Here is a 144,179-nt window from a genome sequence, read left to right as displayed (position 1 = left end):
CGGAATGTTACCCTTAAAATACCCTACAGCTGGATACTAGACATCCCCTTCTAACCTTAGTCTGTCCCTTCCTATCATGCAAAGGTGAATCCCTTAGTCCTGGAATCATTTAAACTGTTGATACTTGCTGATGTGGTGCGGGGTGGCTATGTGTAAAATGTGCACTCTTTGGGTTAAATATGTAATGTTCTGATAACCCTCTATTCGCTCACAAACCCCGCCGTAAATACCCATACTACGCGCAGGAACGCGGGAGCGATCATACGCAAATTGCGGATATGTGCACGCACAGCGGAACAAGTGCACGCGCAGCGGGCATGTGTATGGGGTTAGTACATGGTGTATGCATTACAATATTTTTCGACTTTGACATGACCCAGTGGGTGTTTCGGTCGGTGTATGTCTTCCCTCCACTTCCACTAATACCAAAAGTTCTCAAGGTCATAAGAAGAACAAGGGGTCGAGCGATCCTCGTTGTCCCGGACTGGCCAAGGAGGTCCTGGTATCCAGATCTTCAGGAGTTACTCATAGAAGATCCTCGGCCTCTTCCTCTTCGTGAGGACCTGCTGCATCAAGACTTACCGCGGCTACGTTTGACGGCATGGCTGTTGAGCGCTGGATCCTAGCCCGGAAGGGTACTCCCAAAGAATTAATTCCCTCTCTGATTCAGGCCAGGAAAGGGGTAACGTCTAAACATTACCACCGTATTTGGAGAGAATATGTGTCTTGGTGTGAATCCAAGAAGGCTCCAATGGAAGAGTTTCAGTTAGGACGTTTTCTCCATTTTCTTCAGGCGGGGGTGGATGGGGGCCTACGATTGGGTTCAATCAAGGTCCAGATTTCGGCCTTGTCCGTTTTCTTTCAAAAACAATTGGCCTCCTTTCCAGAAGTTCAGACCTTCGTGAAAGGGGTTCTGCACATCCAACCTCCTTTTGTGCCTCCTGTGGCACCATGCGATCTTAACGTGGTGTTGCAGTTCCTTCAGTCGGATTGGTTTGAACCTCTCCAGGAGATAGAATTGAAGTTTCTCACTTGGAAAGTGGTCATGCTGTTGGCCTTGGCATCCGCAAGAAGGGTGTCTGAGTTAGGGGCCTTGTCGCACAAGAGCCCGTACTTGATTTTCCATGAAGATAGGTCTGAGTTAAGAACTTAAGCAATTTCTTCCTAAGGTGGTTTCTTCTTTCCATATAAACCAACCTATTGTGGTGCCAGTGGCTACTGACACCTTAGCTGGCTCAAAGTCTCTGGATGTGTTCAGAGCTTTGAGAATGTATGTTGCAGAAACAGCTCGAATACGGAAAACAGAGGCTCTGTTTGTCCTGTATGTTCCCAACAAGATTGGGTGTCCTGTTTCTAAGCAGACCATTGCACGCTGGATCAGAGGTACGATTCAGCATGATCATTCCACGGCAGGATTGCCGATACTGACTTTGGTGCATGCCCATTCTACTAGGAAGGTGGGCTCATCCTGGGTGGCTGCCCGGGGGGTCTCGGCATTACAACTTTTTTTTTTTTTAATGCAATATTTTTATTGAAGAGAAGTCGAATAAGCTGATACAAATCAAATAGGAGATGATGACTCCAAATAAATTCAAAATCACATGCATGATATCCCGTGGGAAATAACCAAACATAGCAAGAACAGGGGAGTACATCATCAATACAATATATATGTCGACAACAGTTTTTCCGTGTTTGAACGAAAAGTAAAGAGAGGGATAGGAAGAAAAGATCAGAGATGAAGAGAGTAAGAAAGAAATAAAGGGGAGGGGGGATGGGAGAGTGGGGGACCACCAAAGGAGCATACAAGGTAAAGTCATGTCGTGGGAGGTAGCCCCCACTATCTTCAACCTTTAAAACCATGGACAGTATAACACCACTTTTGCTTATTGGGACCTGTTTGACGCAGTGTATTATACCCCGGCAGTAGAGGGCATAGTATAGGTGAACCAAGGTTCCCAAGTCCTCCTATATTTCTCTGACCTGTCACGTAAGGAAGCTGTGATTTTCTCCATCATGGAAATATGCCATATTTTAGATATTAACATGCTCCTAGGGGGGGTAGTGGTCTTTTTCCAACTTTTAGCTATCACACATCTGGCGGCATGAAGGATTTGGAGTACCAGGCTGCCCGCATGGCTGCCCAGATTAGGCAAAGGTAGGCCCAGTAGAGCCGACCAGGGACCCAAAGTTATCTGCGAACAGAAAATAGATCCAATAAGAGTTTCCACCTGAGCCCAGAACGGGCGGATTTTGGGGCATGACCACCAGATGTGTTTGCAATCTCCAATTTGGCCACACCCACGCCAACACAATGGGGAGGACCCGGGGAAAATCCTATGCAGTGTTGCTGGGACCCGATACCATCTAGTATAGACCTTATAGGAGTTTTCCTTCACTAAGGAGGAAATTGAGGACTGGGCTACATTTTGCCTAATGATTTCCCATGAATCTTCTTCAGGGGGAGGGCCCAGGTCCTGTTCCCATTTACGTTCATGGGGAAGTATGTTCGCTGCCTTCAGAGAACGTAGTAAACCATAAAGTATAGAAATAATACCCTGTCGCATAGGAGAATAAATACAAAGACGTTCCAAAGGGGTGAGTTGGCGAATAACCTGGGGTTTAGGAAGGGAGCTTAAGAAGGAGCGGAGTTGTAAATATTCGTAAAATACAGGTTGGGAGATGTCATATTTATCACACAGAGATTTTAGGGAGCGCCAGGAGGAACCTTCTATAAAATCAAACACCAGTCCCGGAGGTGAAGCCACGAATGGGACCGTAAGGTGGAACCAGGGGGGAAATCCTGATTATCCCAAATAGAAGTGATGGGAGATGGGAAAGTGGATAGACCATAATGCCGAATGCAGAAAAACCACAGGGAGCAGGTGAATTTTGTGGAGGGGGCACACGTTTGAATCGTCCGGTGTGGCTTGACCGGCGTGAGTAGGGAAACCAAAGTGGAGACCCCGGCCGACAAGCGCTCTATTCGAATCCAGGGTAGATGGGGCGCAGGAGAAAACCAGGCAAGAGCCTGACTCAGGTGAGTTGCATGATAGTATTTACGGATATTCGGCAAACCTCTGCCTCCAGCTAGTGGGTCACGTACCAGAGTGGAGGTCCTGATTCTAGGAGGTTTACCAGACCATGCAAATTTTAGGAAGAGTCTCTGCATTCGACACAAAGCCTCAGCGGGGATGCATACAGGAATTGTTTGAATCAGATACAAAAGCCTGGGTAGGATGTTCATCTTTACTGAGACTATCCGTCCGAACCAGGCTATAATCTGTTTGTCCCAAGCACGTAGGTCCGACTCTATACACTTAAAAAGGGTTGGGAAATTTTCAGAATATAGAGAGTCATAGGAATTTGTGATGAACACACCTAAGTACCTAATTTTCTTGGAGCGCCAAGAAAAATTAAAGTTAGCAGCTAGGAGAGACCTGGTACCCTCACTAAGATGCAAAGGGAGGGCTTCTGATTTGGAATAATTAATGCGATATCCTGAATAATAAGAGTATGATGATAGGGTTTTAAATAGGTTAGGGATAGATATATGGGGAGAGGAAAGAGTTAGCAGAACATCGTCTGCAAATAATGACATTTTGAACTCCTCATCACCAGCAGAGATACCCTTAATATCGGGGTTGGCCCTAACCATACACGCCAGAGGTTCGATAGTCATAGCAAAAATTAGTGGTGACAGGGGACACCCCTGACGTGTACCGTTGTTGATGTGGAAAAGGTGAGAATCCTTGCCATTAACCCGAACTCTAGCGGAGGGGTTGGAGTAGAGTGCCTGAATACCCTGAAGTAGGCTTCCTCCCAGGCCGAACCTACGTAGGGTGGCGAACATGAAGGGCCATAGTATTTTCTCAAAAGCCTTCTCTGCATCGAGCGAAAGAAGGATAGAAGGTAATCTAGCTTTGTTAATAAAATGGACTAAATTAATAGTTCTGCGGGTGTTGTCTCTAGCTTGTCGGCCTGGGATGAAGCCCACCTGATCAGCGTGTATCAAATGCGGGAGAACTGAGTTTAATCTCAAGGCTAGGATTTTGGCAAAGAGTTTAATATCGTTATTTAGTAAAGAGATGGGGCGGTAACTAGCACAGGAGTTGGGGTCCTTCCCGGGTTTATGGATTAAGACAATTCGTGCCTCCAATGCACGGGGCGACAAAGGGTTACCTCTAAGGAATCCATTGAAGAGCCTACAGAGGTGGGGCAATAGAATCCCCTTGAATTTCTTGTAATACATGATTGACATCCCATCAGGTCCAGGGGCCTTTCCTGATTTCTGAGTTTTAAGTGTATTATCTATTTCCTCAATAGTTATCTCTGAGCCTAACTGAGACACTGTCGAGCCACTCAGTGATGGTAGGTTACATTTATCGAAGAGGGATGCAATCCCCTCATTAAATCTCGGTGATGATGAGGGAGCCGCTTCCGTATTATATAATAATTTATAACATTCCTCAAATTCACCCAGAATGTGGTCAGGGTCATGAGTCAATATTCCCTGTTTAGTACAAATAGATAATATATTTTTGGAAGAAATCTGAGCCCTCAACTTTCTAGCTAGAAGTTTATCTGCTTTATCCCCTTTTTCATAGTAAATCTGGTTAAGGCATCTAAGGCATTGTTCAGTCTTGTGAGATAACAGCATATTAAGTTCACCCCTAACTTTAAGTAGCCTTTCTAAGTCAGCCGGGTTCAGAGAGGACTTATGAACTTCCCCCAGACGGTGGAGTTGGTCAGTTAACTCCAGGATCTTTTGGGAGCGCTGTTTAGTGAGCCTGGCCGCGATCTGAATGAAGTGGCCCCGGAGGACCGCTTTATGCGCCTCCCACAGGGTCATGTCAGATATACCAGGCGTCTGATTCTCATTAAAATAATCAGTTAATACCTGAGTAGTTTGCGGCGGCACATCAGACTGTTGGAGAAGGGCATCATTAAGGGACCAGGAGGGGGGAAGGAAGAGTGCGGGCCAACCCAGAAAGAGTCAAAGATATCGGGGCGTGGTCGGACCACGTAATTGGATGAATACAGCATTTCTGGATCCTAGAGGTCAGGTCCCTCCCAACCATAATCATATCGATTCTTGTATATAGATTGTGAACTGGGGAGAAAAACGTATAATCTTTAACTAAAGGGTCGACAACCCTCCAGGAATCAAATAGTAAGTGGTTTTTGAGTAGTGACAGCAAGGCTCTGGAGTTGCGAGTACTTGTGTGGGACTGGGATAATGGGAGGGAGTGGGAGCGGTCGAGACTATGATGGAGTATAGTATTAAAATCTCCTGCCATTAAGATGTCGCCTTTCCTACATTGGGCGATTTTAGAGTCTAATGAGGCAAAAAACGAGGGCTGATTAACATTGGGGGCGTAGACGTTGACCATAGTGATGGGAACATTGTTAAGCTTGCCCACTATAATAAGGAATCTACCCCGTTTGTCCCTAATGATTTTTTCTGGTTCTAAGTGTAAATGGGCGGGATTCAATATGGCAACCCCTCGTTTCTTCTGGGCGTGACCACATGCGTGTATGGCGACAGGGTGGCGTCTAGAACGCAGTTCAGGGTGGGAAGTACCTCTAAAGTGCGTCTCTTGGAAGAATATCAGATCTCCCCCCACCTGTTTCAGAAAAAGAAATAATTTGGTCCTCTTTTGGGGACTATTGAGACCCTTCACATTATAGGATATTACGTTAACAGACATAGCAGTATAAATAGAAGCAGAACATGAACGGCCCTAAGGGCCCATGGGTGGTCTCCCGAGGGAACGAGGGGAAGAGGGGGAATAGAAGCAGAAAAAGAGGAGAAAAGAAACATCGAGAGCAATGCAAAATAAACAAGTATAACATACCAAGCCAAAGACCCATTGTACGCTTCGTACGGGTCTGCATGTTTGAGCTCCCGTATGGGGCATTAAGGGATAGGAAATCTCCCTTATGCTCAAAACGGACTATAATGGCTCAGTGGAGGGCACGGCTCCGAACACCAAGGGGCCCACCGACCAACCAGGGGGGGCGACCATGGGGGTCGTAGCAACAAATAACCGTAATGAACCACATTAGAATCTAATGAGCAGAAAGAACATAAGCTCAATTATATAAGCTCAGTATGAAGAGAAACTTTAAACCTCTAAACTAGTATGCACAACAGTATGAAATGACATGCAGTAACCCATCAGTGCAGCTGTGAAGGAACGTTCACGAAGGGTCACGCCTTGCAGAGGTTTTCGCCGGGACTGTCGACTCGAGGCGCTCGCTGTGGGAGGGGTGAGTTTGGGGTGCGTTGGAGACCCGGTGCAACCTGCGGGGAGGAAGGTTTATCAGACTCCGGAGGAGGTAGGTTAAGTCTCAGAAGAAGCCGATGGGCCTCCTCCTTGGATCGTGCTAGTAGTCTCTTCCCATCAAGCTGCACAATTAGGGCAAAGGGATAACCCCATCTATAGCGGATTTGATTCTCCCTGAGGATTTGGGTGTACTCCCTCAGGTCGAAGCGCCTCTTAAGAGTAGTAGGGGATAAGTCCTGAAACACCAGTAGCCTATGCGTTTCAAACAGACACAAGTCCTTGTTCCGAGCAGCAGTCAGAATTCTGTCCTTAGTTTTGAAGTAGTGACAGCGTAAAACCACGTCTCTTGGAGGGGACGAAGGTGAAGGCTTTTGGCGCAGGGAGCGATGAGCCCTGTCCAGGAGGAGCTGCTCACGCGGGGCATCCGGCAGGAGGTGTTGAAAAAAGCGGAGGAGGAAATCTTCCAGTTGTGTTGGTTCCACCGACTCTGGAATATATTTAATACGCAGGTTATTATGTCGTGCGCGGTTATCTGCATCCTCCTGTTGGTCGTGGAGTAGGTAGATATCTTCCTGCATAACGTGGACCGAATGTTCCAGCTCCTGCTGGAAGGTAATGACTTCATCAATTTTCTGTTCGACATCATTAGTGCGGGCCCCAAGATCAGATATCTCAGCCTTAAGACCGGAGATGGCTTTATGGATCTCCGAGTGGAAAGCCTGTTTCAACGATTTCATCTCAGTTAGGATGGAGGAAATGCAATCTTTCATGGAGGGGTCTGGAACAGGCGAGTCTTCCTCAGATTCCGAAACACGGGCAGGAGGGGGGGCGGCTGGTAATTTAGGTGCACTAGTCTTCATCTTAGAAATAAAGGAAGACATTTCCGCAGAAGGTGTAGCTTTCTTGGACTTAGGCATGGTGTGTGACAGTCCCGGAAATAGAAAAGGTCAGAGGTCAAAACTGAGCAATAGCATAAATAGTCAGTGATCCATCACAGGACGAGTAATGAGAATAAGCATAAGCACGAGACCCCCAGGTTTGCGCCCATAGGCAATCAGCAGCGCATTCCCCTGCTCAATAGTATCATAGAAGACTGGGGCATAATGCAGGCGTAGTCGTAGGCAATGGCCAGGAGATGGCGCCCCTGGATTGTAGATTGTAATACAGGAAAGCCCAGAGCAGTAGTGAAATATCAGGGAGCCCCAGCAATCTATATTATGATTCAATACTGAGGGGGGATCTGAGCAGCTAGAGCCCCTGCAGGGAGAGATGGGGGCACCTTAGTAAGCCCAGCTTAATGGAGTAGTCACAGAGGCAGGGGGGGAGAGAAGGTGCCAGCACTTGAAAGGGCCAAGATGGCCGCCGCCAGGGCCTGCAAAGGGTACCTTATCTTCCAGGGGCCGTGGAAGGAGTTCCCAAGCGTCCAGAAGGGGCCCGCGGGTCAGGGGTCACCCAGCAGGTCACAGTGGAGGAGGGCCGCAGAGCGCCCCGAGCAGTCCTGTTGCAGCCGCGCCGGGCACGGTGCTCACGAGTGGGGCCGACGGCAAACTCAAGCCCCCGGCGCCGGACCGGAGTGAAGGCCGCAGCGGAAGAAGGTCACGAAAAGCCACCCGGCCGCGCCGGACCGTCTTGTGGGGCTGCCACACCAGGTAATGATGCCCCCGGGAGGAGACAGGCGTCGGCAGGGCTGCGGGAAAGCACTCTGTAGATCCCCTCGTGCAGGAGCTCCGGCGCCGCCTCGGCATTACAACTTTGCCGAGCAGCTACTTGGTCAGGGACAAACACGTTTGCTAAATTTTACAAGTTTGACACCTTAGCCGATGAGGACCTCAAGTTTGGTCAGACGGTGCTGCAGGGTCATCCGCGCTCTCCCGCCCGTACTGGATCTTTGGTATAACCCCATGGTACTGAAGTGGACCCCAGCATCCTCTAGGACGTATGAGAAAACAGGATTTTTATACCTACCGGTAAATCCTTTTCTCTAACGTCCTAGAGGATGCTGGGACTCAGTAAGGACCATGGGGAATAGACGGGTTCCGCAGGAGATAGGGCACTTTAAGAAAGCTTTGGATTCTGGGTGTGCACTGGCTCCTCCCTCTATGCCCCTCCTCCAGACCTCAGTTTTACACTGTGCCCAGAGGGAAATGGGTGCACTGCAGGGAGCTCCCCTGAGTTCTCTGCCTAGAAAGCATTTTTGTTTGGATTTTTTCTCTATTTTTTACAGGGAGCACTGCTGGCAACAGGCTCCCTGCATCGAGGGACTGAGGAGAGAGGAGCAGACCTACTTAAATGATAGGCTCTGCTTCCTCGGCTACTGGACACCATTAGCTCCAGAGGGGGTGAACACAGGTTTGTCCTGGGCGTTCACTCTCAGAGCCGCGCCGCCGTTCTTCTCACAGAGCCAGAAGAAAAGAAGTCAGAAGACGTCTCAGGCGGCAGAAGCCTTCAGAGCTTCACTGAGGTAACGCACAGCATTGCAGCTGTGCGTCATTGCTCCACACACCTCACACACTCCGGTCACTGTAAGGGTGCAGGGCGCAGGGGGGGTGCCCTGGGCAGCAATATAAACACCTCTCTTATGGCAAAAGACCATATACATGTACAGGTGGGCACTGTACATGTATATAAAAGAGCCCACGCCATTTTTTAATAACTTTGAGCGGGACAGAAGCCCGCAGCCGAGGGGGCGGGGCTTCTCCCTCAGCACTCATCAGCGCCATTTTCTCTCCACAGCACCGCTGAGAGGAAGCTCCCCGGACTCTCCCCTGCTTTACACACGGTGAAAGGGGGTTTTGAAGGAGAGGGGGGGGGGGGGGGGGAACATAATTGGCGTTTTATTACTACACAGCGCTACTGGGGAAAAGCATTCTGTGTTTCTTTCCAGGGGTATAGCGCTGGGGTGTGTGCTGGCATACTCTCTCTCTGTCTCTCCAAAGGGCCTTAAAGGGGATACTGTCTTCAGAAAAGAGTTTCCCTGTGTGGGTGAAGTGTGTCGGTACGCGTGTGTCGACATGTTTGATGAGGATGGCTCGCTTAATGTGGAGGGGGAGTGCTTGAATGTCAGGTCGCCGTCGGCAACGCCGACACCGGACTGGGTGGATATGCTGAATGTCTTAAATGCAAATGTAAATTTACTGCATAAAAGGTTAGACAAGGCTGAAGCTAGGGATCACTCAGGTAGTCAGACCATGCCTGTCCCTGTGGCGCCAGGACCTTCGGGGTCTCAAAAGCGCACCATATCCCAGATCGATGACACAGATACCGACACAGATACTGACTCTAGTGTCGACTATGAAGATGCAAAATTACAGCCGAAGGTGGCAAAAGGTATTCGGTACATGATTATTGCCATTAAAGAGGTTTTGCATATCACTGAGGAACTCCCTGTCCCTGACACGAGGGTACACATGTATAAAGGGAAAAAGCCTGAGGTCACTTTTCCGTCCTCATTTGAGCTAAGCGAATTGTGCGAAAAGGCTTGGGAATCTCCAGATAGGAGACTACAAGTTCCCTAAAGGATTCTTATGGCGTATCCCTTTCCACAAAAGGATAGGATACGATGGGAATCTTCACCTAAAGTAGACAAGGCGCTGACACGCTTATCCAAGAAGGTGGCACTGCCTTCTCAGGATACAGCTTCCCTCAAGGATCCTGCTGATCGCAAGCAGGAAATTACCATGAAGCACATTTACACGCATTCAGGTACTATTGTTAGACCGGCCATGGCGTTGGCCTGGGTTTGTAGTGCTGTCGTGGCATGGGCAGATTCCTCATCTACGGAGCTTGACACCTTAGATAGGGATGCCATTTTAATGACCACAGAGCATATCAGAGATGCTGCCTTGTATATGAGAGATGCTCAAAGAGACATTTGTTTACTAAGCTCCAGAATAAACGCTATGTCTATTTCTGCAAGGCGACTCTTGTGGACCTGACAGTGGACGGGAGACGCCGACTCAAAGGGCATATGGAGTCATTGCCTTACAAGGGGGAGGAGTTGTTTGGAGACGGCCTCTCGGACCTTGTCTCTACTGCTACGGCCGGTAAATCGAATTTTTTACCTTATGTTCCCCCGCAGCATGCTAAAAAGGTACCCCATTATCAGATGCAGTCCTTTCGTTCCAATAAAAGCAAGAAGGTACGGGGATCGTCCTTTTTTGCCAGAGGTAAAGGCAAGGGAAAAAAGCTGCACGCAGCTAGTCCCCAGGAGCAGAAGTCCTCCCCTGCATCTGCAAAGTCCACCGCATGACGCTGGGGCTTCCCGGGGGGAGGCAGATCAAGTGGGGGCACATCTTCGATTTTTCAGCCACGTCTGGGTTCACTCGCAGGTGGATCCCTGGGCATTAGAGATTGTTTCTCAGGGATACAGACTGGAATTCGAAGACATGCCTCCTCGCCGGTTTTTCAAATCGGCTCTGCCGACTTCCCCGTCAGAGAGGGAGCTAGTGTTAGCTGCAAATTCAAAAATTGTATATTCAACAGGTGATAGTCAAAGTTCCTCATTTCCAACAAGGAGAGGGATATTACTCAACCCTGTTTGTGGTCCCGAAACCGGACGGTTCGGTCAGACCCATTTTAAATCTAAAATCCCTGAACCTGTACTTGAAGAGATTCAAGTTCAAAATGGAATCACTCAGGGCGGTCATCGCCAGCCTGGAGGGGGGGGATTGGATGGTGTCCCTGGACATAAAGGATGCATACCTTCATGTTCCGATTTCCCCCCCTCACCAGGCGTTCCTGAGATTTGAGGTACAGGACTGTCACTACCAATTTCAGACGTGCCGTTTGGGCTTTCCACGGCCCCGAGAATTTTCACCAAGGTAATGGCGGAAATGATGGTGCTCCTGCGCAAGCAGGGTGTCACAATTATCACATACTTGGACGATCTCATAAAGGCGAGATCTCGGGAGAAGTTGCTGGACAGCGTGTCTCTGTCCATGAAGACGTTGCAAATGCACGGCTAGATTCTCAATATACCGAAGTCCCAGCTAGTCCCTGCAACGCGTCTGACCTTTTTGGGCCTGATTCTAGACACAGACCAGAAGAGGGTTTTTCTTCCGATAGAAAAGGTTCAGGAGCTCATAGCCCTGGTCAGGAACCTATTAAAGCCAAAAAAGGTTTCAGTGCATCATTGCACACGGGTTCTGGGGAAGATGGTGGCTTCATACGAGGCCATCCCCTTCGGCAGGTTCCATGCGAGGACCTTTCAATGGGACCTATTGGACAAATGGTCCGGGTCCCATTTACAAATGCATCAAAGGATCACCCTGTCTCCCAGGACCAGGGTATCTCTCCTGTGGTGGCTGCACAGTGCTCACCTACTAGAGGGTCGCAGGTTCGGCATTCAGGACTGGGTCCTGGAGACCACGGACGCAAGCCTCCAAGGCTGGGGAGCAGTCACGCTAGGAAGAAATTTCAAAGGTCTCTGGTCAAATCTAGAGACTTGTCTCCACATCAACGTCCTGGAGTTGAGGGCAATATACAACGCCCTACGTCAGGCGGAGGAATTGCTTCGGGACAAACCGGTTCTGATTCAGTCAGACAATGTCACGGCAGTGGCTCATGTAAACCGCCAAGGCGGAACAAGGAGCAGAGTGGCCATGGCAGAAGCGACCAGGATTCTACGCTGGGCGGAAGGCCATGTAAGCGCACTATCAGCAGTGTTCATCCTGGGGGTGGACAACTGGGAGGCGGACTTCCTCAGCAGGCACGACCTGCATCCGGGAGAGTGGGGACTTCATCAAGAAGTCTTCGCACAGATCACGGGTCGGTGGGGACTGCCTCAGATAGACATGATGGCATCCCGTCTCAACAAAAAGCTGTAGCGGTAGACGCTCTGGTGACAGCTTGGGTGTTCAGATCGGTCTATGTGTTTCCTCCTCTACCTCTCATACCCAAGGTGTTGAGAATAATAAGAATGAGCAGGGTCAGAACAATCCTCATTGTTCCAGATTGGCCACGGAGGACTTGGTATCCGGAGCTGCAAGAGTTGCTCACAGAAGATCCGTGGCCTCTTCCTCTAAGGCAGGACCTGCTGCAGCAGGGGCCCTGTCTGTTCCAAGACTTACCGCGGCTGCGTTTGACGGCATGGCTGTTGAACGCCGGATCCTAGCGGAAAAAGGGATTCCGGAAGAGGTCATTCCTACCCTGATCAGGGCTAGGAAGGACGTGACATCGAAACATTATCACCGTATATGGTGAAAATATGTTTCTTGGTGTGAGGCCAGAGCTGCTCCTACGGAGGAGTTCCATTTGCGCCGTCTACTTCACTTCCTTCAAACAGGAGTGAATTTGGGCCTTAAACTAGGGTCCATAAAGGTCAAAATTTCGGCCTTATCCATTTTCTTCCAAAGAGAATTGGCCTCTCTTCCTGAAGTACAGACTTTTGTTAAGGGGGTGCTGCATATTCAGCCTCCTTTTGTACCTCCGGTGGCGCCTTGGGATCTTAACGTGGTATTACGTTTCCTCAAGTCACCTTGGTTTGAACCACTCAAAACAGTGGAGTTTAAATACCTCACTTGGAAAGTGGTCATGTTGTTGGCATTAGCTTCGGCAAGGCGTGTTTCAGAATTGGCGGCTTTATCGCATAAAAGCCCATACCTGGTTTTTCACGTGGATAGGGCGGAGTTGAGGACTCGTCCTCAATTTCTGCCAAAAGTGGTCTCATCTTTTCATATGAACCAACCTATTGTCGTGCCTGTGGCTTCACGGGACTTGGAGGATTCCAAGTCCCTGGATGTGGTCAGGGCTTTGAAGATTTATGTGACCAGAACAGCTAGGATCAGGAAGACTGAGGCTCTGTTCTGTATGCGGCCAACAAGGTTGGCGCTCCTGCTGCAAAGCAGACTATTGCTCGCTGGATCTGTAACATGATTCAGCAGGTGCATTCTACGGCAGGATTGCCATTGCCTAAATTGGTTAAGGCCCATTCCACTAGGAAGGTGGGCTCTTCTTGGGCGGCTGCCCGAGGGGTCTCGGCATTACAGTTGTGCCGAGCAGCTACTTGGTCGGGGTCAAACACCTTTGCAAAGTTCTATAAGTTTGATACCCTGGCTGAGGAGGACCTCCTGTTTGCTCAATCGGTGCTGCAGAGTCATCCGCACTCTCTCGCCCGTTTGGGAGCTTTGGTATAATCCCCATGGTCCTTACGGAGTCCCAGCATCCTCTAGGACGTTAGAGAAAATAGGATTTTACTTACCGGTAAATCTATTTCTCGTAGTCCGTAGAGGATGCTGGGCGCCCGTCCCAAGTGCAGACTTCTTCTGCAAGACTTGTATATAGTTATTGCTTACATAAGGGTTATGTTATAGTTTTATCGGTTGGACCGAGGCTATGTAGTTGTTCATACTGTTAACTGGGTAGTTTATCACAAGTTATACGGTGTGATTGGTGTGGCTGGTATGAATCTCGCCCTTAGATTTACAAAAATCCTTCCTCGTACTGTCCATCTCCTCTGGGCACAGTTTCCCTAACAGAGGTCTGGAGGAGGGGCATAGAGGGAGGAGCCAGTGCACACCCAGAATCCAAAGCTTTCTTAAAGTGCCCTATCTCCTGCGGAGCCCGTCTATTCCCCATGGTCCTTACGGAGTCCCAGCATCCTCTACGGACTACGAGAAATAGATTTACCGGTAAGTAAAATCCTATTTTCTCCTAGTCCGTAGAGGATGCTGGGCACCCAGCCCAGTGCGTACTTTACCTGCAGTTGTTATTTTGTTAAAAATGTTTTCAGCAGGGTTGCTGAGTTGTTCATGCCCGTTGGCATGTGTTTTGTTGAATGCCATGTGTGCGGCATGGTTGAGGTGTGAGCTGGTATGAATCTCACCGTTAACTTACAAGTAAATCCTTTCCTTGAAATGTCCGTCTCCCTGGGCACAGTTCCTATACTGAGGTCTGGAGGAGGGGCATAGAGGGAGGAGTCAGTTCACACTCTGGAAAAGTCTTAAAGTGCCCATGGCTCCTGTGGAACCGTCTATACCCCATGGTACTGAAGTGGAGCCCAGCATCCTCTACGGACTAGGAGAAAAGGATTTACCGGTAGGTATAAAAATCCTGTTTTTTTTATCACTTAACAAAATGCAAAGTGGATGAACAGAAGAGAAAGCCAAATAAAATTAATATTTGGTGTGACCACCCTTTGCCTTTAAAACAGCATCAATTCTTCTAGGTATATTTGCACAGTGTTTGAAGGAAGTCTGCTTGGAGGTTGTTCCAAACATCTTGGAGAACTAGCCACAGATGTTCTGTGGGGGTGTAGTACGGCTGACCGGCGGTCTCCTGACCGCCGGTCAGCTTACCGACGCCGGGATCCCGACGGGGAGGGGCGAGTGCAGCAAGCCCCTTGCGGGCTTGCTGCGCTCGCCACGCTGCGCGCTCGGTGGCGACCTGCGGTCGCCACGGGTTCTATTTCCACTCTATGGGTGTCGTGGACACCCACGAGTGGAAATAGTCCCTGTTGGTCGGTATGCATCGGGACAGTGACCCGTCGGGCTGGTGGAGGAGGTCATGTGACTGTCGGTCAGCTGACCGGCGGTCACATGAATACCACCCTTTCTGTGGATGTAGGCTTGCTTAAATCCCTCTGTCTCTTCATGTAACCCCAGACAGATTTGATAATGTTGATATCATGGCTCTGTGGGGCCATATTATCTATTCCTGGACTCCTTGTTCTTATTTATGCTGAAGATAGTTCTTTATGGTATTGGTTGTATGTTTGAGGTCATTGTCCTACTGCAGAATAAATTTGCAGACAATCAGATGCCTCCCCGATGGTACTGCATGATGGATAAGTAGCTGTCTGTATTTGTCAGCATTGAGTACACCATTAATCCTGATCAAACCTCCAACTCCGTTTGCTGAAATGCAGCCCCAAACTTGCAAGGAACCGCCACCATTTTAGCACTATTGCCTGCAAACAATCCGGTTGGTTTTGCCTTGTAAATGACTTCTGCTTGAAAAATACGGGCAATCTCGTCCAAAATCCCAGACTTCGGCAAACTCGCACCCTATTACATTTCTCCCCATGGCATCTACCCTAAAAATCAAATATAAGTGGGAAAAATGCAATCGAGCACATATCAATTCATTTTACAACAGAACGGTACACGTTGGGTATCCCATATCCAAATATTCCGAAATACGAAATGTTTTGAGTGAGACAGCGATAGTGAAACCTTTTGTTTTCTGATGGATCAATGTACACACATTTTGTTTAATGCACAAAGTTATTAAAAATATTGTATTAAATGACCTTCAAGCTGTGTATATAAGGTGTATATGAAACATAAATGAATTGTGTGTATGTACACAAACTTTTTTTAATGCACAAAGTTATTACAAATATTGGCTAAAATTACCTTCAGGCTGTGTGTATAAGGTTTATATGAAACATAAATGCATTCTGTGCTTAGACTTAGGTCCTATCGCCATGATATCTCATTATGGTATGCAGTTACTCCAAAATACGGAAAAATACGATATCCAAAATACTTCTGAACCCAAGCTTTTTGGATAAGGGATACTCAACCTGTATTTATTTATGAACTGACTGAAGAATCTGCTTTTCAACTGAGTGTCTTCTGGTGTGATGAAATCCAGAACCTGCTGTGGTTGATGCTGTATATTGGGGCTCATTCCGAGTTGATCGCTCGCTGAAGATTTTCGCAGCGTAGCGATCACGTGAAAAAATGGCATCTATGCGCATGCATATGGGCCGCAATGCGCACGTGCGACGTACGGATACAAAGCTCTTTGTGGTTGTGCTCAGGGTCTAGCGAAGTTTTCCTTCGCACTGATGGCCGCAAGAAGATTGACAGGAAGGGGGCGTTTCTGGGTGTCAACTGACCGTTTTCAGGTACTGTTTGTAAAAACGCAGGCGTGTCTCAAAAAACGCAGGCGTGGCTTGGCGTTCGCTGGGCGGGTGTATGACGTCAAATCCGGACACGAATAGGCTGAACTGATCGCAAGCGCTGAGTAGGTTCAGAGCTACTCTGAATCTGTACAAACTTCTGAATCGCACTTCTGCTAAGCTAAAATACACTCCCCAGTGGGCGGCAGCATACCGTTTGCACGGCTGCTAAAAACTGGTACCGAGCGATCAACTCGGAATGACCCCCTTTGTGTGCTTTCTGCAGTACTGAGCTCCTGCAGATATGCTGTGTGTAGAGGTATGAGCCTTCATCTGAATCAATAGATGTGTCTGAGCAAAGACTCTATCCTCCACCTCACTTAGCTGAAGACTGCAAAAAAATAAACATGGAAGATAAGGACAACTCGCTTTATATTCTTTCCGGGGTGTCATCTCTTTCTACTCTGTCTCAGCTGAAGATGGATAAATCCTACTGTATATATCAGCTCTGCTATGGAGACCGAGAAAGGAACTCTCTCTTATATCTGTAACTTTGTTAAAACAGAAATAAAAAGTATTTAAATCATGCAAAGATTCATCTTAATTCCACTGTGGAAGATCTAACACATTGGGTTCCCAAACTTCCTTGAATCACAGCACCCTAGAGTATCAGCAAAAGATTTTTTTATTGATACATTTTGGGGGGGGAAATAGGACTTTGGTTACCTACCGGTAAATCCTTTTCTCATAGTCCGTAGAGGATGCTGGGGTCCACATTAGTACCATGGGCGTATAGACGGGTCCACCAGGAGCCATTGGCACTTTAAGAGTTTGAGAGTGTGGGCTGGCTTCTCCCTCTAAGCCCCTCCTACCAGACTCAGTCTAGAAACTGTGCCTGAGGAGACGGACATCTTCGAGAGAAGGATATTACACAAATAGTGGCGAGATTCACACCAGCTAACACATACAAGGCACCTCAAGCTAACTAGCTTGAAAACTCAGCAACAGCTGAAACATTACTTACCAAGTAATAATTCAGTACATAACTAAACAAAGTTGTACTGAACTAGATAACAATTTGCAGGAAAACGAAAGCGCTGGGCTGGCGCCCAGCATCCTCTACGGACTATGAGAAAAGAATTTACCATTTCAGGTAATTAAAATCCTATTTTCTCTTACGTCCTAGAGGATGCTGGGGTCCACATTAGTACCATGGGGCTGTACCAAAGCTCCCAGAACGGGAGGGAGAACGCGGAGGCTCCTGCAGAACTGATAGACCAAACTTCAGGTCCTCAGAGGCCAAAGTATCGAACTTGTAGAACTTTGCAAACGTGTTCGACCCAGACCAAGTTGCTGCTCGGCAAAGTTGTAACGCCGAGACACCCCGGGCAGCCGCCCAGGAAGACCCCACCTTACGAGTAGAGTGAGCCTCAACAGACGTAGGACACGGCATTCCTGCCGTAGAATACGCATGCTGTATAGTGAACCTGATCCAGTGAGAGAGAGAGTCTGCCTAGAAGCAGGACACTCAATTTTCTTGGGATCATATAAGACAAACAGAGTCCGATTTTCTGTGACGAGCAGTCCTCTTTACATAGATTTTCAGAGCACTTAAAACATCCAAGGACTTTGAAGAAATTGAGGAGTCAGTAGCCACTGGCACCACAATAGGTTGGTTGATATGACATGCCGACACAACCTTTGGAAGCAACTGCTGACGTGTCCGGAGCTCAGCTCTATCTTCATGGAAGATCAAGTATGGGCTTATACAGGACAAAGCTCCCAACTCCGACATACGTCTAGCAGAAGCTAAGGCCAACAAAGTGACAGCCTTCCACGTAAGACATTTGACCTCAACCTCTTGTAGAGGCTCAAACCAGTCAGATTGGAGAAACTGCAACACCACATTAAGATCCCATGGCGCCGTAGGCAGTACAGATGGAGGTTGGATGTGCAGAACTCCCTTCAAAAAAGTCTGAACCTCAGGAAGGGCAGCCAACTGTTTCTGGATGAAAATGGATAGGGACGAAATTTGGACTTTTACGGATCCTAACCTCAGGCCCATATCCACACCTGTTTGCAGGAAGAGGAGAAAACGTCCCAGTTGAAACTCCACCGCAGGAAACTTCTTGGACTCATATTTTTTTTCCAAATACGATGGTAATTTTTGATGTTACTCCTTTCCTAGCCTGTATCAGGGTAGGAATAACCTTGTTCAGAATACCCTTCCGAGCTAGTATCTGGCGTTCAACCTCCATGCCGTCAAACATAGCCGTGGTAAGTCTTGATAGGCGAACGGCCCCTGCTGCAGCAGGTCTTCCCGAAAAGGAAGAGGCCTTGGCTCTTCTAGCAGTAGATCCAGAAAATCTGCGTACCAAGCCCTTCTTGGCCATTCCAGAGCAATGAGGATTGCCTGAACTCTTGTTCTCCTTATGAGTTTGAGAACTCTTGGAATGAGTGGAAGTGGAGGAAGCACATACACCGACTGGAACACCCACGGAGTCACTAGGGCGTCCACCGCCACTGCTTGCGGGTCCCTCGACCTGGAACAATACCTCCGAAGCTTCTTGTTGAGACAAGAAGCCATCATGTCGATTTGGGGAACGCCCCAAAGATCTGTTACCTCGTTGAACACCTCCGGATAGAGACCCCACTACCCTGGATGGAGATCGTGTCTGCTCAGGAAGTCCGCTTCCCAGTTGTCTACTCCCGGAATGAAGATTGCTGACGGCGCCAACGCGTGTTTTTCTGCCCAGAGGATGATTCTCGTTACTTCTAACATTGCATTGCAGCTCTGCTCTTTGTTCCGCCCTGTCGGTTTATGTAAGCCACTGTTGTCACATCATCCGACTGCACTTGAATGGCCCGATTTCTCAGAAGATGGGCCGCTTGGAGAAGATCGTTGTAGACGGCTCTTAGTTCCAGAATGTTTATCGGCAGGCCGGCTTCCATACTTGACCACCTTCCTTGGAAGGTTTCCCTTTGAGTGACTGCGCACCAGCCCAGGAGACTTGCATCCGTGGTTAGAAGGATCCAGTCCTGAATCCCGAACCTGCGGCCTTCCAGAAGTTGCGGTAATTGCAGCCACCAGAGGAGTGAAATTCTGGCCTTTGGCGACAGACGTATTCTCTGGTGCATGTGTAGATGGGATCCCGACCACTTGCTCAGGAGATCCAGTTGGAAGGACCGAGTGTGAAACCTACCATACTGCAGAGCCTCGTAAGAGGCCACCATCTTTTCCAGAAGGCGAATGCACTAATGAACCGACACCCGGGTTGGCTTCAGGACATCCCGGACCATCGTTTGAATCACTAACGCTTTTTCCTCTGGAAGAAACACCCTCTGCACCTCCATGTTGATGATCATTCCCAGAAAGGACAACCTCCTGGTTGGTTCCAAATGTGATTTTGGAAGATTCAGGATACAGCCATGTTCCCTGAGAAGCTGGGTCGTGAGAGCTATGGACCGTAACAACTTCTCGTTGGACGATGCTTTTAGCAGCAGACCGTCCAGATATGGAATTATGTTCACCCCCTGCATGCGGAGGAGAACCATCATCTCCGCCATCATCTTGGTGAATACCCTCGGTGCTGTGGAGAGGCCGAATGGCAGGGCCTGGAACTGGAAATGACAGTCCAACAATGCTAAGCGGAGATAAGCCTTTTGCGGCAGCCAAATCGGAATGTGGAGGTACGCATCCTTTATACCAGGGATACCAGGAATTCCCCCTCTACCAGACCTGATATCACCGCCCTTAGAGACTCCATTTTGAACTTGAACTCCTTCAGAAAGGGGTTTAGCAATTTTAGGTTCAGAATGGGTCTGACTGAACCATCCGGTTTCGGTACCACGAAAAGGTTCGAATAGTAAACTTTGTTTTGCAGATGAGGTGGTACTGGCACAATGACCTGTGTCTCCACCAACTTCTGGACGGCTTCTTGCAGGACAGTCCTGTCTGCCAGCAGAGCTGGCAAGCCTGATTTGAAAATCGGTGAGGAGGGAGATTTTGAAATTCCAGCCTATACCCCTAGGACACAATATCTTGCAACCAGGGGTCCTGGCCAGGTGACACCCAGATGTGACTGAAATGCCTGAGTCTCGCTCCCACCAGCCCCACCTCCGGGGCGTGCAGTCCACCGTCATGCGGAGGACCTTGGTGTACCTGAAGCAGGTTTCTGTTCCTGGGAACCTGCAGCAGCAAGTTTCTTGGACTTGGGCCGACCTCCCCGAAAGAAGGTGTTGGACGGCTTGGCCTTTCTGGGCTGTGATGCAGTTGAAGAAAAGCGTTTCTTCGGAGCAGGTGTAGCTGAGGGAAGAAAAGGTGACTTACCCGCAGTAGCCGTGGAGATCCACGCATCTAACGCTTCCCCAAAGAGAGCCTGACCTGTGTAGGGTAGGGTCTCCACACTTCTTCTGGATTGCTCGTCGGCAGACCACTGGCGCAACCACAGTCCTCGACGAGCTGATACAGACATGGAAGAAATTCCCGCAGCCATGGAACCCAGGTCTTTCATGGATTCTACCAGAAATCCTGCCGAATCCTGAATGTTACGTAAAAACAATTCAACATTACATTTCCCCTTAGTATCCAACTCTTCAAGTAACGTGCCTGACCACTTAACTATAGCTTTGGCAATCCAACCACTGGCAATAGTGGGACGTATTATCACTCCAGAAGCCGTGTACATGGATTTGAGCGTATTATCAATTTTACGATCAGCCGGCTCTTTCAAGGCGGTAGATCCTGGAACAAGTAAAACCACCTTTTTTGAGAGTCTGGATACTGACGCGTCAACTATGGGTGGGTTTTCAAATTTTTTTCTATCCTCTCCCGGGAAAGGAAATGCCACCAGAACCCTTTTAGGTATCTGGAGTTTTTTTTATCCGGGTTTTCCCAAGCCCTTTCAAAAATAGCATTTAATTCCTTTGACACAGGGAAGGTTAGCGAGGCTTTCTTATTCTTAGTGAAGTAAGCCTCCTCAACCTGCTCAGGTGTTGTATCAGCAATATTCAACACATCTCTAATAGCCTCTATGATCAACTGCACCCCTTTAGCAAGAGATGCTGTCCCCCGCAACACATCCCCATCACCGTCTGCAGTGTCAGAGTCGGTATCCGTGTTATCCTGCATGATCTGCGCAAGAGCACGTTTATGTGAATATACAGCGGGGAGCCCTGAGGTACCAGAACTGGGCCAGACTGCCATAGAGTCCTGTAAAGCCTGAGCTGCAGATTCATTTTGTGCAACCCTATTTGAAATCTGAGAAATCATAGATTTGATAGAGGATAACCACTCAGGCTCCCTTGCTGGTATCTGTGCTAAACCAGTGCAATCCTGATTACATGGAATGGGATCATCCTGAGAGGACATATCCTCTGCAGCTTATGACACAGAGTCCCTGGACATAGCTTAATGGAGACTACAGACACTCCACACACACACGGGAGGACAGAGTTTCACCCCCAAGGATGGCAAGAGAGACACAGAGATTGGAGCCAACCCACACACAGCGCTTTTAATGTAAAGGGAGACCCCTACCAGAGCTGACTGTGCATCTTAATAGGTTACACAGTCCTTATGCAGCCTCCCCCCCTTCTACAACCCCCTGGTACCGTGAGAGATAGCTGGATTTGCTGTGGAGGGACTTGCTCTTCCTGGACAGCGCTGTTCAGGCAGGAAAATTGGCGCTAAATGCTGCTGGGTCCGCTCTGAGAAGCTCTGCCCCCAAAATGGTGCTGTCTTCCCGCTCTTCACAAGGATTATACTGGCCTGAGGTAAAATGCTGGCTGACCCAGACAGGCTTGCTGACCAGTGCAGGGTTCAGGCGCTGGCTCAGGGCGCCCCTCACAGCGCCGCACTAAGTACCGCTGAGCCTCCGGCGCACAGTTAGTACTGCGCTCCCACCCTGATGCCGCTATCTTCACACCGGCCCCCCACTTGCTAGGGGGGTCGGTGACTCACTCACCACTGATCTTCTGGCTCTGTAAGGGGGTGGTGGCATGCTGCTGGGGGGGAACGATCTATCCCCTCAGGAGCTCAGTGTCCTGTCAGCGGAGATATTGTCTCAGACCCCGCAGGGCGGATACTACTGCCCCCCCCCCTTAGTCCCACGAAGCAGGGAGGCTGTTGCCAGCGGTCGCCCTGTAAAATAATAAACTCTAAAAGAAAATAACTTTACTAAAGAAGCTCTGTAGAGCTCCCCTAGCTGTGACTGGCTCCTCCGGGCACATTTTCTAAACTGAGTCTGGTGGGAGGGGCATAGAGGGAGGAGCCAGCCCACACTCTCAAACTCTTAAAGTGCCAATGGCTCCTGGTGAACCCATCTATACCCCCATGGTACTAATGTGGAGTATTAGTCCTCTAGGACGTAAGAGAAAATATTAAATTAAGTGAATTGTGCCTACCTGTCACCCTTAGGGTCAGTTATGTGATGTACAGTTGTGCTTCTGAGTGTCCACATGTTTTATGACTGGCAGCTACTAGCGTTGGTTTTGCCTATCACTTTGACCATAAATAATTTTATTTGGTCCTGGACCACCAACCTGAAGCACCCCTGTAAGAGCCTTGCAGCACCCCAGGGTGCCTAGGCACACAGTTTGGGAACCACTGGGATACATAGTATTCATTGTAAACTATAAAACAAGTGAATTCTTACGTGGAAAACTATAGTATGTTCTCCATATTTGCCCTTATGTTACCTATTGTGATGTCTTATGAAATAGTATAGTCCTGACGGGGTTGGAGGAGTACACTCATACTTGTCTGATACCCCCCTCCCAGCCCTATCTGACACTCAGTTAGACGCCCTTAATAGTCGGATCTCGGATGAGGAGACAATATCCGCTATACGCTCCATGCGTTCGTCAGCCGCTCCAGGACCGGATGGTTTCACAGCCCAATACTATAAACTGTTTGCGAAAGAGCTGGCCCCACATCTATCCTCTTTATTCAACGATATTCTTGAGGGAGCCTCCTTTCTGCTGGAGACGACCCGGGCCGACATAGTGGTAATCCCAAAGCCCGACAAAGACCCGACTACTTGCTCAAATTATAGACCAATCTCACTATTGAATGTCGATCTGAAGATATATGCGAAAATATTAGCTAACCGCCTGGCTCCCCTAATGCCCGGTCTGGTCCATCCGGACCAGGTCGGCTTCATTCCTGGACGCCAGGCGTCTGACAACACTAGAAGGGCTATAGACCTAATTTACTCTATTCAAAAGCGGAAGTCTCCCTCTCTTATTCTGGCTCTCGACGTGGAGAAGGCTTTCGACCGCATTTCATGGTCTTTTGCCTTCGCAGTCCTTGGCAAAATGGGATTCTCTGGAAAATTTCTACAGGGGATTAAAGCACTCTACCGCTCCCCATCTGCCCAGGTTTTGGTTAACGGTGTTTCATCCGCCAGTTTTGGGATTGCCAATGGCACCAGGCAGGGATGCCCCCTCTCCCCTTTAATTTTCGCACTAGTCATGGAGCCCCTTGCAGCAAAGATCCGTAATAACACCACTATCCACGGAGTATCCACAGGCCTATCCGAGCACAAGATAGCGTTATATGCTGATGATGTCCTGATTTCCCTCACAAATCCAGCCCAGTCCCTCCCCTCTCTTTTAACTGAGATCCGCTCATATTCACAGTTTTCCGGTTATAAAATTAACGTTAACAAAACAGAGGTCCTTAACTTTCATATCCCGGCAGCTCTCAAACAAGACCTACAAACTATCCTACCCTGTAACTGGTATACAAAGAAAATCAAGTACCTCTGTACGTACTTGACCCATCATCACCACCAACTTTTCCAAGCAAATTACCCCCGCTTATTGCAGAAAATCAAGGATGATTTGTTGGAATGGTCCAGCTACTTCATCTCATGGATAGGCAGAATAAATTCTGTCAAGATGAGTGTGCTCCCCCGACTTCTGTATTTGTTTCAGACTCTCCCGATTTATGTTCCTACCTATGTCTTTAAGACTTTGCAACGCCAATCCTCCTTTTTTATCTGGAACCGTAAACGCCCCCGCGTCAGACTTAAACTGCTTCAGCGCCCTTCCAGAGGTGGGGGGCTGGGTATCCCGGACTTTAGGAAATACTTCTATGCTGCGCAACTCTCTCAATGTGCACAATGGTGCAATGAGGGCGGGACGGGGAAAGTTTGGGTGGGGATTGAGGCAGAGGAGATGGGTCTAGCTACACTATCCTCCCTACTATGGCTTCGCCGGAACCAGCGCCCCCGTACGGCCCTCTCACATCCTGTGGTAAGTCGCTTATTAGCGTCATGGGACCTGGCAAACAGACGGTTCACTTTGGCCCCATACCCGTCCCAGCTAATTCCGTTATTTCATAATCCAGCCTTCCCCCCGGGTACGTGTAGAGCCTCGTATACATCCTGGCGCTCGAGCGGTATGCTATATGTTAATGACATCACTTCTAACGCTACCTTCCCACAATTCGCAGATATTCGAGAAGGAACAGTAATCCCTCCTTCGGACTTCTTTCGCTATCTGCAAATTAGACATTTCTCTAACGTCCTAGTGGATGCTGGGGACTCCGTCAGGACCATGGGGATTAGCGGCTCCGCAGGAGACAGGGCACAAAAATAAAGCTTTAGGATCAGGTGGTGTGCACTGGCTCCTCCCCCTATGACCCTCCTCCAAGCCTCAGTTAGGTTTTTGTGCCCGTCCGAGCAGGGTGCAATCTAGGTGGCTCTCCTAAAGAGCTGCTTAGAAAAAGTTTTTAGGTTTTTTATTTTCAGTGAGTCCTGCTGGCAACAGGCTCACTGCATCGAGGGACTTAGGGGAGAGAAGTCAACTCACCTGCGTGCAGGATGGATTGGCTTCTTAGGCTACTGGACACCATTAGCTCCAAAGGGATCGAACACAGGCCCAGCCATGGAGTCCGGTCCCGGAGCCGCGCCGCCGACCCCCCTTGCAGATGCCGAAGATGGAAGAGGTCCAGAAGCAGGCGGCAGAAGACTTTTCAGTCTTCCTGAGGTAGCGCACAGCACTGCAGCTGTGCGCCATTGTTGTCAGCACACTTCACACAGCGGTCACGGAGGGTGCAGGGCGCTGGGGGGGGGGGCGCCCTGGGCAGCAATGTATAATACCTTTTTATGGCTAAAAAATACATCACATATAGCCCTTGAGGCTATATGGATGTATTTAACCCCTGCCAGATCTCACAAACTCCGGAGAAGAGCCCGCCGAAATAGGGGGCGGGGCTTATTCTCCTCAGCACACAGCGCCATTTTCCTGCTCAGCTCCGCTGTGAGGAAGGCTCCCAGGACTCTCCCCTGCACTGCACTACAGAAACAGGGTAAAACAGAGAGGGGGGGCACTTTTTTTGGCGATATTACTATATTTAAGCTGCTATAAGGATACAACACTTATATAGGGTTGTTCCCATATATATTATAGCGCTTGGGTGTGTGCTGGCAAACTCTCCCTCTGTCTCCCCAAAGGGCTAGTGGGGTCCTGTCTTCAATAGAGCATTCCCTGTGTGTCTGCTGTGTGTCGGTACGTGTGTGTCGACATGTATGAGGACGATGTTGGTGTGGAGGCAGAGCAATTGCCGGTAATGGTGATGTCACCCCCCAGGGAGTCGACACCGGAATGGATGGCTTTGTTTATGGAATTACGTGATAATGTCAGCACATTACAAAAATCAGTTGACGACATGAGACGGCCGGAAAACCAGTTAGTACCTGCCCAGGCGTCTCAGACACCGTCAGGGGCTGTAAAACGCCCTTTACCTCAGTCGGTCGACACAGACCCAGACACGGACACTGAATCTAGTGTCGACGGTGAAGAAACAAACGTATTTTCCAGTAGGGCCACACGTTATATGATCACGGCAATGAAGGAGGCTTTGCATATCTCTGATACTACAAGTACCACAAAAAGGGGTATTATGTGGGGGGTGAAAAAACTACCTGTAGTTTTTCCTGAATCAGAGGAATTGAATGATGTATGTGATGAAGCGTGGGTTAACCCAGATAGAAAAGTGCTAATTTCCAAAAAGTTATTGGCATTATACCCTTTCCCGCCAGAGGTTAGGGCGCGCTGGGAAACACCCCCTAAGGTGGATAAGGCGCTCACACGCTTATCAAAACAAGTGGCGTTACCGTCTCCTGATACGGCCGCCCTCAAGGATCCAGCTGATAGGAGGCTGGAAACTACCCTAAAAAGTATATACACACATACTGGTGTTATACTGCGACCAGCCATCGCCTCAGCCTGGATGTGCAGTGCTGGGGTGGTCTGGTCGGATTCCCTGACTGAAAATATTGATACCCTGGATAGGGACAGTATTTTACAGACTTTAGAGCAATTAAAGGATGCTTTTCTTTATATGCGAGATGCTCAGAGGGATATTTGCACTCTGGCATCGAGAGTAAGTGCGATGTCCATATCTGCCAGAAGAAGTTTATGGACACGACAGTGGTCAGGTGATGCGGATTCCAAACGGCATATGGAAGTATTGCCGTATAAAGGGGAGGAATTATTTGGCGTCGGTCTATCGGATTTGGTGGCCACGGCAACTGCCGGGAAATCCACCTTTTTACCTCAGACCCCCTCCCAACAGAAAAAGACACCGTCTTTTCAGCCGCAGTCCTTTCGGTCCTATAAGAAGCGGGCAAAAGGACAGTCATATCTGCCCCGAGGCAGAGGAAAGGGTAAGAGAGGGCAGCAAGCAGCTCCTTCCCAGGAACAGAAGCCCTCCGCGGGTTCTGCAAAGCCCTCAGCATGACGCTGGGGCTTTACAAGCGGACTCAGGAACGGTGGGGGGTCGACTCAAGAATTTCAGCGCGCAGTGGGCTTGCTCACAGGTGGACCCCTGGATCCTGCAGGTAGTATCTCAGGGTTACAGGTTGGAATTCGAGAAGTCTCCCCCTCGCCGGTTCCTAAAGTCTGCTTTGCCAACGTCTCCCTCAGACAGGGCGACGGTATTGGAAGCCATTCACAAGCTGTTTTCTCAGCAGGTGATAGTCAAGGTACCCCTCCTACAACAGGAAAAGGGGTATTACTCCACGCTATTTGTAGTACCGAAGCCGGACGGCTCGGTAAGACCTATTCTAAATCTGAAATCTTTGAACCTGTACATACAAAAATTCAAGTTCAAGATGGAATCACTCAGAGCAGTGATAGCGAATCTGGAAGAAGGGGACTTTATGGTGTCCCTGGACATAAAAGATGCTTACCTGCATGTCCCAATTTGCCCTTCACATCAAGGGTACCTCAGGTTCGTGGTGCAAAACTGTCATTATCAGTTTCAGACGCTGCCGTTTGGATTGTCCACGGCACCTCGGGTCTTTACCAAGGTAATGGCCGAAATGATGATTCTTCTGCGAAGAAGAGGCGTATTAATTATCCCTTACTTGGACGATCTCCTGATAAGGGCAAGGTCCAGAGAACAGCTGGAGGACGGAGTAGCACTAACCCAAGTAGTGCTGCAACAACACGGGTGGATTCTGAATTTTCCAAAATCTCAGTTGACCCCGACAACACGTCTGCTGTTCCTGGGAATGATTCTGGACACGGTTCAGAAAAAGGTGTTTCTTCCGGAGGAGAAAGCCAAGGAGTTATCCGAACTTGTCAGGAACCTCCTAAAACCAGGAAAAGTGTCTGTGCATCAATGCACAAGAGTCCTGGGAAAGATGGTGGCTTCTTACGAAGCAATCCCATTCGGCAGATTCCACGCACGAACTTTTCAGTGGGATCTGCTGGAAAAATGGTCCGGATCGCATCTGCAGATGCATTAGCGGATAACCTTATCGCCACGGACAAGGGTGTCTCTTCTGTGGTGGTTGCAGAGTGCTCATCTGTTAGAAGGCCGCAGATTCGGCATACAGGACTGGGTCCTGGTGACCACGGATGCCAGTCTGAGAGGCTGGGGAGCGGTCACACAGGGAATAAACTTCCAGGGAGTATGGTCAAGCCTGGAGATGTCTCTTCACATAAATATACTGGAGCTAAGAGCGATTTACAATGCTCTAAGCCTGGCAAAACCCCTGCTTCAGGGTCAGCCGGTGTTGATCCAGTCGGACAACATCAAGGCAGTCGCCCACATAAACAGACAGGGCGGCACAAGAAGCAGGAGAGCAATGGCAGAAGCTGCAAGGATTCTTCGCTGGGCGGAAGATCATGTGATAGCACTGTCAGCAGTGTTCATTCCGGGAGTGGACAACTGGGAAGCAGACTTCCTCAGCAGACACGATCTACACCCGGGAGAGTGGGGACTTCATCCAGAAGTCTTCCACATGATTGTGAACCGTTGGGAAAAACCAAAGGTGGATATGATGGCGTCTCGCCTCAACAAAAAACTGGACAGGTATTGCGCCAGGTCAAGAGACCCTCAGGCAATAGCTGTGGACGCTCTGGTAACACCGTGGGTGTTCCAGTCAGTGTATGTGTTTCCTCCTCTGCCTCTCATACCCAAAGTACTGAGAATTATACGGCAAAGGGGAGTAAGAACGATACTCGTGGCTCCGGATTGGCCAAGAAGAACTTGGTACCCGGAACTTCAGGAGATGCTCACGGAAAATCCGTGGCCTCTACCTCTAAGACGGGACCTGATTCAGCAGGGACCGTGTCTATTCCAAGACTTACCGCGGCTGCGTTTGACGGCGTGGCGGTTGAACGCCGAATTCTAAGGGAAAAAGGCATTCCAGAAGAGGTCATTCCTACACTGGTTAAAGCCAGGAAGGAGGTGACTGCACAACATTATCACCGCATTTGGAGAAAATATGTTGCGTGGTGTGAGGCCAGGAAGGCCCCCACGGAGGAATTTCAATTGGGTCGATTCCTACATTTCCTGCAAACAGGATTGTCTATGGGCCTCAAGTTGGGGTCCATTAAGGTTCAAATTTCGGCCCTGTCGATTTTCTTCCAGAAAGAATTGGCTTCAGTTCCTGAAGTCCAGACTTTTGTAAAAGGAGTACTACATATACAGCCCCCGGTTGTGCCCCCAGTGGCTCCGTGGGACCTTAATGTAGTTTTGGATTTTCTCAAATCCCATTGGTTTGAGCCACTCAAATCGGCGGATTTTAAATATCTTACATGGAAAGTAACCATGCTACTGGCCCTGGCTTCAGCCAGGAGAGTGTCAGAATTGGCGGCTTTATCGTATAAAAGCCCATATCTGATTTTCCATTCGGACAGGGCAGAACTGCGGACGCGTCCTCATTTTCTGCCTAAGGGGGTGTCAGCGTTTCACCTGAACCAGCCTATTGTGGTGCCTGCGGCTACTAGCGATTTGGAGGATTCCAAGTTGCTGGACGTTGTCAGGGCATTGAAAATATATATTTCAAGGACGGCTGGAGTCAGAAAATCTGACTCGCTGTTTATACTGTATGCACCCAACAAGCTGGGTGCTCCTGCTTCTAAGCAGACGATTGCTCGTTGGATTTGTAGCACAATTCAACTTGCACATTCTGTGGCAGGCCTGCCACAGCCTAAATCTGTCAAGGCCCATTCCACAAGGAAGGTGGGCTCATCCTGGGCGGCTGCCCGAGGGGTCTCGGCATTACAACTCTGCCGAGCAGCTACGTGGTCGGGGGAGAACACGTTTGTAAAATTCTACAAATTTGATACCCTGGCTAAAGAGGACCTGGAGTTCTCTCATTCGGTGCTGCAGAGTCATCCGCACTCTCCCGCCCGTTTGGGAGCTTTGGTATAATCCCCATGGTCCTGACGGAGTCCCCAGCATCCACTAGGACGTTAGAGAAAATAAGATTTTACTTACCGATATATCTATTTCTCATAGTCCGTAGTGGATGCTGGGCGCCCATCCCAAGTGCGGATTGTCTGCAATACTTGTACATAGTTATTGTTACAAAAAAATCGGGTTGTTCTTGTTGTGAGCCGTCTGTTCAGAGGCTCCTACGTTGTCATACTGTTAACTGGGTTCAGATCACAAGTTGTACGGTGTGATTGGTGTGGCTGGTATGAGTCTTACCCGGGATTCAAAATCCTTCCTTATTGTGTACGCTCGTCCGGGCACAGTATCCTAACTGAGGCTTGGAGGAGGGTCATAGGGGGAGGAGCCAGTGCACACCACCTGATCCTAAAGCTTTATTTTTGTGCCCTGTCTCCTGCGGAGCCGCTAATCCCCATGGTCCTGACGGAGTCCCCAGCATCCACTACGGACTACGAGAAATAGATTTATCGGTAAGTAAAATCTTATTTTTCACTCCACCATTACCACTACCCTTCTCCACAGACAATTATCCCCCTTCGAATACATTAGCTGGAAACGCACCAACACTAAGGGCCTCATTTCAGATATTTATGCTTTACTTAGCGACCACCCTACTTCATCCCGGGCCCCTCACGAGTTGGCATGGGAAAAGGAGCTGGGATTCACTATAGACAATGAAGATTGGGTGGATATCTGGGATAATGCAGCCTCCAGTTCCATATGTGTAAGAATTAAAGAAAATATCTACAAATTACTCTATCGCTGGTATTATGTCCCTTCCCGTCTACACACTATGTTTCCCGACACTCCGGATAGATGCTGGAGGGGTTGTGCGGATGTTGGCTCGTTCTTACACATATGGTGGACCTGCCCAAAATTTTTTTAAATTGGGGTGAGCTTATTACCTTGCTCGCGCGCTTATTTGACACCTCCATTTCTCCTGACCCCCAATACTTTCTGCTCCCTATGACCCTCCCTACTCTTAACAGACACCAAAACAAGCTATTTCGACATGTAGTTTCGGCAATGACATGCCAAATAGCCACGAATTGGAAGGGCCCGACTCCCTCCCCAATGCCGGTGATAATCTCCCGAATTTGGTATGTACACAAAATGGAATACATGACCGCTGTTATCCGTAACACCTCGAAACAATTTGATAAAGTATGGTCCCCATGGCTAACCTTACAACAGGCTCCTTCCCCATTTGCAACTTGACACCGTGCATCGCAGCTCTACCTACCTCTTGTCTCTGGAGGCCACCCCTCCACCCCTTTCTACTCCCTTTCTTTCTTTTTTGACTGGATTTGCTCTATCTCCTCTATTTTTCTGACCCCTTCTGTTCTCTCTCCGAGTATTATTTTCTTCTAATTTCCACTGTCAACTCTCTTTGACGGACGGCCACTCCGTGGCCGAGAGTTACCCATTTCAATTGCCTTAACTTTAATAAAAAAAAAAAAAAAAAGGATCCACTCAGTTGATGTTACAACTCACTGTAGTTACACTTGTACTTCGATTACCCACTTTGCCTGGTATGCTCTGTTATTAATGTAACAATTTTGTGATCCATCTAATAAAATGTGTTTAAAAAAAAAAAAAGAAATAGTATAGTCCTTATGAGTTATGTTTTCTTTGTGTTGCTATCTAATGGTATACACAGAAATGTATATAATATGCTACTGATATATCTGTCTAATGGCAAGCAATATGGATATTTAATATAGGAGTGTCTGAGAGATCATTATTTTGCATGTAAGAAATTAGGTCAGGCTTATTGTGTAAATAAAGTTTTGGTGTGTCCCCCAAGGATGTAGTAACGTGTATGCTATTCATGTAGCCAGACGTGTGCTACTGTACTGTATATAATACAGTGAATAGTTATAATTAAGACTACCTTATATTTGGACATAGAGATTTTCATCACGTTGCTATAAGAAGTGGACTTGGACTAAACCATCCACACCTCAACTGGATATTAGGAGCTGCCTGCACAGACGGTTCCATACCAAAGATACCTTTTGATGAACGTAGCGGCTAAATAATAGGTGAGTGAATTTCCTATATGAGTGATTAATGGTGCACTGTAACCCTGGTAAGTGTTCCAAAAGGGAAGTCCTAAACAAAACCTTTGATGACACCTTCATGGGAATTTCAGCGTGATTTAAAGAACATCACATTTTCTACCTAACAGTGCGTGTGGACCATATTTGTATATTTGTATTATTTGAAAGGGTACCGTCTCAATACTGTATTTTCTGCTGTAGTCAACTTATAATGATTTGCTTTAAAGCTGGAAATGGCATTTAAGTAGGGTTTAGGTGCCCTTTTGTATGTGGCCTAACATCAGTAGCTAAATTTAATAGCCCCTGAGTTCCGGAGGTGCAGAACTTTTGTGCGAGTGTGCCTGTTTTTTTGTTTAAAGCAGCAATTATTTAGAAACCTGGTTTTGCCTCGCAAAATGATTGCTGCTTTAAAAAAAAAAACCGCACCTCCAGAATGCAGTGGCTATTACATTTAGCTCCAATACTTCCATTCCAAATGGTTCTATTCATGTAGGAATGTGTTAAAATAAGAATTTACTCACCGGTAATTCTATTTCTCGTAGTTCGTAGTGGATGCTGAGAACTCCGTAAGGACCATGGGGAATAGACGGGCTCCGCAGGAGACTGGGCACTCTAAAGAAAAGATTAGGTACTATCTGGTGTGCACTGGCTCCTCCCTCTATGCCCCTCCTCCAGACCTCAGTTAAGGAAACTGTGCCCGGAAGAGCTGACATTACAAGGAAAGGATTTTTGGAATCCAGGGTAAGACTCATACCAGCCACACCAATCACACCGTACAACTTGTGATAACCTTACCCAGTTAACAGTATTAACAACAACTGAGCCTCACTCAACGGATGGCTCATAACAATAACCCTTATTTAAGCAATAACTATATACACGTATTGCAGAAAGTCCGCACTTGGGACGGGCGCCCAGCATCCACTACGGACTACGAGAAATAGAATTACCGGTGAGTAAATTCTTATTTTCTCTGACGTCCTAGTGGATGCTGGGAACTCCGTAAGGACCATGGGGATTATACCAAAGCTCCCAAACGGGCGGGAGAGTGCGGATGACTCTGCAGCACCGAATGAGCAAACACAAGGTCCTCCTCAGCCAGGGTATCAAAACTTGTAGAACTTTGCACAGGTGTTTGAACCCGACCAAGTAGCCGCTCAGCAAAGCTGTAAAGCCGAGACCCCTCGGGCAGCCGCCCAAGAAGAGCCCACCTTCCTTGTGGAATGGGCTTTTACTGATTTTGGATGCGGCAATCCAGCCGCAGAATGAGACAGCTGAATTGTGCTACAGATCCAGCGAGCAATAGTTTGCTTTGAAGCAGAAGCACCCAGCTTGTTGGGTGCATGCAGGATAAACAGCGAGTCAGTATTCCTGACTCCAGCCGTTCTGGAAACATATATTTTCAAAGCCCTGACTACGTCCAGCAACTTGGAGTCCTCCAAGTCCCGAGTAGCCGCAGGCACCACAATAGGTTGGTTCAAATGAAACGATGATACCACCTTTGGGAGAAATTGGGGACGAGTCCTCAATTCTCCCCTGTCCATATGGAAGATATGGGCTTTTACATGACAAAGCCGCCAATTCCGACACACGCCTAGCCGATGCTAAGGCCAACAGCATGACCACTTTCCACGTGAGATACTTTAGTTCCACGGTCTTAAGTGGCTCAAACCAGTGGGATTTCAGGAAATCCAACACAACGTTACACAACGTTAAGATCCCAGGGTGCCACTGGTGGCACAAAAGGGGGGCTGAATATGCAGCACTCCCTTAACAAACGTCTGAACCTCAGGCAGTGAAGCCAGTTCTTTTTTAAAGAAAATGGATAGGGCCGAAATCTGGACCTTTATGGACCCCAATTTTAGGCCCATAGTCACCCCTGACTGTAGGAAGTGCCGGAATCGACCCAGCTGGAATTCCTCTGTAGGGGCCGTCCTGGCCTCACACCAAGCAACATATTTTCGCCATATACGGTGATAATGCTTTGCTGTCACGTCCTTCCTAGCCTTTATCAGCGTAGGAATAACTTCATCCGGAATGCCTTTTTCCGCTAGGATCCGGCGTTCAACCGCCATGCCGTCAAACGCAGCCGCGGTAAGTCTTGGAACAGACAGGTCCCTGTTGCAGCAGGTCCTGTCTGAGAGTCAGAGGCCATGGGTCCTCTGTGCGCATTTCTTGCAGTTCCGGGTACCAAGTCCTACTTGGCCAATCCGGAACAATGAGTATTGTTCTTATTCCTCTCTTTCTTACTATTCTCAGTACCTTGGGTATGAGAGGAAGAGGAGGAAACACATATACCGACTGGTACACCCACGGTGTCACTAGGGCGTCCACAGCTATCGCCTGAGGGTCCCTTGACCTGGCGCAATATCTTTTTAGCTTTTTGTTGAGGCGGGACGCCATCATGTCCACCTGTGGCAGTTCCCATCGCTTTGCAATCTGTGTGAAGACTTCTTGATGAAGTCCCCACTCTCCCGGGTGGAGGTCGTGTCTGCTGAGGAAGTCTGCTTCCCAGTTGTCCACTCCCGGAATGAACACTGCTGACAGTGCTTGCTCGTGATTCTCCGCCCACCGAAGAATCTTTGTGGCTTCCGCCATTGCCATCCTGCTTCTTGTGCCGCCCTGGCGGTTTACATGGGCGACCGCCGTGATGTTGTCTGACTGAATCAGCACTGGCCGGTTTCGAAGCAGGGGCTCTGCTTGACTCAGGGCGTTGTAAATGGCCCTCAGTTCCAGTATATTTATGTGTAGAGAAGTCTCCAGACTTGACCACAGCCCTTGGAAGTTTCTTCCCTGAGTGACTGCCCCCCATCCTCGGAGGCTTGCATCCGTGGTCAACAGGACCCAGTCCTGTATGCCGAACCTGCGGCCCTCGAGAAGGTGAGCACTCTGCAGCCACCACAGAAGAGACACCCTGGCCCTTGGGGACAGGGTGATCAGCCGATGCATCTGAAGATGCGATCCGGACCACTTGTCCAACAGATCCCACGGAAAGATCCTTGCATGGAACCTGCCGAAGGGAATGGCTTCGTATGAAGCCACCATCTTTCCCAGGACTCGCGTGCAGTGATGCACCGATACCTGTTTTGGTTTCAGGAGGTCCCTGACCAGAGATGCTAATTCCTGGGCCTTCTCCACCGGGAGAAACACCTTCTTCTGTTCTGTGTCCAGAATCATGCCCAGGAAAAGCAGACGCGTCGTAGGAATCAGCTGCGACTTTGGAACATTTAGAATCCAGCCGTGCTGTTGCAACACTTCCTGAGAGAGTGCTACGCTGATCAACAACTGCTCTCTGGACCTCGCCTTTATGAGGAGATCGTCCAAGTACGGGATAACTATAACTCCCTTCTTCCGAAGGAGTATCATCATTTCGGCCATTACCTTGGTAAATATCCTCGGTGCCGTGGACAGGCCAAACGGCAACGTCTGGAACTGGTAATGACAGTCCTGTACCACAAACCTGAGGTACTCCTGGTGAAGTGGGTAAATGGGGACATGCAAGTAAGCATCCTTGATGTCCAGCGACACCATAAAATCCCCCTCTTCCAGGCTTGCAATAACCGCTCTGAGCGATTCCATTTTGAACTTGAATTTCTTTATAGAAGTGTTAAAGGATTTTAAATTCAGAATGGGTCTCACCGAACCGTCCGGTTTCGGTACCACAAACATTGTGGAATAGTAACCCCTTCCCTGTTGAAGGAGGGGGACCCTGATAATCACTTGCTGGAGGTACAGCTTGTGAATTGCCGCCAGTACTACCTCCCTTTCCATGGGGGAAGCTGGCAAGGCTGATTTGAGGTAACGGCGGGGGGGAGTCGCTTCGAATTCCAGCTTGTATCCCTGAGATACAATTTGTACTGCCCAGAGATCCACCTGTGAGCGAACCCACTGGTTGCTGAAGTTTCGGAGACGCGCCCCCACCGCACCTGGCTCCGCCTGTGGAGCCCCAACGTCATGCGGTGGACTTAGTGGAAGCAGGGGAGGACTTTTGTTCCTGGGAACTGGCTGCATGGTGCAGCTTCTTACCTCTACCCCTGCCTCTGGCAAGAAAGGATGCGCCCCTGACCCTCTTGCCTTTCTGAGAACGAAAGGACTGCATTTGATAATACGGTGCTTTCTTAGGCTGTGAGGAAACCTGAGGCAAGAAAGTCGACTTTCCAGCTGTCGCTGTGGACACGAGGTCCGATAGACCGTCCCCAAACAATTCCTCACCCTTATAAGGCAAAACCTCCATGTGTTTTTTAGAATCAGCATCTCCTGTCCATTGCCGAGTCCATAAGACCCTCCTGGCAGAAATGGACATAGCATTAATTCTAGAGCCCAGCAGGCAAATGTCCCTCTGAGCATCCCGCATATATAAGACGACGTCTTTTATATGGCCCAGGGTTAGCAAAACAGTATCCCTGTCGAGGGAATCTATGTCATCTGACAGAGTATCTGTCCATGCTGCTACAGCACTACACATCCAGGCTGAAGCAATAGCAGGTCTCAGTAGAGTACCAGAGTGTGTATACACTGACTTCAGGATAGCTTCCTGCTTTCTATCCGCAGGCTCCTTTAGGGCGGCCATATCCTGAGACGGCAGGGCCACCTTTTTAGATAAGCGTGTCAGCGCCTTGTCCACCCTAGGGGATGTTTCCCAACGTAACCTGTCCGTTGGCGGGAAAGGGTACGCCATCAGTAACCTCTTAGAAATCACTAGTTTCTTATCAGGAGAACTCCACGCTTCTTCACATAATTCATTTAATTCATCAGATGGGGGAAAAGTCACTGGCTGCTTTTTCTCCCCAAACATATAAACCCTCTTGGTATTAACAGGGTTAATCTCAGAAATGTGTAATACATCTTTCATTGCAATAATCATGTATCGGATGGCCTTGGTCATTTTAGACTGTAAATGTGCCTCATCATCGTCGACACTGGAGTCGGACTCCGTGTCGACATCTGTGTCAACCATCTGAGATAGAGGGCATTTATGAGCCCCTGACGGTTTCTGAGTCGCCTGGGCAGGCGCAGGCTGAGACCCCGGCTGTCCCAAGGCTGCAGCGTCATCAAACCTTTTATGTAAGGAGCTTACATTGTCGTTTAAGACCTTCCACATATCCATCCAATCAGGTGTCAGCCCCGACGGGGGCGACCCCACACTTATCTGCCCTTGCTCCGCCTCCACGTAACCCTCCTCATCAAACATGTCGACACAGCCGTATCGACACACCGCACACACACAGGGAATGCTCAGACTGAGGACAGGACCCCACAAAGTCCTTTGGGGAGACAGAGAGAGAGTATGCTAGCACACACCACAGCGCTATATAACACAGGGATTTTCACTTATAATAAGTGATTACCCAATAGCTGCCTTATATGTTTTATTTGCGCCTAAATTTATGTGCCCCCCCTCTCTTTTTTACCCTTCTTGTACCTGGATACTGCAGGGAAGAGCCTGGGGAGCTGCTTCCAGCGGAGCTGTGAAGAGAAAATGGCGCTGGTGTGCTGAGGAAGAAGGCCCCGCCCCCTCAGTGGCGGGCTTCTGTCCCGCTTTCTGTGTAAAAAAATGGCGGGGTTTTTTACATATATACAGTGCCAGACTGTATATATGTATTTTTATTGCCAAAAGGTACTTCAATTGCTGCCCAGGGCGCCCCCCCCCCCCAGCGCCCTGCACCCTACAGTGACTGGAGTGTGTAAGTGTGCTGGGAGCAATGGCGCACAGCTGCGGTGCTGTGCGCTACCTTAAATGAAGACAGGAGTCTTCTGCCGCCGATTTCGTCGTCTTCAAGCTTCTGTTCTTCTGGCTCTGCGAGGGGGACGGCGGCGCGGCTCCGGGAACGGACGATCGAGGACAGGTGCCTGTGTTCGAACCCTCTGGAGCTAATGGTGTCCAGTAGCCTAAGAAGCACAAGCTAGCTGCAAGCAGGTAGGTTTGCTTCTCTCCCCTTAGTCCCACGTAGCAGTGAGTCTGTTGCCAGCAGAAGCTCACTGAAAATAAAAAACCTAATAAATACTTTCTTTACTAGTAAGCTCAGGAGAGCCCACTAGGAGCACCCAGCTCTGGCCGGGCACAGATTCTAACTGAGGTCTGGAGGAGGGGCATAGAGGGAGGAGCCAGTACACACCAGATAGTACCTAATCTTTTCTTTAGAGTGCCCAGTCTCCTGCGGAGCCCGTCTATTCCCCATGGTCCTTACGGAGTTCCCAGCATCCACTAGGACGTCAGAGAAATAAATATTACTTTCCATTGAAAGCATAGCATTGCGATATTTACCTGGCTTATGTAGTCATTCATGTATGTTAGACAGGTTTGGGAAGCGAACCAGTAGTGGCTGCCTTTGCAGACCCATTATCACTGACTGTTTCTCTGTTTTTCTTTCTTTTGATGTCGCCGCGCATGCGCCCGCTTTACAGTGTCTGCACCGGTGTCTTCCCGAATCTCACTATGCATGTGCTACTGACTGAGCTCCCTGGAGGCTGCTGGGAGGTCAGGGGGCATTTCAGACTATGCCTTCCTGAGATGGCGAATCTGAACCCCATGGAGAGGCGGAAAGCTGAGATTTCCGTTCCTTCATGGATCACACTCACTATACTAAAGTATGGTGATGCGATTCAGCCACAGAGCGTGGGGGGGCGCTGGAGAATTCGTGAACTTCTTCATGGTAACCCGCTCTGTGAATAGCCTAAAGGAGAAAAAAAAAACCTGTTTTGCAGCTTTTCTCTGCTACATGAATAGACCCCTATGTTTACATTATTAAACTGTTCACTGTCATTTTTCAATAAAAAGTTAAAATCTGATGGGAGGTAGCTATTGTTTTAAGGGCCCTGAGCTCACATCTGACTTTTAGGTTTTTGTGACAGATAGCTAGGCAATTTGTGCCTTTTCCCTTCCTCTATCACAACTATTATATTAGATGAGAATAATCATTTATTTTTGTTAATATTTATGTTATATGTAACATACTATAGAAAGTGCAATGGAAAATACAGGTTAGGACTGGTAAGGCCTGAAAAAAGGTATAAAAAATAAGAATTTACTCACCGGTAATTCTATTTCTCGTAGTCCGTAGTGGATGCTGGGTACTCCGTAAGGACCATGGGGTATAGACGGGCTCCGCAGGAGACTGGGCACTCTTAAAAGAAAAATTAGGTACTATATCTGGTGTGCACTGGCTCCTCCCTCTATGCCCCTCCTCCAGACCTCAGTTAGGGAAACTGTGCCCGGAAGAGCTGACATTACTAGGAAAGGATTTGGAATCCAGGGTAAGACTCATACCAGCCACACCAATCACACTGTACAACTCGTGATAACTATACCCAGTTAACAGTATGAACAATAACTGAGCCTCTCTCAACAGATGGCTCATACAATAACCCTTTAGTTAAGCAATAACTATATACATGTATTGCAGAGAGTCCGCACTTGGGACGGGCTCCCAGCATCCACTACGGACTACGAGAAATAGAATTACCGGTGAGTAAATTCTTATTTTCTCTGACGTCATAGTGGATGCTGGGTACTCCGTAAGGACCATGGGGATTATACCAAAGCTCCCAAACGGGCGGGAGAGTGCGGATGACTCTGCAGCACCGAATGAGCAAACTCAAGGTCCTCCTCAGCCAGGGTATCAAACTTGTAGAATTTTGCAAAAGTGTTTGAACCCGACCAAGTAGCAGCTCGGCAAAGTTGTAAAGCCGAGACCCCTCGGGCAGCCGCCCAAGAAGAGCCCACCTTCCTCGTGGAATGGGCTTTTACTGATTTAGGATGCGGCAGTCCAGCCGCAGAATGTGCAAGCTGAATGGTGCTACAGATCCAGCGAGCAATAGTCTGCTTTGAAGCAGGAGCACCCAGCTTGTTGGGTGCATGCATGATAAATAGCGAGTCAGTTTTTCTGACTCTAGCCGTCCTGGAAACATAAGTTTCAGGGCCCGGACTACGTCCAGCAACTTGGAATCCTCCAAGTCCCTAGTAGCCGCAGGCACCACAATAGGTTGGTTCAAATGAAACGATAATACCACCTTAGGGAGAAATTGGGGACGAGTCCTCCATTCTGCCCTTTCCATATGGAAGATCAGATATGGGCTTTTACATGACAAAGCCGCCAATTCTGACACACGCCTAGTCCAAGCTAAGGCCAAAAGCATGACCACTTTCCACGTGAGATATTTTAGCTCCACGGTCTTAAGTGGCTCAAACCAGTGGGATTTTAGGAATCCAACACACGTTAAGATCCCAAGGTGCCACTGGAGGCACAAAATGGGCTGAATATGCAGCACCCCTGTAACAACGTCCGAACTTCAGGCAGTGAAGCCAGTTCTTTTTGAGAGAAAAAGGGATAGGGCCGAAATCTTGGCCTTTATGGATCCTAATTTTAGGCCCATAGTCACTCCTGACTGTAGGAAGTGCAGGAATCGACCCCCCTGGAATTCCTCTGTAGGGCCTTCCCGGCCACACACCAAGCAACCTATTTTCGCCATATACAGTGAAAAAGCCTTGCTGTCACGTCTTTCCTAGCCTTTATCAGCGTAGGAATAACTGCATCCGGAATGCCCTTTTCCGCTAGGATCCGGCGTTCAACCGCCATGCCGTCCAACGCAGCCGCGGTAAGTCTTGGATCAGACAGGGTCCCTGTTGCAACATGTCCTTACTGAGAGGCAGAGGCCATGGGTCCTCTGAGAACATTTCTTGCAGTTCCGGGTACCGAGTCCTTCTTGGCCAATCCGGAGCAAAGAATATTGTTCACACTCCTCCGTTTATTACAATTCTCAGCCCTTGGGTCTGAGAGGAATAGGAGGGAATATATAGACCGACTGGAACACCCACGGTGTTACTAGTGCGACCACAGCTATCGCCTGAGAGTCCCTTGACCCAGCGTAAAACCTTTTTTATCTTTTTATTGAGGTGGGACGCCATGTAGTCCACCTGAGGCAGTTTCCATCAATTTGCAAAACTGCGTGAAGACTTCCTGATGAAGTCACCACTTTCCCGGGTGGAGGTCGTGTCCACTCCCGGAATGAACACTGCTGACAGTGCGCTTACTTGATTCTCCGCCCAGCGAAGAATTCTGGTGGCTTCTATCCTCGCCACCCTGCTCCTTGTGCCGCCCTGGCGGTTTACATGAGCCCCTGCGGTCTGACTGGATCAGAACCGGTTGGTCGCGAAGCAGGAACTCCGCTTGACTTAGGGCGTTGTATATGGCCCTTAGTTCCAGGATATTGATGTGAAGGCAAGTCTGTTGGCTTGACCACAAACCTTGGAATTTTCTTCCCTGTGTAACTGCCCCCCACCCTCGGAGGCTTGCATCCGTGGTCACCAGGACCCAGTCCTGAATGCCGAATCTGCGGCCCTCGAGAAGGTGAGCACTCCGCAGCCACCACAGGAGAGACACCCTGGCCCTGGGGGATAGGGTGATTAACCGATGCATCTGAAGATGTGATCCGGACCACTTGTCCAGTAAGTTCCATTGTCCTTGTATGGAACCAGCCGAAGGGGATGGCCTCGTATGATGCCATCATCCTTCCCAGGACTCGAGTGCAGTGATGCACTGACACCTGTTTTGGTTTTCAATGGATTCCTGACCAGTGTCATGAGCTCCTGAGCTCTCTCTATCGGGAGATAAACCCTCTTCTGGTCTGTGTCTAGGATCATGCCCAGGCGAGGCAGATGAGCTGTAGGAACCAACTGCGACTTAGGAATATATAGAATCCAGTCGTGTTGCCGTTTCACTTCCAGAGAAGGTGATACGCTGTCCAGCAACTGCTCTCTTGATCTCGCTTTTATGAGGAGATCATCCAAGTATGTGATAATAGTGACACCTTGCTTCCGCAGGAGCACCATCATATCCGCCATTACCTTGGTGAAATTGGTAATGACAATCCCGTACCGCAATTCTGAGGTACGCCTGATGAGGTGGATAAATGGGGACATGAAGGTATGCATCCCTTATGTCCCGATTCATTTCAGGCATGCAATGACCGCTCTTAGCGATTCCATCTTGAACCTGAACCTTTTCAGGTATATGTTCAGGGATTTTAATTCAATATGGGTCTAACCGTACCGTCTGGTTTCGGGATTATAACATGGTCGAATAATAACACCCTCTTGTTGAAGGAGGGGACCCTTGACCACCACTTGTTGAAGATACAATTTACGAATTGCAGTTAACACTGGCTCCCTCTCTTGGGGGGAAGCCCGCCGGGTCCTCGGTGAGGGGGTATCTTCTCACAGTCCAGCCTGTATCCCTGCGATACAATTTCTATTGCCCAGGGATCTAACAGGGAGTGAACCCACTTGTGGCTGAACTTACGAAGGCGTGTCCCCACCGGGCCTAGCTCCGTCTGTGGAGCCCCAGCGACATGCGGTGGATTTTTGTAGAGGCCGGGGAGGACTTCTGTTCCTGGGGACTAGCTGTGTGGTACAGCTTCTTTCCTCTGCCCCCGGCTCTGACAAGAAAGGACGCACCTCAGACTTTCATGTTTCTTTATTCGAAAAGCTGCATTTAATAATGTCGTGCTTTCCTAGGCTGTGCAGGAATATAAGGCAAAATATCAGAATTACCAGCTAGAACTGTGGAGACCAGGCCCGAGAACCTTTCTCCACACAATCCTCAGCCTTCCACATGCCTCTTAAGTCGGCATCATCTGTCCAATGTATATTCTACAGGACACGTCAAGCAAAAATCGACATAGCTTTTGTCTCTAGGACCCAGTATACTCATGTCCCTTTGGGCATGCTTTATAATTATATATCTATCACTTAAGACAGCATATTAAAATATTTATATGCATACTAGGGTCTCAATCTCTGCTGATAAGGTACCTGTCCACGCTGCCACAGCGCTATAACCCCATGCCGACACAATCGCCGGTCTGGGTAGTATACTAGAATGTGCACGCTATCTGCAGGATCCCTGAGAATAGCTAGTGCAAACAGGACACCCAAGGGGAAGATTCTCAACACATCCTGGCCCTAGTGGGGAAAGGATACAGCCTGAGAATTCTCTTGTGGGAAGCTGCCGTCTCTTGTCTGGAGATTCACGCTCTTTTTCCTCATAAGAGGAGGGAAATTTACCTCAGCATTCTTCTCCTTAACATGTGTACTCTCGTGTCAGGGACAGATGAGTCATCAGTGATATGCAAATCATCTTTTATTCCAATAATCATATATTGAATATCTTTTAGCCCTCTTGGCTGTAACTTTGCATTATCGTAGTCGACAGTGGAGTTAAACTCCATGTCGATACTTTGTTATTATGGATAGTGAACATAGAGAGACTCTGAAGGACTCTGTGACATAGGGACAGACCAGGGTAGATTTCCTTTCTGTTCCCTAACCTTTTGTGCAATAATTTTACCTCAGCACTTACACATATCCAAACAGGTGTCAGCGTTGTTGACGGAGACACCCTCCCACACACTTATCCGCTCTATCACCTCCTTAGAGGAGCCTTTTACCTCAGACATGTCGACACACGCGTACCGACACACCACACACACAGGGGATGCTCTATTTGAAGACAGTTCCCCCACCAGACCCTTTGGAGAGACAGAGAGAGAGTATGCCAGCACACACCACAGCGCTATATAATACAGGGATGTACACTATACTGAGTGATTTTTCCCCTATAGCAGCTTATATACACAGTTTTGCGCCTAAATTTATGTGCCCCCCCTCTCTTTTTTACCCTTTGTGTACCAGGATACTGCAGGGGAGAGCCTGGGGAGCTTCCTTCCAGCTGAGCTGTGAAGAGAAAATGGCGCCGGTGTGCTGAGGAAGAAGGCCCGGCCCCCTCAGCGGCGGGCTTGTCCTTTTATGTACTTTAATGGCGGGGGTTAATGCACATATACAGTTTATCAGACTGTATTATGTGCTTTTCACCAAGTAAGGTAATCTAATTGCTGCCCAGGGCGCCCCCCCAGCGCCCTGCACCCATCAGTGACCGGAGTGTGTGGTGTGCTAAGGGAGCAATGGCGCACAGCTGCAGTGCTGTGCGCTACCTTAATGAAGACCGGAGTCTTCAGCCGCCGATTTTCAACTTCTCTTCGTTCTTCTGGCTCTGCAAGGGGGACGGCGGCGCGGCTCCGGGACCGGACGACCGAGGACTGGGCCTGTGTTCGATCCCTCTGGAGCTAATGGTGTCCAGTAGCCTTAGAAGCCCAAGCTAGCTGCAAGCAGGTAGGTTCGCTTCTCTCCCCTCAGTCCCACGTAGCAGTGAGTCTGTTGCCAGCAGATCTCACTGAAAATAAAAAACCTAACAAATACTTTCTTTTCTAGGAAGCTCAGGAGAGCCCCTAGGGTGCATCCAGCTCTGGCCGGGCACAGATACTAACTGAGGTCTGGAGGAGGGGCATAGAGGGAGGAGCCAGTGCACACCAGATATAGTACCTAATCTTTCTTTTAAGAGTGCCCAGTCTCCTGCGGAGCCCGTCTATACCCCATGGTCCTTACGGAGTACCCAGCATCCACTAGGACGTCAGAGAAAGAGGGCAATGCATCTAACTCAGAATTTCAGAGGAATGTTGCAACAAGTAAGATATGACTGCGCACAGGTGAGCAATGTGTTTGGTAATTATATAAACACGTAACTATTTACCTTTAGTGGGTTGCCAATTAAAGTAAAAATAAGATTTTACTCACCGGTAAATCTATTTCTCGTAGTCCGTAGTGGATGCTGGGAACTCCGTAAGGACCATGGGGAATAGACGGGCTCCGCAGGAGACTGGGCACTCTAAAAGAAAGATTAGGTACTATCTGGTGTGCACTGGCTCCTCCCTCTATGCCCCTCCTCCAGACCTCAGTTAGGATACTGTGCCCGGAAGAGCTGACACAATAAGGAAGGATTTTGAATCCCGGGTAAGACTCATACCAGCCACACCAATCACACCGTATAACTCGTGATACTATACCCAGTTAACAGTATGAAATAAAACTGAGCCTCTCAACAGATGGCTCAACAATAACCCTTAGTTAGGCAATAACTACATACAAGTATTGCAGACAATCCGCACTTGGGATGGGCGCCCAGCATCCACTACGGACTACGAGAAATAGATTTACCGGTGAGTAAAATCTTATTTTCTCTGACGTCCTAGTCGATGCTGGGAACTCCGTAAGGACCATGGGGATTATACCAAAGCTCCCAAACGGGCGGGAGAGTGCGGATGACTCTGCAGCACCGAATGAGAGAACTCAAGGTCCTCCTCAGCCAGGGTATCAAATTTGTAGAATTTAGCAAACGTGTTTGCCCCTGACCAAGTTGCAGCTCGGCAAAGTTGTAAAGCCGAGACCCCTCGGGCAGCCGCCCAAGATGAGCCCACCTTCCTTGTGGAATGGGCTTTTACTGATTTAGGATGCGGCAATCTAGCCGCAGAATGCGCCAGCTGAATTGTGCTACAAATCCAGCGAGCAATAGTCTGCTTAGAAGCAGGAGCATCTATTTTGTTGGGTGCATACAGGATAAAAAGCGAGTCAGTTTTCCTGACTCCAGCCGTCCTGGAAACATAAATTTTCAAGGCCCTGACTACGTCCAGTAACTTGGAATCTTCCAAGTCCCTAGTAGCCGCAGGCACTACAATAGGTTGGTTCAAGTGAAAAAAGCTGATACCACCTTAGGGAGAAACTGGGGACGAGTCCTCAAATCTGCCCTATCCATATGGAAAATCAGATAAGGGCTTTTACATGACAAAGCCGCCAATTCTGACACCCGCCTGGCCGAAGCCAAGGCCAATAACAGGACCACTTTCCACGTGAGATATTTCAGATCCACAGTTTTAAGTGGCTCAAACCAATGTGATTTCAGGAAACTCAACACCACATTGAGATCCCAAGGTGCCACAGGAGGCACAAAAGGGGGCTGAATATGTAGCACTCCCTTTACAAAAGTCTGAACTTCAGGCAGTGAAGCCAGTTCTTTCTGGAAGAAAATCGACAGAGCCGAAATCTGGACCTTAATGGAACCCAATTTTAGGCCCATAGTCACTCCCGACTGTAGGAAGTGCAGAAAACGACCCAGCTGAAATTCCTCTGTAGGGGCCTTCCTGGCCTCACACCACGCAACATATTTTCGCCAAATACGGTGATAATGGTTTGCGGTTACTTCTTTCCTGGCTTTTATCAGCGTAGGAATGACTTCCTCCGGAATGCCCTTTTCTTTTAGGATCCGGAATTCAACCGCCATGCCGTCAAACGCAGCCGCGGTAAGTCTTGGAACAGACAGGGCCCCTGCTGTAGCAGATCCTGTCTGAGCGGTAGAGGCCATGGGTCCTCTGATATAATTTCTTGAAGTTCTGGGTACCAAGCTCTTCTTGGCCAATCCGGAACCACGAGTATCGTTCTTACTCCTCGCCTTCTTATTATTCTCAGTACCTTTGGTATGAGAGGCAGAGGAGGGAACACATAAACCGACTGGTACACCCACGGTGTCACTAGAGCGTCCACAGCTATCGCCTGAGGGTCCCTTGACCTGGCGCAATATCTCTTTAGCTTTTTGTTGAGGCGGGACGCCATCATGTCCACCTGTGGCCTTCCCCAACGGTTTACCAACAGTTGGAAGACTTCTGGATGAAGTCCCCACTCTCCCGGGTGTAGGTCATGTCTGCTGAGGAAGTCTGCTTCCCAGTTGTCTACTCCCGGAATGAACACTGCTGACAGTGCTATGACGTGATTTTCCGCCCATCGGAGAATCCTTGTGGCTTCTGCCATCGCCATCCTGCTTCTTGTGCCGCCCTGTCGGTTTACATGGGCGACTGCCGTGATGTTGTCTGATTGGATCAGTACCGGCTGGTTTTGAAGCAGGGGCCTTGCCTGACTTAGGGCATTGTAAATGTCCCTCAGTTCCAGAATATTTATGTGTAGGGACGACTCCTGACTTGACCAAAGTCCCTGGAAATTTCTTCCCTGTGTGACTGCCCCCCAGCCTCGAAGGCTGGCATCCGTGGTCACCAGGACCCAGTCCTGTATGCCGAATCTGCGGCCCTCTAGAAGATGAGCACTCTGCAGCCACCACAGTAGAGACACCCTGGTCCTTGGAGACAGGGTTATCAGTTGATGCATCTGAAGATGCGATCCCGACCACTTGTCCAAGAGGTCCCACTGGAAGGTCCTTGCATGGAACCTGCCGAATGGAATTGCTTCGTATGAAGCCACCATTTTTCCCAGGACTCGAGTGCAGTGATGCACCGATACCTATTTTGGTTTCAGGAGGTCTCTGACTAGAGATGACAGCTCCTTGGCTTTCTCCTGCGGGAGAAACACTTTTTTTTGTTCTGTGTCCAGAACCATCCCCAGGAACAGTAGGCGTGTGGAAGGAACCAGCTGTGACTTTGGAATGTTTAGAATCCAGCCGTGCTGTTGTAGCACTTCCCGAGATAGTGCTACTCCGACCAACAACTGCTCCTTGGACCTCGCCTTTATAAGGAGATCGTCCAAGTACGGGATAATTAAAACTCCCTTTTTTCGAAGGAGTATCATCATTTCTGCCATTACCTTGGTAAACACCCTCGGTGCCGTGGACAGTCCAAACGGCAGTGTCTGGAATTGGTAATGGCAATCCTGTACCACAAATCTGAGGTACTCCTGGTGAGGAAGGTAAATGGGGACATGCAGGTAAGCATCCTTGATGTCCAGGGATACCATGTAATCCCCCTCGTCCTGGCTTGCAATAACCGCCCTCAGCGATTCCATCTTGAACTTGAATCTTTTTATGTATGTGTTCAAGGATTTCAAATTTAAAATGGGTCTCACCGAACCGTCCGGTTTCGGTACCACAAACAGTGTGGAATAGTAACCCCGTCCTTGTTGAAGTAGGGGCACCTTGACTATCACCTGCTGGGAATACAGCTTGTGAATTGCCTCTAGCACAGCCTCCCTGCCCGAGGGAGTTGTCGGCAAGGCAGATTTGAGGAAACGGCGGGGGGGAGACGCCTCGAATTCCAGCTTGTACCCCTGAGATACTACTTGAAGGATCCAGGGATCCACCCGTGAGCGAACCCACTGATCGCTGAAATTTTTGAGGCGGCCCCCCCACCGTACCTGGCTCCGCCTGTGGAGCCCCACCGTCATGCGGCGGATTTGGAAGCAGCGGGGGAGGACTTTTGTTCCTGGGAACCTGCTGTTTGTTGCAGCTTTTTTCCCCTACCTCTGCCTCTAGACAGAAAGGACCCGCCTTTTCCCCGCCTGTTTTTCTGGGGTCGAAAGGACTGTGTAGGAAAAAACAATGTGTTCCCTAATGCACACCGAGTGAAAAATATTACTACATAATAGTCAGATAATACGGAGATCTTAGTTGCGTATATCTGCAGATATAGGGTTAAGCCCCCAGGCCGATCAACAAGGCTTCTCCGTCACTGGGGGTCCCTAATACTAGGTATGGGTCCGGGGTGCAGGACCCCATAACTTCGGCACAGGTCGGCTACCCCAGGTCAGCACACAGGTGAGAATTAATAAGGGTTAATAAGAAGCACAGAAGTGCTATGCAAGAGGTGTGATTAAAATAATACAAAAATATATACAAAGTGATAGGGAAAATCATAAGTGTTAATAAAGTGTTAGGGTGTGCCGACCTGAAGCAGCCCAGCCATACCGACACAGGGGCAATCGCACCCCACACCCACCCCATAAATAATTACAAATATGTCTGGGTTAAATTCCCAGTGGAAGGCCACATGGTAATGGCTCCTACAGCATCTGAGAGCCAGCTTACCTGGAGATACCCCTAGCTTCTCCTATGGCACTCTGGAGTCAGCAATCCCTCCTAATGCTGACCCACCCATGCCTCTCTAAATACAATGCACAAAATGGTAAGCTGCTCAATCAGATTGTGATGTCACTCAGGTGCTAAAAGGGGAGGGGTAATTCTGTGTAGGAAAAAACAATGTGTTCCCTAATGCACACCGAGTGAAAAATATTACTACATAATAGTCAGATAATACGGAGATCTTAGTTGCGTATATCTGCAGATATAGGGTTAAGCCCCCAGGCCGATCAACAAGGCTTCTCCGTCACTGGGGGTCCCTAATACTAGGTATGGGTCCGGGGTGCAGGACCCCATAACTTCGGCACAGGTCGGCTACCCCAGGTCAGCACACAGGTGAGAATTAATAAGGGTTAATAAGAAGCACAGAAGTGCTATGCAAGAGGTGTGATTAAAATAATACAAAAATATATACAAAGTGATAGGGAAAATCATAAGTGTTAATAAAGTGTTAGGGTGTGCCGACCTGAAGCAGCCCAGCCATACCGACACAGGGGCAATCGCACCCCACACCCACCCCATAAATAATTACAAATATGTCTGGGTTAAATTCCCAGTGGAAGGCCACATGGTAATGGCTCCTACAGCATCTGAGAGCCAGCTTACCTGGAGATACCCCTAGCTTCTCCTATGGCACTCTGGAGTCAGCAATCCCTCCTAATGCTGACCCACCCATGCCTCTCTAAATACAATGCACAAAATGGTAAGCTGCTCAATCAGATTGTGATTTCTCTCAGGTGCTAAAAGGGGAGGGGTAATTCTGTGTAGGAAAAAACAATGTGTTCCCTAATGCACACAGAGTGAAAAATATTACTACATAATAGTCAGATAATACGGAGATCTTAGTTGCGTATATCTGCAGATATAGGGTTAAGCCCCCAGGCCGATCAACAAGGCTTCTCCGTCGCTGGGGGTCCCTAATACTAGGTATGGGTCCGGGGTGCAGGACCCCATAACTTCGGCACAGGTCGGCTACCCCAGGTCAGCACACAGGTGAGAATTAATAAGGGTTAATAAGAAGCACAGAAGTGCTATGCAAGAGGTGTGATTAAAATATTACAAAAATATATACAAAGTGATAGGGAAAATCATAAGTGTTAATAAAGTGTTAGGGTGTGCCGACCTGAAGCAGCCCAGCCATACCGACACAGGGGCAATCGCACCCCACACCCACCCCATAAATAATTACAAATATGTCTGGGTTAAATTCCCAGTGGAAGGCCACATGGTAATGGCTCCTACAGCATCTGAGAGCCAGCTTACCTGGAGATACCCCTAGCTTCTCCTATGGCACTCTGGAGTCAGCAATCCCTCCTAATGCTGACCCACCCATGCCTCTCTAAATACAATGCACAAAATGGTAAGCTGCTCAATCAGATTGTGATGTCACTCAGGTGCTAAAAGGGGAGGGGTAATTCTGTGTAGGAAAAAAACAATGTGTTCCCTAATGCACACCAAGTGAAAAATATTACTACATAATAGTCAGATAATACGGAGATCTTAGTTGCGTATATCTGCAGATATAGGGTTAAGCCCCCAGGCCGATCAACAAGGCTTCTCCGTCACTGGGGGTCCCTAATACTAGGTATGGGTCCGGGGTGCAGGACCCCATAACTTCGGCACAGGTCGGCTACCCCAGGTCAGCACACAGGTGAGAATTAATAAGGGTTAATAAGAAGCACAGAAGTGCTATGCAAGAGGTGTGATTAAAATAATACAAAAATATATACAAAGTGATAGAGAAAATCATAAGTGTTAATAAAGTGTTAGGGTGTGCCGACCTGAAGCAGCCCAGCCGGAGAAGCCTTGTTGATCGGCCTGGGGGCTTAACCCTATATCTGCAGATATACGCAACTAAGATCTCCGTATTATCTATTATGTAGTAATATTTTTCACTCGGTGTGCATTAGGGAACACATTGTTTTTTCCTACACAGAATTACCCCTCCCCTTTTAGCACCTGAGTGACATCACAATCTGATTGAGCAGCTTACCATTTTGTGCATTGTCGAAAGGACTGTACCTGATAATACGGCGCTTTCTTAGGCTGTGAGGGGACATGGGGCAAAAATGCTGACTTCCCAGCTGTTGCTGTGGAAACTAGGTCTGAGAGACCATCCCCGAATAACTCCTCACCCTTATAAGGCAAAACTTCCATGTGCCTTTTTGAATCTGCATCCCCTGTCCACGGCCGAGTCCATAAGCCTCTCCTAGCAGAAATGGACAATGCACTTATTCTAGATGCCAGCCGGCAGATCTCCCTCTGTGCATCTCTCATGTATAAGACTGAGTCTTTTATATGCTCTACGGTTAGCAATATAGTGTCCCTGTCTAGGGTGTCAATATTTTCCGACAGGGAATCTGACCATGCAGCAGCAGCACTGCACATCCACGCTGAAGCAATAGCTGGTCTCAGTATAACACCAGTGTGTGTATATATAGACTTCAGGATAGCCTCCTGCTTTCTATCAGCAGGTTCCTTTAGGGCGGCCGTATCTGGAGACGGTAGTGCCACCTTTTTTGACAAACGTGTGAGCGCTTTATCCACCCTAGGGGGAGTTTCCCAACGTGACCTATCCTCTGGCGAGAAAGGGAACGCCATTAGTAATTTTTTTGAAATTACCAATTTTTTATCGGGGAAAGCACACGCTTCTTCACACACTTCATTTAATTCTTCAGATGGGGGAAAAACTATTGGTAGTTTTTTCTCCCCAAACATAATACCCTTTTTTGAGGTACCTGGGTTTATATCAGAAATGTGTAATACCTCTTTCATTGCCTCAATCATGCAACGAATGGCCCTAGTGGACATTAAATGTGACTCTTCGTCGTCGACACTGGTATCAGTATCCGTGTCGACATCTGTGTCTGCCATCTGAGGTAGTGGGCGCTTTAGAGCCCCTGATGGCCTTTGAGTCGTCTGGGCAGGCACGAGCTGAGAAGCCGGCTGTCCCGCATTTGGCATGTCGTCAAATTTTTTATGTAAGGAGTCGACACTTGCACGTAATTCCTTCCATAAGTCCATCCACTCAGGTGTCTGCCCCGCAGGGGGTGACATCACATTTATAGGCATCTGCTCTGCCTCCACATAAGCCTCCTCATCAAACATGTCGACACAGTCGTACCGACACACCGCACACACACAGGGAATGCTCTTAAAGGAGACAGGACCCCACAAAAGCCCTTTGGGGAGACAGAGAGAGAGTATGCCAGCACACACCAGAGCGCTATATAATGCAGGGACTAACTGAATTATGTCCCCTTATAGCTGCTATAAGTTATACTGCGCCTAAATTTAGTGCCCCCCCCTCTCTTTTTTACCCTTTCTGTAGTGCAGACTGCAGGGGAGAGCCAGGGAGCTTCCTTCCAGCGGAACTGTGAGGGAGAAATGGCGCCAGTGTGCTGAGGGAGATGGCTCCACCCCTTTTTCGGCTGACTTTTCTCCCGCTTTTTTATGGATTCTGGCAGGGGTAATTACCACATATATAGCCTCTGGGGCTATATATTGTGATTATTTTGCCAGCCAAGGTGTTTTTATTGCTGCTCAGGGCGCCCCCCCCCCAGCGCCCTGCACCCTCAGTGACCGGAGTGTGAAGTGTGTATGAGGAGCAATGGCGCACAGCTGCAGTGCTGTGCGCTACCTTGGTGAAGACTGAAGTCTTCTGCCGCCGATTTTCCGGACCATCTTCATGCTTCTGGCTCTGTAAGGGGGACGGCGGCGCGGCTCCGGGAACGAACACCAAGGACGGGTCCTGCGGTCGATCCCTCTGGAGCTAATGGTGTCCAGTAGCCTAAGAAGCCCAAGCTAGCTGCAAGCAGGTAGGTTCGCTTCTTCTCCCCTTAGTCCCTCGTTGCAGTGAGCCTGTTGCGAACAGGTCTCACTGTAAAATAAAAAACCTAACATATACTTTCTTTCTAGGAGCTCAGGAGAGCCCCTAGTGTGCATCCAGCTCGGCCGGGCACAGAAATCTAACTGAGGTCTGGAGGAGGGGCATAGAGGGAGGAGCCAGTGCACACCAGATAGTACCTAATCTTTCTTTTAGAGTGCCCAGTCTCCTGCGGAGCCCGTCTTTTCCCCATGGTCCTTACGGAGTTCCCAGCATCCACTAGGACGTCAGAGAAATTATTTTTAACAGGGTCAGCACTACTATGCCCTAATCCCCATTTCTGATTATGAGAGGGACTTGTTTCAATTCAAGTAGGAATCTGAAATGAAAGTACAACTAGATCAGGAGAAATAACCTGACATTGTAGGAGTTGCTAATTCCACTATCAATGACTACATTAAAGAAAATTCTTACAAATTGCATAACTGCTGGTATTATGTTCCCACTTAGCTCCTTGACATCTACTCTGACACTTGGGGTGCGTGTTGGAGCAATTGCGATTAGCAGGGGTCTGTTTTTGCACGGCGCTATCTAATACAGCTGCTTTATATGAGAAGCCATAACCACGCACCCTTGCTTCGATCAGCAACCGGGGTTGATATGTACCAAATGGAGTATATATATCGGGCTCCCTGAAGAACTCCTCTGCTTCCTTTCATACAGTGTGAGCCCTTAATGGCATAATTAATCAGTACTGGATCTTTAATCTTTTGGAGTTTTCTGGCCCAGGTTCATTCACTCTACTTGTTGCCACTAGATCTGCAACTGTCACTGTTTCCAATGCGGTTGGATTATGTCCAATATATTCCTATTGCATTGTGTGACATGGGGCATGTGAATCCTTCAGTAAACACATTGCAGTGATAATGATTTTAATCAATTTTTTGGGAGAAAGTAGTGAAATGCAGATCAAAGATCCGTCTTTTAAGGTGCATAGACACTGTTTTTGCCCAGCATGTATGCAGAGCGATGATGTGAACATCGCTGGCAGGAAAATAGCTCAGTGCATACACACTGAGCGATTTTCCCTGTGCCCAGCGATGTTCACAGGGGGTGAACCACTTTCCACAGTAGGAGACTGTGGACAGTGCTTCACTCGGCTGTTCAAACAGTCCGACGGATGGCGACGGCCAGTGATTATGCAAGAGCGAGCATCAGCGCTCATCGCCCAGCCATACACACTGGCCGAGTTTAAGCTCAAAGTAGCTCAAAACGCCAAAAGTGATCTGCTTTGAGCTCAAAATCGGCTAATGTGTATGGGCCTTTATTCACACCATTTCTCTGACATCCTAGTGGATGCTGGGAACTCCGTAAGTACCATGGGGAATAGACGGGCTCCGCAGGAGACTGGGCACTCTAAGAAAGAATTAGGACTACTGGTGTGCACTGGCTCCTCCCTCTATGCCCCTCCTCCAGACCTCAGTTAGAATCTGTGCCCGGCTCGAGCTGGTTGCACACTAGGGGCTCTCCTGAGCTTCTAGTAAAGAAAGTATTTATTAGGTTTTTTATTTTCAGTGAGATCTGCTGGCAACAGACTCACTGCTACGAGGGACTTAGGGGAGAGAAGCGAACCTACCTGCTTGCAGCTAGCTTGGGCTTCTAGGCTACTGGACACCATTAGCTCCAGAGGGATCGAACACAGGCCCAGCCTCGGTCGTCCGGTCCCGGAGCCGCGCCGCCGTCCCCCTTGCAGAGCCAGAAGCAAGAAGAACGTCCTGGAAATCGGCGGCTGAAGACTCCGGTCTTCATTAAGGTAGCGCACAGCACTGCAGCTGTGCGCCATTGCTCCCTATGCACACCACATACTCCGGTCACTGATGGGTGCAGGGCGCTGGGGGGGGGGCGCCCTGGGCTGCAATTAGAGTACCTTAAAATGGCAAAAAAAACACATCATATAGTCTAATAAACTATATATGTGTAAAAATCCCCTGCCATAATATTAATAAAAGAGCGGGAGAAGCCCGCCGAAAAAGGGGCGGGGCTATCTCCTTCAGCACACTGGCGCCATTTCCTTTTCACAGCTCCGCTGGAAGGACGCTCCCCAGGCTCTCCCCTGCAGTTTCCAGGCTCAATAGGGTAAAAAAAGAGAGGGGGGGCACTAAATTTAGGCGCAAAACTGTATATTCTAGCTGCTATAGGGAAAATCACTTTGTGTAGTGTAAATCCCTGTTTATATAGCGCTGTGGTGTGTGCTGGCATACTCTCTCTCTGTCTCCCCAAAGGACTTTGTGGGGTCCTGTCCTCAGTCAGAGCATTCCCTGTGTGTGTGCGGTGTGTCGGTACGGCTGTGTCGACATGTTTGATGAGGAGGCTTATGTGGAGGCAGAGCAGGTGCCGATAAATGTGATGTCACCCCCTGTGGGGTCGACACCAGAGTGGATGGATATGTGGAAGGTATTAACCGACAGTGTCAACTCCTTACATAAAAGGTTCGATGACATAACAGCTGTGGGACAGCCGGCTTCTCAGCCAGTGCCTGCCCAGGCGTCTCAAAGGCCATCAGGGGCTCAAAAACGCCCGCTACCTCAGATGGCAGACACAGATGTCGACACGGAGTCTGACTCCAGTGTCGACGACGACGAGACTAATGTACATTCCACTAGGGCCATCCGTTGCATGATTACGGCAATGAAAAATGTGTTGCACATTTCTGACATTAACCCAGGTACCACTAAAAAGGGTATTATGTTTGGGGAGAAAAAGCAACCAGTGGTTTTTCCCCCTTCAGATGAGTTAAATGAAGTGTGTGAAGAAGCGTGGGCTTCCCCTGATAAAAAACTAGTGATTTCTAAAATGTTACTAATGGCGTACCCTTTCCCGCCAGAGGACAGGGTACGTTGGGAGACATCCCCGAGGGTGGATAAAGCGCTCACACGCTTGTCAAAAAAGGTGGCACTACCGTCTCAGGATACGGCCGCCTTAAAGGAGCCTGCGGATAGAAAGCAGGAGGCTATCCTGAAGTCTGTATATACACACTCCGGTACTATACTGAGACCTGCTATTGCTTCAGCATGGATGTGCAGTGCTGCAGCAGCGTGGTCTGATTCCCTGTCTGATAACATTGATTCCCTTGACAGGGACACTATATTGCTAACCATAGAGCATATTAAAGACGTAGTCTTATACATGAGAGATGCACAGAGGGATATTTGCCGGCTGGCATCTAGAATAAATGCAATGTCCATTTCTGCCAGGAGAGTATTATGGACTCGGCAGTGGACAGGTGATGCGGATTCTAAAAGGCACATGGAGGTTTTGCCTTACAAGGGTGAGGAATTGTTTGGGGATGGTCTCTCGGACCTCGTTTCCACAGCGACAGCTGGGAAGTCGACATTTTTACCCCAGGTTCCCTCACAGCCAAAGAAAGCACCGTATTATCAGGTATAGTCCTTTCGACCCCAGAAAGGCAAGCGCTTAAAGGCGCGTCCTTTCTGCCCAGAGGCAGGGGTAGAGGGAAAAAGCTGCACCATACAGCCAGTTCCCAAGAACAGAAATCCTCCCCTGCTTCCACTAAATCCACTGCATGACGCTGGGGCTCCACTGGTGGAGCCAGGTGCGGTGGGGGCCCGTCTCCGGAACTTCAGCGACCGTTGGGTTCGCTCACAGGTGGATCCCTGGGTTCTACAAGTGGTATCTCAGGGATACAAGCTGAAATTCGAGACGTCTCCCCCTCGCCGTTACCTCAAATCAGCCTTGCCAGCTACTCCCCCGGACAGGGATGTAGTGCTGGTGGCAATTCACAAGCTGTACCTCCAGCAGGTGATAATAAAAGTTCCCCTCCTTCAACAGGGACGGGGTTACTATTCCACAATGTTTGTGGTACCGAAACCAGACGGTTCGGTGAGACCCATTCTAAATTTGAAATCCTTGAACACTTAAATAAGAAGGTTCAAGTTCAAAATGGAATCGCTCAGGGCGGTTATTGCAAGCCTGGAAGAAGGGGATTACATGGTATCACTGGACATCAAGGATGCTTACCTGCATGTCCCCATTTACCCACCTCACCAGGTGTACCTCCGTTTTGTGGTACAAGACTGCCATTACCAATTCCAGACGTTGCCGTTTGGTCTGTCCACGGCACCGAGGGTATTTACCAAGGTAATGGCCGAAATGATGATACTCCTTCAAAAGAAGGGAGTTATAATTATCCCATACTTGGACGATCTCCTTATAAAGGCGAGGTCCAGGGAGCAGTTGTTGGTCGGAGTAGCACTATCTCAGGAAGTGCTACAACAGCACGGCTGGATTCTGAATATTCCAAAGTCGCAGCTGGTTCCTACGACGCGTCTGCTGTTCCTGGGTATGATTCTGGACACGGAACAGAAGAAGGTGTTTCTCCCGGAGGAGAAGGCCAATAAGTTGTCATCTCTGGTCAGAGACCTCCTGAAACCAAAACAGGTGTCGGTGCATCACTGCACGCGAGTCCTGGGAAAGATGGTAGCTTCTTACGAAGCAATTCCATTCGGCAGGTTCCATGCAAGGATCTTTCAGTGGGATCTGTTAGACAAGTGGTCCGGATCGCATCTTCAGATGCATCGGCTGATCACCCTGTCCCCGAGGGCCAGGGTGTCTCTGCTGTGGTGGCTGCAGAGTGCTCATCTTCTAGAGGGCCGCAGATTCGGCATACAGGACTGGGTCCTGGTGACCACGGATGCAAGCCTCCGAGGTTGGGGGGCAGTCACGCAGGGAAGAAACTTCCAAGGACAATGGTCAAGTCAGGAGGCTTCCCTATACATACATATTCTGGAACTGAGGGCCATTTAATGCCCTAAGTCAGGCAAGACCCCTGCTTCAAAACCAGCCTGTGCTGATTCAGTCAGACAACATCACGGCGGTCGCCCATGTAAACCGACAGGGCGGCACAAGAAGCAGGATGGCGATGGCAGAAGCCACAAGGATTCTCCGATGGGCGGAAAATCACGTGATAGCACTGTCAGCAGTGTTCATTCCGGGAGTGGACAACTGGGAAGCAGACTTCCTCAGCAGGCACGACCTCCACCCGGGAGAGTGGGGACTTCATCCAGAAGTCTTCCAACTGATTGTAAACCGTTGGGAAAGGCCACAGGTGGACATGATGGCGTCCCGTCTAAACAAAAAGCTAAAAAGATATGGCGCCAGGTCAAGGGACCCTCAGGCGATAGCTGTGGACGCTCTAGTGACACCGTGGGTGTACCAGTCGGTTTATGTGTTCCCTCCTCTTCCTCTCATACCAAAGGTGCTGAGGATAATAAGAAAGAGAGGAGTAAGAACTATACTCATCGTTCCGGATTGGCCAAGAAGGACTTGGTACCCGGAACTACAAGAAATTATCTCAGAGGACCCTTGGCCTCTGCCTCTCAGACTGGACCTGCTACAGCAGGGGCCCTGTCTGTTCCAAGACTTACCGCGGCTGCGTTTGACGGCATGGCGGTTGAACGCCGGATCCTGATGGAAAAGGGCATTCCGGTTGAAGTCATTCCTACGCTGATAAAAGCTAGGAAAGATGTGACAGCAAAGCATTATCACCGCATATGGCGAAAATATGTTGCTTGGTGTGAGGCTATGAAGGCCCCCACAGAAGAATTTCAGCTGGGTCGATTTCTGCACTTCCTACAGTCAGGAGTGACTATGGGCCTAATATTGGGATCCATTAAAGTCCAGATTTCGGCCCTGTCTATTTTCTTTCAAAAAGAACTGGCTTCACTGCCTGAAGTTCAGACGTTTGTTAAGGGAGTGCTGCATATTCAGCCCCCTTTTGTGCCCCCAGTGGCACCTTGGGATCTCAACGTTGTGTTGGATTTCCTAAAATCACATTGGTTTGAGCCACTTCAGACCGTGGAAGTAAAATATCTCACGTGGAAAGTGGTCATGCTTTTGGCCTTGGCTTCGGCTAGGCGGGTGTCAGAATTGGCGGCTTTGTCCTGTAAAAGCCCCTATCTGATCTTCCATATGGACAGAGCAGAATTGAGAACGCGCCCCCAATTCCTCCCTAAGGTGGTATCAGCGTTTCATTTGAACCAACCTATTGTGGTGCCTGCGGCTACTCGGGACTTGGAGGCTTCCAAGTTGCTGGACGTAGTCCGGGCCCTGAAAATCTATGTTTTCAGGACGGCTAGAGTCAGAAAGACTGACTCGCTGTTTATCCTGCATGCACCCAACAAGTTGGGTGCTCCTGCTTCTAAGCAGACTATTGCTCGCTGGATCTGCTCCACGATTCAACTTGCACATTCTGCGGCTGGACTGCCGCATCCTAAATCAGTCAAAGCCCATTCCACGAGGAAGGTGGGCTCTTCTTGGGCGGCTGCCCGAGGGGTCTCGGCTTTACAACTTTGCCGAGCTGCTACCTGGTCGGGATCAAACACGTTTGCAAAATTCTACAAGTTTGATACCCTGGCTGAGGAGGACCTTGAGTTTGCTCATTCGGTGCTGCAGAGTCATCCGCACTCTCCCGCCCGTTTGGGAGCTTTGGTATAATCCCCATGGTCCTTATGGAGTTCCCAGCATCCACTAGGACGTCAGAGAAAATAAGAATTTACTCACCGGTAATTCTATTTCTTGTAGTCCGTAGTGGATGCTGGGCGCCCATCCCAAGTGCGGATTGTCTGCAATACTTGTATATAGTTATTGCCTAACTAAAGGGTTATTGTTATGAGCCATCTGTTCGTGAGGCTCAGTTGTTATTCATACTGTTAACTGGGTATAGTATCACGAGTTGTACGGTGTGATTGGTGTGGCTGGTATGAGTCTTACCCGGGATTCCAAATCCTTTCCTTATTGTGTCAGCTCTTCCGGGCACAGTTTCCCTAACTGAGGTCTGGAGGAGGGGCATAGAGGGAGGAGCCAGTGCACACCAGTAGTCCTAATTCTTTCTTAGAGTGCCCAGTCTCCTGCGGAGCCCGTCTATTCCCCATGGTCCTTACGGAGTTCCCAGCATCCACTACGGACTACGAGAAATAGAATTACCGGTGAGTAAATTCTTATTTTTATATAGAGATAGCCAAATTTGAAGGATTTCCTGCAACAGGTTAGTTAGTACATGTAATAGGGCATGTGATCGATAGGAAAATGTCATTACATATAGAAGAGCTATGAAGATACCAGAGATATTGGTTTAGCAGCAATATGATCTATGATGAAGTAGAAAATATACCATTTAGTTACCCGGAATGAGGATGTTGAGCAAATATTGACCAGGATTGTAGCTGAGGGGTTATGATCAGTGGCAGCTGCAGCGCCAACCATATAGTGCAGGGGGGAACTGCTTAGTACATATAAACATACTTGTTATCCTGTATGTAATATATGTGCTGGTTTGTACCCCCGGGAATCAGCATAAGGTATCACACACTGCTAGCCCGCCTCCAGACTCCTGTGAAACTAGCCAATGGGGGTGGGCATAGAGTGTGTGAAGCGTTATGCTGATTCCTGGGAGCTGCTCTGCTCCAGATACACACAGCGCAGCTGATCCCCAGGGGGAACCAGCCAGCACATATTACATACATGATAACATGTATGTCTACCAGCCCCGCACTAGAGGGCCGGCACAGCAGCCGCCGCTAATTATGATATGCAAATCATAAAGTTACCTTCAAAGCCCGTACAGGTCGTGGTTGGACACCTAAAGTTCCAGCTTGCTTTGTCTTCACATCATCCAGGGCAATAATCAAAGAAGTTTAGCCACTTGCCTGGCATGGTCGCATCAGATGCGACCATCCCTGCAAGTGCTCTATCTGACCTGGTCGCACAGGATGCGACCAGTCAGATAGAGAGTGTTAGCAGCGGCAGGGAAGAGAAACATCCCTCCGCTGCTGCTGTCAGAGGGACCGGAAGGTCCCTCTGCCTCCCTGCACTCTCCCCCTGTGTCTGCCGTGCTGCCGATCACTGCTGATCGGTCAGCATGGTAGGATTACTCCCCCTCCAGCGGCTGCAGACAATGGCAGCCGTTGGGGAGAGTAAATGAACCCTCCCAAGTCACCCCCAGACCCCCCTGTATACCTGCAGACTGTCCCGGCTTTCAAAATGAAAGCTGCGATGTTCCCGATCAATGTTTTGATGTTTGAACAAAAAAAGTTTCAAAATTATTTTTTATATATTTTTTTCCTTTTTTTTTTTTTTACTAAAATCATTTGGGATAGGGTTAAATTCATGTTTTTCACCTTATTCACTCATAAAAAACCTGACAATTTCGGAGCGGTTTTCAGCGTAATAAATCGTCAGTTAAGTGGTTAAGCAACGTTAACATAAGTAATTATATTTATTACTCCGCCTGTGACCAGTGAAAATCCCAGTCTGGAACATGGAAGGAATACCGCCATTCTCATGACAAATCTGCAAATTTAAGTAATTAGATTGGATGAAACTGCATAGAGATTGGGGCCTTGATCATTATACATAAACCTGGTAATTTGCATGAACTCAGATGGGATTGTACTTGCCCCATGCAGCAGAGTTAAAATAAGATTTTACTTACCGATAAATCTATTTCTCGGAGTCCGTAGTGGATGCTGGGGTTCCTGAAAGGACCATGGGGAATAGCGGCTCCGCAGGAGACAGGGCACAAAAAGTAAAGCTTTTCCGATCAGGTGGTGTGCACTGGCTCCTCCCCCTATGACCCTCCTCCAGACTCCAGTTAGGTACTGTGCCCGGACGAGCGTACACAATAAGGGAGGATTTTGAATCCCGGGTAAGACTCATACCAGCCACACCAATCACACCGTACAACTTGTGATCTAAACCCAGTTAACAGTATGATAACAGCGGAGCCTCTGAAAGATGGCTTCCTTCAACAATAACCCGAATTAGTTAACAATAACTATGTACAATTTATGCAGATAATCCGCACTTGGGATGGGCGCCCAGCATCCACTACGGACTCCGAGAAATAGATTTATCGGTAAGTAAAATCTTATTTTCTCTATCGTCCTAGTGGATGCTGGGGTTCCTGAAAGGACCATGGGGATTATACCAAAGCTCCCAAACGGGCGGGAGAGTGCGGATGACTCTGCAGCACCGAATGAGAGAACTCCAGGTCCTCCTTAGCCAGAGTATCAAATTTGTAAAATTTTACAAACGTGTTCTCCCCTGACCACGTAGCTGCTCGGCAAAGTTGTAATGCCGAGACCCCTCGGGCAGCCGCCCAAGATGAGCCCACCTTCCTTGTGGAGTGGGCCTTTACAGATTTAGGCTGTGGCAAGCCTGCCACAGAATGTGCAAGTTGGATTGTGCTACAGATCCAACGAGCAATCGTCTGCTTAGACGCAGGAGCACCCATCTTGTTGGGTGCATACAATATAAACAACGAGTCAGATTTTCTGACTCCAGCTGTCCTTGCAATATATATTTTTAATGCTCTGACAACGTCCAGTAACTTGGAGTCCTCCAAGTCACTTGTAGCCGCAGGCACTACAATAGGCTGGTTCAGATGAAATGCTGACACCACCTTAGGGAGAAAATGCGGACGAGTCCGCAGTTCTGCCCTGTCCGAATGGAAAATCAGATATGGGCTTTTGTAAGATAAAGCTGCCAATTCTGACACTCTCCTGGCAGAAGCCAGGGCTAGAAGCATGGTCACTTTCCATGTGAGATATTTCAAATCCACCTTTTTTAGTGGTTCAAACCAATGAGATTTTAGGAAGTCCAAAACCACATTTAGATCCCACGGTGCCACTGGAGGCACCACAGGAGGCTGTATATGCAGCACTCCCTTAACAAAGGTCTGGACTTCAGGGACTGAAGCCAATTCTTTTTGAAAGAAAATCGACAGGGCCGAAATTTGAACCTTAATAGATCCCAATTTGAGACCCATTGACAATCCTGATTGCAGGAAATGTAGGAATCGACCCAGTTGAAATTCCTCCGTCGGAGCACTCCGATCTTCGCACCACGCAACATATTTTCGCCAAATTCGGTGATAATGTTGCACAGTTACTTCCTTCCTTGCTTTAATCAAAGTAGGAATGACTTCTTCCGGCATGCCTCTTTCCTTTAGGATCCGGCGTTCAACCGCCATGCCGTCAAACGCAGCCGCGGTAAGTCTTGAAACAGACAGGGACCCTGCTGAAGCAAGTCCCTCCTTAGAGGTAGAGGCCACGGATCTTCCGTGATCATCTCTTGAAGTTCCGGGTACCAAGTCCTCCTTGGCCAATCCGGAACCACTAGTATCGTTCTTACGCCTCTTTGCCGTATAATTCTCAATACTTTTGGTATGAGAGGCAGAGGAGGAAACACATACACCGACTGGTACACCCAAGGCGTTACCAGCGCGTCCACAGCTATTGCCTGCGGATCTCTTGACCTGGCGCAATACCTGTCCAGTTTTTTGTTGAGGCGAGACGCCATCATGTCCACCATTGGTCTTTCCCAACGGGTTACCAGCATGTGGAAGACTTCTGGATGAAGTCCCCACTCTCCCGGGTGAAGATCGTGTCTGCTGAGGAAGTCTGCTTCCCAGTTGTCCACTCCCGGGATGAACACTGCTGACAGTGCTATCACATGATTCTCTGCCCAGCGAAGAATCCTTGCAGCTTCTGCCATTGCCCTCCTGCTTCTTGTGCCGCCCTGTCTGTTCACATGGGCGACTGCCGTGATGTTGTCCGACTGGATCAATACCGGTTTTCCCTGAAGCAGAGGTTCTGCCTGGTTTAGAGCATTGTATATTGCTCTTAGTTCCAGAATGTTTATGTGAAGAGACGTTTCCAGGCTCGTCCATACTCCCTGGAAGTTTCTTCCTTGTGTGACTGCTCCCCAGCCTCTCAGGCTGGCGTCCGTGGTCACCAGGATCCAATCCTGTATGCCGAATCTGCGGCCCTCCAATAGATGAGCACTCTGCAACCACCACAGAAGAGACACCCTTGTCCTTGGAGACAGGGTTATCCGTAGGTGCATCTGAAGATGCGACCCTGACCATTTGTCCAACAGATCCCTTTGGAAAATTCTTGCGTGGAATCTGCCGAATGGAATCGCTTCGTAAGAAGCCACCATTTTTCCCAGGACTCTTGTGCATTGATGTACAGACACCTTTCCTGGTTTTAGGAGGTTCCTGACAAGCTCGGATAACTCCTTGGCTTTTTCCTCCGGGAGAAAAACCTTTTTCTGAACCGTGTCCAGAATCATCCCTAGGAACAGCAGACGAGTTGTCGGCATTAACTGGGATTTTGGAATATTCAGAATCCACCCGTGCTGTTTTAGCACTTCTTGAGACAGTGCTAATCCCATCTCTAGCTGTTCTCTGGACCTCGCCCTTATTAGGAGATCGTCCAAGTATGGGATAATTAATACGCCTTTTCTTCGAAGAAGAATCATCATCTCGGCCATTACCTTTGTAAAGATCCGAGGTGCCGTGGACAATCCGAACGGCAGCGTCTGAAACTGATAGTGACAGTTTTGTACAACGAACCTGAGGTACCCCTGGTGTGAGGGGTAAATTGGAACGTGGAGATACGCATCCTTGATGTCCAAGGATACCATAAAGTCCCCCTCTTCCAGGTTCGCTATCACTGCTCTGAGTGACTCCATTTTGAACTTGAACTTCTTTATGTACAGGTTCAAGGACTTCAGATTTAGAATAGGCCTTACCGAGCCATCCGGCTTCGGTACCACAAAAAGAGTGGAATAATACCCCTTCCCTTGTTGCAGAAGAGGTACCTTGACTATCACCTGCTGAGAGTACAGCTTGTGAATGGCTTCCAACACCGTCTCCCTTTCGGAGGGGGACGTTGGTAAAGCAGACCTCAGGAAACGGCGAGGTGGATCTGTCTCTAATTCCAACCTGTATCCCTGAGATATTATCTGCAGGATCCAGGGATCTACTTGCGAGTGAGCCCACTGCGCGCTGTAATTTTTGAGACGACCGCCCACCGTCCCCGAGTCCGCTTGAGAAGCCCCAGCATCATGCTGAGGCTTTTGTAGAAGCCGGGGAGGGCTTCTGATCCTGGGAAGGAGCTGCGTGTTGCTGTCTCTTCCCTCGACCTTTGCCTCGTGGCAAATATGAATAGCCCTTTGCTCTCTTATTTTTAAAGGAACGAAAGGGCTGCGGTTGAAAAGTCGGTGCCTTTTTCTGTTGGGGAGTGACTTGAGGTAGAAAGGTGGATTTCCCGGCTGTAGCCGTGGCCACCAAATCTGATAGACCGACTCCAAATAACTCCTCCCCCTTATACGGCAAAACTTCCATATGCCGTTTTGAATCCGCATCGCCTGTCCACTGTCGCGTCCATAAAGCTCTTCTGGCCGAAATGGACATAGCACTTACCCGTGATGCCAGTGTGCATATATCCCTCTGTGCATCACGCATATAAAGAAATGCATCCTTTATTTGTTCTAACGACAGTAAAATATTGTCCCTGTCCAGGGTATCAATATTTTCAATCAGGGATTCTGACCAAACTACCCCCGCACTGCCCATCCAGGCAGTTGCTACAGCTGGTCGTAGTATAACACCTGCATGTGTGTATATACTTTTTTGGATATTTTCCATCCTCCTATCTGATGGATCTTTAAGTGCGGCCGTCTCAGGAGAGGGTAACGCCACTTGTTTAGATAAGCGTGTTAGCGCCTTGTCCACCCTAGGAGGTGTTTCCCAGCGCTCCCTAACCTCTGGCGGGAAAGGGTATAATGCCAATAATTTCTTTGAAATTATCAGCTTTTTATCAGGGGCAACCCACGCTTCATTACACACGTCATTTAGTTCTTCTGATTCAGGAAAAACTATAGGTAGTTTTTTCATACCCCACATAATACCCTGTTTAGTGGTACCTGTAGTATCAGCTAAATGTAACGCCTCCTTCATTGCCAAAATCATATAACGTGTGGCCCTACTGGAAAATACGGTTGATTCGTCACCGTCACCACTGGAGTCATCGCCTGTGTCTGGGTCTGTGTCGACCGACTGAGGCAAAGGGCGTTTCACAGCCCCTGACGGTGTTTGAGTCGCCTGGACAGGCACTAATTGATTGTCCGGCCGTCTCATGTCGTCAAACGACTGCTTTAGCGTGTTGACACTATCCCGTAGTTCCATAAATAAAGGCATCCATTCTGGTGTCGACCCCCTAGGAGGTGACATCCCCATATTTGGCAATTGCTCCGCCTCCACACCAATATCGTCCTCATACATGTCGACACACACGTACCGACACACAGCAGACACACAGGGAATGCTCCTAATGAAGACAGGACCCACTAGCCCTTTGGGGAGACAGAGGGAGAGTTTGCCAGCACACACCAAAAGCGCTATATATATATCAGGGATAGCCTTATAATAAGTGCTCCCCTATAGCTGCTTTGTTATATAAAAATATCGCCATAAATTTGCCCCCCCTCTCTGTTTTACCCTGTTTCTGTAGTGCAGTGCAGGGGAGAGACCTGGGAGCCGTCCTGACCAGCGGAGCTGTGAGAGGAAATGGCGCCGTGTGCTGAGGAGATAGGCCCCGCCCCTTTTCCGGCGGGCTCGTCTCCCGCTATTTTGAGAAATCAGGCAGGGGTTAAATATCTCCATATAGCCTCTAGGGCTATATGTGAGGTATTTTTAGCCTTTATAGGTACTCATTTTGCCTCCCAGGGCGCCCCCCTCCCAGCGCCCTGCACCCTCAGTGACTGCCGTGTGAAGTGTGCTGAGAGGAAAATGGCGCACAGCTGCAGTGCTGTGCGCTACCTTTAGAAGACTGCAGGAGTCTTCAGCCGCCGATTCTGGACCTCTTCTGTCTTCAGCATCTGCAAGGGGGCCGGCGGCGCGGCTCCGGTGACCATCCAGGCTGTACCTGTGATCGTCCCTCTGGAGCTTGATGTCCAGTAGCCAAGAAGCCAATCCATCCTGCACGCAGGTGAGTTGACTCCTTCTCCCCTCAGTCCCTCGCTGCAGTGATCCTGTTGCCAGCAGGAATCACTGTAACATAAAAAACCTAGCTAAACTTTCTCTAAGCAGCTCTTTAGGAGAGCCACCTAGATTGCACCCTTCTCGGCCGGGCACAAAAATCTAACTGGAGTCTGGAGGAGGGTCATAGGGGGAGGAGCCAGTGCACACCACCTGATCGGAAAAGCTTTACTTTTTGTGCCCTGTCTCCTGCGGAGCCGCTATTCCCCATGGTCCTTTCAGGAACCCCAGCATCCACTAGGACGATAGAGAAAAAGAGGTAGTAAGGCTAGAGCTAGGTACATACTATGCAATTATCTGTCCAATCTGGCTGGTTGGAATGAAAATCTGGTAATGTATGGGAGGAATGCTAGATACACACTATAAAATTATCTGCCAATCTTTCTGGTTGGAACGAAAATCTGGTAATGTATGGGAGCAAATGTCAATCAACCATTTGCTCTCAAAAGTCAGAAAATGGGCAAAAATGGTTGATTGGATAAATTGGTTAAATCAAATCAATTTAACCAATTTGTCTGAACGTCCATTTTTGCCTGTTTTTTTAATGTTTGGGAGCATGTGGTTAATTGTCATTTGCTCCCATACATTACCAGATTTTCGTTCCAACCAGAAAAATTGTACAGATGATCTTATAAGCCTTTCACTGACTTCAAAATCCCAGGTTATTGTATGTGAACTTGCGGAACCCAGGATTTTGGTCAGTGTAAATGCAACATACCCGGGACTAAAGGTACACATTAGGCGATGTGCTCTATGAGCGATGTCGCCTAGTGTGTTCCCTTCCGGGGAGGTTGGCAGCAGTGCGTACACATTGAGCGATATGACAATGATTTTGCTCAGTGATGTTACGCCGCTGCTGGGATTTGCATGCAGCTTTTGGACGATAGTCCAAATTGAGCTGGATGCATGGCTGACAGTGAGGGTTGTTAATGGCCCGCAGGTGCTCGGAGGTGGCATACACTCTGGCCAATATAGGAACGGCAAAATGAGCTATGTCATTTACTATTATCACTAGCGTGATATTACTATTTACTGTTCTCGCCTAGTGTGTATGCACCTTAACTTCCAGGTCCCTGACCCTGCTTCCGACGAGGGTCACGGAACTGAGACCCGGAAAATTGGCAGGTTGATATACCTGGCAATTTCCTGGGTTGCAGTGGAAAGGTGGTATTATATGGGTCTATTTACTAATCCTTGGATAGAGATAAAGTACCAGCCAACCAGCTACTCATACCTCTTTCACAACGCAAAAATAACCCGGTATCGAACTGGTATATTGCTGGGTCACAGTGTGGTGTGAAAGGGGCCATGGACGAATTCCGGGGTCCCCTGACCTGGTAATTCAACCTGGGAATAAAGAAGTGTTATTCCCAGGTTAAATACTAGGTCAGGTGCAGTGTGAACGGGTTGCTGGGTCGATGCGACCCGGGACCCTTTCACTGCATAGGGAGAGGCAGCGCGGCTATGATGTCATCTCCCAGCAACGCCTCCGCCCTCTATGCGGACTCCGCCTCCGGATGGTAACCCGACCCGGCATACGGCCGGGTCCCACCCGGGAAGGACACATTTCCAATTCCCAGGTGGGACCCGGCATTGCGATGTGAAAGTGGTAACACTGTCATTTTTCAAACCCAGCCTGTAACATGGCAGTTAGGAGCTGATTGGCTGGTACTTTATCTCTCTCTAGAAGGTTAAGTAAATAGACCCCATAGTGTGTATCCAGCGAAAAGTGACAATGGATAATTTGCTCCCAAACACTGGAAAATGGACAAAAATGGTTTAGATAAATTGTTTAAATCAAACATATTTTACCAATTTTTCTGAACGAATAGGGAGCTAAACACAGTTAAAATGTTGCAAATGGTTTGCCTGCCAGAGGGACAAGGTAACAAAGCACATCAAACACAAAGCCAATCACAGTCCAACAATCAGCTGGTGGTTGAAAAAGATTCTTGGTATCAAAATGTGTCAAGTGGACTGGGACTACGGACAGTGCCTACACTGGAGAGGACACTAGCTGATTGCTGGACTGAGATTAGTTTGTGTTTGATGTGCCTTGTTACCTTATCCCTCTGACATGCGAGCCATTTGCAGCATTATTACTGAGTTTGTACAATATAGCAGTAGATGCTTTTTTTTTTGTTCTTTCCCATCTTTGGGTGGGATTCAAATGATATATCACGCCCAATTTCCTTTTTAAAATGATCTCCATTATCGCACATATTGCGCCCATAGTAATCAGATTTAGCTGTGTAAAGGGTTGGGTGCCTTGCTACTCCGGGGGTAGCGAGCAGAAATGATACCATGCACTTGAGGGCAGAAACAGAACGGGTGTGGAAAGGGGTGAAAATAATTGAATCCCGCCCTTTGTTTGTGAGAAAGAGGTGGATAAAGTTACAAAACTGATAAGTTCTTAACTTATACCCATTTTACACCAAAGTCCTAGGATTTGGAACGCTGGGTTACACTCCTTTCACACCACCGTGCCAACCCACATTTTTTCCCAGGCCAGCGTTGTGCACACTACCTCTGTGTGCAGTGGCACTTTTCTGCTGGTGCTTGGAGATTACATAATTTCCAATCGCCAGGAAATTTGGATCTCACCATGCTGTAAACGTTCTCATTTATACTGCTACTTAACCGGATCCTTCCCCGAACCAACCCTGAAAGCTTCCAGGGTTGCTTTCCTGGGTCACTGGATCTGTTTATTGGGGGGGGGGGGGGGGGGTTGGACCCTTTTACACTAGCAGCGACCAGGTTAACACAGCAATAACCGGGTCAAAAGCTTGGTGTAAAAGTGGCATGAAGTAAAAGTATTTATTCCACCTACTGGTTGGTGTTGCACATTTGGATTTATCTATTAGGCTACTAGAATCTGGGAACACTTGATTTGTGGACACCTAATGCCCCCATACATTACTGCGACTTGTCTGAGGCACAAGTCGGATCTGATTTTCCTTGAACTCACCTGGCAGCTCCCTGGGAGTGCTTCCATCCGATTTGGTACTTGATGTGCCATTTTTACATGCGATTTATCGCATGTTGCTGTCACTGTGTGTGTGGGTGGGTGCGTGGGAGGGTCCAGAGAAAGGCCACTCAAGTGAAGACATCCAAGAAATCGTATGCGATATATCGCAGGTGCTAAGAAAGTAGCCGCGATGTGCATCTGATGGCTGCGATTCCAATTTATCCTATGCACAGCACATCTGACCACCAACGGTCACCACGGGACCGCGCATTGGATCGATGTCAAACACCTGCGATTTGGCCAGTTTTCACCTTATTTCCCAACCCGATCTGTCGGAATCGGGTGAAAAGAGGCCATATCACACAAGCGTGTGACCAGCTTTAGGCTCCTTTTCAGAATAGGACGCAAATGTCCGCAATTGCGAACAATCGATTTTTGGCCTTTTGCATCGGCTTTAGCGCTTGTATACGGCCATTCTCATAGCGATTGCATCTCGGAAGGATGTGATTGTTATGTAACAACTGCGGGCGCCTCGTCTGGAAAATGGAGGCCTGTCTGGACCGTTTTCAGGGGAGCTGCGTTGCAAAGAAAAAGATGGTAGTGCAACTGCATATGCAGCTGTGTATGCAGGGGGTCAACCTTATTTTCCCGTTCTGTGATCGCAATTGAAATGTGATCGCATCACTGGCGGTGATTAGCATGCTGCGCGGCTCCCAGCATGCCAGTGCTAGCAGTTGCAGGTTTGCTTTTTTAGCAAAACTGCAAGTGAAGCTGTATAAGGTCCTTATTCTTTTTTTTCTTCTGGAATCACAGGGTTGTATTTTAGCTACTGTATTGCATAATAGTTTGTATATTTTAGATATATACAAACAGTGCCAATAGAGAAAATTTGTCATTTTTGGTGTACATCAAATCTGGGATAATTTAGTGCTGCCCTAATTTTATAATGCGGCTGCAGTGAAAGAGTGCACCGAAATTCTTATAGTTTATATTTTATGGTAAATAGCCTCTGCCTGCCCCACCTGTCTCTGATGGGATTTATTGATTGTAAACTTCTGAATTTTTTCTTCATTTAACATTTTTTTTTTACATTTAACATAACTTGCCCACTGTACATATACTGTGTCCCTGATAACCAACATCCAAAACCCAGCTCCTTATTGTATCTAGATTTAGGTTCCGAGTTCATGCAACTATTTCACTCAACTCGACATCAAAATAGCTGGCCGAATAAGAAGCTAACTTCAGCCTCCTCGTTCACAAGTTTCATGGTGTGAGGAATATTGTTCCCGCCATGATGAGCACCTCAGCCCGATACAGCTACAATACAAGATGCCGCCAACACACAGCCAGCTTCTCCCAGCTCTACAACTGGTACGGGGGCGTGTGCTCTCCTCCTCCTTCTCCCCAACGGTTTCATGGCTAGAGTGGAACTATGGCGCACACAATAGGTCTGCAGGCATGTGTATAGGTGGCAGAGGTGAGAGCGTGAATCCACGGCAGCAGCAGGCAGGAATATCTCCCACAAGATGGCGCCAGTGGCGGAGACAGGAAACGTTCCGGGCTCTTTGTCTGTGCAGCAGGCGTGTGCGTTCTCTCCTCGCCCCTAGGCGGCCTCCCACATCACTACCGCTGGGCGGAGCTCACTTGCTGCCTTTATCTGCTGAGAAGGCGTCGCTGGGCCGGGCACAGACACACAATCGGATTCGGGTGACACTATTTTTTGGCGGTCAGGCGCAACATCCTCATCATGGAGTCCGAAACGAAATACCTCCCCGAGCTGATGGCGGAGAAGGACAGCCTGGACCCGTCTTTCACACACGCCATGAGCCTGCTGGCTAGCGGTCAGTCACGCGGGAGGGTGTGGGGGCACCCGGGCCCATGATGAGGCCGGTGTAAAGGGTGGGGGGCAGGGGCACATGGTGTGCGGGTAGCTGGAAAGCGGTGCCTGTGAGGCACGAGTAATTAGATGGCCACGGGAGGGAGTCGGCGCGATGCGTGCAGGGCTCGGATGCTGGTGGGGGAGGGGGCTTGGTGGGATCCGCGTGTATACGCGGTGGCTGTGGAGCTGGGCCGAGGTTAATGGCGGCGCATCAGCCATAGGCGCTCGGGGATGCATGGTTCGATCCGTGCTCCACACCGGGCGGGTACTTCTATAGAGGATCGGTGCGGTGCCGGCTTCACGCTGTGCGGACATCGGGGAGGGGGTAGGGTGCTCTCACAATCCGGTATCTTCCGCCGCCGGTCTGTTCCCCGCACTCGCTAATACAGGCCGGTCCTACCGAGCGCTGAATATTGTTCTCGCCACAGCCGGCTGCTGCTGATCCCTCTTATGCCGCCTCTGCCATTGCAGCGTTCGTGTGCGTGCTCATACATGGGGGTGTAACTTCTACTCCTGAAGTGCGGCCGTCCGGTGCTGTCCCGCTGTAGGGTGCCCCATGTATAGGCATAAACCCGCCCCCGGGTGGCCGCTGCTTTGTACGGGACACGCTAGCAGCACACCATTAGGTCCAGTTCTGGAGGGAAGGTCCCATTTCCCCCCAAACTGTGCCGTGCCTTATATAGTGTGGGGGCATCAGAAGGATGTCTGAGCCCAAGCAATCCAATTGGAGAGGTGCCAAAACAGTGGAGAAGAGAGTACCATTGTTGGTAGTAGGAAGATTTTTTTTTTGCCACGCCAAAGTCTATGGGGCTATCTGACACCAGTTTCTGCATGTTTACAATTCAATTGAAAAATGCTTATATGAGCAGCTGTCCTGCTTAAGGGGCCTAAACCAGTTCTGAAATAGAATAGTTTTGGGGCATTTATCTATTTAATAGGTTTGTAGGACGAAAGAAGCAAAATGCAGTATAAAGTGTGTTTTTAGATGTGTGCTGGTCCTTTCATTTTGTCCCTGGTGGTTTTCAAGCTTGCTGTTCCACATACACAAATTCCCAGGCTTTTCATCTCATGGCCTCTTACCTAAAAAGATCAGGGTTGTCTGTTGATAATGGGAGGTCCAGTGAATACCTTCCTAGGACAGCACTACTAGCTCTTATTTAAAAAGCTAAGAGTAGACTGTGTGAATTGTGCCATTGGCATAGCTGGGATCTTACCACTTTGAATTTCTTTTAGGAAGTGGGTATTGGTTAGTGCATTTGGTACCAGTCACAACAAATACAAAAGTGAATTTTGTCATATCACAAACTAGAACTTTGTTTTTTGTGTGTATTACTGAGGTGTGAGGGTTTTTGGTTTTTTTAATAATATATATATATATATATATATATATATATATATATAATTTATTAGAACTAGTATTTTTGAACGGTTATTTGCTGGGTAGTGTGGCAGATGCTGTTGTTGCAAGTTAATTTCTCACCTGGCCACAAACTTGTCCTGTCTGTCTCAGTAGTAGGGAATTGGTTGGGTCTGTATAGTAAAATGGACTTCTAGATCAATGGAATATCAGTCTTTTTGCTATGCACTTGATATTTTACATTGTGAATGCGAAGGTTTAATCTTTATCTTTATTTTTATTTTTTTCTGTGAATTATGGGTGTCATGTTAATAGTCCTCTAGTCAGAGTAGCAGTGGCTTTTCCAAGTATTCCTCACTAAACATTTTAAATATTGATCTAAGCACAACTGCTCTGCACACAAGGCATCTTTGTTCTGTGTATGAGAAGCTGGTAGAGCCCCCCTTGGTGATCCCCTCCCTCTGCTAGCAACTGTTCTTTGTCTGAGAACTGGGAGCATGTGTGGTTTTCATGTCTCCCGTGTTACGTTGTTCATTCATAGGAATGGTTTTAAAATGACTATGTATATCTATCGAATTTCAACTGCATCAGATTTAAGAATCCTAATGTCACGTTATACTGAGGTAGATCCTCCTTTTATTTATTTTTTGGGGGGAGGGGGGATTCCCAGTGAAATATAAGCACTCCAAGATGTATTAAAATGTCCTGGTTAAGGTCTGTGAGAGAGTAATGTTACTAATACCCCTTTCACGCCGCACAAATAACTTGGTATGGACCTGGCATATTGCCAGGTCGGCGTGCGGTGTGAAAGTGCCATAGCCGAAATCACAGGTCGCCTGACCTGGCAATTCAACCCGGGAATTAAGCAGTGTTATTCCCAGGTTGAATATCTGGTCAATGGCAGCGTAAATTGGCTCCCGGGTCGATGGGATCCGTTCACTATGACAAGGAGAGGTGGCGCGGAGATGAGCTCATCTCCCAGCGCCGGCTCTGCCCCCCACCGCTATAGTAACCCGCCCAGCATATTGCTTGGTCGGGGAAGCCAGCAGCAGCATCCAATGCTGGATCCCCCACGGGAAGGACCCGTTACCAATTCCCGGGTGGGATCCAGCATTGGCGGTGTGAAAGGGGTATAAGTGGCCCTGAACTTTCTGGCTTTAACTTTTCGGTGCTAATGTTCAATTAGATGTGCAGAGTCCTGTTTACAGTCTGTAAACTAGACTTAAAGATAGACTACACCCCTTATTTATGTGCTTACATGCACCCTGTTCTGTTTTAAAGTAGTTGATTTGTTGTATTGAAGGTTGCTGAATGGAATTTGATATTAGTTTCCTTATGGTTTTGTGTACCCATCCTTATTGGGCTATCTGTGTTGCTAAAATATTAACGTGGAAGCTTTGTCTTCATGTGCAGTTATAGTAAGCCGGTTTATACTAGTCAATCTTAAGTTTGCTGTACAGTTTAGTCACTTGCTACCATGCTGTGAGGCCTTGCTTTTACATTAATTGGTTTTCTAGCTGGCAGATGGGCCCTGGATGCTTTGTGGTTTTCAGTGTTAGATTATCCTAAGGGCTGTGTGGGCACTTTAGTTTTGTGGTTACATAAAGCTGGCTGCTGTTTTGCTTTGGTCCTAAATATACACACTAGTTACAGAAAAGAATCCGAATCTCCTCCAAGAATAGTTCCATCCACTTTACCTATTTGCTGCAACAGTTTGTCCCCAGATTTGATTTTCAGAAGCCATATTGTTCCAGCTTACTTTTTTACTAAATCTTTTTGTACTATTGCCTTTAATTCTAGGCATTGGTGTGCCATAATATTTCTCAGTCTAGGGGTATATTCAATTAGCAGCGATAACGGACTTTTCGCGCGAAACGCAATTACAGCCTATTAAATTTTCCTGGAAAATTTATCTGTGATCATTTTTTCACTAATTTCACTTCACCTACTCTGAAGCAGGTGAAAAGTTGGGAAAAGTCACTATTTTAAGGTAAAAATGTTTGGATATGGGCCCTCATTCCGAGTTGTTCGCTCGGTAAATTTCATCGCATCGCAGCGATTTTCCGCTTAGTGCGCATGCGCAATGTCCGCACTGCGACTGCGCCAAGTAAATTTGCTATGAAGTTAGGATTTTTACTCACGGCTTTTTCTTCGCTCAGGCGATCGTAGTGTGATTGACAGGAAATGGGTGTTTCTGGGCGGAAACAGGCCGTTTTATGGGCGTGTGGGAAAAAACGCTACCGTTTCCGGAAAAAACGCAGGAGTGGCTGGAGAAACGGGGGAGTGTCTGGGCGAACGCTGGGTGTGTTTGTGACGTCAAACCAGGAACGACAAGCACTGAACTGATCGCAGATGCCGAGTAAGTCTGAAGCTACTCTGAAACTGCTAAGAAGTTTGTAATCGCAATATTGCGAATACGTCGTTCGCAATTTTAAGATGCTAAGATTCACTCCCAGTAGGCGGCGGCTTAGCGTGAGTAACTCTGCTAAAATCGCCTTGTGAGCGAACAACTCTGAATGACCTCCATGGTACAGAACTCCTGGGACACCCCCCTTAATGACTAATTAGGCACGTTGAGGTTTTTAATTGGCCAATAATGACATGTCATTTTTGGGGTGAAAATGTAAAAAGTGATGGAAATTGGGGTTCAAGGTATGGGACAGGTATATTGGGGTGCTTTGAGTGGGACAGGTGTTTTTAGGCTTGCAGATGGGAGTAATCGGTCTGTTTCCACTTTTTTTTTTAAAGTACCCTAAAATGACCCAAATATATACTTATACCCATTTTCATGTACCCCAAATTTAATGAGCATTTATTTTGCTCAAAAAAACTTGCTTTCTATCATTTTTTTGCATTTTTTTTTAAAAAATGCATTAAACAGCCATTTTACACAACGTGAGTCCCCAAAAACTCTCATGTGATCTCTAATACACTTCTCTTCTGTTTTCCTGTTAGTTTAGCATTTTTTTGAGGTACAGGCTGATTTCCCCATTTTCACCTGCACTTTTCAATGCAAGAATTTTCAGGTGAAACCCGTTTGGAATTAAATAGGTCGAAAAACGGAGCGTTTTCGCTGCAATTTTTGCCCGATTGCCGCAAAAAAATTTTCGGGTGAAAAATTGCCACGAATTTGCGGATAATTGAATACCCTAGTAAGATCTTCCCTAATGTTTCATTTACAGCACCAGAGAAAAACCTCTTAAGCACTTTTCTTAATGAGCTGTTTGTACATTAATTTTATAGCGTGGTCTTGAGGCTTGAATGAAATCCCACTTTCTTTTTCATCCACTAGGGGTCACTGGAGTACTCTTGGGATATGGACGGCTTCTGTAGGAAACAAGGCACTGAATATTTAAATTTAGAACACTCCACCCCTCCATATCCCAGAGTACCCCAGTGTTTTTTCTGTGCTCGAAGTAGCAACAGGTCTGTGGCTTGGTCCACAATTCTTTTGAATATTTTTATTTTTTCTAGTGAATGTTTTTCTTTTTTCATACACATCCCTTTCCCCCTTCCAAAAGGGCAGGGTCAGGGATATTGCAAGCTGCTATTAGCAGCTGTGTGGTGTCGGTCCTCACTGAATGAGCACCCTCACAGCCATACAGATCTCCTGCACAGGCTGACCGGCGCTTGCAGAGAAGCCCCGTCGGAGCCTCACCACAGCAGCAGGAGTCACGGTATGTTGAACGGGGCGGTCAACTCCCGCTGCCGCCCCGCTGTGTGGGGACATTGTTTGCTTTACCGCTGACGCCGGGATCCCTCTACAGACCGCCCGCCACCGCTGCTCCGGCCGCTGCTCAGAGCGCTTCAAGACGCTCTCCCCGCTGTCGGTCCCAGCGCGTCCCGCTACCCGGCTCCCGCTGGCGGCCCTGCTCGCTGCCTACCCGCACTGCATCCGCAACGGAGCATATGGGGGGGGGGGGGGCATTACAAACTGCTAGCAGAGGGTGCAATCAGCGGCATGAGGGGGGATAACCTGCAGCAACAGCAGTATGCTAGGCTGCAGGGTTAATTACACAGGATTTTCATATAGATGTCAGTTTAAAGGCTGGTAACCTGCACTATGATTATATGTGTAAGCATGGCAGCCATTTTAACCATGCTCCCTGTGTCTTCCTGCTGTGATTCCAGAACGTTCCAGTACTACATCTCTACTCCACCGGAGGCGCAGGGGTGTTAGTGGGAATTTGGCATCACATTTCATAGTACTGGCCACGTGTACTGCACTTGGCCCGATATATATATATATATATATATATATATATATATATATATATATATATATATATATATATATATATATATATATATATATGAGACACCTTCGTACTATTTTACTGAGTCGGGCAAGTGTCTGTTTTTTGTGTATTGTATTGTCTGTCGCCATAATGAGTAAGGCACCAGCGAAAATTAAAAAGCATCATTGCAAATTCTGTAGCAGTGTGTTACCGGATGGATCTACCACATGTACAGTATGTTTTGTGGATTCGGTTCCGAATACAATTTCTGCTCCGGTTTTAAAGCCAATTTCCTCCCCGGACCCTCCATGGGAAATGCTAGCCAATGTGCTGGCTGGGTTGCAATCAGAATTGACCGCCGCTCGACAAGAGCGGGAAACGGCAAGATCTGAGTCTAGGGTGAGACCGCCAGAACTACCGGAGGCGTCTCAGCCTTGCGAAAGGTCCAAATCCATTTTGGGTAGACGGGATAAATTTCATATGTCTTATGATTTACCAGTTTCTGCTATGTTGCATTCTGACGATTCCATGCCAGACCTGATGAGGGTGAAGTGGAGTCAGATAGTGAGGATTTTAACAGCTCAGGTATTGATAATCTCATCAGAGCAGTGCGTCAGTCTCTCAAGTTTACAGAAACTGAGGAGCCTCTCACAAATGATCAGGTCGTATTTACTAAACGACAGAGAACTCCAATGTGTTTTCCTGTTTTGGAGTCTCTTAATAAGATGTTAGTAGAAACACGACAGACTCCAGATAAACTGTTTTCTATACCTCGCAGATTTAAGTCTAGTTACCAGTTTCCAGACTCGGTGACATGTACATGGGAGAATCCACCAATAGTTGATTCGTCAGTATCGAAGCTTACAAAGAAATTAACCATACCAGTGCCAGCGGCTACTACGCTTAAAGACCCTTCATATCGCAAAATAGAAACTATGCTAAAGTCCATGTATTTAGCAGCAGGAGTGCCTGGTTGGTATCTGGGTTACTAAGGCGCTCATAGTATGGATAACAGAACTCAAGTCTGCCCTACATGACGAACACCTTATACTTCTTGCTGATCAAATGTGTGAGGCTGCGGAGTATCTCTGTACAGCTTCTACTGACGTCTGTCAGCTCACTTCTCGTATTTCATCGTCGCTAGTTACGGCACGACGAGCACTCTGGCTGCGTTCTTGGCAAGCGGAGGTAGAGGTCAAACGAGGTATAGAGGCGTTGCCTTACGATGGCAAGAAGTTGTTTGGTCCTGAATTGGACGCATGGATTTCTGAGGCTACGGGAGGAAAGTCGGTTTTCTTACCATTGCCTCCACCGGTACCAAGAAGGAGGTACTCTGGACCTTCGTTCAAATCCTTTAGACCTCAGTCCAGAGGAACAGCCACGCCTGGTAGATGTGGACGTGGTTTCCAACAAACCAACACAAGTCGTCAGGACGCTAAGGTTACCGACAAGCCAGTGGCATGACGGGCTACCAGCCCATCTCGGTTCTCCGATTGTGGGAGCACGCCTTTAGACGTTCCATTTGGCGTGGTTCCAGACATCCGCGGATGGGTGGATCCGCAATTTATTGTTAAGAGGTTACAAAATAGAGTTTGACTGTCTTCCGCCACTGCGGTTTTTCAAGACAGGACTGCCTCTGTCGGACGACAAGAGGGCGGTTCTGCAAATTGCCATTCAGTCCCTACTGGATTCAGCAGTTTTGATTCCGGTCCCTGTACACCAACAGGGTCAGGGTTATTATTCCAGTCTGTTTGTGGTACCGAAGCCGGATGGCTGTCAGGCCAATATTGAACTTAAAGGGTCTCAATCGCTACGTAAATTATTACTACAGATTCAAGATGGAATCTCTGCGCTCAGTGATTGCAAGTTTAGAGCCAAAGGAATTCATGATTGCGCTAGATCTCAAGGATGCGTACTTACACATTCCGATTTGGCAGCCTCATCAGGGGTTCTTGCGGTTTGCAATACGCCAAAACCATTACCAGTTTCAGGCTCTACCGTTTGGCCTATCGTCAGCGCCTCGGGTATTCAACAAAGTGATGTCTGTGATGATAGCTCATCTCAGATCCCTGGGAGTGACAATAGTTCCGTATTTAGACGATCTGCTCATCAAAGCCCCGTCTCAACAGATGCTTCTCCAACATGCGCTGCAGACGTCCAATGTACTAGTTCACAACGGTTGGATTGTCAACTTCAAAAAATCACATCTCATTCCGTCTCAACGCCTTCAATTCCTAGGTATGATTCTCGATACGGTAAATCAAAGAATTTACCTACCACAACAAAAAGTACAGATTATTTGCCATCTAGTACAACTAGTGCTCAAGCCACGCACTGTCTCGGTACATTTGTGCATTCGCCTCTTAGGAACAATGGTGGCAGCTTTCGAAGCGCTTCAGTTCGGAAGATTTCACTCACGTCCTTTTCAACTGGATGTGCTCGCATCTGCAGATTCACCACAGGGTGAGGTTGTCGCCAAGGGCAAGGGTGTCTCTACTCTGGTGGCTCAAGGAACACAATTTAACCGCAGGGAAACTATTCGGCGTCTGGAATTGGAAAATTCTAACGACGGACGTGAGTCTCAGAGGTTGGGGAGCTGTAGTTCAAAATTGTCAACTCCAGGGTCTCTGGGCGGATCATGAAAGATTGCTGTCTATAAATGTCCTGGAACTCAGCGCAATTTACAATGCGCTACGACAAGCAGTACACATGCTTCGGTCTCTGACTGTCCAGGTGCAGTCAGACAATGCGACGGCAGTCGCATACATCAACAAACAAGGAGGAACAAGAAGCCGCATGGCAATGCGGGAAGTAGCTCGAATCCTCAATTGGGCAGAATATCACCAGGTGATATTGTCGACAGTGTTCATTCCGGGAGTGGACAACTGGGAGGCGGATTATCTCAGCCGTCGGGATTTTCATCCAGGAGAATGGGCATTAAATCCAGAGGTGTTTCACATGTTGGTTCACAGGTGGGGTTACCCTCAGGTGGACCTGATGGCGTCTCGCCACAATCACCAAACACTCCAGTATGTGTCCAGAACGAGAGATCCAAAGGCAGTGGCGGTGGATGCTCTCACAATTGCGTGGCCATACAGCCTAGTGTATCTGTTTCCACCGTTTCCGCTGCTCCCTCTAGTGCTAAAACGGATCAAAAGAGAGTCCGTCACAGCCATACTAGTGGTGCCTGATTGGCCTCGAAGAGCTTGGTTCTCGGATCTCCATGGACTACTCGCAGACGATCCTTGGCCGCTCCCTCTACGTCCGGACTTGTCACAACAGGGTCCGTTCCTTTACCCCGATTTAGCGCTGCTGCGTTTCACGGGGTGGCTGAGACTGCCCTCTTGAGAAGAGAGGGCATTCCGGAATCTGTTATACCAACCATGTTACGTGCTAGGAAGCCAGTTACGGCAGCTCATTATTACAGAATTTGGCGTGCCTATATAGGTTGGTGTGAAGCTCGGAAGTTTCCGACATCAGCTTTCAAGTTATCCCGTCTTTTGTTATTTCTCCAGACGAGGTTAGATGGACTGCGTTTATCTACACTAAAGGTGCAGGTATCTGCGTTGTCAATTTATTTTCAAAGAAGATTGGCTCTATTGCCGTCGGTACACACTTTTCTGCAAGGTGTTCTCAGAGTACAGCCTCCATTCATTCCACCTACAGCTCCATGGGACTTGAATCTGATTTCTTACAGTCTTCATATTTTGAACCCTTACAGCAAGTGGATATAAAGTTTCTCACTTGGAAAACAATTTTTCTTCTAGCCTTAGCTTCAGCAAGGCGTGTTTCAGATTTAGGTGCCTTGTCATGCAAGCCACCGTATTTGGTGTTTCATGATGACAGAGCGGAACTTCGGACGAATCCCGCTTTCTTACCAAAGGTAGTGTCCTCTTTTCACATCAATCAACCAATAGTAGTTCCTGTGTTAACAGCACATTCTGGAACTCTGGATGTGGTACGCGCTTTACGCGTTTATGTATCCTGGACGTCTACAGTTCGTAAGATGGATACGTTGTTTGTTCTCTCTGATGCTGCCAAGATAGGTTGGCCAGCGTCTAAGCAGACCTTATCCAGATGGATAAAACTGACCATACGTCAGGCTTACCTTAATGCTAGGTTACAGCCGCCTACATCAGTAACAGCTCATTCCACACGTTCTGTGGGAACTTCATGGGCAGCTGGTCGTGGAGCTTCTACGAAGCAGCTTTGCCGTGCGGCTACATGGTCTTCAGTGCACATGTTTGCGCTTTTACAAGTTTGATACGTTTGCGGCATCAGCATCTAGCTTTGGCTGCCTAGTGTTACAGGTGCCAAACAGCTCTCCCGTCCACGTGGGAAGCTTTGGTACGTCCCAAGAGTACTCCAGTGACCCCTAGTGGATGAAAAAGAAAATAGGATTTTGGTACTTACCAGGTAAATCCTTTTCTTTGAATCCATAGGGGGCACTGGACGCCCACCCAGAGCAGTTTTACCTGGTTTGTGGTAAGTTCAGGGGATCTTATGGTAACACACTCTCACCGACTGGTTTAAATTATCAAGTGCTGGTTATGGTGTCAACTGTTTAGTTGTCAGTAACGTTGTGTCAACTTCGTTGTTGTCCGTTATGTTATATGTAATACTCCATTGTCAACCTCTCTATAGCTCCTGTTCGGCTCAGTAAAAAACACTGAGGTACTCTGGGATATGGAGGGGGTAGAGTGTTCTAAATTTAAATATTCAGTGCCCTGTTTCCTATGGAAGCCGTCCATATCCCAAGAGTACTCCAGTGCCCCCTATGGATTCAAAGAAAAGGATTTTGGTACTTACCAGGTAAATCCATTTTCTCCTACGTCCTAGTGGATGCTGGGGATTCCGTAAGGACCATGGGGAATAGACTGGCTCTGCAGGAGACATGGGCACTTTAAGAAAGAATTTGGATTCTGGTGTGCTCTGGCTCCTCCCTCTATGTCCCTCCTCCAGACCTCAGTTTGAATCTGTGCCAGGACGAGCTGGGTGCTGTTTAGTGAGCTCTCCTGAGCTTGCTATAAGAAAGTATTTTGTTAGGTTTTTTATTTTCAGGGAGCTCTGCTGGCAACAGACTCCCTGCATCGTGGGACTGAGGGGAGAGAAGCAGCCCTACTCTCTGCAGATGGGTCCTGCATCTTAGGCTACTGGACACCATTGGCTCCAGAGGGATCGTACACAGGATCTCGCCCTTTGTCGTCCGATCCCGGAGCCGCGCCGCCGTCCCACTCGCAGAGCCGGAAGACAAAAGCTGGGTGAAAGAAGCAAGAAGACTTCGAAATCGGCGGCAGAAGACTCCAGTCTTCACTGAGGTAGCGCACAGCACTGCAGCTGTGCGCCATTGCTCCCACACTACACCCACATACTCCGGTCACTGTAGGGTGCAGGGGGGGGGGGGGCGCCCTGGGCAACAATTAGGACCTCTTGGCAAAAGTTGGACATATATACAGTTGGGCACTGTATATATGTATGAGCCCCCGCCATAATATTGTACATAAACGCGGGACAGAAGCCCGCCCTTGAAGGGGCGGGGCTTCTTCCTCAGCACTCGCCAGCGCCATTTTTTCTCCACAGCTCCGCTGAGCGGAAGCTCCCCAGGCTCTTCCCTGCAGATTCACGGTAGAAGAGGGTAAAAAGAGAGGGGGGGGCACATAAATTAGGCGCAAAAACATAATATACAGCAGCTACTGGGTTAACACTAAGTTACTGTGTGATTCCTGGGACATATAGCGCTGGGGTGTGTGCTGGCATTCTCTCTCTCTCTCTCTCTCTTTCTCTCTCTCTCTCTTTCTCTCTCCCCCCCCCCCCCCCAAAGGGCCTTGTGGGGGTACTGTCTTCAAAAAGAGCATCCCTTGTGTGTGTGTGGTGTCGGTACGCTGGTGTTGACATGTTTGACGAGGAAGGCTATGTGGAAGCAGAGCGGGAGCAAATGAATGTGGTGTCTCCGGCGACGGCGCCGACACCTGATTGGATATGTGGAAGGTTGTAAATGATAATGTTAATTCCTTGCATAAAAGGTTGCATAAAGCTGAAACCTTAGGACAGTCGGGGTCTCAGCCCATGCCTGATCCTATGTTGCAGAGGCCGTCAGGGTCTCGGAAGCGCCCACTATCCCAAATTGTTGACACAGATACCGACATGGATTCTGACTCCAGTGTCGATTACGATGATGCAAAGTTACAGCCTAAATTGGCTAAATCCATCCGTTATATGATTATAGCAATTAAGGATGTGTTGCACATCACAGAGGAAACCCCAGTCCCTGACAAGAGGGTTCATATGTATGGGGGAAAAAGGCAGGTGGTGACCTTTCCCCCTTCACATGAGCTAAATGAGTTATGTGAAAAGGCTTGGGAATCTCCAGATAAAAAACTGCAGATTTCCAAACGGATGCTTATGGCGTATCCTTTCCCGCCAACGGACAGGTTACGCTGGGAATCCTCCCCTAGGGTGGACAAAGCTTTAACACGCTTATCCAAGAGGGTAGCCCTGCCGTCACAGGATACGTCCACCCTAAAAGATTCTGCGGATAGAAAGCAAGAGGGTACCCTGAAGTCCATTTATACACATTCAGGTACCTTACTAAGGCCGGCAATTGCGTCGGCCTGGGTGTGTAGTGCTGTAGCAGCATGGACGGATACCTTATCAGAGGAACTTGATACCTTAGACAAGGATACTATATTAATGACCCTGGGGCATATAAAAGACGCTGTCCTATATATGAGAGATGCTCAAAGAGACATTAGCCTACTGGGCTCTAGAATAAATGCAATGTCGATTTCTGCCAGAAGGGTCCTGTGGACTCTGCAATGGACAGGTGATGCCGACTCAAACAGGCACATGGAGGTTTTACCTTACAAGGGTGAGGAATTGTTTGGGGAGGGTCTCTCGGACCTGGTCTCCACAGCTACTGCTGGAAAGTCAAATTTTTTGCCATATGTTCCCTCACAACCTAAGAGAGCACCGTATTACCAAATGCAGTCCTTACGATCACAAAAAGGCAAGAAAGTCCGAGGTGCGTCCTTTCTTGCCAGAGGCAGGGGCAGAGGAAGAAAGATGCACAACACAGCTAGTTCCCAGGAACAGAAGTCCTCCCCGGCTTCCACTAAATCCACCGCATGATGCTGGGGCTCCACAGGCGGAGCTAGGCCCGGTGGGGGCGCGTCTCCGAAATTTCAGCCACAAGTGGGTTCAGTCCCAGGTGGATCCCTGGGCGATAGAGATTGTCTCAGGGATACAAGCTGGAATTCGAAGAGATGCCGCCTCACCGATACCTCAAATCGGCCCTGCCAGCTTCCCCCTTAGAGAGGGAAATAGTGTTAGCTGCAATTCACAAATTGTATCTTCAGCAGGTGATGGTCAAGATTCCCCTCCAACAAGCTGGATTCTAAATATTCCAAAGTCGTAGTTGATTCCTACGACTCGTCTGCCTTTCCTGGGCATGATTCCGGACACAGACCAGAAGAGGGTTTATCTCCCGATGGAGAAGGCTCAGGAGCTCATGACACTGGTCAGAGACCTATTAAAACCAAAACAGGTGTCGGTGCATCACTGCACGAGAGTTCTGGGAAAGATGGTGGCATCATACGAGGCCATTCCCTTCAGCAGGTTCCATGCGAGGACATTTCAATGGGATCTGTTGGACAAGTGGTCCGGATCACATCTTCAGATGCATCGGTTGATCACCCTGTCCCCCAGGGCCAGGGTGTCTCTCCTGTGGTGGCTGCAGAGTGCTCACCTTCTCGAAGGTCGCAGATTCGGCATTCAGGACTGGGTCCTGGTGACCACGGATGTATGCCTCCGAGGGTGGGGGGCAGTCACACAGGGAAGAAATTTCCAAGGGCTGTAGTTAAGTCAGGAGACTTGCCTTCACATCAACATCCTGGAACTAAGGGCCATATACAACGCCCTACGTCAAGCGGAGTCCCTGCTTCGCGACCAACCGGTTCTGATTCAGTCGGACATCACCGCAGTGGCTCATGTAAACCGCCAAGGCGGCACACGGAGCAGGGTGGCGATGGTAGAAGCCACCAGAATTCTTCGCTGGGCGGAGAATCACGTAAGCGCACTGTCGGCAGTATTCATTCCGGGAGTGGACAACTGGGAAGCAGACTTCCTCAGCAGGCACGACCTCCACCCGGGAGAGTGGGGACTTCATCAAGAAGTGTTTACGCAGATTGGAAGTCGGTGGGAACTGCCACGGGTGGACATGATGGCATCCCGCCTCAACAAAAAGCTACAGAGATATTGCGCCAGGTCAAGGGACCCTCAGGCGATAGTTGTGGACGCACTGGTGACACCGTGGGTGTTCCAGTCAGTCTATGTATTTCCTCCTCTTCCTCTCATGCCCAAGGTGCTGAGAATCATAAGAAAAAGAGGAGTGAGAACGATACTCATTGTTCCGGATTGGCCAAGAAGGACTTGGTATCCAGATCTGCAAGAAATGCTCACAGAGGACCCGTGGCCTCTGCCTCTAAGACAGGACTTGTTGCAACAGGGGCCCTGTCTGTTCCAAGACTTACCGCGGCTGCGTTTGACGGCATGGCGGTTGAACGCCGTATCCTAGCAGAAAAGGGCATTCCGGATGAAGTTATGCCTACGCTGATAAAGGCTAGGAAGGATGTGACAGCTCAACATTATCACCGTATATGGCGAAAATATGTGGCTTGGTGTGAGGCCAGGAATGCCCCTATGGAGGAATTCCAGTTGGGCCGTTTCCTTCACTTCCTACAGGAGGGAGTGACTTTGGGCCTTAAATTGGGTTCCATTAAGGTTCAGATTTCAGCCTTATCCATTTTCTTTCAAAAAGAACTGGCTTCTCTGCCTGAGGTTCAGACGTTTGTAAAGGGAGTGCTGCATATTCGGGATCTTAACGTGGTGTTGAGTTTCCTGAAATCACACTGGTTTGAACCACTCAAAACGGTGGAATTGAAATATCTCACGTGGAAGCTGGTCATGCTATTAGCCTTGGCTTCGGCTAGGCGTGTCAGAATTGGCGGCTTTGTCACATAAAAGCCCTTATCTGGTTTTCCATGCGGATAGAGCAGAATTGCGGACCCGCCCACAATTTCTGCCGAAAGTGGTTTCATCCTTTTCATATAAACCAACCTATTGTGGTGCCTGTGGCTACTACTGACTTGGAGGATTCTGAGTCACTGGATGTGGTCAGGGCTTTGAAGGTTTATGTAGCCAGAACGGCTAAGGTCAGGAAAACAGAATCTTTTGTTTATCCTGTATGCTTCCAACAAGCTTGGGGCGCCTGCTTCAAAGCAAACTATTGCTCACTGGATCTGTAACACGATTCAGCAGGCTCATTCTGCGGCAGGGTTGCCGCTGCCTAAATCAGTTAAGGCCCATTCCACAAGGAAGGTGGGCTCTTCTTGGGCGGCTGCCCGAGGGGTCTCGGCATTACAGCTTTGCCGAGCGGCTACTTGGTCAGGTTCAAACACCTTTGCAAAGTTCTACAAGTTTGATACCCTGGCTGAGGAGGACCTTGTGTTTGCTCATTCGGTGCTGCAGAGTCATCCGCACTCTCCCGCCCGTTTGGGAGCTTTGGTATAATCCCCATGGTCCTTACGGAGTCCCCAGCATCCACTAGGACGTTAGAGAAAATAAGATTTTACTTACCGGTAAATCTATTTCTCGTAGTCCGTAGTGGATGCTGGGCGCCCGTCCCAAGTGCGGACTTCTTCTGCAATGCTTGTATATAGTTATTGCTTAAATAAGGGTTATGTTATAGTTGCATCAGGGTTGATCTGATGCTCTGTTGTTCATAAACTTACCCAGTTAACAGTATCACAAGTTATACGGTGTGATTGGTGTGGCTGGTATGAGTCTTACCCTGGATTCCCCAAATCCTTCCCTTGTACTGTCAGCTCTTCCGGGCACAGTTTCTCTAACGGAGGTCTGGAGGAGGGACATAGAGGGAGGAGCCAGAGCACACCAGAATCCAAATTCTTTCTAAAAGTGCCCATGTCTCCTGCGAAGCCCGTCTATTCCCCATGGTCCTTACGGAGTCCCCAGCATCCACTACGGACTACAAGAAATAGATTTACCGGTAAGTAAAATCTTATTTTCCATTGCAGAGATTGAAAGGTTGAAGAAGGGAGGTGAACCGAAAAAGGATGAAGATGACACTTACTTGGACTTGTTTTCTCACAAAAACATGAAGCTTAAGGAGCGTATTTTGATTCCTGTTAAACTTTACCCTAAAGTGAGTTATAATGCTACTTTTACTTTTGCCATGGTGCAAGCACTGCCACCACACGAGTAACACTTTAAAGGGGGAATTCAAATGTTTGAAAAGTCAGATGGATGTCTGTTTTTTTCCTGTCTATTAGATATGAAAAAAAACACACACCCAACTGACTTTTCAAACATTTGAATCTTCCCCCTAAGAATAGTTAACTGTTTGCAGTTGTTTTGATATAATAGAACTGCAGTTGCTAATCAAAATGTAATTGTCAATTTTGACTTGCTTAAAATTGTCTTTATTTCCAGTTTAACTTTGTTGGCAAGATCCTGGGTCCACAAGGGAACACAATCAAAAGGCTGCAGGAAGAGACTGGAGCAAAAATTTCGGTATTGGGGAAGGGATCCATGAGAGACAAGGCAAAGGCAAGTGTCCATGTGTTACCAGTGGCATATAGTGGGAACATGTGGTGGTTTTTTAACTTGATGTAATCATGCTTATAAGTAACTTCGAAGAGGCATTTTAAATGGATGGAAAGGAATAAATGTTAAACTACTAGATTCAGACCCTTACAGATGGTTGGGTTGGATTTCTATTGTTTTCCCCCCCCTCTTGCGTCCTAGAGGATGCTGGGGTCCACATTAGTACCATGGGGTATAGACTGGTCCACCATGAGCCTTTGGCACTTTAAGAATTTGAGTGTGGGCTGGCTCCTCCCTCTATGCCCCTCCCACCAGACTCTGTTTAGAAAATGTGCCCGGAGGAGCCGGTCACAGCTAGGGGAGCTCTCCTGAGCTTTTCTAGTAAGTTATTTTTAGAGCTTTTTTATTTTACAGCAGGCTATTGGCAACAGCCTGCTTGCAGCGAGGGACTAAGGGGGGGGAGCAGTGTCCACCCTGCGGGGTCTGAGCCAGCGCTTACCCCCACACTGGTCTACAAGTCTGTCGGGGTCCGCGGATCTCAGCCAGCAAGTTTAACCTCAGGCCAGTATAATCTATGAAGAGCGGGAAGACAGCACCATTAAGGGGGCGGAGCTTCTCCGCAGAGCGGGCCCAGCAGTGTTCCAGCGCCATTTTCCTGCCTGCACAGTGCTGGATGGAAGAGGTGGGGGGACTCTGTCTGCCCACACGTGTGTGTGTGTGTGTGGAGTGTTTGATGGTCTCCTTTAGCAATGTCCAGGGACACAGTGTCATATGCTGCAGAGGATTTATCCTCCCAGGATGATCCCATTCCATGTAATCAGGATAGCACTGGTTTAGCACAGATACCAGCAAGGGAACCAGAGTGGTTTTCCTCTATCAAATCTTGGATTTCGGACAGGGTTGCAAGTAATGAATCTTCAACCCAGGTATTACAGAGCTCTATGGCAGTATGGCCTGGTTCTGGAACCTCAGGACACCCTGATATATACCCCCACAAACGTGCGCTTGTGTATGTTACACAAGACGACACGGATACCGATTCTGACACTACAGATGAGGATGTGTTACGGGGGTCCACATCTCTTGCAAAGGGGGTGCAATTGTTGATGGAGGTTATCAGGGATGTGTTAAATGTTAATGATACCACACCTGAGCAGGTTGAGGAGGCTTTTTTTCAACTGAAAATAAAAAAGCCTCGCTAACCTTCCCTGTATCAAAGGAATTGAATGCTATATTTGAAAAAACATGGTTAAACGCTGAGAAAAAATTCCAGATCCCTGAAAGGGTCCAGGTGGCATTTCCTTTCCCTGAGGAGGATAGGAATAAATGGGAAAACCCGCCGATTGTTGACGCCTCTGTGTCCAGACTCTCGATGGTGGTTTTACCTGTTCCAGGATCTACCGCCTTAAAGGAGCCGGCTGATGGGAAAATTGATAACACGCTTAAATCAATGTATACTGCTTTAGGGGCCATATTACGTCCCACTATTGCTACTGCATGGATTGCAAAGGCAATAGTAAAGTGGTCGGTTACCTTACTTGAGGATTTGGATACGATGGATGGGGATGACGTTGCATACATGATTCTGTAGGTTTTATGGTAGAATCCATGAAAGGCCTGGGTTCCATGGCTGCGGGAATATCTTCCATTTTTGTTTCAGCTCGTCGGGGACTGTGGCTGCGCCAGTGGATGACCGACACGGAATCCAGTAGAAGTGTGGAGTCCCTACCGTATACAGGTCAGGCACTCTTTGGGGAAGCTCTAGATGCATGGATATCCACCGCTACAGCGGGTAAGTCTCCGTTTCTTCCCTCAGCAGCACCTGCTCCGAAGAAATCTTTCTCCATCAGCAACGTAGTCCTTTCGGCCTAGAAAGGCCAGAACTTCCAATATCTTCTTTAGGGGAGGTAGGGTTAAGTCCAAGAAACCTACCGCTGCAGGTTCCCAGGAACAAAAGCCTGCTTTGGATATGCCAAAGTCCTCCGCATGACGGTGGACTGCACGCCCCGGTGGTGGAGCCAGTGGGAGCGAGACTCTGACACTTCAGTCATGTCTGGGTATCGTCCGGCCTGGATCCCTGGGTGGTAGATGTTGTGTCTCAGGGATACAGGCTGGAATTTCAAAGTCTCCCTCCTCATTGTGTTTTCAAGTCAGGCTTGCCAACTCTGTTGCAGGACAGCACTGTACTACAAGATGCTGACCAAAAGCTGGTAGAGGCACAGGTCATTGTGCCAGTACCACCTCACATGCTGAACAATGGTTACTATTCAAACCTTTTTGTGGTACCAAAACCGGATGGTTTGGTCAGGCCCATTCTGAACCTAAAATCATTGAACCCCTTTCTAACTTGAGTTCAAGTTCAAGATGGAGTCTCCCAGGGCGGTGATATCGGGTCTGGAAGAAGGGGAATTCCTGGATATCAAGGATGCATATCTCCACATGATTCTGAACCTTCCAAAGTCACATTTGGAACCAACACAGAGGTTGTTATTTCTGGGAATGATCCTGGATATGGAAGTGCAGAGGGTGTTTCTTCCGCAGGAAAAGGCGTTGTTGATACATGCTATGGTCTGGGACGTCCTGAAGCCACCTTGGGTGTCGGTTCATCAATGCATTCGCCTATTAGGAAGAATGGTGGCCTCTTACGAGGCTCTCCGGTACGGGAGGTTCCACGCTCGGACCTTCCAACTGGATCTCCTGGACAAGTGGTCGGGATCTCACCTCCACATGCACCAGAGAACTCGTCTGTCGCCAAAGGCCAGGATTTCACTCCTCTGGTGGCTCCAATTGCCTCACCTTCTGGAGGAACGCAGGTTCAGGATTCAGGGCTGGGTCCTTCTAACCACGGATGCGAGCCTTTGGGGCTGGGGAGCAGTCACTCAAGGAGTAACCTTCCAAGGACGGTGGTCAAGCTTGAAAGCCGGCCTGCCCATCAACATCCTGGAACTAAGCCATCTACAACGGTCTTCTTCAGGCGGCCCCTCTTCTGAGAAATCGGGCCATTCAAGTGCAGTCGGACAACTTAACAGTGGCTTACATAAACCAACAAGGTGGAACGAAGAGCAGAGAACGGCAATGTCAGAGGTGACAAGAATACTCCTCTGGACAGAAAAGCAAGCGTTAGCGCTGTCAGCCATCTTTCCGGGAGTAGACAACTGGGAAGCAGACTTCCTCAGCAGACACTATCTCCACCCAGGAGAGTGGGGACTCCATCCGGAGGTGTTCAAGGAAATAACAGATCTTTGGTGTTTACCCCAAATAGACATGATGGCCTATCGTCTCAACAAGAAGCTTCGATGTTATTGTTCCTGGTCGAGGGACCCATAGGCAGGGGACGTCCTGGTGTCTATGTGGGTGTTCCAGTCAGTGTACATGTTTCCACCACTCCCACTCATCCCAAGAATCCTAAAGCTCATAAGGAGAACAAGGGTTCAAGCGATCCTCATTGCCCCAGACTGGCCAAGAAGGGCTTGGTACGCGGACCTTCTGAATCTACTGAAAGAAGAGACAAGGCCTTTTCCTCTTCGGGAGGACCTGCTGTAGCAGGGGCCATTCGCCTATCAAGACTTACCGCTGCTACATTTGACGGCATGGAAGTTGAGCACCTGATTCTTGCTCGGAAGGGCATTCCGAAGAAAGTTATTCCTACCCCAATACAGGCTAGGAAAGGGGTAACGTCTAAACATTACCATCGTATTTGGAAGAAATGTGTCTTGGTGTGAGTCCAAGAAGTTTCCTACGGTGGAGTTTCAACTGGGACGTTTCCTCCTCTTCCTGCAAGCAGGAGTGGATATGGGCCTGAGTTTGCGTTCTGTGAAGGTCCAGATTTCAGCCCTATCCACTTTCTTTCAGAAACAATTGGCTGCCCTCCCTGAGGTTCAGACCTTTTTGAAGGAAGTTCTGTATATCCAACCTCCCTTTGTACCGCCTACGGCACCTTGGGACCATAACATGGTGTTGCAGTTCCTCCAGTCGGATTGGTTTGAACCTCTACAGGAGGTAGAGGTCAAATTTCTTACATGGAAGGCGGTCATTTTGTTGACCTTGGCTTCTGCTAGACGTGTGTCCAGCTGGGGGCTTTATCCTGTAAAAGCCCATACTTGATCTTCCACGGAGATGGAGCTGAGCTCCGGACTCGTCAGAAGGTTGTCTGCATTTCATGTCAACCAAACTATTGTGGTGCCAGTGGCTACTGACTCGTCCATTACATCAAAGTCCTTTGATGTCGTAAGGGCTCTTAAGATATATGTGAAGAGAACTTCTCGTCACAAAGTCGGACTCTGTTTGTCCTCTATGATCTCAAGAAAATTGGGTGTCCTGCTTCTAAGCAGACTATTTCTCGCTGGATTAGGTTCACTATCCAGCACGCTTATTCTACGGCAGGGCTGCAGTGTCCAAAATCTGTTAAGGCCCACTCTACTCGTAAGGTGGGGTCTTCCTGGGCGGCTGCCTGGGGTTTCTCGGCAGTGTAACTTTGCCGAGCTGCAACTTGGTCTGGGTCGAACACGTTTGCAAAGTTTTACAAGTTCGGTACTTTGGCCTCTGATCTGAACTTCAGATCAATCAGTTCTGCAGGAGCTTTGGTACATCCCCATGGTACTAATGTGGACCCAGCATCCTCTAGGACGTAATAGAAAATAGGATTTTGGTTACCTAACTGTAAATCCTTTTCTCGTAGTCCGTAGGGGATGCTGGGCGCCTGCCCAGCGCTTCGTTCTCCTACAAATGTTGTTTGGTTCAGTACAACTTCGTTTTAGTTGAGTACTGCATTGTTACTTGGTAAGTAATGTTTCAGCTGTTGAGTAGTTCAAGCTAGTTGACTTGACGTGCCTTGTATGTGAGCTGGTATGAATCTCACCACTATCTGTGTATAATCCTTCTCTCGAAGTATGTCGTCTCCTCAGGCACAGTTTCTAGACTGAGTCTGGTAGGAGGGGTATAGAGGGAGGAGCCAGCCCACACTCTCAAACTCCTATAGTGCCAATGGCTCCTGGTGGACCAGTGTATACCCCATGGTACTAATGTGGACCCCAGCATTCTCTACGGACTACGAGAGAAGAATTTACCAGTATGTAACCAAAATCATCTAAAAAAAATTTTTTTATTTTTTTTTTCTTCCCCTATTAACTTATATTTAATAAAATGTATGAGAGAAGTTCCTGGCTGCATGCCTCTGCCAGCTGGGTTGTGGTTATTTAAATGAGTGTCTAAACATTCTTTGGAATGTATCCCAGTCTCCAAAAAGGTGTTTTCCATAGAAAATATTTTGCCCTCTGCTTTAAGATGCATAATCCATGGTTTTTGCGTTTATTTATATCTGTAACGATCCCTGGTGATATAATTCATCAGTATTTGTTAAATTCAGCAAACACCAAAAAGCCAGTATAATTACATGGTGGAGATATATCTATGATGTCCGTTTGACTGCAGTTTTCTTAACAAGACAAAAAAAAAAACGAAAAAAGGAATTTGTGTATTGTAAGTGCTAGATTCAATCCCTCTAATTCAATCCCTCTAGCTGGTATGTAGTCGTAACATAATTTGCCGATGACAAAACATGGAACCAATGAAGTTGTTCATGTGTTATTGGAATCTTTGTTTTAGGAAGAAGAGCTGCGTAAAGGAGGAGATCCTAAATACAGTCATTTGAACATGGATCTTCATGTTTTCATTGAAGTCTTTGGCCCGCCATGTGAGGCTTATACTCGAATGGCACATGCTATGGAGGAAGTCAAGAAGTTTTTGGTCCCAGTGCGTATCAATTTTATGCTATACTATTCTAATATATAATTTTTTTTATTTTATTTTTTTTGTGCTGTTCAAGGGGGTAAACAAACTGAGCAGAAGTATATTCTACAACAGCTAGGGAAAGTGTAGGTAAATAGCATAAGTACCAAACCTTATTAGAACATCAGACTCTGTAGGGCAACTTGCTGTAGCTTAACTTGAAAGAACAATTTAGCTGTCCATGTAGCGATAACTCTACTGTATGTACAACATAGGCAAGTGAAATGTGTTAGTTGCTGAAGGAGCAGGCAAGGGAAAGGAGCGCTGGTAACATGTATAGAGGCTATGAAGAAAACTAGAAAGAGGGCCCTGTCTGTGGGAACTTGCATATTGAGAAGAGACACTCTTATTTGAGGACAGAAGTACATTAACCTATACACTGGATTTATTAGATTACTGGCTAGCACCACTTAAAAAATCAAACTGTATATGTCTACAATTTAACTGCTTAGGATTCAATCTGTACTGATCTTTTTTGCTATTGTATGCTTAAATCCCCAATGTCAAATGATTTAACTAAATGACTCCAATTCCCCGTTGTCTAAATATGACTTCCATTGTAAACTGGAAGGAGTGTAGCCGATACTGCTAGCGCCCTCCCACAGCTCCACTCATTCAAATCCTCCAGTTGATAAAATTTGCAAACAGTCATTTTCCTGCTGTTATGGTTAATTCAAACTTGTGTATTATCCCAGCTGCCAATGCCTGAAAATCTGATACCTACAGGCTTCTTATGGGCTCTGTTCCCACCAGTGCATTCTTAAGCTGGTTACACACCTGGCCGACTTGTCGGACGATTGGTAAGTGCATACACACTTGCTAATCTTCTGCCCAATGTGGCATGCCTGACATCACAGCCGGGCAGACATTTAAATGTGCCCACCCATTTGAGATGTCAGTCATTGGTGGTCCTTGCAGCTGCCTAGTGCAGTGGGTACCCAGCTTTAGATTCTGCAGATGCGAGAACAAGATGTTAAGCACTTATTCCCACTGGTGCTTTGTTGCAATAAAATATATTTTTTGTTTTTACCCCCACCCCCAATTCTTCAAAACAACCAGTGGGTTTAAGCTCTAATTTCAGTTTCCAGCAGCACTAAAATAACTGTTTTGCAAAGTGCTACAACATTGTTACAGCAATGTAAATAAGTAGCAATAGCTTTGGCTGCCTGCCAAGTTCTATTTTAGTGAACAGGTGCATGTGAGTGCGGACCGCTATCTTTTCACACTGAATTGATATTGTAGCTGAAATCTTCAGATCACAAGCAGACTACTAAGAAAACATGCTGCATTTTCTACCTTTCCCATATCTTAAATGACATCCAAGGTATTAATATTTCTGCTTAAAGTCAGTTTGGGAATACATCTACTTGTGTGCAGGAGATTTCAGCTCTCACATCCCCCTCCCTCTCCTATTCACTACAATAGAACCAAATAACTACCCTAGTTTAATTGGCAACACTCCCTATATGTGCTCACCTTCGCTCACAGGATATGATGGATGATATTTGTCAGGAGCAGTTCCTGGAGTTATCCTATCTGAATGGAGCGCCACCAGAACAGGCTCGTGGTGGTGGCGGAAGAGGGGGACCTGCCAGAGGTAGAGGAGGACCACCACCAAGTGCGGCTCCACCAGCAAGGTAATTGTCATGTGGTGGTTTGAGGAATGCTTTGGAATAAGGGGTGTGTATAAAATATATTCTGTCGTCAAAGGGATAGCTGATACCTCAAAAAATCTCATTCAGAAATATTGCCCATAGCATGATGGGAATTTAGTACTCGCGCACAGTGAATTCCTATTGCTGGCCATAGTCTGTGAGAGAACTCCTTGTCAGGGACCAAATGTCTGTTGCCATACTCTCAGTTGGGCATACTAAAAGTGGTGATTGGTGCTCGGTCACTGATTAACACATGTACAGGCTTCTGACACTATTTCCCAGGCAGATTTCTTTCCGATCAGTCTTGTGTTTCTGAATACATGAGCCCTGGCCATTATCTTGTAAAGAAATGCTGAATGGCAGGAGGACAACAAAGCACAGCATTGTTTCTTCTCTGTTGGGGGTGGGGGTTTTTTCTCTCCCCAAAACAGGTTGGTAGTGGTACAGGCTTACTGGAGTACTAAACGGTTTGTAGAGCAGGGGCAGCGGGGTATCTATAATGGTTGTAGGGCGTGTAGCGTCTTGGGTCCATGGGTGCAACGCACATCATGCACCCAGAGATTTGTGTATGTCCTTGCAGCTATCCCCTCTATTCTAGCTCAAAACAGTCTTCCCGGCTATGTATTTGAAAAGATGGTGTTGTATAGCACTTTGCTTTTCTGCATGTGGGGCATCTTTGTAAATACATAACCAGAAAGATGGCAGTGCTAACTGTGTGCTAGAATAGGACAGGGAATGTTTGATGTACAGACTTTAAGATCTGGTGAGTGACATCATTGATGGGTAACAGTTACTGGTCAGTTATACTCCTTAAATACAAAGATGGGAAGACCACTTTCATTGTTACCAAATGATCTTCGCACATTTCATTGCAGCGTAGACATGCTATATTCCATGGGAGCAGATCTTCTTCAAAATATTCCATTTTGACTTCCTATTTGTTAGCTATATGCAGACTAGCTACATCATCCTTGCATATCTCTAGGTTAGAGAAGATTGGTATTATTCGAAAAACAAATCTCAATTGTGACGTTAAAAGTATGTTCGGTTACTTCTGTACAGTTTCTACCTGCAGCACATAACACTTTCATTTTCCCTTCAGAGGCAGAGCTGGACCATTACGCCCTCTTGTTCCAAGGGGAGCCCCTGGGCGGGGAGCCATAACACGTGGAGCCAGTGTAAGCAGAAATGTGGCACCTACTCCTTCAAGTAGAGGCACTCCATCAGGAAGGGCTCGAGGTGGGTCCATTCAAAGGATCTCCTTGCCGCCTCCAGCACCTGAGTCTTATGATGAATATGTGAGTAACAGACTATCTTGTTCTATATTGATTTTTTTTTTTTTTTTTTTTTTTCTGAATTTACATTTACATTTGTAGTGTAATGATCTAGTTAGGAAGAAATACGTAAACCTAGCTAACTCTTTCCCTGGTTCGTCCAAATTTCTATCGGGTTGAAATGGGGAAGAACGCTTGCCAAATAGTTCCCTCCTCAAAGTTGTTTGTTGTACTCGTGACAGAGCGATGCTTGATGATACCATAATTCCAGACTCGTTACTATGCCCCTTCTATGATATGGGTATATCTCTGATACTAGCTTCATCAAATTTTGGGGCATGCTCCTTTTTGAAAAAGTCTCCATTATAATTACTGTATGTGGCCTCTTACACCCCTTTTACACTCACACAGCCGGGTCACTCCCGGGAGGCATTCCCGGGACTGACCCCTTTCACACTGCACTAAGACCTGGGATCGACCCGGGACAGCCCCATTTACACTGATCCTGGGATATCACTGCAAATGCATATGTATGTCATTAGAAATGGCCTTTTTCTGGCTCACATAGATGAGGTCACAATACTCAACAAAGGCAGGGGTGGGGCCTGCTCACAAAAATATTTACTTAGATATCATAGTATTGCCGGTAGATACGGCCAACCCCGCTGTTTTTACGGTTGTTGTCATGCACCTTCAAGAACTGCTTTTTCAGAGTCTTCATTTTGTTTAAAACTTGCTGTTGGGTACAGATAATTCCTCTGGCTTCAAGCATCTTGGATATGTTTTTATATATGACTGTATCTTTCACTCTGCCTGTGATCTGCCTCATTATTTCCTCCTAATGCTCAGCAACTCTCTAACCTCCTGGTCTGTCCAGGTCGCCATGCTGGCTTGCTCCCACGCTGCTCCCCTGGGCTCTGAAAGATTACATATTTTCTGAGCCCAAGAAAGATCCATTCCGAGGTCTTTTAACAGTCCCGGGTAGTGAATCCCGGGACAGGCCCTTTTCACACTACACAGCTTCCCGGGACTGTCCCGGATTCAACCCTGGTCGAGACCTGGGATGAAATCCTGGGATGCTCGTCCCGGGAAATTGTCCCTGTACCCTTTCACACTGAGCAAAATCCATGGATGATGTGCGTTCATGTTCAATACCCCGGGATATTTTTGCGAGTGTAAAAAGGGTATTAGTGTCTTTTGTCTGGTGATTATCATACAATATCATCCTGCACTTCAGAAATTTTGGAAGACCTAACGTGCAATTTCCATGCATCTTGGCACCTACTCATTTGAAAGAGGAGCCTTTCAAACAGGGTGTACTATGTTATACCACCGCTTGGAATCCCGCCGCCCAGCATACCGGCGCCGGGATCCCACCGCTGGAATGCCGGCAGCGGGGCAAGCGTAAAAGAGCCGCTTGCTGCGGGCACGCTATTTATTCTCCCTCCAGGGGTGTCGTGGAGAATAGTTGACGGTATGCCGGCTGTCTGTTTCCCAGCGCCTCCCTTTCAAACAATATGCTCTCAATAGTTACTTGCTGATATCAACAGACCATACCCTATATGCTGTAGAAAGAGTTAAATCAATCATAGATTAGGGGTCTTAATGTGCAGATCTCCCGCTTCCAAGCATCATTAAACACTGGATCACCACCTGTGATGCTGTAGGTTGCTTACTTTTCTGAATAGTAAGCTTTGTTGCTCTAGCACACTGGTTCTCAAACTCGGTCCTCAGGACCCCACACAGTGCATGTTTTGCAGGTCTCCTCACAGACTCACAAGTGAAATAATTAGCTCCACCTGTGGACCTTTTAAAATGTGTCTGTGAGTAATTAATACACCTGTGCACCTGCTGGGTTACATGCAAAACATGCACTGTGTGGGGTCCTGAGGACCGAGTTTGAGAACCCCTGCTCTAGCACATGGGTGCCACGAGCACCATGTTTGAGAACCTAACGGTCCAGGGTTTTAGGTATATCCATGGCTCTGCACAGATGGTCAAATCAAAGTGAGGTATTAATTAATTCACCTGTGGCCAAGCATGGATATACTTAAAACCTGGACCTTTTAGGTGCCTTAAGGACTGCATTTGAGAACTTCTGAGCTAGCATATTATTTTGGCACACTTTGTAATCTAAATTCAAATGAGTAAAAAACGAATTTTTAATTGTAGCTTTAATTATGAAACTTTAGCAAAAATCCCCAGAATCTGCATAATTTGGAAAGGCAGATTAAAGTATTAGTGGTTACAATAAATGTTTTTAAATTAATTTTCTTTGCCATATTTGGTATTTGTTTTTGATGAAGTGATATTTTCAGGTAAAATGTTAAGCTGGGTACACACGGCAGATATATCTGACGATGCACAGTGGCAGCCCTAGCAGTGCCTTGGATGTACTCTCTGTGCACTATGGCGGTCCTAGCTCGTACAATGGTACACTGACCCTGCATGGTGTAGGTCCTAGTGGTGCCCTGAATGCCGCCGCGCCCCCCCCCCCCCTCCTTGCAATCACATACCTGTACACCAACCCCCCCCCCCCCCCCCGTTGCAGTTGCATACCCTGTACCGCCTGCCCCCCCCCCCCCCCCCCCTGCAAAATGTTCAGAGCTCCACCCTCTCCACAAAGGTTACAGGATTAGTTGATACCCCCTGTACGGTTCGCATCTCCGGCTGAAACGCGATCCTTGTCTGTACGGTGGATAACCTGGTACCGAGCAGGATTGCGGACCTGGGTCTGGTCTTCTCACACATAGCCAAGGCCTGGGTAAGCAGCAAGCCCTGGCAATATTCCTGGTCCAGAGGCTATCTTAATGGAGTATCAGGTATGCTCTCCATAGACAGTATGTACCCTGTGGCTTCAGGGCTAGGACCAGCTGACCTGTACTAGTTTTGATATACCTCTGTCACGCATTGTATGTCTAGTGGTAGAGGGTATAGATTACTTCAAGCTTGTCAGATTGAAGGACTTTGTTTGTTTTTTATTTTTTTACAGGGCTATGAAGATTCCTATCCAGAGCAGAGCTATGAAGGTTATGAGGGTTATTACAATCAGAGCCAGGGGTAAGTCTTTGAAACAATCATTCTTGGGTAGGAAGGATATATACAAGAGTTAAAGTGATTTGTTATAAAAGTTGTATAGACATTAGTATATTTTTATAGTTAAGGTCTCCTTTAAACTGTTTTTTTTAAACAGCAAAGGCTAAATTTAATGTGCAGCACGGTTTCAAAACGGTCCTCTGCTCTTTTATCTGCAGGCTTTAGAGGTTGTTTATACAAAACATGAATTATTTCCCCTTTAAATCTAGCATTTAACTGCCACATTACTAATATGCCATGTGGCTGTAGTCTATTCATGTAAAAGTGGTGTGGTTGTATGGGGAGAAAATATTCCATCCCACCTGTAGCTCTTCAGTGGCTATATGAATGGATGTCATCCAGGATTATAAGCCATCTCTTGGTTTCAGGTGTCTGGGGGAGGGTGGGTGGATTTATTAGGGCTGCCTCCAACAGTGCCTTAATGATGTCTGGGGAAACACACTGTCTGCCCTAAGGAGTAATATGAGGTTTCTGGTGATCTTACTAGAAGGCATTTCTTGTAAATACACATAGCATGGAAATTGACCTCTGCATGAAACTTGTTTTTTTCAGTGACACAGAGTATTATGACTATGGTCATGGGCATGGGGAAGGTCCAGAGTCCTATGAAGGTTATGGCAAGTATTTTTTTTATGTTTGAAGTTAATTTTAATACAGAAAATAGTAAATGTATTTAGAGTCTCCTAAACTGATATTTTGAGGAGCTGAATAGTCAATCAATTTCGGAGGCTATTATAATTGAGTAAATTGTCTTTTAATAAAATTCCCTCATGTTAATAGTTTGCATTGTTAACCTATCTAAGCAGAGTTAAAGGCTTAGATTTTTGTTTTCAGTGCAATTGATTGGTCCTTTACAATTTTTTTCATCCACTAGGGGTCACTGGAGTACTCTTGGGATATGGACGGTTTCCGTAGGAACAAGGCACTGAATATTAAAATTTAGAACTCTCCTCCATATCCCAGAGTACCTCAGTGTTTTTTCTGTGCTTCTCGTATCAACTGGGCTTGTGTGGAGCATAACCACACTACTTTGAATATTTTTAATTTTTTTTCTTTCTACTTTTACATTTTTTGCTCACAGCACATCCCTTCCCAGTTTCTGTAAAAACTTGGGTCCGGGATAGTGCCGCTGCACGGAGCAGCGCATGGCGTGTCGGTCCTCGCAAAGAGCACCCTCACAGCCACACGCAGCTCATTCCCTGACTGCTGCTACAGCTGGACGGAGCTTACAGATAGAAGCCCCGTCACAGCCTTTGCCTCTGGAGTCAGGTATGCTTGGGGTACGGGGCGGTCAGCGCACGCTGCCGCCCCGCTGTGGGGGGGGACACTGGTCACTGACGCCGCTCTCACTGCGCCCGCACCCGCCTCTCCAGACAGGCGCCCCGGCAACCGCTCCGAGCAGTGCCGCCTCCACCGCTGAGACCCGCCGGCCGCTGCGCTCACCTGCCGCCCGCCGCTGTAGGACAGCGCTCCATTACAGCGCTCCCCGGCTCCCTGCACCCTGATTGCGCTGGGAGTGAGATACCCGCGCCCCCGATAATTCCCGCTCAGACAGCGGTACACGGGCCACGGGGGAGGGAGCAGAAGGGGGGGTGAGATGACTTTAGCGGAGGGCTGCATAAGGGGGGTGACATTGATGAAATAGGCTGTTAAGCCTATATTACAGGGTTGGCTGCACTTGTTACATATACCCTGCACTGTGAGGCATGGTGGCCATTTTAATCTTGCTTCCTGCCTTCCAGTTTGTGATTCCAGAACGTTCCTGTACTACATCTCTACTCCACCGGAGGCGCAGGGGTGTAGGTGGGAATTTGGGATCAGTTTCATATAGAATTTGGGATCAGTTTCATATAGTACTGGATAGAGATATATATATATATATATATATATATATATATATATATATATATATATATATATATATAGATAGAAAGAATTGAGGCGGCACTCAGAGACTTGAAACAGCATTCATATATTTGTGCAAAAGGTGCAAAGCGTATCAACGTTTCGGGGACCTATTCCCCTTCAGGATAACACAAGTGGCAAACAAAGGTGTTTAAATAGACAGTACAAACACTTACCCCCTGTCCCCATCCAATCTGCAGCTGCAGCGTGTCCGTCCGGCCGCCCTAACGTGACTTCCGCCCGGCTGTTCGCGTCACCGCGGGACCGGAAGTGATGTATCGCATGCAGGGCGCGTTACCATGGTGACTGCTCTGTCTGAGTATCATCTCACGGCCGCTTCACTTGCACTGCCCTTCACCTAATACTCGATCCCGCGAGATCTCGGGTCCTGGCTGGAGAGATAGCTGGCGTTACCATAGACTCGCTGTCAGCTGTGAAACAGTAAAAACAAAAGTGAACAAACAAATAGCAACAAGTGACATGTTAAGATGACATAAAGCAGTCAATATTGTGACAAAACGACAATTTTAAAAAAGCAATTTTTTGTGTACTAGTGCAAACTCAATAGAGCATGTATTTAAAAACATCTGAAAGTGAGAAGCAGAGCAAAAAGCACCAATAGGTATCCATGTCATAAAAACACACCGACAGCCTATTAAAAGAAATTCTAAAACGGGCACCTTGTATATATAGCAGCTTGAGTTTCATAATGCTGTGTTATGTTAGAAAAATACACTATGAGTGCCCCAGGCACGGAGTCCCCAAGGGCTGACTAATCTTGCATCTAGAGTCAACTGACTAAGGCCCAATCGGGTTCACAAAAAATTGATTAATCCCAAATTGTCATTAAGCCCCCCTGGTTTCAAAGTGTTGAGCCTGTATATCCACATGGACTCCAACTGTAATAGTCTTCGTCCACGATCTCCACCCCGTATTGACTCGGGGACGTGGTCTATGATACGATGTTTAAAAGTGGCCATCGAGTGTCTGAATGTCACGAAATGTTTGGCCACGGGCTGTTCACCACTGCCCGAAGCCAACGCATTCCTAATGGCAAGTCTGTGTTGAGCCATTCTGATTTTAAATTGGCATTCTGTTTTGCCAACGTAATATCGCCCACATGGGCAAATGATGGCATAAATGACAAACTTCGTGCTACATGTGAGAGGCCATTTGATTTTAAACAACTTTCCTGTAAATGGGTGGGCTATAGTGGTCCCTATTGACATATGGGAACAAGTGGTGCATCCGGTACACTTAAAGCAACCATTGCGTCTGGTAAGAAAATGTGTGGGATTAGATCGCATTTTTGTCATGTCAGTTTTTACTAATATGTCCCTAATACTTCTTCCTTTTTTTGTAACTGGGCATGATGCGTTTATCATGTAGCATCTTTAGTTCTGGATCAGATGCTACTATGGGCCACAATTGTCTTAAATGACGTTGCTTTTCCTTACTGGTTACATCATATTCACACACCCACGGGATGATTTTAGACATGTCTTTGGTGTGTTTACTTTTCTTTGAGGCATCCCTCTGAGTGGCCTCAGCCTTTAGGCGGGCCGATCGTATTAATGCCCGAGGGTAACCTCTGGTCAGGAATCTGTCCTCCATTTCTCTCAGCTGATCCATCTTGGTGGACTCACTGTTGTTGGCCCTACACACCCTTAGGAACTGAGAGTATGGAAGACCCCTGACGGTGGAACGGGGGTGAAAGCTATCAAAACGCAAAAGCGTGTTGCGATCAGTTGGCTTTCTATAAAGGCATGTCAGGATTTTGTTCTCCTGGATTTTGATTAGGATGTCAAGAAAGCAGATTTCAACTGGACTGCTGGTCATGGTAAGTTTGGCCGGATTATCAGATTGATTGTGTGAATCAATCAATGAGCCTAAGTCCTGTATATCACCCCTCCAAAAGATCAGCACATCATCTATGTATCTAAAATACACAAACAATCTATCGGAAATGTTTCTGTTGACTAAAAATAACTCTCGTTCAGTTTCCCACATGAAGGCATTTGCGAACGAGGGTGCCACAGAAGACCCCATAGCACACCCCGTTCGCTGCCTGTAAAATTTACCGTCAAAAATAAAGAAATTATGTGTCAACGTGAAACATAACAATTCAAGGAAAAACTCAATGTCTGGCCCAGTGTACCGTGCATTTCCTACTATGAGATGTCGCACAGCCTGCAACCCCTGCTGGTGAGGAATGCAGGTGTATAGGCTGGTGACATCTACCGAGGCCAGCGACACATCGGTGGGAATATCATCAAAAGTGCTGAGTGTCTGTAATAAAGTGCTAGAGTCTTTTAAATAAGTGCAAATACCTTGAATACAGGGTTGTAAATAAGTGTCCAGAAAAATGGCCACCGGCTCACACAGAGACCCACGGGCAGATATGATCGGTCTGCCCGGGGGTCTCTGTGCGTCCTTGTGGACCTTGGGTATGGTGTAAAAAATGGGGACCACTGGTTTGTCAGGTACCAATCTCTGAAAAATGTCTGTTGAAATTAAATCTTGCGATTTAGCATTTTCCAACAATGATGTTAATTCAACATTATAGTCTGCAGAGGGATCCTTTTCCAAACAACAGTATGTTTCACTGTCAGCAAGAAGTCTCAGACACTCGGTTGTATAGTCTGTGGTATTCTGCACGACTATGGATCCGCCTTTATCGGCACCACGAATTATGATGTCCTTCCTGTTGCTCAATGCTTTTAGAGCTGCCCGCTCGTCATGCTGCAAATTATGAAATTGACGTTTTTTGCGGTCAACATCTGAACTTTCAAGCATTCTATTGAAGGTTTTCAGGGAAGCATTGGTGGAGACTGGATCGAACCGTGATTTTGGGCCCAATTTCTGGACTCTTGGAGGTAATGGATCCTTAGATGGCAATGCTGGTTGTTTTCCAAAGTGCTCTTTGATTTTTAAAGTGCGGTGCAATTTGAACGTACTGATCTTGTTTTTGAACTCGTCACCATAATTGGTGGGAATGAACGACAGCCCTTTGTTAAGCACACGTCTTTCAGCTGATGATAATGGTGTGCTGGACAAATTAAAAATTAGCGCTTCTTCGGTTTTGGAGGCTTTGCTTTGTTTTTGCCTTTGGTTTTGTCTCCCTCGTCTGGTGAGCTGCCGTTTCTTTCTTGACCCGCGATGATAGCGCGGGTCCTGACCCCTAAAGGGGTATTACGCTTGAAGTTTGTTGCCACCGCACTGTGTGTATCATCAGAGTCACTGGCAGAAGTGGTACTCGTACCTAGCCACCTCCTTTCACGGTGACCCCGAAAAGGTCTAGGTCTCCCCTGAGCATTGGACACATTACCCAACCACGGGTACACCCTGTGTTGGGAATAGTCCATCTGTACTTTTTGGACTACAGGAAAGTTGTTTAAAATCAAATGGCCTCTCACATGTAGCACGAAGTTTGTCATTTATGCCATCATTTGCCCATGTGGGCGATATTACGTTGGCAAAACAGAATGCCAATTTAAAATCAGAATGGCTCAACACAGACTTGCCATTAGGAATGCGTTGGCTTCGGGCAGTGGTGAACAGCCCGTGGCCAAACATTTCGTGACATTCAGACACTCGATGGCCACTTTTAAACATCGTATCATAGACCACGTCCCCGAGTCAATACGGGGTGGAGATCGTGGACGAAGACTATTACAGTTGGAGTCCATGTGGATATACAGGCTCAACACTTTGAAACCAGGGGGGCTTAATGACAATTTGGGATTAATCAATTTTTTGTGAACCCGATTGGGCCTTAGTCAGTTGACTCTAGATGCAAGATTAGTCAGCCCTTGGGGACTCCGTGCCTGGGGCACTCATAGTGTATTTTTCTAACATAACACAGCATTATGAAACTCAAGCTGCTATATATACAAGGTGCCCGTTTTAGAATTTCTTTTAATAGGCTGTCGGTGTGTTTTTATGACATGGATACCTATTGGTGCTTTTTGCTCTGCTTCTCACTTTCAGATGTTTTTAAATACATGCTCTATTGAGTTTGCACTAGTACACAAAAAATTGCTTTTTTAAAATTGTCGTTTTGTCACAATATTGACTGCTTTATGTCATCTTAACATGTCACTTGTTGCTATTTGTTTGTTCACTTTTGTTTTTACTGTTTCACAGCTGACAGCGAGTCTATGGTAACGCCAGCTATCTCTCCAGCCAGGACCCGAGATCTCGCGGGATCGAGTATTAGGTGAAGGGCAGTGCAAGTGAAGCGGCCGTGAGATGATACTCAGACAGAGCAGTCACCATGGTAACGCGCCCTGCATGCGATACATCACTTCCGGTCCCGCGGTGACGCGAACAGCCGGGCGGAAGTCACGTTAGGGCGGCCGGACGGACACGCTGCAGCTGCAGATTGGATGGGGACAGGGGGTAAGTGTTTGTACTGTCTATTTAAACACCTTTGTTTGCCACTTGTGTTATCCTGAAGAAGGGGAATAGGTCCCCGAAACGTTGATACGCTTTGCACCTTTTGCACAAATATATGAATGCTGTTTCAAGTCTCTGAGTGCCGCCTCAATTCTTTCCCTGCATGTCACCGGCTCCCGGTCGTGGATGGCACCAGAGCAAGATTAGTCCAGCATTGGACTATGTGGAGTGCCGGAGCAGTCGTTTATCTTATATATATATATATATATATATATATATATATATCTCTTAGTACTATTTACTGAGTCGTGCAGGTTGTCTGTCTTTTGTATGTTGTATTGTCTGTCTGCATAATGAGTAAGGCACCGGCAAAACCAAAAAAGCACTGCCATGTCTGTGACAGTGTGTTACCGGATTGTTCTACCACATGCGCAGTATGTTTTGTGGATTCCGCTACGAATACAATCTCTGCTCCGCTGTCTAAGCCGGTTTCATCCCCGGACCCTCCATGGGCTATGCTAGCAGATGTCATGGCTGGATTGCAATCAGAATTGGCCGCCGCTCGACAGGAGTCTCAGCCTTGCCAACAGTCTAAGTCCATTTTGGGTAGTAGGGATAAATTTACTTTGTCTTATGATTTACCAGTTTCTGCTATGTTACAGTCTGATGATTCTATGCCAGACCTCACTGCGCAAGATGACGGTGAGGAGGGTGAAGTAGACCAGCAGTCCGATAGTGAAGATTTTGACAGCCCAGGCATTGATGATCTCATCAGAGCGGTGCGTCAGTCTCTGAGGTTTACAGAATCTGAGGAGCCTCTGACAAATGATGACGTCGTCTTTGCTAAACGACAGAGGACTCCGATGTGTTTTCCGGTTTCGGAATCTCTTAATAAGATGTTACTGGAAACACGAAAGAATCCGCATAAACGGTTTAGATTTAAGTCTAGTTACCCGTTTCCGGAGTCTGGCAGCTACATGGGAGAATCCGCCATTGGTGGATTCGTCTGTGTCTAAACTTACAAAGAAATTAACCATACCAGTACCAACGGCTACTACGCTTAAAGACCCTTCAGACCGTAAAATTGAAGCTATGCTAAAATCCATGTATATAGCAGCAGGAGTGTTGCTTAGACCTGGGTTGGTTGGCATTTGGGTAACTAAGGCGCTCATGGTATGGATAACAGAGCTCAAGTCTGCCCTACAGGACGATCACCTTATACTTCTCGCTGATCAAATCTGGGAAGCTGCTGATTATCTATGTACAGCTTCTACTGACGTCTGTCAGCTCACTTCTCGCCTTTCATCGTCGCTAGTTGCAGCACGACGAGCACTCTGGCTGCGCTCTTGGCAAGCGGAGGCGGAGGTCAAAAGAGGTATAGAGGCGTTACCTTACGGTGGCGAGAAGTTGTTTGGTCCTGAATTGGACAAATGGATTGCTGAGGCCACTGGTGGTAACTCTGTTTTCTTACCATTGCCTCCAACGGCGCCTAGGCGGAAATACTCGGGCCCGGCGTTCAAATCCTTTCGGCCTCAGCCCTTTCGAGGCCGTGGTAGGGGACCAGCCACGGCCGGTAGACGAGGTCGAGGGCGTGGTTTCCAACAAACCAACGCCAGTCGTCAAGACGCTAAGATCACCGACAAGCCAGTGGCATGACGGACTCCCAGCCCATCTTGGATCTCCAGTTGTGGTAGCACGCCTTCAGACGTTCCATTTGGCGTGGTTCCAGACGTCCACAGATGGGTGGTTCCGCAATTTAGTGCTCAAAGGTCGACTGCCTGTGTCGGACGACAAACGGGCGGTTCTGCAACTTGCCATTCAGTCTCTGCTTAAGTCAGCAGTTTTGATTCCGGTCCCTGTACACCAACAGGGGCAGGGTTATTATTCCAGTCTGTTTGTGGTACCAAAGCCGGATGGCTCGGTCAGGCCAATATTGAACTTAAAGGGCCTCAATCAGTACGTCACTTACTACAGATTCAAGATGGAATCTCTGCGGTCGGTAATTGCAGGTTTAGAGCCACAGGAATTCATGATTGCGCTGGATCTCAAAGATGCGTATTTACACATTCCGATTTGGCCACCTCATCAGAGGTTCTTGCGGTTTGCAATCCGGCAGAACCATTACCAGTTTCAGGCTCTACAGTTTGGCCTCTCGTCAGCGCCTCGGGTATTCACCAAAGTGATGTCTGTGATGATAGCTCATCTCAGATCCCTGGGAGTGATAATAGTTCCGTACTTGGACGATCTGCTCATCAAAGCTCCGTCTCAACAGATGCTCCTCCAACATGCGTTGCTAACGTACGATGTCCTAGTTCAGCACGGTTGGGTTGTCAACTTCACAAGAAATCACATCTGATTCCGTCTCAACGACTGCAATTCCTAGGTATGATTCTCGATACGGTAAATCAAAGAATTTACCTACCAGAACAAAGTACAGATCATTCGTCATCTGGTTTAATTGGTGCTCAGGCCACGCACAGTCTCAGTACATTTGTGCATTCGCCTCTTAGGCACAATGGTGGCGCCTTTCAAAGCGCTTCAGTTCGGGAGACTTCACTCACATCCTTTTCAACTGGATGTGGTCGGGCTCGCATCTGCAGATTCACCACAGAGAGGTTGTCGCCACGGGCCAGGGTATCTCTACTCTGGTGGCTCAATGTACACAATCTGACCGCAGGGAAACTGTTCGGCGCCTGGAATTGGATAATTCTAACGACGGACGCGAGTCTCAGAGGTTGGGGAGCTGTAGTTCAAAATTGTCAACTCCAGGGTCTCTGAGCGGATCACGAAAGATTGCTGTCTATAAATGTCCTGGAACTCAGCGCAATTTACAATGCGCTACGACAAGCAGTACACATGCTTCGGTCTCTGACTGTCCAGGTGCAGTCAGACAATGCAACGGCAGTCGCATACATCAACAAACAAGGAGGAACAAGAAGCCGCATGGCAATGCGGGAAGTAGCTCGAATCCTCAATTGGGCAGAATATCACCAGGTGATATTGTCGACAGTGTTCATTCCGGGAGTGGACAACTGGGAGGCGGATTATCTCAGCCGTCGGGATTTTCATCCAGGAGAATGGGCATTAAATCCAGAGGTGTTTCACATGTTGGTTCACAGCTGGGGTTACCCTCAGGTGGACCTGATGGCGTCTCGCCACAATCACCAAACACTCCAGTATGTGTCCAGAACGAGAGATCCAAAGGCAGTGGCGGTGGATGCTCTCACCGTCGCGTGGCCGTACAGCCTCGTGTACCTGTTTCCGCTGCTCCCTCTGTTGCTAAAACGGGTCAAAAGAGAGTCCGTCACAGTCATACTAGTGACGCCTCATTGGCCTCGGAGAGCTTGGTTCTCGGATCTCCGAGGACTACTCGCAGACTAGCCTTGTCCGCTCCCACTTCGTCCGGACGTGTTACAAAAGGGTCCATTCCTTTACCCTGATTGAGCGCGGCTGCGTTTGACGGGGTGGCTGTTGAGACCGCCCTCTTAAGGAGAGAGGGCATTCCAGAATCTGTTATACCAACCATGTTACGTGCTAGGAAGCCAGTTACGGCAGCTCATTATTACAGAATTTGGCGTGCCTATATAGGTCGGTGTGAGGATCGGAAGTTTCTGACATCTTTCAAGTTATCCCGTCTTTTGTTGTTTCTACAGACTGGGTTAGATGGAGGACTGCGTTTATCTACACTAAAGGTGCAGGTATCTGCTTTGTCAATTTACTTTCAAAGACGATTGGCTCTATTGCCGTCTGTACACACTTTTCTGCAAGGTGTCCTCAGAGTACAGCCTCCATTCATTCCACCTACAGCGCCATGACCCTTACACCAAGTGGATATTAAGTTTCTCACTTGGAAAACAATTTTCCTACTAGCCTTGGCTTCGGCAAGGCGTGTTTCCGATTTGGGTGCCTTGTCATGCAAGCCACCGTATTTGGGGTTTCATGATGACAGAGTGGAACTTCGGACGAATCCCGCTTTCCTACCAAAGGTAGTGTCATCCTTTCACATCAATCAACCAATAGTAGTTCCTGTGTTGACAGGAAATTCTGGAACCTTGGATGTGGTACGCGCATTACGCGTTTATGTATCCTGGACGTCTACAGTTGTAAGATGGATACGTTGTTTGTTCTCTATGATGCTGCCAAGATGGGTTGGCCAGCGTCTAAGCAGACCTTATCCAGATGGATAAAACGGACCATACGTCAGGCTTACCTTAATGCTAGGTTACAGCCGCCTACATCAGTAACAGCTCATTCCACACGTTCTGTGGGAACTTCATGGGCAGCTGGTCGTGGAGCTTCTACGACGCAGCTTTGCCGTGCGGCTACATGGTCTTCAGTGCACACGTTTGCGCTTTTACAAGTTTGATACGTTTGCGGCATCAGCATCTAGCTTTGGCCGCCTAGTGTTACAGGTGCCAAACAGCTCTCCCGCCCACCGGGGAAGCTTTGGTACGTCCCAAGAGTACTCCAGTGACCCCTAGTGGATGAAAAAGAAAATAGGATTTTGGCACTTGCCAGGTAAATCCTTTTCTTTGAATCCATAAGGGGCACTGGACGCCCACCCAGAGCAGTTTTACCTATTTTGCGGTAAGTTCAGGGAATCGTATGGTAACACATTCTCACCGACTGGTTCAAGTTCTATCGGTTATTGTGCCAACTGTTTAGTTGTCAGTCACGTTATGTGTCAACTTTATTGTTGTCCGTTCTGTTCTATGTAATTCTCCATTGTCAACCTCTATCGCTCCTGTTCGGCTCAGTAAAAAACACTGAGGTACTCTGGGATATGGAGGGGAGGAGAGTTCTAATTTTTAATATTCAGTGCCTTGTTACTCCAGTGCCCCCTATGGATTCAAAGAAAAGGATTTACCTGGTAAGTACCAAAATCCTATTTTTTGCCTCTATGCAGTTCATACTTTGAGATCCTAAGACTTACGCCATGTGTACTTATTGTAGGGCAAGACAACTGGAATGGATCCCGTCCGTCCTTGAAAGTTCCATCTTCTCATGCAGCAAAAGGAAACGCCTACAGAGAACACCCCTACAGGCGCTTCTAGGACTGCTACCCATCCAAACCATTATTACTGATATCTTGTGTCCCAGGACTTCCCGTTCCTTAAACCACAACACAAGTAAATTTTCTGTGCTTTGTGACTCCTTTTCCCCCTCCCCATACTCTCTAAATCTAACTTCAGCTCCTCCTCTTAAGACCGTTTTTAAAATTGGAGAAAACAAAATGTTCTGATATTTAGACCCATTTTTATTTTTATTATTTTTACTGTTATTGAAAAACAAAACTTAAAACCATGATTTTTCATGTAAAACAAAACAAAGTTAAAATAGTATTGAGTGATTTTTGTTTAAAAATGAGTTTCTAACAAAAACGTTTAATGTTAGCTGTAGAGTCACAATCCTGAACTAAGCTGCATTTCAATATTCCATTTTTTTTTTTTATTTTATTTGAGCTAGTTTAAATAGAGTAATTAGCTGTAATGTTGTATGGTGTTTAAAAACCCAAGCATTTGACTTTGTAATTAAAAAACGCTTTATGTTATTAAACCTTATGGACAAAACTTTTGTTAATGTTGTCTTAATTCTCTTGTTCTCAAATAGGGTGTTAAAATAATTGCATTAAAAAAGATAAGCAGTGTATTATGGCCCCAACATGTATAGAGAGGGGCAAAGCCATGTGGTTTTTTTTTTATTTCAACTTTATTTACTGAAATATAGATCTGTTCAGTTTACTTTCAAACATCAGGAGAAACTTTGAGCCTGTGCACTATAAGCAGACTGAACTCCCTATGTAATAGATGGGGTCTGATGCAACATAATCGTTCTGAGGGGTTGGTTATGTAAAAAAACAAAAATTCCTTAACTGCAGTATATATCTAGAATGTGTAGTTAAAAAAATAAATAAAAAAACAGACCTAAATACTGGTGGAGCTTTAAAAGGGCATTACATCTATTTCATCTTAATATAATTCTGCCATGGGTTGTTGAAGGGGTGGTGGTGTTCTGTCTGTCCCTCCTTGTGTTTCCAGCAATTCTGGTCACTGCAGAATCTTATTTTACAGAAGTATGGTCCTGCTCAATTTTTAGTTTATGACCTCCAAATCCTACAGAGCTAGTGATTTGTGTACACCCCCCCCCCCCCCCCCCCCCCCCCCCAAATAAAACAATCTGTTAGAGAAACCACTCAATATGTGCTAAAAAGTACATTTAGTCCTTTGTATAATTCTGTTTTGGAAAACTTCACGTTTGGCTGGTTGCTGCTGTCCTTTATCTGGAAGAATTCCTCATGGCATAAAGATACCATAAGTCACGGCTTGAATATCTCAAAGGCTCAACTTTCATGGAGTCTTTATTCATATTTTTAAGTGCGTGCTATAGGTATTCTTTCTCCCTGCTGGTTAGGCACTTAACTCCAGAAGCATTGCCTCACTTATCTATTTACACCTAGCCTACATAGGGGACCAGATGTGGACAGAGGACTACATGTGCTAACCCACCAAAGATGGATAATCTGATCAACTAGGTTCTTGTTGGAAGTACTCTAACAAATCATATGTAACCATTGGTTTATATACAGGAAGAGGTTAGAAAGGAAGAAAAAAACATGAAACACAGTGACGTTAAGCTTTACGTTATTTACCATCCTTGTACCTGTAGGTAAGCCATCACATGCTGTGTGCTGATGAAGAACCTGCTTAAAGAAGTATAAAAATGTTTTGAAAGCTATACCCACATGGTAACGCTTCTTAATGGTAAATGGCACAATTTCACTAGAAGATTGTGTCTGTCCTGTTTAAAATGCCCCATAGCCCTGTTTTTTGGTCTTTATTGAATGTTAGTCCATTACTGTGACATTTGTGATCAGTCATCACTGATGTTTTGTTTCTTGAATATTATCCTAGGTAAATACTACTTGCCAACTTTATCAAATCAATTATTGTACTTCTAAACTCTGGTCTACTGAACATGCTGGTGGACAGCTACAATGTAGACTTTCCTCAACGTAGGGCAGTTTCCTTTAAAAAAAAAAAAAAAAAAAAAGTTTTGTCATACAGAATGTTTGTTTTTTGTTCCCATTACATAAGACGACCGTTCTAACCTTCCTGGGAGTGTTAATTCCTATGGCAAGGTTGATGTTTGGTGGTAGCCTGGTTCACCTTCACAAATAAAAAGACAAAAGACAAAATAAACTTGTTATTTGTAGTCTTAACGGAATAAAGACTGGAGAGTTCCCATGGGCTGTGGACATCGTACAAATGCCAAGGTTCCTTAACCTTAATAAAGAAAAGCGAAATCCTGCGAGACACTCAGGATGTGTAAATCATGCACCGCAAACCAGGTAACAGAATTCCCTAATACTGCTCTCCGCACGTCAAATGTAATGTCAGTTGCATTCTAACCAGGCAGCAGCATAGTGTGTGTTTATTGGTCCTTCTGACTGACCACGATTGCTGCTGCCTGGATAAACTGTTACAGGCTGTGAATATAAAGATTAATCTCCATGTAAACTGATAGCAGATTGACCATTATCCACAAACGTTATCAAAAAGCTTTAAAAGCCATTATGTAAAATAGCGAACTGTAACCATTCCTACTTTAATGCTAGTTGACTTAAAAAGGTTTCCAAGTTGCCTTTAATGCCAATAGACTTTAAATCTGCTACCGTTTAGAATATAAAAAAGATCTGCTCAGTTATTTAAACTCAAACACCCATTTTAAGCTCCTCACTTTTTATTTTTACTTTTTATTTTTTTCCTTCCATGGTCTAAATGTTTTCTGCTGAGCTGACATATATTTTCTTGCTTCACAGATGGTGGTTGTCCGTGTCTCAAGAGTTTGACACACAGATGGGTGCTATAGAAATCTTACAATCCTTCCCTTATGCACCATAAAATGTGGCGCTGTAGAAAGCTTGTTCTTTGTGAGTACCAACAATCTAGACTTGTTAATAAGACTAAGCCTTCTTGCAGTGTACATGTCCTCGGACCAGTCCTGTGCATATGTTATTATTGAACGAATAGGTAGAAGAACTCTTCTCCTCCCCTACAGCCTTTTGGAGGTGGTAGAAGTTGGAAAGTGGGGTTTGTGCTTATGGGATGGAGTCAAGATCCTGCCGGACGGAATCCCGGCGGTCGGAATACAGACTCCACAATCCCGACATATTCTCCCTCTGTGGGTGTCCACGACACCCATAGAGGGAGAATAAATTAATGTGCCGAGCGTAGAGGGGCACCGTGCCTGCAGCGTGGAGAGCCTGCAAGGGGCTGTGTTGTGCTTGCCCCCCCTGTCGAGATTGTGCCGGTCGGGATTCTGTCCGTCGGGATTTCGTACTGATCCCGTGCTGCTTTTGTCTCTCTTAAAAGTAGCATGCTGCCGCAATGTAGCACTAGCATCTGGAAATGTATACTTGCTTTAGAATGCGAAGAAAATATCCACTCATGTCCATCTACCTCCGGTGTGTATACTTACTATCTATAGATAATGAGTATGTGTTGTACACCACTCCTTGATATTCCATATTACAATAAAATGTATATATTTTATAGTATTTAATTGGACACTGACTATGGGTCACCAGTGAGTTTCTTAACAGCCAGGACTACAACTTATTTTTCTTTTTCTTTCCTCTCTGGACTTCCTCTCACAGCATCAGTCTATATGCTGCAGCCAGTCTCGCTTACTACTTCTGCTCCTATCCAGTTTACCCCCATCACCACTTCCACTAACGGTAGCTTTCCACCAAGGTTCTAATCTTGGACCACCTCCTTTTCTCTTTGTCCTCTTTTTAGGTGAGCTCATTGGCTCTTCTGACTTCCAATATCATCTCTATGCTGATGCTCAAATCTAAGTTCAAACCACACATTCAGTACTTCACACAATCCTACCGTTTTAATCTCAGTAGGTACATGGATCAGGCCCTTTTCTCACACTGGGCCAGATGTACTAAGCCTGAAAAGTGATAAATATCACTGTGATAAAGCACCAGCCAATCGGCTCCTAACTGTCATTTTTCAAACACAGCCTGTAACATGGCAGTTAGGAGCCGATTGGCTGGTGCTTTATCAGAGTGATATTTATCACTTTTCAGGCTTAGTACATCTCCCCCACTGGGTGGTAGAAAGACCCTCATTTGCCCACTAGTCATCTCCAGATTGGACTACTGTAATCTCCTATCTGGCAACCAACATTCGTCTATCTTCAGTGTTGCTGCCTGGCTCATCTTCCTCTCTAGACGTACTACGTCCACCTCCCCTCTCTTACAAGCCCTACACTGCCTCTCCTTCCCCTTCAGAATCCAATTCAAGCTTCTTGCTTATAAAGCCCTCACCTATTCCACTCCACTCCAATTTTACATCTGACCTTTGTTTCCCTTTTACACTCCCGCCCACCCCCTCATTCCACAAATGCATGCTGCCTCTGTTGCTCACTGATTACTTCATCCCACTTCTTCCTCCAATATTGTGTGTGCGCTGCTCCCCCTTGTTTCTTGTTCTCTGTACCTCTCCCCATAAGACTCTCTTCAGAACTTCAGATGGGCTCTCAAAACCAACTTGATCAAAACCAGCAATTTCTCCTCTTAACCCTGTTCCACGCTCAGTCTACCCCATATGTGTAACCTTTGTCAGTCTGCCCCTCCACTTCAGAATATAAGCTCTCACAAGCAGGGCCCTCTCCCCTTATGTGCCTTTCCTTCTTACTTAGACTATATTCTATTCCCTGACAGCTACGAACCCTTTCTGCCACCCTGATGCTTATTTTAGTGTTGTGTCCGCTGATGCATAAATGTTTGTATACTATGTATTTGTCCTACATGGTCTTCTACTATACATTACTGTTTTCTATTTCGTCCTAGATTATGTTGGGCACTCAAAAGACCATGGGGTATAGACTGGATCCGCAGGAGACATGGGCACTTAAAGACTTTCAAAGGGGCGTGACCTGGCTCCTCCCTCTATATCCCTCCCCAGACTGTTTTAGAAATGTGCCCGGACGAGACACAGGGTACTCGGGGAGCTCTTAGAGTTTCTCTGAAAAGACTTACTGTTAGGTTTTTTATTTTGGGGAGATCTGCTGGCTACAGACTCCCTGCTTCGTGGGAAAGAGGGGAGAGCAGTCTAGACCCACTTCTTATGAGTTTCAGGGCTCTGCTGCTGCTGACAGGATGCCTTCAGCTCCTGAGGAGAGATGAACGCCGGGCTCTCTGGATGCTCCCTCCCACAGCTTGCCGTCCCCCCTCTTCAGCCAGAAGACAGGTGATTATTGAGGAAAAGACATCTTCTTCTTCTGGGGAGCCCTCGGGAGCTTGTTACCTCTATAAACTGGCCGGCAATTATATTCAGTGCCCAGGCACTGTCCGCAATACCCCCGCCAGGATAAATATATAAAATGAAGCGAGACGAAGCGCACCATGTTGGGGGCGGGGCTTCTTCCTCGCTGCTCACTGGCGCCATTTTCCTCAGTGAAGTCGCTGGTCCTTCCTCACCCGCAGCAAGTACCAGGGGGCTCAAAACAGAAGGGGGGGAGGGCATATTTATTTATTATAAGTAAAGCGCAGCAGCTCTGGGACATTTATTAGTGTGGTCAGACCTGCTTATTTGGCGCTGGGGTGTGAGCTGGCTATTTCCCTTTGTGTTCCCTCACAGGCTTGGTGTGTGTGCTGTCTCTGGGTAGTCGACATGTCGGAGGCAGATTATCCTTCTTCGGGGGATAATTTATCAGGGACACGACTGTTTTGGGGGGTGGCCCTGTCGGCACCGCCGACTGCAGATTGGTTAACTACATTGAATGCCTTGCATGCTAGTGTCACGTCATTAAATCAAAAATTTGATCAGTCTGAATCTCAATCCCAGGTGTGGAAAAGATCAGTGGAGGACGCTTTATTACAAATGCAAGACCCTGCGGGGTCGCACAAGTGTAGTTTTGACCAGTTAGTTGACACGGGTACCGACACGGACTCTGAGGCCGATGTCGATTATGCTGTTTCTAGGTTGGACCCTAAATTGGCTGAGTATTCAGTATATGATTGTTGCTGTCAAAGATATCTTGAATATTAATGAGGACCCTATTACACCTGAAACCAGGGCCCTTATTTACAAGGAAAAGAAGTGCTCGGTTACCTTTCCTCCTTGTTTCGAACTGAACGCTCTTTGATAGCATTAGGAACAGCCCTGATAAAAAGTCTTGATTCCTAAAAGGATCAGGGTGGCATACCCCTTTCCCGAGTCTGATAGGAATATGTGGGAAAATACCCCCCCCCCCCCCCCCCCCCCACAGTAGTCAAAGCCCTGGCGCGTTTGTCAAAACAGGTAGCCCTCCCTGCAGCCCAATCGACGGCCCTTAAGGAGCCGGCGGACCGTAAGCAGGAGGCTACCCTAAAGGTTATTTTCACTACTACAGGGATGCTGCTCAGGCCTCTTATGTCTGCGTGGGTCAGTAGTGCTATTGAAAAGTGGGCAGACACTTTGTCTTCTGATTGGGATACTCTGGATAGAGATAACATCCAGGTAACGCTTGGTTATATCAGAGATGCAGCTGCATACTTGAAAGAGGCTGCAAGGGATGCTGGCCTGCTAGGTGCTAAGGCGAATGCTATGTCCGTTGCGGCTAGGCGAGCGCTCTGGACTCACCAGTGGAATGCTGATTCCAAGAGAAATATGGAGTCTCTTCCTTTTAAGGGAGGTGAACTTTTTGGTGACTGTCTTTCTGATTTAGTATGCGCAGCTACCGCGGGTAAATCTACCTTTTTACCGTCTGTTCCTACGCAACAGAAGAAACCACCACATTATCAAATTCAGTCCTTTCGGCCCAACAAGTATAGAAGAGGAAGAGGCAAGAGGGTACCCGCATCCTCGGGTTCCCAAGAGCAGAAGTCCTCCCCGGCTTCTGCCAAATCCTCTGCATGACGCCAGGTCTCCCTTACAGGGCCCGCACCGGTGGGGGCACGCCTAAAGCTTTTCAGTCAGGTCTGGGTTCGCTCGGGTCTAGACCCTTGGGTATTGAGTATTGTGTCCTAAGGGTACAAACTGGAGTTTCAAGACGTTCCCCCTCACTGTTTTTTCAGATCAGCCTTACCAGCTTCGCTTCCGGACAGGGCTCTGGTCTGCAGTGCAGTACAAAACTTGTGTCAAAATCAGGTTGTGTTCCCGGTACCCCTGGCACAGCAGGGGTTTTATTCAAGCCTGTTTGTGGTGCCGAAGCCGAATGGCTCGGTAAGACCAATCCTCAACCTGAAATCTCTCAATTTCTTCCTGGTGAAATTCAAATTCAAGATGGAGTCTCTCAGAGTGGTGATCTCCAGTCTGGAGGAGGGAGAATTCATGGTCTCATTGGACATTAAGGACGCCTACCTTCATGTCCCCATTTATCCTCATCAAAGTTTCCTGAGGTTTGCTATCCAGGATACGCACTACCAGTTTCAGACGTTGCCGTTTGGTCTATCCATGGCTCCAAGGATTTTCACCAAAGTAATGGTGGAAATGATGGTTCTCCTGTGCAAGCAAGGGGTTACAATTATCCCGTACTTGGACCTCGCCTTTATCAGGAGATCGTCCAAGGACAAATTGTTGCAGGACATTGCACTATCCCTGTCAATTCTACAACAGCACGGCTGGCTCCTGAACTTGCCAAAATCGCAGTTAATCCCGACAACCCGGTTGGCGTTTTTGGGCATGATACTGGACACGGTCCAACAGAGTGTTCCTCCCTATGGAGAGAGCTCGGAAATTCAGAGTCTGGTAAAACTCTTGCTAAAACCGAAAACAGTCTCCATTCATCAATGCATTCAATTGCTGGGGGGAAATGGTGGCGGCATACGAGGCCCTCCATTTTGGGAGGTTCCATGCCAGAGTGTTCCAGTGGGACCTGTTGGACAAATGGTCCGGATCCCACCTTCATAAGCACCGGAGGATAATTCTATCTCCCAACACCAGAGTCTCACTTCTGTGGTGGCTCCACAGCTCTCCCCTCCTTGCGGGACGCCGGTTCTGGATCCTGGTAACCACGGATGCAAGTCTCCGAGGTTGGGGTGCAGTCACTGGGGGTTAGCTTCCAAGGAAGATGGTCAAGTCCGGAAACGCATCTTCACATAAACGTTCTGTAACTGAGCCATTTCCAACGGCCTCCTACAAGCGGAACATCTTCGGAACCTGCCGATTCTGATCCAATCGGACAATGTCACGGTAGTGGCTTACATCAACCGCCAAGGCGGCACGAGAAGCAGAGCAGCAATGGCAGAAGCCACGAAAATTCTTCGTTGGGCGGAAAAATATACAAGCACTCTGTCGGCAATATTCATTCCGGGAGTGGACAACTGGGAAGCAGACTTCCTCAGCAGACACTACCTACATCCAGGAGAGTGGAGCCTCCATCAGGAGTTCTTTGCACTGATAACAGTTCGATGGGGGGTTCTCCATATAGACATGATGGCGTCTCGCCTCAACAGAACTTCTGATGTATTGTTCCAGGTCCACGGACCCTCAGGCGGAGGCAGTGGATGTGCTGACAACACCCTGGGTGTTTCCGTCAGTGTACATTTTCCCTCCGCTTCCTCTCATCCCAAAGGTGTTGAGACTTCTAGAAAGAACAAACCATTCCAGTGCTCCTTGTAGCCCCAGATTGGCCAAGGAGAACGTGGTACCCGTATCTTCAGACGTTACTAGTGGACGATCCCTGGCCTCTTCCTCTTCGCGAGGACCTGCTGCGGCAGTGGCCGTTCGTCCACCAAGACTTACAGCGGCTACGTTTGACGGCATGGCGGTTGAACGCCAGATTTTAGGCCGGAAGGGTATTCCCAGTGAAGTCATACCTACTCTTATTCTTGCCAGGAAGGCTGTGACGTCAAAGCACTATCACCGTATTTGGAGGAAATATATTTCCTGGTGCGAGTCCAAGAGAGCTCCAGTGGAGAAATTTGACCTTGGACTTTTTCTCCATTTTCTACAGAATGGAGTGGATGCGGGCCTTAAATTAGGCTCCATTAAAGTGCAGATTTCTGCCTTGTCCATTTTCTTTCAGAAACAATTGGCCTCACTTCCTGAAGTGCAGACCTTTGTGAAACGGGTGTTGCACATCCAACCTCCTTTTGTGCCCCCTGTGGCACCTTGGGACCTTAACGTCGTATTATCGTTCCTTCAGTCACATTGGTTTGAGCCTTTGCGTAAAGTGGAGTTAAAATTCCTCACTTGGAAAGTTGTCATTTTGTTGGCATTGGCATCCGCACGGCGGGTGTCTGAGTTGGCGGCTTTGTCTCACATGAGCCCTTATTTAATTTTCCATGAAGATAGAGCAGAGTTGCGAACTCGGCAACAATTTCTGCCAAAGGTGGTTTCCTCTTTTCATATCAACCAACCTATTGTGGTGCCAGTGGCTACTGGCGCTTTGGCTGAGAATAAGTCTCTGGATGTGGTCATAGCTTTAAAGATTCATGTAGCCAGGACGGCTCCATTGAGGAAAACAGTTTGTTTATTTTGTATGCTCCCAATAAGATTGGGGTTCCTGCTTCCAAGCAGACCATTGCCCACTGGATATGTCAGACTATTCAGCAGGCTCATTCAACGGCAGGCTTGCCGTTGCAGAAATCAGTGAAGGCCCATTCCACTAGGAAGGTGGGTTCATCCTGGGTGGCTGCCCGGGGTGTCTCGGCATTGCAACTTTGCCGAGCTGCTACTTGGTCGGGGTCGAACACGTTTGCTGAATTCTACAAGTTTGATACCTTGGCCGATGAAGACCTTAAATTTGGTCAATCGGTGCTGCAGTCATCACTCTCCCGCCCGCTATTGAGCTTTGGTATAAACCCCATGGTCTTTTGAGAGTGCCCAACATCCTTTAGGACGAAATAGAAAATAGGATTTTAAATACCTACCGGTAAATCCTTTTTCTATGAGGATGTTGGGTGCCCGTCCCAGTGCGTACTGTATCTGCAGTTTAGTTCTGGTTACACACAGGTTGTGTTTTTTTTTTTTTTCTTCAGCTTGTTGCTGAGGTTTTGTCCATGTCCGTTGACATGTGTTCAGTTATCTGCCATGTTGTTATACGGCATGCTTATGGCGTGAGCTGGTGTTGGCTCACCTTGTTTAAGTCCTTTCCTCGTAATGTCCATCTAGCCGGGCACAGTTCCAAACTAAGTCTGGGGAGGGATATAGAGGGAGGAGCCAGGTCACGCCCCTTTGAAAGTCTTAGTGCCCATGTCTCCTGCGGATCCCGTCTATACCCCATGGTCTTTTGAGAGTGCCCAACATCCTCTACGGACTCATAGAAAAGGATTTACCGGTGGGTATTTAAAATCCTATTTTCTTCTGCTCATTTGTTTATGTACATATGAAGCCATTATTATAATAATGGCTTCACTACTTCTTGAGACCCCAGCTTGCTACTGCACAATCTGCTGACCACGGAAGTGGGGGCAGCCATTGCCTAGGGATCCTTCTGATAAATGGTGGGAAAGTAGCCCATACAATAGCGTTATTACATTCTGGAGCTTGGTAAATTCTGCAATAAAGCAGCCCCAATAGAAACCTACTGTGGTGCCCTGTACATATCAGGAAATACCTGTTTTCAGAGGATTACTCACAAATTAATAACTAGTCCCCCTACAAAGACTTTACCAGTTTTAAAGGGTTCCTTATTTGAGTGGAAAAAAGACGGGGCACTTCTCTTCCTGCATCTTCAGCTGTTGAACTTGCTAAGCTAAAAATACTTATCGGTCTTAAACTCCATGCAGAGTTTTTTGTTTTGTTTTCTTAGTGGGGATACCAGAAAATGTGAATTGTCTCTTTGGTGCAAGCAGCTTGAAGTTATTTAAAATTTATATGGCAAGCGCTTCTTGGCCCAATTTTAGCGTCAGCCTGGGTTAATAAAGACATGAATAAATGGTCGGAACATATTTGTGAGGGATGATGATCTGTTAGGTCATGTAGGCATGACTGAGGTGTAAAGTAAACTTTATTGTAGGGAAATAAGTTCATGCCTCCTGTTTCAGGTGGCTAGTATTGTTCGGAGCATTTTGCTCTGTTTTGAGTGAATCCTTATGGAGCACCACTGGGGTAACTCCGTAGTCTGTGCTGATTTCAGTTGAAGTCTTCAGTATTTGTGTTAATAGATTATCCTAAAACTGCAATTGGTCTCGAAACTGTAGAATAATTAAGCTATTGATGAGAATAGGCCAAAACCACATCTCCTCCCTTCCGAGGTTCTTTCAGAAATGTGTGTAAAACCCCTGAACATGCTTTTACCACCTCCATAAAACTAATCTTTTTGGCATCTTTTATACTGGTCTGGTAAATCTTCAGTGTGTGTGTGTGGCTTGATTATGACTTGTGACTTGTTTTTTGTATAATACTTTAGTATAGCGATCACAAAAATACTAGAGAATTCTAATTTTGACTCTCTTTACAGGATGCTTGAGGAACATGGACTGATCAGTCATGGAAGTGAACCTACCAGTGGGCTCATTAATGGAGCTTAATGAGGATTGTAATGAAATGGTACATACAGTTGGTCATTAATTGGAATTCATGGGAAGGTCAGGCAATATATAAGATTAACTCTTTAGCAGAAGGTGGTTTCAATTGCCTTATCTTGTTTTCTGGTTTATCAGTGCTGTTGAACAGTGGCCTCCCAGGCAATTCTGTTAGTTGGGGACAATAGGGTCAAATGTATTATGTTGACTGAATCATTGATCTGCAGAAATTCACCATTATAAACATTGGTCATAGTTCTAACCGTTCAACCCTGAATGTAATTATGTACATAGATTGAGGGCAATTCAGAGTTGGATGTAAGTCGGCCACCATTACACATGCACTACGTGCATAAAACTAAATGCATATAGGCTGAATTGTATGTCACCACACCTCACTCCTGCTTATGCTTGTTAAAACACCTGTTAGCAGCAGCATGACTATTTTACACACAACTCTGTATAGCCCCCAATTCTGACTAGACATACACTCTAAACTTGGCCTACATGCTTAAGCCTGCCCCCCCAAATCCAACACTTATTGGGTATTATGCAAGCTGTTAACAGTTACGAGTACTGGACCAGGTTGAGCTCATAACTTATGTCTCGGGGACCCATCGATTTCAAAATTTGAGATCCTACTTTATATTAGGGTCCAATCCTTTATTTTGTAAAGAATACAAGCTTGCGTATTCCATGGCACCACATTAACAATCATACTTAATAAAATACTGACCTAATCAAGTGATAGTCATTATTTGTGTGCAGCAATAATGAGTATAAAGTGATATAATTCTATGGAGTATTTAAAAGAATACATACATCTAAAATTCATAAAAAGCAGTATGATGTGGCTGCTGAGGTGACCATAACTATATGGCTAATAAGCCTAACACTACCATTACTATATGGCTAATGAGCCTAAGGGGCCCTACACATTTGACGATGTGCCGCCGAGGTGCCCAACGGCCAAAACGGCCGACGAGCGACCCGGCGGCGGGGGGGCAGTGACGGGGGGAGTGAAGTTTCTTCACTCCCCCCGTCACGCGGCTGCATTGAAGTGCAGGCAAATATGGACGAGATCGTCCATATTGGCCTGCATGCTCGGCTGACGGGAGACCAGCGATGAACGAGCGCGGGGCCGCGCATCGTTCTTCGCTGGAGTCTTCACACTGAAAGATATGAACGAGTTCTCGTTCATTTATGAACGAGATCGTTCATCTCTTTCAGAAAATCGGCCAGTGTGTAGGGCCTATTACACTACATGCGGTCACTAGACTGGAAATTCAAGTAATGACTCATTTTGTTACTCTTAGAGATTGGCACTGTGAGGAATGATCAGTAACTGGTTATTTATGTGCAACCTTAATCTGAAATGAATATGGCCAATACGTTAATATACTAGTGTGACCGTATACTGCAGATCATTCTCTAGCAGTAACCAATTGCTAATACATTTATTTTCTAAAAATAAAATAAAGCGCATATAATCTATTCTACACAGCTACGTCCTAGTTGCCAAACCTCAATAAACCAGGAGAGAGAAAAATGAAGCCATGTGGGAAAATTATTGCAAATAAAAGCAAATAGCTGTTACTCTGTAAAAGAGACAAGGAAAACCACAGCTAAAGTTAATGGCTTCTATAATAAACAGTATTCTGCTAAAAATCAACATTCATTAGACACAACATAGTTACATGTATATAAAACACCTATAAATTACACTATTAATCTATGCAGGAGACTACTCATTACAGCGTAACATTAGATAACATATGAAGACGTTATCAGCAAGTGATAAGATTTTGTTCCTTAAACTGGAGTCATTCACGTAATAGCGTGTGGCTTCATTTTCTTTATATTAGGTCATTTTTGTAGACCATGGTGATTAGATGCAGTGAACAGCAAATCACATGTAAATTGCTTTTCCGATCACTTGGCAAAACCTCTGGCATGACTGGTACTGATGTCAGTAGTTCTGTGTCACATAAGTTACAAGCCAATAGTGGCCAAGGAAGTTGCTGCACTGAGGAGAGAACGTGGAACACAGGAAGGGAACATTACCCTCACCGAGAATTATACACTATAGAATTACACTTCACAACATTAGACTGCTTCACCCTGCTTTGCTCACTACAGTCCCATCTCACATACTGATAGAGGTAACTGCATTTATGTGCCTATTATCCAGAGGGAGTGTGCCTTCAGTTTGCAAAAAGACCCTCACTGCCATATATCAATGATATACTCTCTGTAGTGAGAACACTGAACATAGAAACTGCACTTGCCAAATTATAGTTCCTTGTCAAAATAGCTTTCTCCTCTGAAACTGTAACCATAATAGTTTAAACATGCTCATTACACCTCATCAGCAGCTTCAATGGATGGCACTGCAAATTTGTCCCCATAGCTGACAGTCTTCTGTATGTGTTAGAGAAAACACTTACAGGTTGAGTATCCCATATCCAAATATTCCAAAATACGGAATATTCCGAAATATGGACTTTTTTGAGTGAGATAGTGAAACCTATGTTTTTTGATGACTCAATGTACACAAACTTTGTTTAATACACAAAGTTATTAAAAATATTGTATTAAACAACCTTCAGGCTGTGTGTATAAGGTGTATATGAAACCTAAATGAATTGTGCGAATGTACACACACTTTGTTTAATGTACAAAGTTTTATAAAAAATGTTGGCTAAAATTACCTTCAGGCTGTGTGTATAAGATGTATATGAAACATAAATGCATTCTGTGCTTAGATTTAGGTCCCATCACCATGATATCTCATTATGGTATGCAATTATTCCAAAATACGGAAAAATCCCATATCCAAAATACCTCTGGTCCCAAGCATTTTAGATAAGGGATACTCAACCTGTATAACAATGGTACCTTGTTCCTACACGCTTTCGAGACCTATTTCCCCAGACATGGGAGAGATTTTGGAGGGGATGTGGAGAGGAGGGCACCTTTGCTCATATTTGGTGGCACTGCCCTATAATGAAGTGCTTCTGGGATATGATCGTTTAATTCTCTCGTAGGTATATCCCACACTGTGTCTCGTATTCCATTCTACCACTGCCCATTCTTGAATGTGATAGAACTACTCAAGCACTTGCTCATACATCCTTAACGCAGCTAACTGCCGTTGCAGCTCACTGGAAGTCAGTAAATCCCCCAACCTTCCTCTGCACTACATAACTCTATCTGGCACACTAATCACTTAGAGCACATCACCAGCTACCTGCATGAGTGTCTGCTCAAATTCACTAATACCTGCTCCCCCTGGATCTCTTATGAGGCGCATGCTTGTACCTTTTCTAGGTTTGTTTTACATAGCTACTGCCAAGTCACCCAACCCTACCTCCTTCTTGCAGTTACACTTCCCAACGCTCCTTCGCTCCCTTATTTCTTCTGTCCCCCCCCTAATCCACCTGTTCAGAATGTTATGCTTGATGGTTACTTGATTTTTCATTAAATGCAATTTTCAGATTGATTTCTGCCTGTATGCTTTTGATGTAAAATTTAAATAAAACTCAAAAAAATAAATTGTCCCTACTTGGAAATGTCATTTCTTCCTTTGAATAAATTGTGTAGGTTGACAGAAGGGTGCTCTTCTGGCGTAATGGGCTTTTTGGGAGGTATTGTGTCATTTTTGAGAGGAAAGTTGGTACTACTGATAAGATTTGTCGCAATGTATTCTAAGATTTCTAGATTCTGTTAAGAAAAAAAACCACCCCAAAATAAATATGTATATTTTAAAGACTTCTGTGTGGGTAATTTTTATTTCCCTTTTCCAAATATGTAAATTGTGCTGGAGGTGCAGCACAGAAAAGGAGCTACTGCTCCATTAAAGAAATAATTTTTATTTAATTCTGAAGCCAAGCCAACCTATCTGAAAGGGGGGCAGAAGCTCAAAACGGTAGGAGAGATAAAGACCCTGCCTGAAGGGTTCAGCATCTCTCCCAGGAGATCGAATTCAGCAGAAGCAGAGTGAGTAATCTATAAAAGCGATTAGTGCTGGGCTGCAGGAGAAGCACTAAGGTAACATCCCTTCTTGTAGTATAACTCCCCGCAGCAGCGCAGACATCAACCGATAACCCCTCTGTAGGGCAGCAGAAAAAACAGCCACGGTTGCACATATACCAGGCGATAGCGCTGAATGAGAAAAGAAGCATGCTGCTGGAGCAGAGTGTGGTCTGGCCACAGCAAGAGCAGAGGCTCCGGAGTGGAAAGGACGCTGCCATTACCGATGAGAGAACGGAGACTGGCGGTGCTGGAAGGCTTACTGCGGCAATGTTATTACCTCGGAGGGGAACTGTTGAACAGGTTCCAGAGTGTGGGAGGTAGGAAATACAGCGGGAAGTTCTGCGCTGGCTAGATGTTAATAAGATTTTCTCTGACGTCCTAGTGGATGCTGGGGACTCCGTAAGGACCATGGGGAATAGCGGCTCCGCAGGAGACTGGGCACAGCTAAGAAAGATTTAGGACTACCTGGTGTGCACTGGCTCCCCCCACTATGACCCTCCTCCAGACCTCAGTTAGAATCCTGTGCCCGGCTGAGCTGGATGCACACTAGGGGCTCTCCTGAGCTCCTAGAGAGAGAGTATTTTAGGTTTTCTCTGACGTCCTAGTGGATGCTGGGAACTCTGTAAGGACCATGGGGAATAGCAGGCTCCGAAGGAGGCTGGGCATTCTAGAAAGATTTAGGACTACCTGGTGTGCACTGGCCCCTCCCACTATGACCCTCCTCCAAGCCTCAGTTAGATTTTGTGCCCGGCCGAGGTTGGATGCACACTAGGGGCTCTCCTGAGCCTTTAGAAAGAAAGTATAGAAATTAGGTTTTTTATTTTCAGTGAGACCTGCTGGCAACAGGCTCACTGCAGCGAGGGACTAAGGGGAGAAGAAGCGAACCTGCCTGCATGCAGCCAGCTTGGGCTTCTTAGGCTACTGGACACCATTAGCTCCAGAGGGATCGACCGCAGGCCCAGCATTGGTGTTCGGTCCCGGAGCCGCGCCGCCGTCCCCCTTACAGAGCCAGAAGCAAGAAGAGGTCCGGAAAATCGGTGGCAGAAGACATCAGTCTTCACCAAGGTAGCGCACAGCACTGCAGCTGTGCGCCATTGCTCCTCACACACACTTCACACTCCGGTCACTGAGGGTGCTGGGGGGGGGGGGGGGGGGGGGGGCCTGCGCCCTGAGAAGCAATAATAACACCTTGGCTGGCAAAAATACCACAATATATAGCCCCAGAGGCTATATATGTGGAAAATACCCCTGCCAGAATATAGGAAAAAGCGGGAGAATAGTCCGCGGAAAAGGGGCGGAGCTATCTCCTTCAGCACACTGGCGCCATTTTTCACTCACAGCTCCGCTGGAAGGAAGCTCCCTGGCTCTCCCCTGCAGTCTACACTACAGAAAAGGGTAAAAAAGAGAGGGGGGGGCACTAAATTTAGGCGCAGTATACATTTATATAGAAAAAGCAGCTATAGGGGACATAACTCAGTTAGTCCCTGCATTATATAGCGCTCTGGTGTGTGCTGGCATACTCTCACTCTGTCCCCCCAAAGGGCTTTTGTGGGTCCTGTCCTCTGTTGGAGCATTCCCTGTGTGTGTGCGGTGTGTCGGTACGGCTGTGTCGACATGTTTGATGAGGATAATGATGTGGAGACGGAGCAGATGCCTTTAGAAGGGATGTCACCCCCTGCGGGGCAGACACCTGAGTGGATGAGCTTATGGAAAGAAATGAGTGCACGTATAGACTCCTTACATAAGAAATTTGACGACATGCCAAATGTGGGACAGCCGACTTCTCAGCTCGTGCCTGTCCAGGCGTCTCAAAGGTCATCAGGGGCTCTGAAACGCCCGCTACCGCAGACCCAGATGTCGACACTGATACTGACACCAGTGTCGACGACGATGAGTCTAACCTGATGCCCACTAAGGCCATTCACTGCATGATTGAGGCAATGAAAGAGGTGTTACACATTTCTGATATAAATACAGGTACCACTAAAAAGGGTATTATGTTTGGGGAGAAAACTACCCGTAGTTTTTCCCCCATCAGATGAATTAAATGAAGTGTGTGAAGAAGCGTGGGCTTTCCCTGATAAAAAATTGGTAATTCCTAAGAAGGTACTAATGGCGTTCCCTTTCCCGCCAGAGGATAGGTCACGTTGGGAAACACCTCCTAGGGTGGATAAAGCGCTCACACGTTTGTCTAAAAAGGTGGCACTACCGTCTCCGGATACGGCCGCTCTCAAGGAACCTGCTGATAGAAAGCAGGAGGCGATCCTGAAGTCTGTATACACACACTCAGGCATTATACTTAGGCCAGCTATTGACACACTAGACAGAGACACGATCCTGCTAACCATAGACCATATCAAAGACTCAGTCTTATATATGAGAGATGCACAGAGGTAAATCTGCCGGCTGGCATCTAAAGTAAGTGCATTGTCCATTTCTGCTAGGAGAGGCTTATGGACTCGCCAGTGGACAGGAGATGCAGATTCTAAAAGGCACATGGAAGTTTTGCCTTATAAGGGTGAGGAATTATTTGGGGATGGTCTCTCGGACCTAGTTTCCACAGCAACGTCTGGGAAGTCAGCATTTTTACCCCATGTCCCCTCACAGCCTAAGAAGGCGCCGTTTTATCAGGTTCAGTCCTTTCGGACCCAGAAAAACAAGCGTGGAAAAGGCGGGTCTTTTCTGTCCAAAGGCAGAGGTAGGGGAAAAAGGCTGCAACAAACAGCAGGTTCCCAGGAGCAAAAGTCCTCCCCCGCTGCTTCTTCCAAGTCCGCCGCATGACGGTGGGGCTCCACAGGTGGAGCCAGGTACGGTGGGGGGCCGCCTCAAGAATTTCAGCGATCAGTGGGCTCGCTCACAGGTGGATCCCTGGATCCTTCAAATAGTATCTCAGGGGTACAAACTGGAATTCGAGGCGTCTCCACCCCACCGGTTCCTAAAATCTGCCTTGCCGATTGCTCCCTCAGACAGGGAGGCGGTGCTAGCGGCAATTCACAAGCTGTATTCCCAGCAGGTGATAATCAAGGTACCCCTACTTCAACAAGGCCGGGGTTACTATTCCACACTATTTGTGGTGCCGAAACCGGACGGTTCGGTGAGACCCATTTTAAATTTGAAATCCTTGAACACATACATAAAAAAATTCAAGTTCAAGATGGAATCGCTCAGGGCGGTTATTGCAAGCCTGGACGAGGGGGATTACATGGTATCCCTGGACATCAAGGATGCTTACTTGCATGTCCCCATTTACCATCCTCACCAGGAGTACCTCAGATTTGTGGTACAGGATTGCCATTACCAATTCCAGACGCTGCCGTTTGGACTGTCCACGGCACCGAGGGTATTTACCAAGGTTATGGCGGAAATGATGATACTCCTTCGAAAAAAGGGAGTTTTAATTATCCCGTACTTGGACGATCTCCTAATAAAGGCGAGGTCCAAGGAACAGTTGTTGGTGGGAGTAGCACTATCTCAGGAAGTGCTGCACCAGCACGGCTGGATTCTGAATATCCCAAAGTCACAGCTGGTTCCGACGACACGGCTACTGTTCCTGGGTATGATTCTGGATACAGTCCAGAAAAAAGTGTTTCTCCCGGAGGAGAAAGCCAGGGAGTTGTCATCTCTAGTCAGAGACCTCCTGAAACCAAAACAGGTATCGGTGCATCACTGCACGCGGGTCCTGGGAAAGATGGTAGCTTCTTACGAAGCAATTCCCTTCGGCAGGTTCCATGCCAGAATCTTTCAGTGGGACCTATTGGACAAATGGTCCGGATCGCATCTTCAGATGCATCGCTTAATAACCCTGTCTCCAAGAACCAGGGTGTCTCTACTGGGGTGGCTGCAGAGTGACCATCTTCTAGAGGGCCGCAGGTTCGGCATACAGGACTGGGTCCTGGTGACCACGGATGCCAGCCTTCGAGGCTGGGGGGCAGTCACACGGGGAAGAAACTTCCAAGGACTATGGTCGAGTCAGGAGACTTCCCTTCACATAAATATTCTGGAACTAAGGGCCATTTACAATGCCCTAAGTCGAGCAAAATCCCTGCTCCTACACCAGCCGGTGCTGATCCAGTCAGACAACATCACGGCAGTCGCCCATGTAAATCGACAGGGAGGCACAAGAAGCAGGATGGCAAATGGCAGAAGCCACAAGAATTCTCCGATGGGCGGAGAATCATGTACTAGCACTGTCAGCAGTGTTCATTCCGGGAGTGGACAACTGGGAAGAAGACTTCCTCAGCAGACACGACCTCCACCCGGGAGAGTGGGGACTTCATCCAGAAGTCTTCCAGATGCTGGTAAACCGTTGGGAAAAACCACAGGTGGACATGATGGCGTCCCGCCTCAATAAAAAGTTAAAAAGATATTGCGCCAGGTCAAGGGACCCTCAGGCGATAGCTGTGGACGCTCTAGTGACACCGTGGGTGTACCAGTCTGTTTATGTGTTCCCTCCTCTGCCTCTCATACCAAAGGTATTGAGAATAATAAGAAAGCGAGGAGTAAACACAATTCTCGTGGTTCCGGATTGGCCAAGACGAGCGTGGTACCCGGAACTTCAAGAGATGATCTTAGAGGACCCGTGGCCTCTGCCGCTCAGACAGGACCTGCTACAGCAGGGGCCCTGTCTGTTCCAAGACTTACCGCGGCTGCGTTTGACGGCATGGCGGTTGAACGCCGGATCCTGAAGGAAAAGGGTATTCCGGAAGAAGTCATTCCTACGCTTATTAAAGCCAGGAAAGATGTTACGGCAAATCATTATCACCGCATATGGCGGAAATATGTTGCATGGTGCGAGGCCAAAAAGGCCCCAACAGAGGAATTTCAACTAGGTCGATTTCTGCATTTCCTGCAAGCAGGAGTGAATATGGGCCTAAAACTAGGCTCCATTAAAGTACAGATCTCGGCTCTGTCGATTTTTCTTTCAAAAAGAACTAGCTTCAGTACCTGAAGTTGACCTTTGTGAAAGGAGTGCTGCATATTCAGCCCCCGTTTGTGCCTCCTGTGGCACCTTAGGATCTCAACGTGGTGTTGAGTTTCTTAAAATCACATTGGTTTGAGCCACTAAAAACCGTGGATCTAAAATATCTCACGTGGAAAGTGGTCATGTTATTGGCCTTGGCTTCAGCCAGGCGAGTGTCAGAATTGGCGGCTTTATCATGTAAAAGCCCTTATCTGATTTTCCATATGGATAGGGCAGAATTGAGGACTCGTCCCCAGTTTCTCCCTAAGGTGGTGTCAGCGTTTCACCTGAACCAGCCTATTGTGGTGCCTGCGGCTACTAGGGATTTGGAGGACTCCAAGTTGCTAGACGTTGTCAGGGCCCTGAAAATATATGTTTCCAGGACGGCTGGAGTCAGAAAATCTGACTTGCTGTTTATCCTGTATGCACCCAACAAGCTGGGTGCTCCTGCTTCTAAGCAGACTATTGCTCGCTGGATTTGTAGTACAATTCAGCTTGCACATTCTGTGGCAGGCCTGCCACAGCCAAAATCTGTAAATGCCCATTCCACAAGGAAGGTGGGCTCATCTTGGGCGGCTGCCCGAGGGGTCTCGGCTTTACAACTTTGCCGAGCAGCTACTTGGTCAGGGGCAAACACGTTTGCAAAATTCTACAAATTTGATACCCTGGCTGAGGAGGACCTGGCGTTCTCTCATTCGGTGCTGCAGAGTCATCCGCACTCTCCCGCCCGTTTGGGAGCTTTGGTATAATCCCCATGGTCCTTACGGAGTTCCCAGCATCCACTAGGACGTCAGAGAAAATAAGAATTTACTCACCGGTAATTCTATTTCTCGTAGTCCGTAGTGGATGCTGGGCGCCCATCCCAAGTGCGGATTGTCTGCAATACTTGTAAATAGTTATTGCTAACTAAAGGGTTATTGTTGAGCCATCTGTTGAGAGGCTCAGTTGTTTTCATACTGTCAAACTGGATATAGTATCACGAGTTGTACGGTGTGGCTGGTATGAGTCTTACCCGGGATTCAAAATCCTTCCTTATTATGTCAGCTCGTCCGGGCACAGTGTCCTAACTGAGGCTTGGAGGAGGGTCATAGTGGGAGGGGCCAGTGCACACCAGGTAGTCATAAATCTTTCTAGAGTGCCCAGCCTCCTTCGGAGCCCGCTATTCCCCATGGTCCTTACGGAGTTCCCAGCATCCACTACGGACTACGAGAAATAGAATTACCGGTGAGTAAATTCTTATTTTTTATTTTACAGTGAGATCTGCTGGCAACAGACTCACTGCAGCGAGGGACTAAGGGGAGAAGAAGCGAACCTACCTAACTGGTGGTAGCTTGGGCTTCTTAGGCTACTGGACACCATTAGCTCCAGAGGGATCGACCGCATGGAACCGGCCATTGATGTTCGGTCCCAGAGCCGCGCCGCCGGCCCCCTTACAGAGCCAGAAGCAAGAAGAGTCCGGAAATTCGGCGGCAGAAGACATCAGTCTTCACCAAGGTAGCGCACAGCACTGCAGCTGTGCGCCATTGCTCCTCATACACACTTCACACTCCGGTAACTGAGGGTGCAGGGCACTGGGGGGGGGGCGCCCTGAGCAGCAATAAAAACACCTTGGGTGGCAAATATATCACAATATATAGCCCCAGAGGCTATATATGTGATAAATACCCCTGCCAGAATCCATAAAAAAGCGGGAGAAAAGTCTGCAAAAAAAGGGGCGGAGCTATCTCCCTCAGCACACTGGCGCCATTTTCTCTTCACAGTGCAGCTGGAAGACAGCTCCCCAGGCTCTCCCCTGTAGTTTTCAGGCTCAAAGGGTTAAAAAGAGAGGGGGGGGGGGCACTAAATTTAGGCGCAATATTGTTATACAAGCAGCTATTGGGGGAAAAATCACTCAGTTATAGTGTTAATCCCTGCATTATATAGCGCTCTGGTGTGTGCTGGCATACTCTCTCTCTCTCTGTCTCCCCAAAGGACTTTGTGGGGTCCTGTCCTCAGTCAGAGCATTCCCTGTGTGTGTGCTGTGTGTCGGTACGGCTGTGTCGACATGTGGGATGAGGAAGGTTACGTGGAGGTGGAGCAGAGGCCGATAAATGGTATGTCGTCCCCTGTAGGGCCGACACCAGAGTGGATGGATAGGTGGAAGGTATTAACCGACAATGTCAACTCCTTACAAGGCTGGATGACGTAAACCAGCTGTGGGACAGCCGGCTTCTCAGCCCGCGCCTGCCCAGGCGTCTCAAAGGCCATCAGGGGCTCAAAAAAGCGCCCGTTACCTCAGATGTCGACACGGAGTCTGACTCCAGTGTCGACGAGGTTGAGACATATACACAATCCACTAGGAACATCCGTTACATGATCTCGGCAATGAAAAATGTGTTCCGCATTTCTGACATGAACCCAAGTACCACATAAAAGGGTTTTATTTTTGGGGAGAAAAAGCAGTCAGTGTTTTGTTCCCCCATCAGATGAATGAATGAAGTGTGTAAAGTAGCGTGGGTACCCCCAATAAGAAACTGGTAATTTCTAAAAAGTTACTGATGGCGTACCCTTTCCCGCCAGAGGATAGGTCACGTTGGGAGATATCCCTTAGGGTGGATAAGGCGCTCACACGTTTGTCAAAAAAGGTGGCACTGCCGTCTTAGGATACGGCCACCTTGAAGGAGCCTGCTGATAAAAAGCAGGAGGCTATCCTGAAGTCTGTATATACACACTCAGGTTATATACTGAGACCTGCAATTGCCTCAGCATAAATAGAGCTGCTGCAGCAGCGTGGTCTGATACCCTGTCAGATAATATTAATACTCTAAGACAGGGATAATAGTTTGCTAACATAGAGCATATTAAAGACGTCGTCTTATATATAAAGGATGCACAGAGGGATATTTGCCGGCTGGCATCCAGAATTAATGCAATGTCCATTCTGCCAGGAGGGTATTAGAAACCCGGCAGTGGACAGGTGATGCTGCCTATAAAAGGCACATGGAGATTCTGCCTTATAAGGGTGAGGAATTGTTTGGGGATGGTCTCTGGGACCTCGTATCCACAGCAACAGCTGGGAAGAATTTTTTTTTTACCTCCGGTTTCCTCACAGCCTAAGAAAGCACCGTATTTTCAGGTACAGTCCTTTCGGCTTCAGAAAGCAAGCGGGTCAAAGGCGCTTCCTTTCTGCACAGAGACAAGGGAAGAAGGAAAAAGCTGCACCAGCAGCCAGTTCCCAGGATCAAAAATCTTCCCCCGCTTCCTCTGAGTCCACCACATGACGTTGGGGCTCCACAGGTGGAGACAGGTGCGGTAGGGGCGCGTCTCGGGAACTTCATGGACCAGTGGGTTTGCCCACAGGTGGATCCCTAGGTTCTGCAAATAGTATCACAGGGATACAGGCTGGAGTTCGAGGCGACTCCCCCTCGCCGTTACCTCACATCAGCCTTGCCTGCTGCCCTCGGAGAAAGGTAGTACTGGCGGCAATTCACAAGCTGTACTTCCAGCAGGTGAAATCAAGGTACCCCTCCTTCAACAAGGCCGGGGTTACTATTCCAAAATGTTGTGGTACCGAAACCAGACGGTTCGGTGAGACCCATTCTAAAATTGAAAGCCTTGAACACTTTTATATACGAAGGTTCAGGTTCGAAATGGAATCGCTCAGGGCGATTATTGCAAGCCTGGAGAATTTCATGGTATCACTGGACATCAAGGATGCTTACCTGCATGTCCCTATTTACCCTCTTCACCAGGAGTACCTCAAAATTGTGGTACAGGATTGTCATTACCAATTCCCGACGTTGCCGTTGGTCTGTCCCCGCAACCGAGGTATTTACCAAGGTAATGGCCGAAATAATTATCCCGTACTTGGACGATCTCCTTTATAAAGGCGAGGTCCAGGGAGCAGTTGTTATCTCGGGAAGTGCTACAACAGCACGGCTGGATTCTGAATATTCCAAAGTTGCAGCTGGTTACTAAGACGCGTCTACTGTTCCTGAGTATGGTTCTGGACACACAACAGGATAAAAAGGGTTTCATCCGGAGGAGAAGTCCAAGGAGTTGTCGTCTCTAGACAGAGACCTCCTAATACGTATACAGGTGTCGGTGCATCAATGCACGCGAGCCCTCGGAAGGATGGTAGCTTCTTACGAAGAAATTCCATTCGCCAGGTCCCATGCAAGGATTTTCCAGTGGGATCTGTTGGACATGTGGTCCGGGTCGCATCTTCAGATGCATCGGCGGTTAACCCGGTCTCCAAGGGCCAGGGTGTCGCTGTTGTGGTGGCTGCAGAGTGCTCATCTTCTAGGGGGCCGCAGATTCGGCATACAGGAATGGGTCCTGGTGACCACGGAAGCCAGCCTTCGGGGCTGGGGGGCAGTCACACAGGGAAGAAACTTCCAAGGCTATGGAAAAGTCAGGAGACTTCCCTACACATAAATATTCTGGAACTAAGGGCAATTTACAATGCCCTAAGTCAGGCTAGACCCCTGCTTCAACACCGGCCGGTGCTGATCCAGTCAGACAACATCACGGCGGTCGCTCATGTAAACGACAGGACGGCACAAGAAGCAGGATGGCGATGGCAGAAGCCACAAGGATTCTCCGATGGGCGGAAAATCATTCCCGGAGTGGACAACTGAGAAGCAGACTTTCTCAGAAGACACGACCTCCACCCGGGAAAGTGGGGACTTCATCCAGAAGTCTTCCAAATGATTGTACACCGTTGGGAAAGGCCACAGGTGGACATGATGGCGTCCCGCCTCAACTAAAAGTTACAAAGATATTGCGCCAGGTCAAGGACCCTCAGGCGATTAGCTGTGGACGCTCTGGTAACACTGTGGGTGTACCAGTCGGTATATGTGTTCCCTTCTCTGCCTCTCTTACCCAGGGTAATGAGAATAATAAGAAGGAGAGGAGTAAGAACTATACTCATTGTTCCGGGTTGGCCAAGAAGAGCTTGGTAACCAGAACTCCAAGAAATGATCTCAGAGGACCCATGGCCTCTGCCGCTCAGACAGGACCTGCTGCAGCAGGGGCCTGTCTGTTCCAAGACGTACCGCGGCTGCGTTGACGGCATGGCGGTTGAACGCCGGATCCTGAAGGAAAAGGGAATTCCGGAGGAAGTTATCCCTACGCTATTTAAGCTAGGAAAGAAGTGAACGCTAACCATTATCACCGCATATGGTGGAAATATGTTGCGTACGGTGAGGCCAGGAAGGCCCCAAAGGAGAAATTTCAGCTAGGTCGATTTCTGCACTTCCTACAGTCAGAGGTGACTATGGGTCTACAATTGGGTTCCATTAAGGTCCAGATTTCGGCTCTATCGATATTCTTCCAAAATGGAACTGGCTTCACTGCCTGAAGTTCAGACTTTTGTTAAGGGAGTGCTGCATAGTCAGCCCCCGTTTGTGCCTCCAGTGGCACCGTGGGATCTCAACGTGGTGTTGGATTTCCTGAAGTCGCATTGGGTTGAGCCACTTAAATCCGTGGAGCTAGAATACCTCACGTGGAAAGTGGTCATTCTGTGGGCCTTGGCGTCTGCCAGGCGTGTATCAGAATTGGCGGTTTTGTCATACAAAAGCCCTTATCTGTATTTTATATGGGAAAGGCGGAATTGAGGACTCGTTCCCAATTCCTTCCTAAGGTGGTATCAGTTTTTCATGTGAACCAACCTATTGTGGTGCCTGCGGCTACTTAGGACTTGGAGGATTCCAAGTTACTGGACGTAGTCAGGGCCCTGAAAAGTATATGTTTCCAGGACAGCTGGAGTCAGGAAGACTGACTCGCTATTTATCCTGTATGCACCCAACAAGCTGGGTGCTCCTGCTTCTAAGCAGACGATTGCTCGCTGGATCTGTAGCATGATTCAACTTGCACATTCTGCGGCTGGACAGCCGCACCCTAAATCTATAAAAGCCCATTCCACGAGGAAAGTGGGCTCTTCTTGGGCGGCTGCCCGAGGGGTCTCGGCTTTACAACTTTGCCGAGCTGCTACTTGGTCAGGGGCAAACACGTTTGCAAAATTCTACAAATTTGATACCCTGGCTGAGGAGGACCTTGAGTTCTCTCATTCGGTGCTGCAGAGTCATCCGCACTCTCCCGCCCGTTTGGGAGCTTTGGTATAATCCCCATGGTCCTTACGGAGTCCCCAGCATCCACTAGGACGTCAGAGAAAATAAGATTTTACTCACTGGTAAATCTATTTCTCGTAGTCCGTAGTGGATGCTGGGCGCCCGTCCCAAGTGCGGACTGTCTGCAATACTTGTATATAGTTATCGTTAACTAAAAGGGTTATTGTTGAGCCATCTGTTGAGAGGCTCTGTTATGTTCATACTGTTAACTGGGTATCATATCACGAGTTATACGGTGTGATTGGTGTGGCTGGTATGAGTCTTACCCGGGATTCAAAATCCTTCCTTATTGTGTCAGCTCTTCCGGGCACAGTATCCTAACTGAGGTCTGGAGGAGGGTCATAGTGGGAGGAGCCAGTGCACACCAGGTAGTCCTAAATCTTTCTTAGCTGTGCCCAGTCTCCTGCGGAGCCGCTATTCCCCATGGTCCTTACGGAATCCCCAGCATCCACTACGGACTACGAGAAATAGATTTACCGGTGAGTAAAATCTTATTTTTTTCAATTGCGGTAATTTTGTATTTTCACTTTATGCACAACTGGCTCCTCCCCCTTAACGCACCATAATCCCTCAGTTTGAAAAAATTTACGGAGAGGAGAGGGAACACGAAAAATCAAGGCCATACGGGAAGGAACCAACGGTACTAGCACATCAAACGGCAACCAAGAACTATTAACATAATCAAACTGTTTGAACTAAAGTTAACAAGAAACACGCTGACGGCACCGAGGTGGGCGTCCAGTGTCCCCAAGTGGATTCAGAGAAATGGATTTATCGGTAAGTACCAAAATCCCCTTTTCCCTTTCATCCAATAGGGGACACTGGAACTCTTCAGACAGCTGGAGACGTCCCAAAGCTACTCCCATGGGCGGGAGTGCTGTCCGAAGCCTGAAGAACCAAACGTCCAAACCTTGCATCTCAAGATGCAAAGTATCAAACTTGTAAAAGTGAACATGTGAACTGATGACCATGTTACAGGTCTGCAAAGTTGGTTAGTGGAGGATCCTCTAGCCGCAGCCCATGAAGCATCCACTGATCTGGTAGTATGAGCACCTACCCGACATGGAACTCTTACCACTAGAGTTATATGCCTGCTTTAGTCGTATGCATCTGGGCAACGTCTGTTTTAGAAGCTGGCCAGCCCCTCCTGGGACCATCATATAAGACAAACAAAGCGTCTGACTTCCTAATGGAATTTGTAGCCTGTTGGAAACCCGAAACCACCTTGGGTAAAAACTCAGCTTTTGTACGGTGCTCCGCTCTGTCTTCATAAACTAGGAAAGGACTTTTACATGACAGAGCCCATAACTCTGAGACCCTCCTCACTGATGCTAAGCTAAGAGAAGGGCTACTTTCCAGCTCAAATATTTCAGATCTGCCTTTTCCAAAGGCTCAAACTGCCGATCTCAAAAATTCTAACACCTAATTTAGATCCTACGGGGCTGTGGTAGGACGAAAAGGTGATTATAGTCTCAACACGTCCTGCAAAAATGTCTAGACCTCCTGCAAGTATGCCAGACGTTGCTGAAAAAGGACTGAGAGAGCGGAGACCTGGACCTTCAAGGATCCCAATCTCAAACCCCCATCTAGACTATTTTGGAGAAATCAAAGTCTATTTAGGTGAAACACTCTGGGATTCCAACCCTTAGACTGGCAACAGTCCATGTACTTCTTCCAGATTCTATAGTGGTGTGCTGCAGTGACTGGCATCCTTGCAGCTAACAAGGTAGGAATAGCTGATTTTGGGATACCTCTGTCTTAGTATACTGGTCTCAAGAACCACGCCGTCAAACGTAGACTGTTCAGATCTGTATGAAGGAATGGGCCTTGTGACAACAGATCCTCCCTCTGTGGCAGTTTCCAAGGATCTTCCGCCAGGAGTCCCCTCAGATCTGAGTAGTAACACCTGCGAGGCCAATCTGGAGCTATTAATCACCCACGCTCTTTCCTGTCTGACATTTTAATACTCTTGGTAAAAGGGGCAACAGTGGGAAGATGTACCCCAGATCGTATGTCCAGGGAATCGCCAGCGCGTCCACCGCCTCTGCCGCTGGATCCAGCGTCCTAGCCACATATTTTGCCAACTGATGGTTGTTCCGAGAGGCCATTAGGTCTATCTGCGGTAGACCCCACCTTTCTTTTTCATCCACTAGGGGTCACTGGAGTACTCTAGGGATATGGACGGTTTCCGTAGGAACCAGGCACTGAATATTAAAATTTAGAACTCTCCTCCCCTCCATATCCCAGAGTACCTCAGTGTTTTTTCTGTGCTTCTCGTAGCAACAGGCTTGTGTGGAGCTTAACCACACTACTTGGAATATATATATATATATTTTTTTTCTACCTTTACATTTTGTATCACTGCACATCCCTTCCCAGTTTCTGTAAAAACTTGGGTCCGGGATAGTGCCGCTGCACGGAGCAGCGCATGGCGTGTCGGTCCTCACAAAGAGCACCCTTACAGACACACGCAGCTCATTCCGACTGCTGCTACAGCTGGACGGAGCTTACAGATAGAAGCCCCGTCACAGCCTTCGCCTCTGGAGTCAGGTATGCTGGGGGTACGGGGCGGTCAGCGCACACTGCCGCCCCGCTGTGGGTAGGACACTGGTCACTGACGCCGCTCTCACTGCGCCCGCACCCGCCTCTCCTGACAGACCGCCCGGCAACCGCTCCGAGCAGCGCCGCCTCCACCGCTGAGACCCACCGGCCGCTAGCCGCTGTAGGACCGCGCTCCATTACAGCGCTCCCCGGCTCCCTGCACCCTCATTGCGTGTGCGATACCCGCGCCCGGTACTTCCCGCTCAGACAGCGGTACACGGGCCACGGGGGAAGGAGCAGAAGGGGGAGGGAGCAGAAGGGGGGGGGGTGTTGACATTAGCGAAGGGCTGCATAAGGGGGGTGACATTGATGAAATAGGCTGTTAAGCCTATATTACAGGGTTGGCTTGCATACCCTGCACTGTGAGGCATGGTGGCCATTTTAATCTTGCTTCCTGTCTTCCAGTGTGTGATTCCAGAACGTTCCTGTACTACATCTCTACTCCACCGGAGGCGCAGGGCTGTTGGTGGGAATTTGGGATCGGTTTCATATAGTGCTGGCCACGTGCACTACACGTTGCCAGATATAGATTAATTTTATATATATATATATATATATATATATATATATATATATATATATATATATATATATAGAGACACCTTAGTACTATTTACTGAGTCGTGCAGGTTGTCTGTCTTTGTATGTTGTATTGTCTGTCTGCATAATGAGTAAGGCACCGGCAAAACCAAAAAAGCATCACTGCAATGTCTGTGACAGTGTGTTACCGGGTGGATCTACCACATGTGCAGTATGTTTTGTGAATTCAGCTACGAATACAATCTCTGCTCCGCTGTCTACGCCAGTGTCATCCCCGGACCCTCCATGGGCTATGCTGGCAGATGTCATGGCTGGATTGCAATCAGAATTGGCCGCCGCTCGACCGGAGCGGGAAGCGGCAAGATCTGAGTCTAGGGTGAGACCGCTAGGACTACCGGAGGGGTCTCAGCCTTACCAACGGTCTAAGTCCATTTTGGGTAGTAAGGATAAATTTACCTTGTCTTATGATTTACCAGTTTCTGCTATGTTACAGTCTGATGATTCTATGCCAGACCTCACTGCGCAAGATGACGCTGAGGAGGGCGAAGTGGACCAGCAGTCCGATAGTGAAGATTTTGACAGCCCCAGGCATTGATAATCTCATCAGAGCGGTGCGTCCGTCTCTGAGGTTTACAGAATCTGAGGAGCCTCTGACAAATGATGAAGTCGTCTTTGCTAAACGACAGAGGACTCCGATGTGTTTTCCGGTTTCAGAATCTCTTAATAAGATGTTACTGGAAACACGACAGAATCCGGATAAACGGTTTTCTGTACCTTGCAGATTTAAGTCTAGTTACCCGTTTCCGGAGTCTGTGACAGCTACATGGGAGAATCCACCATTGGTGGATTCGTCTGTATCTAAACTTACAAAGAAATTAACCATACCAGTACCAACGGCTACTACGCTTAAAGACCCTACAGACCGTAAAATTGAAGCTATGCTAAAATCCATGTATGTGGCAGCAGGAGTGTTGCTTAGACCTGGGTTGGTTGGCCTTTGGGTAACTAAGGTGCTCATGGTATGGATAACAGAGCTCAAGTCTGCCCTACAGGACGATCACCTTATACTTCTCGCTGATCAAATCTGGGAAGCTGCTGATTATCTATGTACAGCTTCTACTGACGTCTGTCAGCTCACTTCTCGCCTTTCATCGTCGCTAGTTGCAGCACGACGAGCACTCTGGCTGCGCTCTTGGCAAGCGGAGGCGGAGGTCAAAAGAGGTATAGAGGCGTTACCTTACGGTGGCGAGAAGTTGTTTGGTCCTGAATTGGACAAATGGATTGCTGAGGCCACGGGTGGTAAGTCTGTTTTCTTACCATTGCCTCCAACAGCGCCTAGGCGGAAATACTCGGGCCCGGCGTTCAAATCATTTCGGCCTCAGCCCTTTCGAGGCCGTGGTAGGGGACCAGCCACGGCCGGTAGACGAGGTCGAGGGCGTGGTTTCCAACAAACCAACGCCAGTCGTCAAGACGCTAAGGTCACCAACAAGCCAGTGGCATGACGGACTCCCAGCCCATCTTGGATCTCCGGTTGTGGGAGCACGCCTTCAGAAGTTCCATTTGGCGTGGTTCCAGACGTCCACAGATGGGTGGATCCGCAATTTAGTGCTCAAAGGTTACAAAATAGAGTTCGACTGTCTCCCGCCACTGCGGTTTTTCAAGACAGGACTGCCTGTGTCGGACGACAAACGTGCGGTTCTGCAACTTGCCATTCAGTCTCTGCTTAAGTCAGCAGTTTTGATTCCGGTCCCTGTACACCAACAGGGGCAGGGTTATTATTCCAGTCTGTTTGTGGTACCAAAGCCGGATGGCTCGGTCAGGCCAATATTGAACTTAAAGGGCCTCAATCACTACGTCACTTACTACAGATTCAAGATGGAATCTCTGCGGTCGGTAATTGCAGGTTTAGAGCCACAGGAATTCATGATTGCGCTGGATCTCAAAGATGCGTATTTACACATTTCGATTTGGCCACCTCATCAGAGGTTCTTGCGGTTTGCAATCCGGCAGAACCATTACCAGTTTCAGGCTCTACCGTTTGGTGAATACCCGAGGCGCTGACGAGAGGCCAAAGTGATGTCTGTGATGATAGCTCATCTCAGATCCCTGGGAGTGATAATAGTACCGTACTTGGACGATCTGCTCATCAAAGCTCCGTCTCAACAGATGCTCCTCCAACATGCGTTGCTGACGTACGATGTCCTAGTTCAGCACGGTTGGATTGTCAACTTCAAGAAATCACATCTAATTCCGTCTCAACGTCTGCAATTCCTAGGTATGATTCTCGATACGGTAAATCAAAGAATTTACCTACCAGAACAGAAAGTTCAGATCATTCGTCATCAGGTTCAATTAGTGCTCAAGCCACGCACAGTCTCGGTACATTTGTGCATTCGCCTCTTAGGCACAATGGTGGCGGCTTTCGAAGCGCTTCAGTTCGGGAGACTTCACTCACGACCTTTTCAACTGGATGTGCTCGCACAGTGGTCGGGGTCGCATCTGCAGATTCACCACAGTGTGAGGTTGTCGCCACGGGCCAGGGTATCTCTACTCTGGTGGCTCAATGTACACAATCTGACCGCAGGGAAACGGTTCGGCGCCTGGATTGGATAATTCTAACGACGGACGCGAGTCTCAGAGGTTGGGGAGCTGTAGTTCAAAATTGTCAGCTCCAGGGTCTCTGGGCGGCTCACGAAAGATTGCTGTCTATAAATGTCCTGGAACTCCGGGCAATTTTCAATGCGCTACGACAAGCAGTGCACATTCTTCGATCTCAGCCTGTCCAGGTGCAGTCTGACAATGCGACGGCGGTCGCATACATCAACAAACAAGGAAGAACGAGAAGCCGCATGGCAATGCGAGAAGTAGCTCGAATCCTCAATTGGGCCGAGCGTCACCAAGTGCTGTTGTCGGCAGTGTTCATTCCGGGAGTGGACAACTGGGAGGCGGATTATCTCAGTCGTCGGGATTTTCATCCGGGAGAATGGGCATTACATCCAGAAGTGTTTCACATGTTGGCCCAGAGGTGCGGTTACCCTCAAGTGGACCTGATAGCATCTCGCCACAATCACTAAACGCCCCAGTATGTGTCCAGAACGTGAGATCCAAAGGCAGTGGCGGTGGATGCTCTCACCGTCGCGTGGCCGTACAGCCTCGTGTACCTGTTTCCACCGTTTCCGCTGCTCCCTCTGTTGCTAAAACGGATCAAAAGAGAGTCCGTCACAGTCATACCAGTGGCGCCTCATTGGCCTCGGAGAGCTTGGTTCTCGGATCTCCTAGGTCTACTCGCAGACGAGCCTTGGCCGCTCCCACTTCGTCCGGACCTGTTACAACAGGGGCCGTTCCTTTACCCCGATTTAGCGCGGCTGCGTTTGACGGGGTGGCTGTTGAGACCGCCCTCTTAAGGAGAGAGGGCATTCCAGAATCGGTTATACCAACCATGTTACGTGCTAGGAAGCCAGTTACGGCAGCTCATTATTACAGAATTTGGCGTGCCTATATAGGTTGGTGTGAGCATCGGAAGTTTCCGTCATCATCTTTCAAGTTATCCCGTCTTTTGTTATTTCTACAGACGGGGCTGGATGGAGGACTGCATTTATCTACACTTAAGGTGCAGGTATCTGCTTTGTCAATTTACTTTCAAATACGATTGGCTCTATTGCCGTCTGTACACACTTTTCTGCAAGGTGTCCTCAGAGTACAGCCTCCATTCATTCCACCTACAGCGCCATGGGACTTGAATCTGGTTTTAGATTTCTTACAGTCTTCATATTTTGAACCCTTACAACAAGTGGATATTAAGTTTCTCACTTGGAAAACAATTTTCCTACTAGCCTTGGCTTCGGCAAGGCGTGTTTCCGATTTGGGTGCCTTGTCATGCAAGCCACCGTATTTGGTGTTTCATGATGACAGAGCGGAACT

The 144,179-nt window shown here is 47.7% G+C and overlaps 1 protein-coding gene and 1 long non-coding RNA gene across 4 annotated transcripts; both read left to right on the top strand.

Moving 5' to 3' along the window:
• The first annotated feature begins 70,928 nt into the window (after window positions 1-70,928).
• Window positions 70,929-111,117, top strand: KHDRBS1 (KH RNA binding domain containing, signal transduction associated 1). Of its 3 annotated transcripts, none has more exons than XM_063954252.1 (9): window positions 70,929-71,179; window positions 86,904-87,031; window positions 87,319-87,439; window positions 93,041-93,183; window positions 94,708-94,856; window positions 95,977-96,172; window positions 99,141-99,208; window positions 99,797-99,861; window positions 110,501-111,117. In XM_063954252.1, exons 1-9 carry the CDS (start codon window positions 71,086-71,088, stop codon window positions 110,599-110,601), a joined length of 1,065 nt encoding a protein of 354 aa, XP_063810322.1. In that variant the 5' UTR covers window positions 70,929-71,085; the 3' UTR covers window positions 110,602-111,117. The 3 variants fall into 3 exon arrangements, with proteins under 3 accessions (XP_063810322.1, XP_063810321.1, XP_063810323.1); XM_063954251.1 differs by having other exon boundaries at window positions 70,934-71,179; window positions 87,319-87,435; window positions 93,037-93,183; XM_063954253.1 differs by having other exon boundaries at window positions 70,937-71,179; window positions 87,319-87,435; window positions 93,037-93,183; window positions 94,732-94,856.
• Window positions 111,118-111,698: 581 nt separating this feature from the next.
• Window positions 111,699-125,783, top strand: LOC135034362 (uncharacterized). Its single transcript, XR_010229611.1, has 2 exons — window positions 111,699-113,477; window positions 121,949-125,783. It is a non-coding gene; the product is annotated as an uncharacterized LOC135034362 (long non-coding RNA).
• Window positions 125,784-144,179: the final 18,396 nt, after the last annotated feature.

The sequence above is a fragment of the Pseudophryne corroboree genome, chromosome 2 (genome assembly GCF_028390025.1).
Source record: "Pseudophryne corroboree isolate aPseCor3 chromosome 2, aPseCor3.hap2, whole genome shotgun sequence".
NCBI classification, from domain to species: Eukaryota; Metazoa; Chordata; class Amphibia; order Anura; family Myobatrachidae; genus Pseudophryne; species Pseudophryne corroboree.
The sequence above is the reverse complement of the archived record's forward strand: the minus strand, read 5'-3'. Positions and strand labels throughout refer to the sequence as shown.

What these genes read in the sequence shown, in the direction of transcription:
- KHDRBS1 (XM_063954252.1), top strand. Translation starts at nt 71,086, where the DNA reads ATGGAGTCCGAAACGAAATACCTCCCCGAGCTGATGGCGGAGAAGGAC. An exon ending in CATGAGCCTGCTGGCTAGCG is followed by an intron (nt 71,180 to 86,903) that starts GTCAGTCACGCG and finishes TTTCCATTGCAG; the next exon opens with AGATTGAAAGGTTGAAGAAG. An exon ending in CTGTTAAACTTTACCCTAAA is followed by an intron (nt 87,032 to 87,318) that starts GTGAGTTATAAT and finishes CTTTATTTCCAG; the next exon opens with TTTAACTTTGTTGGCAAGAT.